The sequence below is a fragment of the Narcine bancroftii genome, chromosome 1, assembly GCF_036971445.1.
Source record: "Narcine bancroftii isolate sNarBan1 chromosome 1, sNarBan1.hap1, whole genome shotgun sequence".
Lineage (NCBI taxonomy): Eukaryota > Metazoa > Chordata > Chondrichthyes > Torpediniformes > Narcinidae > Narcine > Narcine bancroftii.
The window spans coordinates 62,825,421-62,969,599 of record NC_091469.1 but is presented as its reverse complement, the minus strand read 5'-3'; the positions used below and the strand labels follow the sequence as shown (position 1 = coordinate 62,969,599).

The following is a 144,179-nucleotide window of genomic DNA, read 5'->3' as shown; positions in this document are numbered from 1 at the left end:
AGACCAATGACTAAAATCTGCCTTTTACAAGAAGCAGAAAGTTTTGATTTCTAATCTTATACTTACCATATTTACTTTTATATCTGTAATAATGATTATTATATATTAGCCATTAATGTCTATTATAATAAATAGGGGCCAGAATTGAAAGGTTAAAATCTTGTGTTTTTGATTTTTAGTTAATTTTGTGCTTATCTCTTTAAGAAAAGTATTGTTTGTAGTGTTGCCATAGTGACTATGATGTAATATGTCATAATATCCATGCAATCTAAGAGCTTTCATCTTATTCTTTGACAAGCTATGAAGGAGATGTGAACTCAAGATAATTTTCTTTGAATTCATCTTATTTCATCTTGTACATCTCTTTAAAGTTGAATATCATTATATTTTTAAATATAGTATATGCTTTATTTATTCACCATTATGAAAATCTTAATGCAAAGTTATGCAAAATGTGCATCAATTTTATCAATGAATTCAAGCTACATAAAGCTGGATCTACAAAGTTTGGTTTATTGGATTAATAAGATAGTCATTTGGAATATCGTCCCCATGTTTCCTTGAAGATGACATGCTTTGAAATGATGAAATGCTAGAACCTAGAAAGTGTCGTCTATACTACCATATGCCCAATTTTTTCTCAGAAAGCAAACCTTTTGAAAAAAGTTGTGGTCCAAAGTAATTCAAGTTGAAAGTTATAAAATTAGTAATGAAAAGTCTGTGTGGAGAGTTTCCCTGTTAATGAAGATTTCAATACGGATAATATTTTTAGAGTTTGTTTTAGTCTGAGCAGAAGCTTTTTTTTTCACCTTTTAGATGAAGATGATATGCTTTTGCCAGAAGCACTCCTGGAACCAAGGATAGATGTAATAGGAGTTTAGACTGATCAACTAATGTGTTAATATAAACAAAGAATTTCTATTAAAGTAAAAGGCAATAGTAAGGCCAATAGGAACAATAGCAGGTGCTGCTAAGAAGGGAATTTAAGAAAATTAAAAATTAGTATAAATAAACAAACAAACAAACAAGATGGGCCTAGCTGGGTTGAGGAGACTACTTGTGGTAGGTTGTCTCATCAATTTATATATTTTAGAACTGCATTTCTGAATCTTGGTTCAGTATTTTAATAAAAAGAAAGAAGTTGGTAAATTTTGCCCTGACATTTATGGGATAACAGCTTGTCTTAATAAAAATGTTAGCATGGACAAATTGACGATGCTACCAATTGTATTAAAAATAATCGTGCAATCAGCTTGGTTGGCCAGTGGTTGGATGTGGTGTGTAAACTAGGTGTCAACATTTTAATCAAAACATTTAGGGCAAAATTCAGTTAATTATGAAGCAGACAGTCCTTATTCCAATATCTAATGAAACTAGAAAATGAACACATAGATAATTGGCATCCCATCATTATTGGACCTATTCCTTTAAGCTTCAAAACCAAAATCTTGGCAAAATGCTTTGGTGATGTGCTAAAATAGCAGCTAGAAAGGATTTGCCATTGTAATAATAGAGATCATGTTTTCAATCCAACTAGCAATGCTTTACTGCTTGATTTGACTTGGCTGCCAGCTGGAGGCCTACACACAATATGCAAGATCTGTAATGGGCACTTGCAGCCTCATGGCATGCCTCATGATGCAATTTACAACAACTTTAAAGTAAAGAACCTTTTCCTTCATCCATGTGTTGTCCAAGAACTCATACATATAAATACAAGATGAAACATGGTGTCAGAAGTGGGATGAAGGAAATACTTTATAAGGTAAAATCTAAAGTCAGCAACTGATCAGTGAAGGGAAGCCAACAAAGTGAAAAATGGAGAAACTTCAACTGACGGGTAATTTGGCTGAAAATTGGAACAGATTTAAACATAATTTTGGATTGTATTTAGTGGCAATTGGAGCTGACGAGAAAAGTGATAAAGTGAAAGTGTCAGTTTTCTCACATGTTGTGCGTGATGAAGTCCTGGAGGTGTATAATAACCACATTTGCTGCTGAAGGAAAAAATAATGAAAAATAAAGCAACAAGGAAAGCAAACCTGAAGCTGAATAGAGAGAAATGGCAGCTTGGGGTGACAGAACTAACATTTGTAGGAGAGTGATATGGCCAGTGAGGCCATTAGACCAGATCCCAGAAAGATGTCCGCCATTGGGAACATGCCAAAGCCACAATGCAAAAAGGACATACAGAGGTTTAATGGAATGGTCAACTATATGGATAAATTTATATCCAACCTCTCCGAAAAGATGGCTCCATTGAGAAGACGAACAGAAAAGAACATTGAATGGGAGTGGAATCATGAGTATGAAAAGTCATGGAGGGAACTAAAGAAACTGCTCACAGAGGAACCATTTCTGAGGTTTTACGACCCAGCGAGACCAATCAAGATATCTTCAGATGCATCACATAGTGGGCTCGGTGCAAAAATATGATGACTGGCAACCCTTTGCTCAATGCTCAATGACAGACATGGAGATGCGATACACTCAAATTGAAAAGGAGCTGCTCAGCATCACAAACACCTGTGAAAGATTTTATCAGTTTGTGTCAGGACAAGCAATCAATGTAGAGACTGACCATAAGCCCTTGATTGAATTGTTCCAAAAGCCATTAAATGAATGTCCACTTAGAATACAAAGAACGATGATTAAGCTGCAATTCTATACACTGAATGTAGCATACCCTCCGGGTAAGCTAATGTACACAGTAGACACATTGCCTAGAGCTGTTGACATGAGAGAGCCCATAAATACCAAAATGGATGAACATGTGAATGCCTTTGTGGACATGATCACAAGTGCACTGCCCATATCAGATGCAAAAATGGAGCTCATAAAGTCAGAGACAAACAAAGATGAAACACTGAAACAACTGAGAAAAAACATCTTGGATGGATGGCCCAACATGAAGCAGGTCTGCTCACCTGACATTGCAGAGTATTGGAACTGCAGGGTGGAACTATCAGTGGTTGAAGATATCATCTACAAAGGAAGCAAAATCCTTATTCTAAAGAGTCTGAGAAAAGAGATGCTGAAAAGGATCCATGGAGGACATCTCAGAATCGAAAAGTGTAAGAAAAGAGTGCGAGAGGTGATGAACTGGCCAAGAATCAACAATGATATAAAAATAGACAGTGGAACAGACTTCTAGTAGACCGCACAACGCTGCTCGAGTGTGGTATGTCACCAGCACAACTGCTTATGGGGCGTAGGCCAAGATCAAAACTACCCATTCAGAAGAACCTCCTAAAAACAAAAGAGGGGAAGAAGGTGAGGAAATTCAAAGAACAACAGAAAGAAACGCAAAAGTATTACTTTGTCAGAGGAACAAAAAACATTCTGGAACTTGACAATGATTACCAAGTAAGGCTAAAAGACAAAACAAACTTATGGACTCAGTCCTAGTGAAGTCCAACCAAGATCATACACCATTCAGGCAGATGAAGGTGCTGTTCTGCAAATAAATCGTCAAGATCTTTCAATGGGACCAGCCACATTAGATGGAAAGATGGATACTGTTGAACAACCTGAATGCACATCAGAAAATACATTGTCTGAGGCAACAACTCAGATTCAAGTACAATCAATCAGGAGATTGTCAAGACATGTGAATCCTCCTAAGAGACTTATTGAGCAAATTTAAAAACTCCTGTTATAGAATGAAGTAGTGCTATCTTATTCGCTCTTCAAGTTTTAGTGTCTGTAAATGTGAACAGACAAAACAAGTTTAAAAAATGTTAACAATGTTGATAATAAGGAAAATGTAAGTTTCTGATGTTAAAGTTAAAATAGCAGAGTTATACAAAGAAAACATGTTAGTTAAAAGTAAGCTACTTTTGTTTTAAGAAAGGGAGATGTAATGATAATGATCATGGTTGCAATGCAACTAGCAATGCCTTACTGTTTGATTAGACTTGGCTGCCAGCAGTGGGGGGGGGGGGGGGGGGCGACATACAGTAAGCAAGATCTGAAATGGAGATGCCTCATGGCATGCCTCATGGTGTTGTTTACATCAACTTTAAAGTAAAGAACCTTTTCCTTCATCCATATATTGTCTAAGAACTCACACATATGAATACAAGATGAAACAGCCTTGGCCACCCTTGGCTGTAACCTGCCAAGTTTCTGCAGAACATTTGCACTCAATCCCAGCAGCTGCAGACTTTCTTGTTTAACTGTAATCAAAATATCTCCTTGCTAAGAAACTTAATGATGGGGACTAAGTGGAACCAGCAAGACCTGGAAGTAATATTTCTAGATCTGGCAAATGCTTTTGAATTCATTGGCCAAAAGCTTACTTCTAAAATTTTAGCCATTTTGTCAAAATTTTTGTAAGGAAACAGGTCTTGAGGTTAATATTAATATAATTTCCAGTCATTATAAGCTTTTAAAAAGGGGTTATTTTTAATACCATTGATAATTGGCTTTTTTTTAAAGTAAAATTCATTTTATTAGACCAGGCGAATGGGAGTGCAGTGGATAGAAAGATGAGCGATGGCGTAAAATACTTCTGTGACCAAGGCTAAAGTCCACTTAGAAGATGAAACTTTAAAAAAATTACGTCATCCTTTAATTATTTTATTCACCAAGTCCAAACAAGACCTCACAAAATATTTCACAAACTTATTTGAGATAATTAGAGGGCACTTTATTTTTGCATCTACCTGGTTGCCATTATTTCCATGAATTAGGCAGGGTGAGTTAGGAATCCTAAAATTAAAAACCTAAATCCCACTATCCATAATTAAGAGCTGCTGACAGACTTATTAGGGCATTAATTTTGATAGAATTGATTTAATATTATGACATATATTGATTTCTATAATTTTTATTATAGACAGGGATGATCTTAACAGGAACCAAGGTTTTAGTTAATAGAAGTATTGGCATAATATAGAATTGGACACCAAGCTCTAGGGGTGTTATGCTTTCTTGTCATTAATTGGATAAAATGTCAAATCCTATTTTATGCAATTCAATTTTATATCATCTATTTTACTTAGAACAAATACTTATCAAACCAAAAATACTCTAACAGTTTCCAGACCTAGGATAGAAAGAAAGTGTAGGAGATATGAGCTGGCTATAAAGATCTTGGGTCATATTTCTAACTCACTGAAGAGGCCATGAATATTTTTAGGCATGCTAAGATTTCAGAATTTACTTTCTCTGCTGCCAATTTTAAAGATCATGGCTGGGCTACTGATATGATTTTTATAAATAACAATATGATAACAGTGGGGACTCATCTGTTCACTTTGAAGACAATTCTGGTCAGTTGTTGCTACATTTCTTGAAAAATTTAACAAATCTGGGCACGTCAAGGAAGGTGTTAAAGATATTCGTAGTGTTACCCATGTTTTCTCCTTTTGTTTTACTGTGGGTGCAAGGGGTACTTGGTTTTCTGATAACCACAGTTTCTGAAATTTTTAAAGTGTATTCAACATCCCAATTACCAAATGACCAAATCTACACTGTTAAGCACAGTTAATATTTTCAATTTTCATGGATACTTTTTATTTTTTGTTGGCACTTTTGAATTTTACATGGGTTAAAATACTTTATTCTTAATTATGCTGCTGTTTAGACATAGATTATCTTTTAATTGATCTTAATTGCACTGGTTTTAGTTCACATTTGGTTTTACTCTCACAGCTTTAAACTTTTGTAATTCTATTTAGTTTTAGACACATTTGCTCAACATATTAGATGATGCCTGTGGTAATACAACAAAGTCATTCTAAACCCCTGGCATCACATAGTTGCTTTCCGTGGTGCAGCATGTTCTTCATCATTTCAAACATTGTTTTTACAGTTCTCACAGCATCTATTATTATTTTAAAAGCACAAAAATGCTGGAGTAACTCAGCAAGTCTTGCAGTATCCATAGGAGGTAAAGATATAGAACCAAATTTTCGGTTCTGAACCCTTCTTCAGACTTTGGTGTTTCAATCTGTTGTTGTTTCTAATTTTTGTCGGCAACCTGTAGTAGGTACATCACTACTTCTGTTAAAGGTCAAGGAATCAGTTCAACAGCAGCCCATACAGGTTAGAATTAGAGGAGCAATGAAGACCTGATGTAAATTAGGGCTGAAGAGTTATGGCTATCCTCATGGGAGGCCAGCACATACATCAGAACAGTCAAGAAGGATGGAGCAGGGCTTCAGTAGTAATTATGATGAAACACTCAGGAACTTTGCACAAAAGGAAACCTTTTTGGTCCTGGTAAAGCCCAATCTGAGACCAAATATGACACTTGGGTTTCGAAGAAAAAAAACACAATGCTGGAGAAACTTAGCCCAAAAACAGTGTCATTTATATTACTTCATACAAAGTACAATATCTGACCTACTGAGTTTCTCCAGCATTGTGTTTTTATTTCAATCACAGTGTCTGCGGACTTTTGTGTTTTACCCTTGCGTTTTGAAGAGCCAGCATTTCAATTTCACACAGCTGCCAGGAATAAGGTTGCCAGGGGAACAAAGGTTTGAGTTGAAAACAGAAGACATTGGCTTTCAAAATGTTTAGTTGGCTGATTTTCTGCTAAACCAGGCAAAGAATCTGACAATTGATGTGTAGTGGAAGGATCATGAGAAGTACTAGTGAGATAAATCTGGGTGGGATCAACATATTCCTGGAAAATAACTTGCACATTAATATTTTTACTGAGACATACAGTGAGGTTGTAGGGAGCTGGATAGCTCCTCGAGATGGCACAAAATGTTAATGGTACAGGAAGAGAAGTCACTAATGCTGATCTCTAGGCTCATGGACATATGGCATTGGATTTAGAGACTCTTACCTATCTAGTCCAAGTGTTTTGCTTTAAAGGAGCTTACCTACTGATGGCTGGTTGGTCTATTCTTTCTCCTTACAAAGACCAAGTCCCATCCCAATTTCAGATCAGGCTCTCTGAACATCAAAATCAATGCTGGAGCCCAAATCAAAATGTGTCCCCTCACTAGCAGCTGTTGTCTTCTTGTGCTAGACTATGACTCACTTCAATGAACCCAATCTGTTCAATGCTAAGCCCTATTAATCAGAGGCTGTATTCTACAATAAAAAAAAAGTTTGTGTAAAGTTAAGGCTTTCAGAGAAACTGGGATTGAAACTCCATCCTACCCTTGGTTCCAAAGAACATGTGTTAATCAGACTAAAGTGAGAGGAAAACGAAATATATAAAACAATTAAGAGGATTATATAACAATGGAAATGATAGATTTAAAAGAATGCAGAGAATCATACATTTACAGTTTTTTTTTTGTTTTATCATCGCTAAGGTCGCTAAAAAATTGAGAAAATTAAAAAAAAACATTGTTACTTTTAGTACAAAAAATTGAAGAAAAAATATAAACAGCAATTGTCAAGATGTTAGAATCCACCAAAAACACTGTCATAATCAGAAAGACAGAAAAAAAATTCTTTTAAATTACTTAACACAGTTTGTACTTCTTACTTTCAACCAAGGGTTGTAGTCCTCCCTGCAAAAAAATAACATTAATCCTTGATAAGCAATAGCATTCAATAAAATACAAATAGCATAATATCTAATCAATATTTCAAGACGTCACTCATTGACAATTTTCTCACTCTTCAAAGAACAGTATCTCAACTCCTTACAGCATGTACTGGAACACTTTGTTTTACACTGGTAACTTGCACTGATGTAAGTGCATTTTTCATTTTGAAACCCTGTAATAGTCATAATTCAGAGAAATTCACCAACTTCAATAGATCATTTCTTCTGTCCCAATAGTGTCTCAGACTTTCTATGGCAGCTTTAAAGTTCAACAGTGGCTGGATAATTGATTAAACTATAAATGTGAAGGACTGAGTAGCCGAGCAATCACCAAGGTACGGTCATCATCAGAGTGAATTGAGTCAGAGTGGTAAAGCTTTGGCTCAACAGGCTTCAGCGAGTAAAGGTAGGAGGCAAGGGATAGTAGGAGTTGAAGTAATAAAGATCACCCTTTTCAAGGAACAAAAAAGATTCAGCAGGTAAGCACAGGAACAGTAGATATCATATTTTTTTCCTCTAGTCATAAACAGTGAGAATGACAGCCAAGGCAGGGGAATGCTCCTTCTGCAGAATGTGGGATGTCAGGGAAGCTATCTGTGAGAAGTGTATCCAGCGCAGATCCTCACAAGCCGAGTTAAGGAACTGGATGAACTCCGGATCATTCAGGAGGCTGAGGGGGTAATAGACAGGAGTTATAGGGACAACGTCAGACCTAGGAGGCAGGAGGAAGGTAGATGAGTGACAATCAGGAAAGGGAAAGGAAACAGGCAGGAAGTGCAGGGCACCTCTGTGGCTGTTCCCCATAATAACGTATACCATTTTGGATACTGTAGTGGTTGGGGGGGGGGGGGGGTAGGGAACCACCTACCAGGAATAAGCCACAACGATCAGGCCTCTTGCATGGAATTTGGTTCTGTAGCTAAGAAGGGAATGGAGGAAAAGAGGCAAGCTGCAGTAATGGGGAATTCCATACTTAGGAGGACAGATGTGGAAGAGATCAAGTATCCCAAAAAGTATGTTGCCTCCCGGTGCCAGGGTCCGAGATATCTCTGATCGAGTTCATGGCATTCTCAGGGGGGAAGGTGAGCAGCCAGATGTCATGGTCCATATAGGTGGGTAGGAAGGGTAAGGAGGTCCTGCAAGTAGAGTTCAGGGAGTTAGGCATTATGTTGAAGGACAGGAACTTCATGATTGTGATCTCAGGATTGCTATCCATGCCACATGCCAGTGAGGTTAGAAATAGGAAGATAAGGCAGTTAACATGTGGCTAAAGACATGGTGCAGAAAGGAGAGCTTCAGGTTTATGGATCATTGGGCTCTCTTTGAGGGAAGGTGGGACCTGTTCTGATGGGATGGTTTGCATCTGAACTGGAAGGGGACAAACATCCTTGCGTGAAGGTTTGCAAGTGCTGCTCTGGTGGGTTTCAACTGAATTTGCAGGGTATTGAGAAGCAGAGTGCCAGAGCAGATAGAGGAATGGAGGAGGGAAAAGATTATGTAAAATTGCATGCGCCATTAGAAGCCAATGGGTTGTACGTGGTAGAAATTATCTAAAGGGCATCTATTTCAATGCGAGTATCGTAGGAAATACAGATGAGCTTAGAGAGTGGAAATGCCATGTGGAATTATGACATTGTGGCCATTAATGAAACTTGGTTGCTGGAGGGACAGGACTGGGAGCTAAATGTTTCGGTCTTCTATTGGTTTAGACGTGATTGAATGCAGGGATTGCCCATCAGGGAAAATATCACAGCTGTGCTCAGGCCGGACAGACCAGAGGGCTCGTCTACTGAGGCTCTATGGGTGGAGCTGAGGAATGGGAAAGGTATGACCACACTCATGGGGTTGTATAATAGATGGCCCAAAAGTCAACAAGAATTGGAGGAGCAAATTTCAGATAACTAAAGGAAACGTAAGGTTTTGATAGTAGATTTTAATTTTCCACATATTGACTTGGGCTCCCATACTATAAATTGGTTGAATGGCTTGGATTTTGTCAAATGTGTTCAGGAATGTTTTATAAATCAGTGTATAGAGGTACCAACTAGAGAAAATGCAATACTGGATCTTCTATTAGGGAACGAGACAGGAAAGGTGACAGATGTGTGTGTAGGGGAACATTTTGGGTTCAGTGATCATAATGACATTAGTTTCAAGTTAATGATGGAGAAAGATAGTTCTGGGCCTGTGGTGAATGTCTGCCAAGCTGCCTGTCTCCCCCCTGGCGAGCCTTGCTGTACTAACATTGCCTGTGCATTATCTCTACTGTTAAAGACACTCCCCTTGTATATAACTGTATATGCACCTATTGCCTTTCATTATTGTACCATGAGTTTCTGCTAATAAAAGCCATGATTATTGTTTGACCACATCATATTTGTCTACTTCATCAACTGGCACTTCAGGGCCTTGGGTTGAGATTCTAAATTGGAATTGGAGAAAAGCCAATTTTGAGGAAATGAGAAAGGATCTAGAATGAGTGGATTCCCGTTTTCATTCTCTCAAAGTAGTTCAACTTCCGTAATGCCGGCAAAAACTTTGTAAACATCTACTATTCACTTTTTCACATTATAATATCCCTCCTACAGTTAGGGGACTAAAACTGCAATAAAATTGTAATGACATAATCACCCAACTAAAAAGGCTGTGTTTCATTTAACTCTGAAACACCAAAATAAACCTATTGGAGCCAAGGCTCAGTTCATTTCAACTGCGATCACACAGCAAAGCAGGCCCAAGGATCTATATGGTTTAGCTTTAATATTCTCCTGTGGAATAGCATTCAATGGCCAGACAGGAATATTGCAGCTTGTTTTTTTAAAACAAAATACTCCCTTCTAAATCTAAAATCATGTGTCTTCTCCTGTATTTTTTGAGCATAGGCCTCAGTCCACAATTTCTCTGCATGTTACTGAATTATTCACTTTTCCTCCACAAAAGATTTTTGTTCCTTCTTTCATCTCCATCCAAATACATGGTCGTTGCCACACAATCATCACAGGTTCAAAACAAGATAAACAAATGGAAGTAACAGTACATTTGTGAGAGGCATATAAACACAATGTTAGAACAATAATGAGAAAATGGCATTCAGGAGCAAAATAAGGATAAAGGAAGATAAAATGAAAGGGGTGTTTATAACAATACTGTAACAGGGAAAGGCAATGTTTTTTTTTAAATTAGTGATATCATCAGGGAGATCAGAAGAATTTTAAAATAATTTATAATGGAATAGAGGCTCAACTCAAAGTTTGTTTCTGGAGAGTGAAAATACATAACCAAATAGAGTAATCTACAGGCTATTAAGGGCAGTGCAATAGTGTTTGCACCTCTATAACAGTGCTAGCCACCTGGGTTCAAATCCACCATAGTCCGTAAGGGATTTGTATGCGCTCCCTGGGACTGCACAGGTGCTCTGGTTTCATCTCATTTTCCAAAGTCGTACAGTGTCAGTAGGTTAATTGGTCACATGGATGTAATTTGAAGGCATGGGCTCTTTGACCAGAAGGGCCTGTTACTGTGCTCCATCTCTACATTTAAATGTACAAATTAATGCAAGAAATGAAGTAGAATATGCAGAAGAAGAGTTTCTTCTTGAAGTTTCTTTTTATAGTTTTTTTTCTGAAGTCCTTTTATTATGAAAAAAAATATTCCACCAACATGATCAGGAAAGCTGCAAAAAAAATCTTAAATAATTGACAGATTGCAGCACTTACCGTGCACTAAGGTAGAAATTGAGAATGACTTTTTAGAAAAGGAACAACGGAAAATCAATGTTAATACCTCAGAAGTTAAAATGCTTAAAATACAGGAGCCATTAATATTGGAAATCAAAGAGAAAATTCAGAAAAATAATTCTCACCTTGGGAGTAGCCAGAATTTGCTACCTTAGACCACGTTTAAAGAGAACAATACACATTCACTTACGAAGAACCCAGATAAGCACAAAAGGGAGAAGGAAAAATCTGAAGGAAGAGTTAGATGCGGTAGATGCAGAGGTTCAAGAGTTGCACAGACACTGGTATGGACTTGATGTGGTGAGTGGGATTATCACTATGTTATAATTTATTAGCTGCCTAATTTATCCTCTTCAAATGTACTCATCTGCATTTTCTTCTTTTCGCTAGGTTTCTTGAAATTGCAGCCGGCATAGAAATCTTTTTGTCTGAGCACTGCATGCGCAATCTCATCAATGAATAAACTCTTCACTGCCATGATATACTAAAAAAAAGTCCTTGTGGAATGCAAAGTTTGTGTCTGAGATTAAAAACAAAAAGTTGTTTGAAGTGGATAGTTTTAAATACTCACAAGGAAATATCCTCAATACCACAAGAAAATATACAAATATAAAAATGAGGAACATGTTGGAATTAGCCTGAGGCTTAGCAAACTAATCATAGCCACACATTGGTTTTCCTTTCTGATGCTGAACATTGTCTGTAATCAAAATATAATCTGATTGAGGCATGCCCAGAATTCTGTTATTTCAGTGAGTCAAATTTCACGCAACAGCAACAATATGTGCACACATTGGCGTCACTAGGATTGGTGTCACCCAGTGCAGTAACTCATGATATCACCCCACCCCCAGCACCGCCATGGATCTCCTCCTGGACCAGACCATACAGAACCTTTAGTAATGTTTTTTGCTCTAATGTTGTTCATAAATCCTAATTCCCTTATATCACTGAATGCAAGGGCAATAGTAGTGAGATAAACAACGAGCAAAATTGAAGTTACACCTTTAAATTACAATATCATGCTACTTAATCCTCAAAAAAGTCATTGATTTAGTTTCACAAATATTAATTATCATAATATTGTTGCCAAAACACCAGAGAATTGTGACAGAATATGTTGTGTTTGTATTGTATATAGATATGATTTTGGAAGATAAAGTGTGGCAGGTTTTTGTTTAGTGCAGGTCACATACAAACACTTCAAAACACATCTCATTTAAAGTACTGGAGCGTTGCTCAAGCCAGACAGGCCGACTCTGAGAGCCTTTGGAAACACTTCATTAATGGATTGTTGTTTTGAAAAGCAACCGATGAAATAATTCATCAGAGCTGCAAGCTGTCTGAGTGTAGCTTGCTGCTCTAAGGGCACCATGTGGTTTTGCAAGCAGTGAGAGTCAAATAGGCTTTTCTCTGAGAGAGCGAGACAGAGAGAGACATAAACAGAGAGAAAGAGTCAGTTCTACAGTGTTACAGACAGTAACAGCAGCTGAGACTGGAACGGGACAAGCTGGAAAGCTTGTGGAAAAACCCCATTTAGAAGACGGGTTGTGAGTGCTTAGTTCGGTCGAAGCCCTTGTGGTTCATACAAGAAGAGAGGGCTGGCTGTCTAATGTTTCACTTGAAATAAGAGAAGCAAAAAGGAACTCTGTGGTGAAAGAAAGAGGTTATCATCTGGAGAACCCTGATAGGGTACGTTTCTTTGGCAAGACAATAACGTGGCTGATTAAAAGGGATTAGTTTGTGTCCAGGAACATCAAATCTCTCTCTAAAATCCGACAAAGAACCTTCCAAAGCACGAACCATTTACTTTTCATAAATCAAAGTCTGATGAACTTCATAAATGTTAAATTCTTTTCACAGAATAAGAATGGCCTGCAAACAGTGAACTTGGAGGAATGAGAGGTGAGATTGGACTGTGAATTAAATAACTTTTCTAAACTTATACACATATTACATGCACGTGCACTTAGAATTAGAAGGGGGTTAAGTTAGGTTAGTTAAGTTAATAGCAATAAGTTAAAGTTTGATCCTGTTTTCATGTTTCAAGATAATTAAAAGTAGCTTTTGCTTAAGTCACTATTTGTCTTGGTGAATATCTATGACTTCTGGGTTTTGGGGTCCTCTGGGCTTGAAACACTATAAGAACACCAGCAGCAATGAAAACAACAGCATGTGCAGACAAAACCACATGATTCGAAGCATCATTATGATTGGGGAATAATGACAGCCCTGACCAGAGCAAATTAGAAGGTTCAAAAAGTAAATTAGCATAGTGCTTTAGCCCTGTAGGTATATTGATACATGTAAACTGGGCTTATGAGAAAAAAAATGTTGTTACTCTATAACTAACTACAAGGATTTTTTTGGAAATTAAATTTCTGCTGTAACACTGCCCAAAAATGTTATAGACCATCATTTTGGTGTCACTCCCTCTGATAATGTCACCCAGTGTGGTCCGCACTCCACACACCCCCACTAGTGATGCTAGGGCATGCACAATGTGAGTTTAGCATCAATGTGAAGTAATTTCAATGGAAAACTTTTTGCCTCTCCAGAGCTGGTCCCACTTGCCTGCACTTGACCCACATGCCTCTAAACCCCTCTTATTCACAAACCTGTCCACTGTCTTTTAAATATTGGAATTACGATCACCTACGCCCATTTCCTCCGGCAGCTTGTTCCACTTACTCACCACTACACCTTGTCTGCCTGCTGGGTTCTTTTTTGTTCTGCCAATAGGTGAAAATTCTGCCTCACCTCTTGGGAAAAGAATCTCAGGGTTGCATGTGATGTCATGAATGTACTTTGACAATGAATCTGAATCATCTGCTCTCAGCAGTCGTGTTTGTTAGGAATTTGATAAGACCCATCTGGTAGAAGCCAGCACAAGACTAATTTGCACAAGATCTGTTTGAAGAAAACATAACTGACATTGCTTTCTATCGCAAGGAAAACACATCAGATTTCATGCAAAAAAGCAACCTGAAAGGTTTGCAGCATAGAGGCCTGCAAATATAGGGGCTAGAGAAAAAAAGAGACCAAAATGACAAAATGAGATTGATCAATGCAAGTGTTTGTTTTGGTTCATGGCCTTCAATTTCAAAGGTTACTAGGCAAATTTTTCTCTGCCTCAGCTGCCAATCACTTGCTTCTTCCATCGTGCCCCAGAGTGTGGTCTTCCACCGGGACTGAGACATGAAAGTGTGCAGATGTTGCAATTGCAGTCAAAACACAGAAATGCTGGAGGACCTCAGCCAGTTTCGTACCGTCCATCAGAGGTAAAGATATATTATTGATGTTTCGAGCCTGAGTCCTTCCTCAAGGTTATGAGTGAAAAAACACAGACAAAATTGATTTTGGCTCTGTGAAAGGCCTATGGAAGCAAGTCTGGGTGAGACTCTAAGTCATAGAGCTTGAAGGCAGCAGAGAGTGCATATGAGAGAGAGAGACTCTCACAGAACTCTCATCAAAGAAAGGAGAACTTCTTCAGGGATGGCATTCCTCAAAGAAAATTTGCAGTGGAGCTACTGAATGGACTGAAACACGAGTATGCAGATGGTGGGATTGTAGTTAAAATACAGAAATGCTGCGTCACCAAGCCAAAATCAATTCTCACCTTTTCTCTAATCATATCTAATTAATACCTTTTGCCTGTTGACATGTGCTCCTCCCCTTCATGTTCTTCCCCGTTTATTTCCCCAACCTTTAATTCAGATACGTCTTTTTCCACTTGTACCTTGAGGAAGAGCTCAGGCCCAAAACATCAATAATATATCTTTATCTCCTATGGACAATGTGAAACTGGGTGAGGACCTCCAGCATTTCTGTATCTTCCACTGGGAGACCAGTTCCCAATTCAACAGCATTGCTAAAGCTGTACAAGGCCTCCCTCGGGAGAAAAACCCAACTATGTTAATAGACCATCTTTTACAAGTAGCAAAGTTTAATCCCAAACTCACTGGTTGTCAAGACTTAAAAACTACTGAGAGTGTTTAAATTTAAATTAAGAAAAAAGCTCTACCCACTTTTCTCTCAGTAGTAGTACTTGTCAGTAGCTCATTTATGGATGCATCTTGGGTTAAGTACTCTGGGTTCAGTGGGCTTGTCCATTAGAGCAGCACCAGTCAAGGCTCCGCTGAACCAAAATCCACGCTACAGCCTCAGCTCAGTAGTAGCTCAGTGATGAGCACAATCTGCACAAATGTTGCTTCATTACACACTCTCAAAATAAATATCTGTTTCAGAAGAAAATTACTCAACTGAATTTTGTTTCCCATAAAAGAAATAATGTATAAATTTTAACGTTTCTTTCATCAGAAACATCTCATTTAATATTAGGTCACAAAGAAATTTGAATAAGGTTATGTTCATTTCTGCAAAGGATCTGATTTTATCTGTTTTCTTGCATGCCAAACATGGTGGCAATTTACTTTAATTATTAAATTCCACAAACTCATTCAGTTTTGAAACAAGGTTATAATTTACGACACACACAAAATATAATTATACCCATTATGCCAAAATAGCCTGTTTCTTTCCTTTCTCAATTATTTTGCAATTGAATATACAAACCTATTCCTGAGAACAGGGAGAGTGGATGAAAACACAATATGGAAATGGTTCTTTGTACCTACTTGATTGTGCCAGACTGAAATAATACATGTGAAGAGTTCATGTCACTGCATCTTCCTGATATTTAGCAATCAGTTCTTTATCTATCCTCATCTTACAGGTATAGAATCCCTCTATCCCTTTTCACAAGTTCTAGTAATACGGCAACTTGTCTCTTTAGAGAAATTCAACAGCCCAAACTAGAACGTGTTTAAAATAGTACCACATGGTTCTAAACCACAATATGAGAGGCTCGGGGCACTGTACAAAGTAGATCATTTAAGATGTCAAAGTTGAAATTATTTACAATTTAAGGGAGACATTTAAGAGATCTTGGCAGGCTGCACGTCTAAACGTACGATGAAATAACATTAGCACGATGAATTTATTTCTAAAATTCAGTTTTGTTAACTCTTAATTTTTATAACTTGATATAAATGAGTGTTTTACTTCCTTGCAATAAGATCCTCTCTCATTAGGCTCTTGACAATTAAACTCATTTAAAATGAGTCTTTAAAGGTGTAAAGCAATGTTGTTAAATGTTATAACATTTCTGAATTCAATGCTATCCTTCCCAGTTGAAATTTAAGTTCAAGATTATTAGCGTCAGATTGCACAAGTACAACCCAGCGAAACAGTGTCCGCCAGTCCTCGGTACAAAACATGGAGGGACACAACTGAATGTTACACACATACAGAAAGACAATACATACACAGGACAAATGTACATATGTATATAAAATAAATAAATATTGTTTAGTGAGTTTTATAGACTCAGATGGTTAGTGTGAGCAGTTCCTGCCCGCAGGAAGAAGCTGCTTCTCAGCCAGGTTCTGTTGGCTCTGATGCTCCTTATGGTAATAGTTAAAGATGCTGTGTGCAGGGAGGTTGGGGTCCTCAACGACTTTGCGTGCCCTCTTTAGACAACAATCCAGGTAGATCATGTCGATGGGGGAGGGGGGGCGGGAAGGAGAACCAATAATTTTTCTCTTCCCCTCTTATTGTCCTGTGGATTGAACTTCAGTCCATTTCTCTACAGCAACCATACCATACTGTGATGAAGCTGGCCAGAGCGCTCTCAAGAGCTCCTATAGAAGGTTGACATGATGGTGGCCGATAATCTTGCCTGCCTCAGTCTTCTCAGGAAGTACAGACCATGTTGCTTCTTCCCGATAAGTGAGGAGATATTGTGTGTCCATGATAGGTCACATATTAAGTGGACTCTAAGCAACTTGATGCTCTCCACTCTCCCCACTACAGAGTTATTGGTATGTAGTGGAGTGTGGTCATACCTGGTCCTTCTGAAGTCCACGATCATCTCCTTTGTTCTGTCCATGTTGAGACTCGGGTGTTATTCTCGCACCATATCACAAGATTTTCCACTTCTTCTCTGTAGTGAAGCTCATTATTGTTGCTGAGCAGACAGACGACTGTTGCATCATCTGCAAATTAATGACTCTGTTGGAACTGGATCTGGAGATGCAGTCATATGTTGTAGCATGAACCGGACCTGGCCTGTAGTGCGCCAGTGCTCATCATGAGAGGGCTTGATGTTCTGCTAATGACCTGGACAGAATGTGGTCTTTCTGTTAAGAAGTCCAGAATCAAGTTACATAGAGGGATGTTAAGTCCTAGCAAGAACAGCTTCTCCACCAGCCTCTGGAGATTGATCATAATAAATGCTGAGCTGAAATTGTGGCGTATGAGCCGTTGTTCTCCAGGTGGTCAGGACAAGAGTGAGTTCAGCGTCTTTGGGAGGTTTCATCTCCAGATTCTTGCAGTATTTCATAATGGTGGAGGTTAGTGACATGGGACGGTAGTCATTGAAGCCTGTTATTGTCGCCCTCTTTGGTACCAGGATGATGGTGGCTGTCTTGAAACCCACGGGGACAATGGACTGCTGCAGTGAGGTGTTGAAGATGTCTGTAAAAACCTCTGTCAATTGGCCTGCACAGTCCTTCAGTACCAACCAGGTATGTTGTCCAGTTCTGCCACCTTTTGTGTGTTCACCTTAGATAGGGTTCTGCTCACTTTGCCCACGGGTATGCAGAGGGCCCACTCATCAGGGGGAGACAAAGGTTATTTCGGTATCATCCTGTTCTTCTCATTGAACCATATATAGAGGGTGTTTAGTCTGTAAAGAAGGGAGGCAATGTTGTCATTAATTTGCAAGGTTGACTTATGATCTGTTCTAACGAAGAGTTTTCATCACAAAATATCAATTTTGTTCCTCTCCTACAGATGTGACTGGACTGGAACATTTTCTGATTTCAATTTAGATTTGCAACATCTGTTTTTTTTTACAATTTTCTTAAATGTATCCACATCAATGGGTTCACATGAAAAACAAATATTTAACTTTTTGTCTGACTAAATTCAATCATGCCCAATTTAAATCTCTCCTTCAGAGAATCAAATAAGTCAATTAGGAAATACACCAGTTACAACTCTCAACCTAATTAAACATATTTACAAGTTCAGAAGAAACTGTTGTGAAGGATTATTTGAGGAATCTATTTGTTCCTCAAAAGTAATAATTTAAAAGGATTGCATTATCAATGAAATATTCAGTCATAGTCAGACAATACAAAACAGGCCCTTTGGCCCATCATGTTCAAGACCCATTCTACATTAACTTTACTTTTCCTCTCACAGTTTTATCACCTCCCCTCTGATTTTCTTGCATTCACCTGGAAGAGGGATAGTTAGGAAATATGGAAGATGGCGGTGCTGCCAGGGCTGCTGTCGCGGCAGCACTGCCACTGGTGCGGACCCACAGGGAACAAGGGAGTGAAGGTGCAGCGTTGCCATGGGGCCCAGTTACCCAGTCGACTGCTGTCGACTCTGTACAGGCTTTGAATGGACCGTTAGGGGAGCCAACGATGGTTCTAGTTGAAATCCCGCGACCACGGGTCTGCACCCAAGATGGCGGCATCTATTAACCAGCAAAAGCCACGAGGGACTGCAGACTCCGGGGAAGTGGAGGATTGGAGCAGGGCACTAGAGAACAAGAAGATCACTCTCCCGTCTGAGAGGGAGAAGCAGAGGAAATGACCTGCGGGGATGGTGACTACGGTGGCGTTGACTACGGTGACGGACTAGTGAGGGGGCTCTGCGGCTGAGGGATCAGTGCATGCGGCGGGCTGCTGGCTTCTTGAGGCAAGGAACCCACAGAAGCTGTGGGCTGCTGGAAACTGCTGTCAGGAGAATCGGGCTGTGAACTGCTGAGGACTGGCTCAAACTGGCTGGAGGGGCACCAGGTATCGGAAATGGGATGCGAGGAGGTGCCGAGGCACTGAAGGGTAGCTGACCCTGTTGGAGGTTCAGATCTGGAGCTCGGGTTGCCAATGGTTTGGACTGGACTCTGTGGCTGCAGGTGCTGTGGAAGAGCTGGAGGCAAATCTACAAGCACTAATTTTCTCTGGGGGGAGAGGGGTTCTCTCTGACTGTGTCTGACTGTAAGAGGCACTTAGGCAATTCCAGCCAGTGGTGAATCTGTCTGCCTTGCAGCAGGCAAAAAGATATTTCACGTAATATGACACTGTTTTATTACTATGATAATAAATTGAATCTTGGATCTTCGATCCTGAATTTGTGAAGAGCCAATTTATCTTTGGCTTATGAGAGCAGCGTAGAGCACTTAGCAAAAAGTCACGTTGCCACAAGAAGAACTGAAGAACTTGCAACATCTACATGACACCCAATTCCAAGTTTCAGCAGCTGCAGCCTTTTTGATTTTCTTTATAATCCATCATCTCTTGGCATTAACTAAACCGGTACTCTGTCATTAAGCCCACAATGAATTTCACTTCCCAGAGTTCTGCCTAATCACTTAGTAATCTATGCATACATTTGTAACTTATTATTCTCAATTATGCCCAGTTTATAGCAAGACTCTGCAAAATGGACTAAATTGCATTCATTAAGCCAAATTTTTGCTTTTAATTCATTTCATTTACATCTGTGCCGATGTTTATTTGCATATATAAAACAGTAGATTTCCCCTTCTGTCTTCCCTTCCCCCTCCACCACCTCACTCCCCCAACACTTCTTAGCTTATTTTAAACAAAAGCAGAGGAATAGAAGGAGTTTTTGTAGGGATAAGAAAGAAAAATGTGTGAGAAGGAGATTAAGTTGATAAATGTACAAGTGGAGGGTCAATTGCAAAATAAATAAAAAATAGTCTTGGGACAGGAAAAACCCAAATAAATGCAAAGATTGATTTCAGGCTAAATAGGATTGTAAGTTCAACTCAGAGGTGTGCTAAAATAAATGAATGAGGCAGTTAACAACTGAGTCTAACATTAATGTCCAAGGTTGCATACAGAATACAACCATCTTGGAATAACTACAAATTGATGTCAAGATTTAAATACTGTTGTGAGATGGACCTCAGCACAGAAATAATTTGAAGGGTAGGCATTAACTATAGCATTTAAGTTGCTTTGGACAATGCAAAGCTGCAGAATTGGGCATATTATCTCAAGGTATTTTCCTCTTACTTGACAATAAGAGCTCATCAAGTACATTCGCAAAATTATCTTTGTCAATATTATTTGAGCTGCTCTAATATTTATTTTAGTACATCAATTTATTTTCATTACTATATAATTTCAAGGATTGTCCTATACTTTCAAATCAGTGGTCTAAAAGCTTTAAACACAACAATTTTTGCTCATGATCTGATCAAGAACTTTTTTTTAAATATTTTATTTTAAAATTTTAAATATACAATATTTTAAACTTTTTTCTCACAAACACAACAAACAAAAACAAAGCAGTCCTTTCCTCCTCCCTTCCATACATATAGATCCGTTCACTGTCAGAGCTAACATATATTTTAAATATATAGAGTACAGTTTGGGAAACTATGTTTTTGTATAAATATTTGTTACTTTTATACATTTTTTTGTTTCTTTTTATTACTTATCTGGACCCCAGTTGGCTGCCAGACCTTTACCTTGAAGTGTTGTAGCGACCGGGTAGCAGGATTTTTCCAGCGGTACGCAGGAGGTTTGAACATGTGCATGTGGACCTGGTCGGGCCATTCCCAGTATTTCAAAACATGAGATACATTCTAACAGTGGTGGACCGTTTCACACGCTGGCCAGAGGCCATCTCGTTGCATTCCAATGACACCGAAACATGTGCTAAGGCATTCATCGTCAATTGGATCGCTAGATTTGGTGTCCCAACGCATGTAACTTCAGACTGAGGAGCACAATTCACCTCTGCATTATGGTCTGCCTTTGCGCATTTTTATGGCACACACCAACACCACACCACGGCATACCATCCACAGTCCAACGGCCTTGTGGAACGTTTCCACTGTCAACTAAAGTCCTGACTTAAGGTCCGACTCATCGGTCCCAATTGGGTTGATGAGTTGCCATGGGTTCTACTGGGAGTTCGCACAGCCCCAAAGGAAGATTTGTCTGCATCATCTGCAGAGACGATTTATGGTACTGTCCTTACAGTTCCAGGGGACATTCATTTCACAACCAACTCTGACCTGGACGTCCTTCAGTAGCTTCAACGTGGTATCACTAGCAACAAACCAGTTCCTACCAACTGGCATGGAACCCCAAAACAATATGTGCCCCCACAGCTCCTGGATGCTGATTTTGTTTTTGTACACAGACAGGTCCCAGGAGCGGCGTTACAATGACTAAATGATGGCCCTTTCTGTATGATTAAGAGGGATGTGGCTGTGTTTACTTTGGACATTGGGGGGCATTCACAGCCTTTCAGTGTGGACAGACTCAAGCCTGCCCTTGTGGATCACACTGGACCCATTCAATGCCCCCAGCCCAGACGGCGTGGGCGTCCATCTAAGGCATATGCAACTGGTGTTTTAGTTTCCGGTGATGATTCAGTGGGGGGGGGGGGGGGGTGATGTAGCATCTGGGTAGCGGGCCGAGCAGTCACAAACTGTCATCGGCACGGTACTCACCTAATGGACCGCAAGTGAGAGAGAGATACTGAGTGCTGAGGAATGACATGTTGATCTGCTGAATCTCCTGCCGGAAGTTGCGGGAGACTCACAAGGCTTAATTCAAACCTGCTGGTCCCGTGGATCGGCAGCAAACCCCTAGTGATGTCCTACCTTGCCCGTGGAGCTCGGGACATCCAGTATATAAAAGAAACTTGTAAACTCTGAATAAATCAGTCTTGTGTTCACTACTCTTACGTGTGTTTGTATTACTTTAGTAGCTCTACCATAGTAGCTGCTACAGTTTTCATATTTATTCTTTAAGCTAGATGTGATTTTTTTCCCATAGGAATACAGCTGTTCATTTCCGCAGTCTATCATGCTATAAAGAGAAGGGAGTCAGATTTCCACGTGATCGCGATACATTTTCTTTTGCTCTGACCAGTGCTATTTTTATAAATGAGATTTGATAATTGGTTTATTTGTCGTTTATTTCCATGAAGTTAACTAATAGATATAGCTCTGGGTCGCCTATGAAGGCCTCTCTGTTATCCTGGTTAATTTTTTTTCCGCGAGATCGGATCAAGAATTTGAGGAAATCTTTAAACAGCATTGGCACTGATGAACTGCTGGTCAGTAGATGGACGGTTGAAACCCTGTTTCAGAGCAGTTCCTCCAGCAGCTTGCTCTTTGCTCTAAATTCCACCATGTGGAGACTCTTGCATGACTGCTTAGGAGCATGGCTGCTGAAGAGTAGCCAGTGTAGGAGTGGGACATAGAGGCTTTGGGTCACAAGGCATCAGCGACCAGAGGCCGAGGACCAGCTTGATTCCAGTGAGGTAAGGCCAGATAAGATATTTGTATTTAAATTAGGAAGAGTTAATGGAGACCGCTATGGCAATGGAATGCTCCAATTGCAGGGTGTGGGAAATCTGGGACAACAAATTGTCCCTGATGATGGTTTCATCTTGTATTCGTATGTTGAGTTCTTAGACAATACATAGATGAAGGAAAATGTTCTTTACTTTAAAGTTGTTGTAAACAGCATCATGAGGCATGAGTGATTGATGGTGTATCACTTGATTTGTAGGATGAAGGAGAACCCTCTATTCGAACATAAAGGACAGAAGGACGACGAGAATGAAGATGGGGCCGTTAAAAGATAAAGGAGGCAACATGCACTTGGAGGTGGAGGAGGTTGGGGAGGTCCACAATGAATATTTTGCTTCAGTATTAACAAAAGGACCTTGATTAGGGTGAGGTCAAAATAGAACAAGCTTGTGTACTGGATAGTGTTGAGATTAAGGAAAACCATTAAGATTGATGCCTCCGGGCCGGACGCGATATACCCCAGGCTGCCGTGGGAAGTGAAAGAAGAGGTAGCTGGGGCAGTAGCTATGATCTTTGAATTTTCTTTGGTTGCTGGGGAGATGTCGGAGGATTGGAGAATGGAAAATGTAGTCCCCTTGTTTAATGGTAATAGGGAGAATCCTGGACCATTGAGTCTCACGTCAGTGGTGTGCAAACTATTGGAGAGGATTCTTAAGGATATGATCTGTGAATATTTGGAGAAGTGCAGTCTACTCAAGGATAGTCAGCATGATTTTGTGAAGAGAAGGTTGTGCCTCATGAGCCTAATTGAGTTTTTTGAGAAGGTAACAAAATAAATTGATGAGGGAAGGGTGGTAGATGTGGTCTACATGGATTTTAATAAAGCATTTGATAAAATTCCCTATAAGAGACTTGTTCAGAAAGTCTTGAGGCATGGGATCAGTGGAACCTTGGCTGTGTGAATTAAAAATTGTCCTGCAGCTAGAAATCAGAGAGTAGTAGTGGAAGGAAGGTATTTTGCCTGGAGGTCAGTGACTAGTGGAGTACAGCCAGGATTTGTTCTGACACCCCTGCTCTTTGTGATTTTTATAAATGGCCTGGGATAAGAGACAGAAGGATGGGTCAGTAAGTTTGTGGATGATATTAATGTTGGAGGAGTTGTGGATTGAGCTGAAAGTTGTCGAAGGTTACAAAAGGATATAGACAGGAAGCAGAGATGGACAGAAAAGTAGAAGATGGATTTCAATCCGGATAATATGAGGTGATGCCTTTTGGAAGGACAAACTAGAAGGCTGATTACAGGGTTAATGGTTGATACTTAAGAGTGTAGATGAACAGAGGACCTTGAGGCCCAAATCCATACATCCCTCAAGGTCGCCCCACAGGATGATAGGATAATTAAGAAGGCCTATGGGATGCTGGACTTTATTAATAAGGGGATGGAGTTTAAGAGTTGAGCAGTCATGTTACAATTCTACAAATCTCTGGTGAGACCACACTTAGAGTATTGTGTTCAGTTCTGATCACCTCATTGCAAGAAGGATGTGGAAGCTATGGAGAGGGTGCAGAGGAGATTTACCAGGATGTTATCTGGATTGGAAAATAAGACTTATGATGCAAGTTTAGCAGCCTGGGATTTTTTTTTCTTTTGAGCATAGAAGGATGAGAGGAAAATTAATAGAGGTCTACAAGATTATGAGAGACATAAGGTACCCCAAGGTGGACAAGGTACCCCATGTGCCAGTTTCCGAGGGCAGGAATAGCAAACACCGTGGACATATGTAAAAGTGAAGGGAGGGAAGTTTAGTGGAGACATCAGGGGTAGTTTTCTTTTTGTGGATGCCTGGTATGCCTTGCCAAAGATGGTGGTGGAGGCTGAAACACATGTAATGTGCTGTAGTCTTCTATGTTATATATTCTATGAGTACTTTACTTGAATAGAGATTGAAGATATTTGGAACCAGTAAGGAGCCCTGCAGTATGGAGAACCATGCAGAGGGAGGCAATGAATCAAATCCCTCATCAAGGCAGAGGATTTCTCATGGAAACTAATTGTCCTGACAGCATTCAACATTCTCTGGATCCTTCTGACACTCTGTAAACCTGTCATTGCCCCTGTTTAATGAGAGTTCCCTGAAGGAATACTGTTCCCCAAGCCTAGCAGCACCCACACAAAACAAAACCTAAGATACCCTTTCTATTATATATAGACTGATTGACTGGTCCTTATTGTCAATATCAAATATTCTGTACTTGATGTAATGCAAGGCACTGGATGTTACTCAAGGCTGCAATTGCAAGCCCACCTATAAAAAGGTCATAGTCGCACCAGTAGTGCATCTATTTGGAGCACTAAAGCTTATATACCAAGGGATTAACATAAATGAAAACCTTGTAGCAGCCCACGCTTCAGATTGACACAGAATGTGATGACTGGCAAAACATCGTGCAGGCTGAAATGCCTATTTCCATAGGTTACAAGCCGGTGGATTGCAAAGGGCCCAATTGGAGCCCGGGCATCCAAGGTAACCAATCAGCAGCTGGCCCACTCAAGCTATGCCCTGGTGGTGATGCGGCAAAGTTGACTATAAAAGGCAGAGCTGCCACTGAATAAACTCAGTGCCGAATACACTCCACTGGTATGTATGTCTTTCTTCTCCTGCGGATTCAAGCTACAGATTTAGGGCGATAACCAAGAGCTATATCATAGCTGCAACCGTAGCGACCTCTCTACAATCTCCTCATTGCATTGAACTTCATTAAAGTAAGTACACAGTCAAACAGCAAAAGATTTGCAATGAAACAGGTGGTCCTTGGACCTTTCAGGTGTGTATCCAGGGTATGCACCAGGCAATACAGTCTACAATATAATACAGTATTGCATTCACTGTAAACAAGTCTTTTACAGGATATATGCAAGAATACAACAGTGAAAATAGTTTCCTTGCTATTGAAGTAGGAATTGAAAATTTTTCATCTGGCAACTCCCAGGATGCAGCACATTTTGAATCTGCTCTACAATTGTGTTAAAGAAATCAAAAAACTACCTCTAAAGCCCCCAACCCTCTATAAACTAATAAAAGAAAAAGAAAAAGAGAAGGAGAAGAAAACCACAACAGCAGCACTTCACTTTGCAATACTTTTAAACATATATATTCATAGAGACTGATAGGAGAAAGGGAATGTTTGTGATTCATTTAAGTTTTACTACCAACAGTTTGTAAATATGGACCCCATGTCCCACAAAAAAATATGATATTTATCTCTTAAATTATAAGTAATTTTCTCAAATGGAATACAACTCCGAACTTCCGCATGCCATCTATCCATTCCCAAAGTAATATCTGACTTCCAAGTTATAGCAATATACTTTCCAGCTATTCCCAAAGCAAACTGAACAAATTTTATTTGATACATATTCAATTTTAATTCAGGTTTAATTCCTCCAACATCTCCCAGTAAAAATAACATTGGATCCTGTGGGAATCTTACTCCAGTTATTCGTTCTAATAAATTACCCAAATCAAGCCAAACATGTTTAATTGTCAAACACTGCCAAGTCGAATGCAAAAAAGTACCAACTTCTTCTCCACATCTAAAACATAAATCTGAATAAATATAGTTCATATTATGTAGCTTTTGTTGTGTAAAATTATATTGAACTAACCGATATCTCACATTTATTGTTCTTTTCATACTCTCTCTACATATCTGAATACATCTACATTCATTTAAATTTACCTCTCATTTATGTCTTGATTTATGAACTCCTTTTTGAGTCTTCTTTTGTAATAATTTATACCTTTTTGAAATAAATTTCTTTACATCCCTATTACTTAATAATAGTTCTACTTCTGTCTCTAGTGGTAATACTAAATCTTTTTGAAAGTTTTATTTATTGAATCATGATATGTTGAAACATACAATTAATGAATAAAACTTGAAAAACAATACACAAACAATACATGATATTTTAAAACAAATCCCCTACAACCCCACACCCCCCTTCCCTAACTAACCCACTCCAACTCACCCCCCTCTAACCTACCTCAAAAGAAAAAAAAGAGGCGATCACACAACATCAGAATTCATCAGTTAATTACCATGGTTTGGAGTAACACCACTAACGTGCGGCAAAGAGATTTAATAATTTAACCCCATGTAATCCAAATACTGCTCCAAGTTTTATGATAAGATAATATTATGTAAATTATATGTTATCTTCTCCAATGGAATACAAGATCTCATCTCCATATGCCATCGCTGAATACTCAAATCAGTCTCATTTTTCCAAGTAATTGCCAAACATTTTCTCAGCACAGCTCATGCCAATCTCAAAAAAGCAATTTGAAATCTATTTAATTGTAATTCTAAACTAATCCTCTTAATATTACCCAATATAATCCAAATACTGCTCTAAGTTTTATGATTAAAAAAAGATAATATTATGTCAATTATATGTTATCTTCTCCAATGGAATACAAGATCTCATCTCCATATGCCATCTCTGAATACTCAAATCAGTCTCATTTTTCTAAATAATTGCCAAACATTTTCTCAGCATAGCTCATGCCAATCTCAAAAAAGCAATTTGAAATCTATTTAATAGTAATTCTAAACTAATCTTAATATTACCCAACAAAAATACTAAAGGATCTAATGAAAATTTCACTTTCAAAATAACTTCTAAAAATTCCTCACGTTTTTTCCAAAAAGGTTTCACTGCTTCACATAACCAAGTAGAATGTAAAAAAGAACCTATGTCCTTATGACACCTAAAACATAAATCCGAAGAAGTAAAATTATATTTCTTTAATTTTTCCAGAGTTAAATATAATTGATGAATAAAATTACAATGAACTAATTGATACCTTACATTTACAATTTTAGTCATACTATCTCCACATAAATTCATCCAATCATCCTAGAAATAAGTATACTTAAATCTTTTTTCCCATTTCAGTCTAGATTTATGTATATAAAATATGCTGCTTCATAACAATTTTCCACCAATTTACTATTCTTTTGATCCCATAACTTCAAAAGTTGATTAATATGTGTAAAGGGGTGTGGTGATATGTAATTACACCACTAAGTCACCAGAGGTCATCCCGGTGACCTTGTATATAAAGCCGTCCATAGCTACAGTCTAGCCTTCCAGGTTCGTCTTGCAGAGAAAGAAGACCTCTTAGTGTACATGTTAGTTTATTAAAGCTGTCTTATATTCACACTGCTGGTGTGGTTATTGTCAGTACAATTTAATAAACTAATATGATAGCTACTAGGATGGAAGCTGCTTCTGCTCCAAAGCACATTCCCGACCACCTGGAGACTCTTCCTGAGTTATGGAATCCGGGGACGATTAGCACGCACAGGTATATGAGGACAGAGATGGCGAGGGACCGCTGTACTGGAATCATGGTAGAATGTGGGGAAGACCACAGAAGTATGATAGGGCAGGTAAGAAATGGCCAAGAGCTCTGCCTGCCCGTGGGTTCACCGGTACAGGCGCCGCTGACCCTAAACCCTGGTCTGATCAGAAAGGGGCCACTACAAACGCGGGAGGAAGGATCTCAACAAGTCGTGCTCCTGATTGCCATGTATGTGCAGAATTCCCAATCACTCCAGAGCCAGGGAAAGCAGACACCGCTACCGTCACTCCCCCAGCAGCAGATTCCCCAGTACCATGGAGACCTGATACTATGGCTGGGATCCCCTCTAAGTTCACTGCAAATGTCCCAAAGCCAGAGACTCAGCCAACAGCCCCAAGCACCCAGGTTACTCCTCCAGCAGACACAAGCCCCACAGAGGCTCTACCAGCAGCTCCCAGTACCCCAGGGTCCACCACTGCTACACCTAAGGGACCAGAGACTGTGGCTTAGCCATGTGCTGCGACCAGACAGGCTGGAGCACGACCCCAGAAATCCAGGAGCCGGCAAGCACTTCAGCCACTGGCAGAGATGCTTTCTGAATTACGTGGAGGGTGCTGAGGCATCGGATAAAGAGCTATTAATGCTGTTGATAGCTCAGCTGGGAGACTACCCTTACTCCCTTATACAGGATGCCAGGTCCTACCAAGAGGCAATGAGCATTTTACAGAGGCATTACAGTAAGGGGCATAGCGAACTCCACTCCCGATACAGACTCGTGACCAGGTCACAACAAGTAGGGGAGTCTGCCAGAGACTTTATACTCTCTCTGAAAGACCTGGTGAGAGGCTGCAACTTTAAAGTAGTAACAGCTCAGGAGTATGCAGAGGACCTTATTAGGGACAGAATTGTTGCGGCCATACGGTCCACTGAGATGGGACATCGATTGCTGGAGAAAGGAATGGTGGGGCTAGATGAGGCAGAGACTATTGCAGAAGTTTTAGAAAACACCAGGAAAGAATTGGAGGAGTACTCACAGGACCCTGGGGCTGGGACAAATGTCACACTGCTGGACTCTCTAGCCCCACGAAAAGAAAAGTATGTTGCCTCACAGGAATTCACAGCAGCAGCAGCACCTTGAGGGTCCCAAGTACTTTTTCTATGGACAAAGAAAGCACCCCAGAGCCCTCTGTCCTACCAGAGAAAATGTCTGTTCCAACTGTGGAAAACGTGGGCATTATGCAAAAGTCTACAGAAGCCCCAAGGCCACAGCCAAGGCCCATTGTCATGCAAATGAGAGGCGGGAAAGCTCTTCTTTCTCCACAGACAACCAGTAGAAGAAGAATGCCATGTGCAGCCGGCCATCTTGGACAAATGCTACAGAGCAGAGGACACAGTCTTCAGGAGATGAATATGACGCCGAGTACTATTGGATGGAAGGACATGAAGGACACGCCAGACTTGCTTCCTTACACATGAATCAGGCGAGTCCACACAATTTATCTGATGCCACTGTGTGCATCAAAATTGATGATGTGAGGGTAAATTGCTTAAAGGATAGTGGAAGCACTGAAAGTTTTGTTGACCAGGGGTTAGTCAACCGCCTTGCCCTCCCCACACGCCCGAGTGAGCACCAGATCCTGTTAGCAGCCAGCAGCCTAGCGGCTGAGGTAAAACAGTTTTGCAGGGTTACTCTAGAAATCCAGGGCACAAAATACGAAGGGTTCAAATTACTAGTACTCCCTCACCTCTGTGCCCCGGTACTATTGGGGTTAGATTTTCAGTGCAAGTTAGAAAGCATTACAATAGAGCGCAACGGGCCTCACCCCCCACTATGCCTTACGAAGAAACAACACTGCAGCTTTTCTGTCCTGAGAATAGAACCCCCTCCGCTGTTCACACACCTGACCCCAGAATGCACACCAATACCCACAAAGAGCAGGAGGTACAGCCCGAGGGACAGAACCTTCATTAGGACAGAGATCCGCAGGCTACTACAGGAGGGCATCATAGAGCAGAGCACCAGCCCCTGGAGATCCCAGGTGGTTGTAGCAAAGTCAGGAGAAAAACTGCACATAGTAGTGGATTACAGCCAGACAATCAACAAATTTACACAACGAGATGCCTACCCCCTGCCACGCATAGCAGATATGGTCAACAACATTGCACAGTATAAGGTGTTCTCCACCATAGACCTGAAGGAAGCATACCACCAACTGCCCATTAGAAAGAGCGATTGCATTTACACAGCATTTGGCAGGATGTATCAATTTCTCCATCTCCCAATGGAGTGCCCCTGTTTCAGAGAGAAATGGACCAAATAGTAGATGACTTCCAACTGAAAGCGGTGTTCCCCTATTTAGACAACGTGACAATTTGTGGCCACATTCAGGAGGATCATGACACAAATTTAAAACGCTTCTTCCAGGCAGCCAAGGAAAGGAACCTAACATACAACAGGGACAAATGCGTCTTTAGCTCCAGGAAGTTGCCAATCCTGGGCTACATAGTGCAGAACAGGGAAATCAGCCCAAACCCAGCCTGTATGCGGCCTCTCCTAGACCTCCCAGTGCCATACACGCTGAAAGCACTAAAAAGGTGTTTGGGACTGTTCGCTTACTACGCCCAATGGATCCCCAACTACACTTATAAAAGCCTCAGTTTTCCAGCAGCCACCAGAGCATTCAGTGACATTAGGGACCATAACGCTAAACCTACCATGCGGTCCATAGATGAGTTGATCCAGTTTCAAGTAGAAACGGATACATCCGATGTGGCTCTGGCAGCCACCCTAAACCAAGACAGATGACCGGTGGCCTTTTTCTCGCGAACCCTACAGGAATCAGATGTAAGACACTCAGCAGTAGAGAAGGAGCCCCTAGCCATTATGGAAGCAATAAGACAGTGGCGACATTATCTGGCGTGCAAACACATCACCCTCATCACGGACCAATGGGCTGTGGCTTTTATATTCGATAACCAGAACAGGGGGAAAATTAAGAACAAAATCCTGCGCTGGTGGATAGAATTGTCTACATTTAACTATGACATTCTATACCACCCCGGGAGACTCAACGAGACCCCAGGCGCGCTGGCCAGAGGCACTTGAGCCATCCTTAACCACACGTCCCAGTTGCAGAGCTTGCACAATAAGCTGGGCCACCCTGGGGGACGCTAGACTGTTTCACTTCATTAAAACCCAAAACCTCCCATTTTCGGGAGAGGAAGTGAGGTCAGTGAACAAGAGCTGTCCCATCTGTGCAATTTTTCCGGCCAGACAAAGCCACCCTGATGAAAGCTATCAAACGTTTTGAGCGCCTCAGCCTCAATTTTAAAGACCCACTCCCATCCAATAATAGAAATGCCTATTTCCTAAACATAATAGATGAATATTCCCGTTCTCCCTTCGCAATCCCGTGTTCTGATGAATCAGCAGCCACTGTTATAAAATGCCTCCAACCCATCTTCAGCATATTTGGGTACCCGAACTACATACACACAGACAGCGGTGCTGGATTCATGAGCGCAGAAGTACAGCAGTATCTGCACGAGAGAGGGATTGCTACCAGCCTCACTACAAGTTACAATTCCAGGGGGAATGGTCAAGTCGAAAGGGTAAATGCCACTATCTGGAAAAGGGTCCTCTTGACTTCAAAAGCAAAAGACCTGCCTGTTACTAGATGGCAAGAAGTGTTGCCAGAAGCCCTACACTCTATACGTTCTTTGTTGTGTACTGCCACTAACATGACCCCACATGACCGTATCTTTTCTTTCACAAGGAAAGCCACGACAGGCACAGTGGATGATGACACCGGGACCTGTTCTCCTCTGGAAGCACTGCAGACCCCACAAAGCGGACCCGCTGGTGGATCAAGTGGAGTTGAGGCACGCGAACCCTCACTACGCCTTCGTCACATTCCCAGATGGAAGAAAAGACTCGGTGGCCACCAGGGATCTCGCGCCGGCCGGATGTGTGAACAACACGGAGGAAACACAGATGTTTACGGATCAACAAGGAGTGCAGCAGCAGTCACGAGAACAGTCGTCCATCGAGTCACCCCAGAGGATTATACCACCCACCTCAGAAATCAGGACCCAGGGTACGCCCGCCCCACAAAATATCACCACCCTAGACTTGATGGCAGGACCTAATCCCATACAAGAGGATCCCCAGCCTACACGGCCACATGACCAACCAGTACTTCCCACTCCCACAACTCCACCAAGAAAGGCCGAAAGGCAGACCGCACTCCCCACCCCCATACCACTACCGAGGAGGTCCAGAAGGCAATGGAAGCCACAAAAAATTTTGGACATGAACTTACAAACAAGGGAAGGAGAATGGGGGGCGGGGTGAATAACAATTTTTTAAAGGGGGGGTGAATGTAGTGATATGTAATTACACTGCTAGGTTTCAGGGGTCATCCCAGTGACCTTGTATATACAGCAGTCCAGAGCTACAGTCTAGCCTTCCAGGTTCGTCTTGCAGAGAGACAAGACCTCTTAGTGTACATATTAGTTTATTAAAGCTGTCTTATACTCGCACTGCTGGTGTGGTTTTTGTCATTACAAGGGGAAAAGCTTATAGTAATTCTAAATCTTGATCAAAATATTCACAAAGAAATCTCTTAACTTGATAATAAAATTTTGTATTTTGCAATATGTTACATTTTCCCTTCATTGAACTAAAAGTAATAAATTTCCCAGCTTCAAAATAGTCTTCAATTTTCTTAATACCACAATTTTGACAAATTGAAAAAAAAAATTTCCATATAAAATGGAATAAGTCTATTTTGAAATAAAGGTGTTCTTCCTCCAATCTCTTTATCAATTTTACTCCAAAGTTCAGTTAAATGTTTCAGCATGGGTGTTTCTTTATTTGCACATCTCCATTTGGTACACAAAACTCAAAACGGTCAACCAGTTTACCTATCTCGGCTGCACCATTTCATCGGATGCAAGGATTAACAACGAGATAGACAACAGACTCGCCAAGGCAAATAGCGCCTTTGGAAGACTACACAAAAGAGTCTGGAAAAACAACCAACTGAAAAACCTCACAAAGATAAGCGTATACAGAGCTGTTGTCATACCCACACTCCTGTTCGGCTCCGAATCATGGGTCCTCTACCGGCATCACCTACGGCTCCTAGAATGCTTCCACCAGCGTTGTCTCCGCTCCATCCTCAACATTCATTGGAGCGACTTCATCCTTAACATCGAAGTACTCGAGATGGCAGAGGCCGACAGCATCGAATCCACGCTGTTGAAGATCCAACTGCACTGGGTAGGTCACGTCTCCAGAATGGAGGACCTTCGCCTCCCCAAGATCGTGTTATATGGCGAGCTCTCCACTGGCCACCGTGACAGAGGTGCACCAAAGAAGAGGTACAAGGACTGCCTAAAGAAATCTCTTGGTGCCTGCCACATTGACCACCGCCAGTGGGCTGATATCGCCTCAAATCGTGCATCTTGGCGCCTCAAAGTTCGGCGGGCAGCAACCTCCTTTGAAGAAGACTGCAGAGAGGAGTCACGTGATGGAGTAGTGGCCGGTCAGGGAACTCCAGCCCTCTCCTGAAAAGTTTTAATAAAATACACAAAACACAAAAGCATAACATAAAAATTAAAACAAAGTGAAAGTAAAGTTGGGAAGAAAATGGCAGCGAAGAAAGAAAAGTCGAAAGCAACGGGAAGAAGAGAAGAAGAAAGAACGTCGGAAGAAGAAGGTGAAGGCCTTACCTGTCCGAAGAGGCCCGCCGCGGAGAGAGAAGCCCGCTCCCTAAGGTCAGTTGAAGTCCCAAGCTCGGGACTACAAAAATGGCTCGCGGATGCGCGGTGCACATGAAAAAAAAAACTGACGGGAGGGGGGACCAGCTGAGGAGTCGATCTCCGCAGCTGAGGATGACAGCTACAACACAGCAACAGGAAGAGAACATAGAAAACAACGAGAACAAGAAAGAAGAGAGTAAAAAGAAAACAAGGAAAAAACAGATCACCAACCCAGAGGAAGAAGAAGAAGAAGAAGAACATAGAGAAATGGAAGAAGGGGGGAAAGGCAAGACAATGGATATATTTTTTTTTAAAAGAATATATGGAATCAGTAAAAGAATGGCAATTACAAGAATTTAGTGAAATAAAAAGAAGAATTAAAAGTGCAGAAGAAAAATGAATAGAATAGAGATAGTCATGTCAGATATAGGAAAAAGAGTGGACAAGGTGGAAGAATGAGAAACAGCCGTAGAAATGGAAGTAGAGGACTAAAAAGAGAAATTAGAAGAATCTAATAAAAAAGTTAAAGAGACACAAGAGCTCTTAGCTCAGAAGATAGATATAATGGAAAATTATAATAGAAGAAATAATATAAAGATAGTGGGCCTTAAGGAAGATGAAAAAGGCAACAATATGAGAGAATTTATAAAAGATTAGATCCCCAGGGTCCTAGGAAGACCAGAATTACAGGAAGAAATGGAAATAGAAAGGGAACATAGAACATTAGCCCCGAAACCACAGCCAACACAAAAACCAAGATCCATTTTAGTAAAATTCTTAAGATATACAACAAGAGAAAATATATTGGAGAAAGCAATGAAGAAAATAAGAGAAGACAAAAAGCCACTGGAATACAAAGGTCAAAAAATTTTTTTCTATCCAGACATAAGTTTTGAACTCCTGAAGAAGAGAAAGGAGTTTAATACAGCAAAAATGATCCTATGGAAAAAAGGATATAAATTTATGTTAAAGTACCCAGCGGTACTTAAAATAGTTATTCCAGGGCAGCAAAACAGACTATTCTCGAATCCGGAGGAAGCACGAAAATTTGCAGAACAACTACAAAACAGGCAGAGAGATGAAGACATGTAACGAGAGTAAAAATGACCATGAACTATATGTATGTGTGTATATTGGTATATATATATATATATATATGTGTGTGTGTGTGTGTGTGTGTGTGTGTGTGTGTGTGTGTGTGTGTGTGTGTGTGTGTGTGTGTGTGTGTGTGTGTGTGTGTGTGTGTGTGTGTGTGTGTGTGTGTGTGTGTGTATGTATATATGTGTGTACATGAGTGTATCCATATTTAAAGGAAAATATATAGAGTATAGATAAGAATTAATAAGGGAATGAAAGGGAAGAGAGGAAGTAAGGAGGGAATTAAGAGAGTGACCTTTGTTATATATGAAAATTGAAATCTTTTCTGGGGGGGCTGGGTGGGGAGGAGTTACGGTCACTGCAAAATCAGTTGACGCTTGCGAGTGAATTCGCAAATCCAAATGGAGAGGGGAGATGTGGTTGCCCGACAAGGGATAAAGGGCAACTCAGGAAGGGGAGGGGATAGTGGGGTTAAAGAAATTTTAGATAGGAGAATAAGGGAAATGTTTGATGTTTTAGAAATGTTGTCTTATAAAGTGTTCAAAACAAGAAAGCAGAAATGGATAAGAAAGAAAAGTGATGATGAGGAAATGGAAAGGAAAGATAAACAAAGTATGAAATGGCTACGTTGAACTATATGACTTTAAATATTAACGGAATACATAACCAAATCAAAAGGAAGAAACTGCTAAATTTACTGAAAAAAGAAAAAATTGATATAGCATTCGTGCAAGAAACACATTTAACTGAAATGGAGCACAAGAAATTAAAGAGAGATTGGGTAGGACATGTAACAGCAGCGTCATATAATTCAAAAGCTAGAGGAGTAGCTATATTAATCAGTAAAAATGTACCAATTAAAATAGAAGAGGAAATAATAGATCCAGCAGGGAGATATGTAATGATAAAATGTCAGATATATTCGGAGTTTTGGAATTTACTCAATGTATATTCACCTAACGAAGAAGATCAAAAATTTATGCAAGATATTTTTTTGAAGATACCAGACACGCAAGGGAACATACTAATAGGAGGGGATTTCAACCTTAATTTGGATTCAAACATGGATAAAACTGGGAAAAAAATTAACAGAAAGAACAAAGTAACCAAATTTATAATTAAATCGATGCAAGAAATGCAACTTTTGGATATATGGAGGAAACAACACCCAAAGGAAAAGGAATATTCATATTATTCAGGTAGACATAAAACATACTCAAGAATAGACCTATTCCTGTTATCAGCTCGTATGCAAGACAGAGTAAGAAAAACAGAATATAAAGCTAGAATATTATCGGACCATTCACCCCTGATATTGACAATAGAGTTAGAGGACATCCCTCCAAGAATGTATAGATGGAGATTAAACTCCATGCTACTTAAAAGGCAGGATTTTAGAGAATTAATTGAAAGACAAATTAAAATATACTTTGAAATAAATACGGAATCAGTGAAAGATAAGTTTATACTATGGGACGCAATGAAAGCTTTCATCAGAGGGCCAATAATAAGTTATGTAACCAAGATGAAGAAGGACTACAATCAGGAAACAGAGCAGTTGGAAAGGGAAATAGTAAATATAGAAAAAGAATTAGCAATGAAGGAAGACACAACTAAAAGAAGAGAATTGGCAGATAAAAAAATAAAATATGAAACACTACAAACATATAAGGTGGAGAAGAACATAATGAAGACAAAACAGAAATATTATGAACTAGGAGAAAAAACACACAAAATTCTAGCATGGCAGCTTAAGATAGAACAAACTAAGAGAATGGTATTGGCATCAAGGAAAAAAGACAAACAAATCACATATAATCCAATGGAGATTAATGAAAACTTCAGAGAATTCTACGAACAATTATACCAAACTGAAAACGAAGGGAAAGAAGACAAAACAGATGAATTTTTAACTAAAATTGAACTACCAAAGTTACAAATAGAGGAACAAAATAAATTAACAGAACCATTTGAAATAGTAGAAATACAAGAGATAATAAAAAAAACTACCAAATAATAAAACACCAGGAGAGGATGGATTCCCAAAAGAATTCTATAAAACATTTGAAGATTTATTAATTCCTCCCCTCCTGGAAGTAATCAACCAGATTGATAAAACACAAAGCTTACAAGATTCATGCAAAACAGCAATAATTACAGTAATACCAAAGACAGGGAAAGATCCACTCGCACCAGCGTCATATAGACCAATATCTTTACTTAACACAGATTATAAGATAATAGCTAAACTATTAGCAAAAAGATTAGCCGACTATGTACCAAAAATAGTAAATCTAGACCAAACTGGATTTATTAAAAAAAGATGAACAACAGACAATATTTGTAAATTTATTAACTTAATTCATGCAGTAGAAGGGAATAAAGCTCCAACAGTAGCAGTTGCTTTAGACGCAGAGAAGGCCTTTGACAGAGTAGAATGGAATTATTTATTCAAAGTACAACAAAAATTCAGTTTACCAGAGAAGTATATTAATTGGATTAAAGTATTATATAAAGAGCCATTGGCGAAAGTGACAGTAAATGGATATATTTCAAAGCAATTTAACTTAAGCAGATCAACAAGGCAGGGATGCCCATTATCACCCTTATTGTTCGCGTTAGCTATAGAACCACTAGCAGAATTGATAAGAACAGAAAATAAAATAAAAGGGATAAAAATAAAAGACAAGGAATATAAAATCAGTTTATTTGCAGATGACGTTATAGTATACTTAACAGAACCAGAAATATCAATAAAACAATTATATAAGAAATTGAAGGAATATGGAGAAGTGTCGGGTTACAAGATTAACGCAAATAAAAGTGAAGCAATGCCAATGAATAATGCGGATTTCTCAAAATTTAAGAAAGAATCACCATTCAGATACCTAGGTATACAAATAAATAAAAACCTCGGCCATCTATATAAACTCAATTATTATCCACTAATGAAAAAATTACAGGACGACTTAGAGCATTGGAAAGACTTACCACTAACACTAATAGGAAGGATAAACTGTATTAAAATGAACATCTTCCCAAGGATACAATACTTATTTCAGGCATTGCCAATACACTTGATGGAGAAATTCTTCAAGGAGTTAAAGAAAATAATAAGGTAATTTTTATGGAAAGGGGGGAAACCGAGGATAGCACTAGATAAATTAACAGAATGGTATAAACAAGGAGGCTTACAACTGCCAAACTTTAAAAAATTATTATAGAGCCGCACAATTAAGATACCTATCAGATTTTTATCAAACAAGAGAAAAGCCAGATTGGACTAGATTAGAACTAGATAAAATAGGGGAGAAGATACCTGAACATATATTATGTAAATGGGATGAAAAATTGGTACAATGTAGGAATTCTCCAGTATTACATCATCTGCTCAATATTTGGAAGAAGATTCATGTAGAAAGGAATAAAACAAATTACCAATTACCAAAACTAATACTGACGCAAAATCAACTAATCCCTTTTACAATAGATAACCTTTCCTTTAGAGAATGGGAGAAAAAAGGGATCAAAAGAATAGAAAATTGCTTTTCAGGAAATAAATTACTATCCTTTGAACAAATGAAGGATAAATATAACATAACTCAAGGTACAGTGTTGGCATACTATCAACTGAAATCCTACTTGAAGGACAAATTGGGAAGCAGTCTGAGGTTACCAGAGGGAAGTAATTTTGAATATGTGATTACAGACACAATGATAATCAAAAAATTTATAACAAATATGTATATTAAACTGCAAGAAAAGGAGAATGAGGAAACAAATGGTAAAACTAAACAAAAATGGGAACAAGATTTAAACATAAAGATAAAGAAGGAAACATGGGAGAAGTTATGCTCTGGAACTATGAGAAATACAATAAACACGAGGTTACGTATGATACAATATAACTGGATACACAGGCTATACATTACACCACAAAAGTTAAATAAATGGGACCCAACAGTATCTGACAGATGTTTTCATTGTAAAAAGGAAATGGGAACAACAATTCATGCAATCTGGATGTGTGAGAAAGTGAAAAAATTTTGGAAAGATCTAAACCAGATATTAAATAAAATCACAGAAAGCAATATACCAAAAAACCCAGAGATCTTCCTCCTAAGTAACATAAAAAACAAAGAATTTGGACTTGATTTGGATGGTGCACAAAAACGATTTGTTAGGATAGCCTTAGCTGTAGCAAAAAAATGTATTATGTCAGCCTGGAAATTAGAAGATAGCTTGAGAATACAACAATGGTATATAGAAATGAATAAATGTATTCCATTAGAAAAAATAACATATAATTTAAGAAATATTACAATATTTGAACAAATATGGGAGCCATACATGAAACACAATAGAGAAAACCTACCGGGGACATCTACCACCTAAAATGACAGGAGAAGGAAATGAAAAGAATTGACTCAGTGGAATTTCTTGTTTATTTTTATTGAGTGACAACATTGTTTGACGGGTTTAATGTATCTTAGATTCTGCACTTTAAATGAATGGGAGGGGAGGTAGGGAGGGTGGGATGGGAAGGGGGGGGAGAAAATGACACTGTATATAGTTGAAAAGAAAAATGTATGTATCTTGATCAATGTGGTTTATAGTGTGAAAAATAAAAAAATTATAATAGAAGAAGACCGCAGAGCCCACCTCACTGACAAAGGACAAAGGAGGAAAAACCCAACACCCAACCCCAACCAACCAATTTTCCCCTGCAACCGTGTCTGCCTGTCCCGCATCGGACTTGTCAGCCACAAACGAGCCTGCAGCTGACGTGGACATTTACCCCTCCATAAATCTTCGTCCGTGAAGCCAAGCCAAGAAGAATTAACAAACTTGTGTTCCATTTACAAATAAGGTGTTGTGGATCAGTTTCTCCTATTTTATCAAGTTCTATATTTACCCATGCTGGAACATGATTTAACTCATACATTACATTAATAAATCTCAGCTGTGCACTTCATAATAATTCATAAAATTGGGAAGCTGTAAACCTCCTAAATCATATTTCCATGTCAATTTTTCCAAAGAAACCCTAGCTATTTTCCCTTTCCATAAAAATTTTCCAACAAGAAACATTTAATTGCTTAAAACTTTTGAGGAATTGAAATTGGATTCGATTGGAATAAATATTGTTTTCAAGGCAACAACACAATTTACTCTATCCATCAAAGTAATAGGTAACATATTCCATTTTTCAAAATCTTCTTTACTAAAAATAAATAATTTAATTTAAATAATTTTTGTCAAATTTGATTGCACACGAATAACTAAATATTTTATTCCAAGATCTGGCCATCTAGATTCAATTGCTTCCTTACATTTCTCATAATCTGCATTAACTAAGACATAATTTCACTCTTCTCCCAGTTTATTTTACATCCTGATACTCCTTTATTCTAATTTTAAGTTGTGGCAAAGAATGTAAAGAATCTGGTAAATAAATCAAAACATCATCAGCAAATAAATTTAATTTATATTCTTCTTGTTTTACCTTAATATCCACATTCTTTGAATCTCATTTTATTAATTCAGCCAACGGTTCTATTGCTAAAACAAATAAAGCTGGTTACAAGGGCAACCTTGTTTCTACTTGATCTCGTTAATTCAAAAGATGTTGAAATATGTCCATTTGCCAATACTTTTGCAATAGTTTTTTTTTTATACATCATTCTCTCCCAATCTATAAAAAAATTGGCCGCTTTAACTCTCATTACAGTTTCAATTGATTTATTCAATAATGGATCAAGTCAACAATTAATATCTCCTCCTATTAAAACCTTTTCCTGCACCTCCGCTAAGAGTAAAAGAGTATTCTTTATAAAATCTTCATCATCTATATTTGGTGCATAAATATTCATAAGTGTCCACATTTTGGAATAAATCAGATTTCCCCACAGGATCTATTATAGTATCAAAATGTTTTACTGGTAATTTTAAAAAAAATTAATTGAGCCACCCCTCTTGCTTTAGAATTAAAAGATGAAGTGATAACTTGGCCCACCCAATCTTCTTTTAATTTAGAATGTTATTTTTTCTGTCAAATGAGTTTTTTGTAAAAATTCAATATCAACCTTCATAACTTAATATTTTTTTCCTTTTAATTTTACTATTTATCCCATTAATATTAAAACTAGAAACAAAATATTTTTATCATCCTTTATCCCAATCAAAATCTCTTCCCACCCTATCATGTGATGACTTAAGGTGATTAAAGCCTATTAATTACAACCCTCTGTCTAATGTAGTTGATCGATAGCACTACAATTCCCCTCTTCCTCTTTATATTATGGCAAAACTTAAATATTTTGCATGATATAGGAAATCTTCGATGGGTTTTGATGTTTTAGTTTGGACCACTGGGAGGAAATTTTATATTAACTGGTACAAACTCTCTGTTCATCTTAGTTTTTATTTCAGGCTCCCAGAATGCTTAAATTCCATTTTGCCATGTTAATTATCTTACAAATATTTTGAAGTTCTGCATTGAATATTTCTGAATCATCAGGAATAGTTGTAATTATCACGCTTAAATTCATGCTAATTTACAAAAATTAAAAACAGAATAAATTAATATCACTTTCAAATCTCAAATTATACACAACCAATTTTAACTCCTCTCCTGGGAAATTTTGTTCTCCCAAATGTTCAGTAAGTTACAGAAGCTCATTAGTATTTCACTTGAAAGCAATTTGATTCAATTCATTATTAAGTTCACCATTTCGTTTCAAGAAGAAGCTACAATATTAGGACCACAATCGATTTTTTGGCATCTTGGAGAAGTATTGAAATAGGCATCCGTTAAAGTTGGTAATGGAGCATAATAAATATAGAACCAGCTAGAAATGCTCTGCTGGTCAGGTCACAACTGTGGGGAGAGAAAAACAGGAGTTAATATTTCAGATAAATGACCTTTCATTGGAACCTATTTTACCTTCATACTCTTTGTGGAAGGAAAAACTATTGTAACTGGGTAAAAAAGCCAAACAGTATTAATGAAACAGAAAGATATCTGAAATGGGTGCTCAGCACACATTCAAGTAACATCCATAAGTAATGGATGGCTTTATTGCTCTGAGAACTAGACGAAGACTAAATATTAAACAAGGCCAAAAGCTTCCAGTTTGTTTGAAATCAGTAACCCAGATCAAAATTGCCCCAGTGTTGAGAAATTTTCATCTTGGTTCCAATCACACTCAAACATTGTCATTAACCACCATTAACCAACACAATTGGACAGCATTTTATAAAAATTTAGCATAGATGCACATTTTTCAGTCTGAAAATTGTATCATAGTATGGCTTTATTATTACAATTAATCATACAAAATTACATTTTTTAATCTATGCTTTTTTTCCAAACCCATCTGGTGAGTACCAAAATTTTATATTGTTGAAATTGGCATTAAAAACTAGGCAGGGCAATTTGTGTATGCTAATTGGTGAGATGACTTAATGATTGAAAGAAATCTGAAAGATAATTCATATTTGCTGGTGTCTTTGCTGATATAAAATAGCTGTTCCTCATAATTTTCCATTAGTCTAGTCCAGTGGTTCTCAACCATTTTTCTTTCGACTCACATTGTGTCTGAATTATTTACACAGCAGTGCTCACAAAGTCCACAGACTGTTCAACAGGCTTTAATCAGCTTAAACTTGAATACACTAGGTTTCAGTACACTTCTGACTTCACGTATCTGACTGCTCCTATAGGAGCCGGCTCGAGTCTTTATACGAGCCAATGATTGACAGCCAGATGGTGGGGCCAGTCTCCCAGTTGCCTACCTGCAAGTACAGTGGTTGCCCCCTGCAGTAGGCTGATAGGAGTGTGGCCAGTGTGGTGGTTATATCACCACACTCATCCCCCTTCTTAAAATGAATCAGGTGAAGGGGTGGGGGGAAGGCAGTGTTCCCGATACTGAGTAGTATCTATAGGTTCAGGTGATCTGGCGATCATCTTTACCTCTGTGACCATCGCAGGACAGGCTCCTGGTAGGGGCAGGGATGCCTAAAGGTCAGCTGCGTCCAGGGTGGTTGAGGTGGCCGGCAGTACAGGCAAGATGGTGCCTGGCAGAGTAGGGATGTCTACCAGTGCGAGGGTGTAGGTGTTGGGGCGGTTCTGTGGGGAGTGTGGCCCTATGGAGAGGTGGGGAGAGGATGCCAGGCCCTGGGGATCCTGGATGGGCCAGGGATGCCTGGGTTTGGGGGGGGGGGGGTGCTGGGACTCTACTGGTGCCAGATCCCTGTTCGAGATGGTGTCTTTACATCCATTGGCGTAATTTGGGTTTGCTTGGAGGAGGTACACTGCTCAACCAGGGTGTCAGATTTGTGGGTCCTCACGTGTTTACGGAGGAGTACTGGTCCTGGAGATGTCAGCCATGCTGGCAGGGAGATGGTCGTTGCTGATTTCCAAGGAGAAAAGGCGTTCATGTAGGGTCTGATTGATAGCCACGTACAAGAGTGAACGTATGGCATGAAGCACTTCGGGGAGGACCTGTTGCCAATAGTTAATGGACCATTCTTTCAACCTCAGGGCCAGGAGTACCACCTTCCTGATCACCCCGTTCTCACGTTCAACCTGCCTATTGCCCCTGTGGTTGTAGCTAATCATGCAACTAGACGCAATGCCTCGCACCACCAGGCACTGGTGCAGCTCCTCACTCATGCATCTGGACCCCCGGTTGCTGTGGATGAATGCCAGGTACCAAACTTGGTGACAATCTGTGCCAGTGCCTTGATTACAGAAGTGGTGGAGGTGTCAGAGCAAGGGATGGCGAAGGAGTATTTGTCTATGACCGAGAGGAAATAAAAATTCTTATTCATGGAAGACAGTGGTCCTTTGAAGTTGATGCTGAGTTGCTCTAAGGGCCAAGTGGCCTTTATTATATGGGGCTGTGGTGGGCTGAAGAAGCGCGGTTTGCATTCCACGCAGGCCCTGCAGACTCAGTCATGGTGGTGAAGGGGAGATTCCAGAACTTTATGAAGTGATGCAAGCACAAGAGGCATGGATGACAAATGGTGTAATTCAGCGCCTGAAGTTGTTCGGACTGCACACTGGTGCAGGTCTGGGATAGAGCATCAGGGGAGTCGTTGAGCTTCTCCAGCCTATACTGGATGTCGTAGCTGAAGGTGGTCAGCTCAACTCTCCAGCACAAGATCTTATCATTTTTCATCTTGCCTCTGTGGGTGGTGCTAAACATGAACGCCACCACGCAATGGTCTGTGAGGAGGGTGAACCTCCTGCCTGCCAGGTGGTGGCTCCAGTGGTGGACCCCTTCCATGATTGCCTAGGTCTCCTTTTTGATGGTGGAGTGTCCGAGTTCTGGAGGGTCCTGGGGAAAAAGGCCACGGGTCCCCCTCCCTTGGTTGAGGGTGGCAGTGAGGGCAATGTCAGAGGCATTGCACTCCACCTGGAATGGGGAGTCCATCCATGGCATGCATCATGGCAATGTCCTGTCTGATGTGGGTAAAGGCCACTTGTGCCTCGGCAGGGAGGGGAAAGGTTGTGGCTTGGGCCAGAGGGTGGACATTGTCTGAGAAATGGGGGACCCACTGGGAGTAGTAAGAGAAGAGCCCTAAGCACATGAAGAGGGCCTTGAGCATGTGGGAAGGGGCAGTTCCATTAGGGGGCGCATGCATTTGGGGTCGGGACCGATGACACCATGTTCCACGATGCAGCCCAGGATGGTGAGGCGGGTTGTGCTGAACACGCACTTCTACCTGTTGAGGGTGAGGTTCAGTGCCTCTGCCATCCAGAGAAATCTCTCCAGGTTGGCATTGTGGTCCTGCTGGTCGTGGCTATAGATGGTGTCATTGTCCAGGTATGGGAAGGTTGTTCTTAGGTTGTGCTGGTCTACCATGTGGTCCATCTCCCACTGAAAATGGAGTCTCCATTGGTGACTGCAAATGGGACCTGGCGGAACTGGTAGAGGCACCCATCTGCCTCAAAGGCGGTACAAGGTTTATCCCAGGCATGAATGGGGAACTGGTGGTAGACCGACTTCAGGTCAATCGTGAAGAAAACCCTGTACTCTCGTTGACCATGTTGGTGATGCTGGGCAGTGGGTAGGCATCCAGCCACGTGTACCTGTTGATGGTCTGACTATAATTGGTGACCATCTTCAGTTTGCTGTCCATTTTTACGACCTGGGCTTTTCAGGGGCTGGTGCTGGGCTCTTCTGCCAGAATCCGTCTCATGTCGGCCTTGTTGGCTGCACAGTAGCGCTAGCTCTTGGCTGCTATAGGCTTACAGTCCAGCATCAGGTAGTTGAGGAGGGATGGAGGGGGGACCTGTGTGTTGGAGAGCCCTCAGGTGGACTGAGGGTGGTCACTGGACTTTGCATTGTTGGGGGGGGGGGGGGGTGGACCTCTAAAGGCAAGGATGAGGCTGTGGAGGTGATACTGGAAGTCTAGTCTGGGATGCAGAGCTTGAGTATGACCAGGAGCCTGTATGTTTCCCCCCTACTGTCAAGTTCACTGAGCAGCATCCCAGAGCCATGATGGTGTGGTCCTGGGATGCAAAAACGATAGCGAAGTTCGTTGGGTATACTTTGAGCAGCAGAGTACAGATCACATTTGGGTGCACAAAGCTCTCAGTATTACCGCTATCAAACAGGCATTTTATTACCTTCCTGTTGACAGCGATATCCATCATCGAGCACCTGATTCCGTGAGGAATGTTCTCCGTTAGCATGTTGGATGCTAGGGACGCCTCAGGGTTCCCAGCCAGCTGTGGTGAGTAGTGGTCCATGGGTGCGACGAGTGCATGGTTTTATATGTGCACGTATTGACCATGTCGTCTGTTCTGTGAGATGGGTGAGTTGGATTCGGGATAGACAGGGGTTGGCTGGTCCATGATGACGGCACCCAGGAGGCGCACATGATGTTGGTGCAGTCCAGCAACCCGACTGGAAGTCACAACATTGATTCAGGCAGAAGTGACATCATTGGTGCAGTCAGAACTTGGATGATGAAAGATGGTGGCACCCATGGTGAGCACATGGAGACTGTGTGATTCGACAGCCAGGCTGGAAGTGATGCCATTGATGTGGGTGGAAGTGATGGGTGGAGTAATGGTGCTGCTTGGTATTCGCACGTGGTGGCACCCAGAGGGTCGAGAGGAGCTCCCGTTTGGTCGCAGAGGACTGCAGTGCTCCCAGTGGGCTTGGAGAGGCACACTTTAGTGAAGTGGCCCTTTTTGCTGCATCGGGAGCAAAGAAAGTTCCTAGTGGGGCAGTTCTTCTAGGAGTGCCTTTCTGACCCACACCGGGCCCCGCAGTACTTACAGCAGCAGACTGCATCGGCTGTGGGGATCATCTCTGGGGCCCCTCAGTGACTGCTGTCATTGGTGTCGGCCAGGCTAGAGGATGGGGGAGGCGAGCATCAAAGGCCTCTACATGGTGAGCTGCAGCTTTCTAGGGAGCAGACCACCTCCATGATCCTGGTAAGGGAGCCATTATTCTCCTCTGTTGAGTCACCGTTGACCACAACCCTTGCATGCATGCATCTCGGATGAGTAGATCCACTTCCCCAGCAGTCACCCCAGCTTTGACCATGCACGGTAATGCCAGCTCTTGCAGTGTCCCCAGGAAAGCGTCTGCCATCTCACCTGGCTGCTGTACCCCGATACTGAGCGTAAAGTATGTTCATCAGGGACCGGTACATGGCTTCCAGGATGGCCATTACTGGTTTGAAATCCATGCAGTCTCGCATAGCTGAGAAAACGCGCGAGTCCATCTTGGTGCGTAGTACCATGAGTTTCTTCTGGTTTGTATCGATGACCTCAGCTTGTGTGTGAATGATCGCCTCAATTGCATGCTTCCAGATCTCAAAGTATGCTGGGATGTCCGGATGTTGAGGGTCGATATCCAGCCTCTTGATGGTGAGGAACATCTTCATCATCCTTTAATTTTAAGTTGATTAAATTGTGAGCACTGATGTGCAAAGAATTCAGATGCAAAGTCTACAGACTGTACAACAGGCCTTAATCAGCTTAAACTTGTATACACTCCTGGTCCCACAAGCCTGACTGTTCCCAAAGGGGCCAGCTCGAATCTTTATACAGGCCGGTGATTGACAGCAGGCAGGTGGGGCCAGCCTTCCAGGATGCCTACCTGCAGGTACAGTGATTTTCCCCTACAGTAGGCTGATAGGAGTGCGACCAGTGTATTGGTTGTATCACCACATACATACAACTTTTATTAATGATTAGTAAGGGATTGCTTAAGGTGGGTGGAAAGAAAAAGTTTGAAAACCACTGTTTTAATCGCACCTAATTGACTCATTTCATAACTCCAAAGGAAATGGCCCAATGACAATTTTTCAGTAACAATTGGGTCTCGAGAAAAGATTCTCAACCTTTCTTCCCACTCACAGACCACCTTAAGTAATCCCTTACTAATTACAGAGCACCGATGACATAGGGATTACTTAAAGTGGTCTGTGAGTGGAAAGGAAAAGGTTGAGAACTATTGGGCTAGTCTTTTCAGAGTTTTAGATTAAGTAATTAAACCTGTGGTAGTAAAAAAGAGAACTACCACTATGAAACCCTCAGCATGTTTGTCATTATCATTTATTATCACCATCTTTCCAAGAACCTAAAGCTAAAACATTTCACTAGACTACATACTGGAGCCTGAGTACAAACTCGGTTGAAACGTCAATTACAGAGACAAACAAAAAACAGCCTCACTAAATGTAAATTTGAGATGGCTATTTTAAAAAAAAACAACAAATTTAATTGGCATCAGATGGGAGGCAGTAGAGAACACAAGTGAGATCAGCAGAAAAAAAACTAAGGAAAACATGAAATACAAGTTAATCTAAAACATATTAATGATCAATCAGCTCTCAGCAGACAGCATTTTAGCCAAGTTGCATTTTCTTTGGTATGTTATACTTCATAATATTACATATTTTACATTTCAAAATAATCCCAAGATTCTTTTATAGCAATTTTTCAGTAAAATTTAACTATGTTTCTCAGCTTATTCATTTCGAAGTCCCTGCATTTCTTTTCCAAGAATTCTTGCCAATTGCTTTTATCTAATTTCTGCTGCTTTTTTCTTTGCCATTTATCTGATCCCTTTCAAATCCCTAAGGCGATGGCACCGTTTGCCAAATTAAGCATTTCACGATAGTTTAATAATTTTTACTGATAATAGTACCTTTATTGCAGTGCAAGTTTCAATAATGTTACATGTTGTTTTATTTAAAAGCAGAGATTAGATAATACTCTGAAAATGTGCTACTCTTAAGAACTAAGCATAAGCAAGACTGGGTTGAATTAACTCAAGATGTACTGTGTAATATTGCTTTGGCAACAGCAAACTCTAAAGACAGTGATTTTGTAACCATCAAATGTTTGTGCACCAATGTGTTATGACACAAATCTTTTGGTTTCATTTACTGACTGGCATTTTTATTTTTGCAGTTTATATTTTAGAAGCAAAAACAAAAAGGTGCAAGGAAGAAAGGAAATCTACATTGAAACAAAAATCCAAAGGGTCAAAATCACACTGTAGATCCGACAGCAGCCAAAGGAAACAAACTAGTGAAGAATTGCCCCTGTGAAATGACTTGCTGTGGTCTTTCCACACACACCAATGTGCTGGTTATTTCTAGGCATTTTCTGTTTTAGATTTCCAGAATCCATAATATGTTTGATGTGCCATCTTAAAGTTTGTTGAATAATGAAAGAAAATTATATCAAATATGTGGAGAATAAAAGGCAGTGTGTTAACATGAAAGTTGACATGGGAATGAAAGATCAAAAAAGGTAACAAGGATTAGGTAATATAACTGCAACAGTCATTGTTAATCGGTTCACTGAAGTATGCAAGAGAATCAGCCTCACCCTTAATTGACAGATTGCTAGGAACCTCCTTCATGGTACAATCATGCCCTCCATCAATAAACAAAAACCTTGAAAAATGCAGACCACTTCCTAAACCTTGGGGAAACAGCTCTCAATTAAACATAATTATCATAACCTTCGATGCATCAGCACCATCTTTGACTGTGAGGGAAGCATGGTTCTAAGATCAAGACCTCAAATCTCTCACACTGCTCATGGTCTATCAATCAGCAATGATCCCTGCCCATCTGTATGTTCCCGAGTCAAAGATAACCCACATCAAAGTTTTGGAGACAAAATTACCTTTGGAGAATATACCTCTGGAGAATCCCTTGGCAGAATAATCCTCTCTCAGCTTTCCCAGCACTAAAAAAACAAAATACACTTCCATCAAGTACAGTTTCACTTGCATGACATCAGATTTTTGAAACAGCCCCTCTATTCAGAGTTCCCTACAAAAGTTTTCGGATGTTGTCAAAGCCTCTCTGAAGAAGTTTAACAGACTGACTTATTTATAGTAATCCATGACACATGACCTCTCAAAGTGAAAAATGGAGCATACCAGATGGTTCCAAGAGCCTCGTCCATTCATTGAAAATGCATTAAAGCCCTGCAGAAATGACAAAAGCAGTAAACACTACTCAAATTACTCACCCATCAGCCCCATCATGCCCCTTCTGTCTCATGTGGTACTGATAGTGGGTTCAGTAACCACTTCAGAATCTATAGGACTGGAGAGAAAGCAAGTCAGGCTCACACATGTGGGACTGTGCAAGAGAAGGAATTTTATTTCATTGCATGTATTTAAGACATAGATTGATAGGTTCTTGATTAGCCAGGGCATTAAAGGTTATGAGGAGAAGGCCTGGTGGTGGTGGAGCTGAGTGGGAAAATGGATCAGCTCATGATTAAATGGTGGGGCCGACTCGATGGGCTGAAGAACCTATTTATGCTCTTATGACTTATGGTCTTACTTTTGCCTATCAGACCAATACTGGCACTTTCACTTCTCAAAATAATGATATGTATTGTACAGAAAAGCAAAAATCAGAAGAGAACCAAATGATGGATTAAAATGAACAAAAATGTGATAATTGGAGCTTAATTTCAAGAGACAGGCAAGGCCGTCTTGGTGCATGAAATTTGTCAATGGAACACAATGATTAAATATACCTAATAATAAATATTTGACATCTGGTGTTTTGAAGGCTCTACAAGTAGTTTCCAGGGTACAACTCATTTCTTAGAGAGGTTTGTAATTAGAACTGCTCATGTCGGAGATGAACAAAATCTGTGTATGGGAGAGGATCACAGAAACAGCTGTGATGCGAGAATGAGCAGAGGCTGAAACAATGACTGCCAGCCAGCCTCACTGACTTACTGATTAAGGAAATGAATCCACTCAGTGCTCCCAGCTCTGCTTGATTAGACCCACCAATTGTTGCAGCTCAGGGAGAGGGGTAGGTGGGGAGAGAAATACCTCATGCCCATTTGCCAAAAGATGCCTGCAACCTTCGACCAGACAGTAAATCCACCCCAATCCATTGTGCTCGTACCCAAAGTCTCATTTTTATGTATGCTGTTTCAAAAAGTAAGGCTTTTAAAACCTAGGGAATGATTAAATCAATTTCTGAGATATTTTTCGAATAAAACATCTTACTGAATCAGCAAGGCCAACACAACAAGAGGGCTAAACATCTTCTGTAATTGATCAATGAATGCTCCCTACACACCTGAGAATGTTACATTTATTTCTCTTTATATCTACTGCTTCATGACATTGTCTGTGTTGAAGACTAAGTCAAACACAATACACAGGTTAAAAACACACAGTAAATGCAGGAGGAACTCAGCTAGACTTGCAACGTCAATAGGAGCTAAAGATATATTACTGACATTTCGGGCCTGACCCCTTCTTCTGTGACTGGCCTAGGGTTTCTTTGAAGGATGGGCTCAGGCCTAAAATGTCAGTAATATATCTTTACTCCTTATGGATGCTGCGAGATCAACTGAGTTCCTCTAGCATTTATTGTGTAGTTTTACTACAATCACAGCGTCTGCAGCCTTCCGTGTTTCACCACAATACACAGATTCCATGTCAATCGTAATTGGTTTGATTTGCAAGAAGAACAGAAATATAAAATATAATTTAAATGGATAATGAAATATAATTCTTTATCTGAAAAAACACTGAAACAAGAAAGACAAGCTTTTTTTAAAACAAAAGCTCTGAATATATTATTGGTACTGTATTTATTTTCAGTCAGGAAGTACTGGATCAACCAGATTCGCCAGGATATCTTAATATGAATGAACTGATAAGAAGTTCAGAGATTTCCATAGTTTTGATTTCAGTCTTCCTTGGGAAGCTGATCCATGGGATCCAAGAAAAGTAAGCAAAATGTATCCAACATTAGCTTTCTAGTGGAGGGTTGTTTTGTGATTTGAAATATTCAACCAGTTTTCACACTGCAGCCGGGCAGTGACCTTACTTCATCCCTGTGAAATTCCTGGAATTCAGGACCTCCTGGGCCTTTCACACCATGGTCCAAATCCCCGGGACTTTGTCCTCCTTGGCAATTTAGGTGGGTTCCTCCCCCAACCCATGACACGTTACACGCTTGCAGGAGTAGGTTCACCCCCCCATCCGTCCATTGGTCATTTGCCCGCCTGCTAGTTAGCTCCCTGCCCCCCCCTCCCCCAACAGCCACTGGCCCACCCCCTAAAGAATAGAAAGTTACAAATCAATCTTGATGTACAAGTCTAAGGACATCCAAAGATGGCGAAGGAGACATACCTTATTTAGCATAACATGTTAGAATATGGAAAATTATCAGACCGTAGCAGGATAACTGTGTAAAATTCTGGTCACCATACAATAGGAATAAAATGATGGCACTGGAGATGCTGCAAAGGAAATTCATTTGGATGTTGTCTGAGATAAATTGTTTCAGTTATGATGTGAGATTGGAGAAGCTGGGTTTGGTCAATGCATACATAGTGATGTGAAGGACCTGTTGTGTGCTGTACAGTTCTGTGACTCCATGATTTGGGCTTGTACACTCTTCAAGATTCTGGAGTTTTCTAATTTAGTCGTGATTGAAACACTGTATGACAATAGAGAAAATGAGCTTCCCTTTGTAAATAAGTTCAGCATTTGAGCAAGAAAATTAAATTGGGAATGCTGTTTGTAAATTGACATTCAATTGTACACAGCAAGATGAAAGTGACTATTTCCGGGACAATGAGGAAATAGTCATAACTTTACCAAAATGAACTGTTTGAAAGAAATTTTAAAGACTCATACCACCAGGTTCAGGAAGAGTTGCTACCCCTTCACCATCAGATCTCTAAGCTCAGACTCATTCAAAGAGCAATTTAAGGATTCTTACTTTGCAGATTATTTATTATTCAAATATTTATTTTTCCGTAGAGCACATTTTGTCTGCACTGCCTTCTTGTTTACATTCTCTCTTTTGTATATGTATATTTGCTTGAATATAGTTTTTTTGGACTACCAATGTAGAAATTCTCCCTGCAGGAGAAAGAATCTCAGGGTTGTCTGTGATTTCATGTCTGTACTCTGACAATAAATCTGAACTTTGACTTTCAACTTTGAAAGATAACATAAAAACAAAGCCGTTAGGTCCTTTCTCATCGGTCTGTTCCATTGATCAACCAAGTAAAAGTCCCTTTCAATTAAAACTTTTTAAAAAATAGAGTTGAACAGGGGTAATGCAGAAAAAAGAGACATTCAGAATATACAATTGCCTTCAAATTAAAGTTTACCTTGATAGTCATATGCCCAAGGATTGTTTTTGTGTGCTTTTAACACAAAGATAGCAGATGCATCCTTTGGAGAAAGTATTCAGTAATAAATCTGTGTACATAAATAAAATATACTAAATTAATCTAGCAAAATTAGAAAATAGTCTTACTAACAAATACTTTTGCAGGTTACATGCTAATAGTTTCAGTTCAGATTTATTGTCAGAATACATACATGACCACATCCAACCCGGAGATTCTTTTCCTTGTGCAAGGCATAATTACCACTTACTGTATACATAGTGCAAACAACTATACACAATGCACACATATAAACAAATAGAGAAATGTAAACAGACTGACTGCAATACAGAGAGAAAAAAAGAAAGTGCACAAGTAAGCGTCCTTAAATGAGTCTCTGATTGAGTTTGCTGTTGAGGAGTCTGATGGTGGAGGGGTAGCAGCCGTACCTGAACCAGGTGTGTGGCACCCATTCCTCTTTCCTAATGACAGCAGCGAGAACAAAGCATGTGCTGGTTGATGTGGATCCTTGATGATTACTCCTGCTCTCCAATGGCAGCGTTCCCTGTAGATGTTCTCGATGGTGGGGAGGGTAATGTCAATGATATCCTGGATTGTGTTTACTACCTTTTGCAGGGTTTTACACTCATGGGTATTCGTGTCCCCATACCACACACCATACATGATTCAGCTGTTCAGCACATGTTCCATCACACCGCTGTAGAAATTTGTTGGGGTTCCTGATGTCACACCAAGTCTTTCACAACTCTTGAGAAAGTAGAGGTGCTGATTTCAATTCTGCTCCCCACTCTCAAGCCGACAGTCTGCCCACGGCCACATGCTCTTCCAAATCAAAGCCACCCACAAATTGGAAGAGTAACACCTAATATTCCATCTGGACATTATCCAACTGCGTGGCATTAACAACAAGTTCTCCAGTTTATGCTAGATCACTTCCATCAATGTTCCTTCTAATGTTTAGTAGTCAGTGTACTAAAAAATCTTATATTGTGCAATTTATTTTCCTGCGACAAAAGTATGTGCACACTGACTGCATGTGCAAATGTCAACTTGAAATTGTTTCAAGATCATTTTGGCACAGCCTATCACTCATGGCTAATAAAACTGTATTGGCATGTTTTAATAAAATACAAGTGTGTAACTCTTGTTTAACTAGTTAACAGAAACAGCTAACTAAGAGATTATTTTCAATAAGTGTAATTATTAATTATTATTTTAGGTAACTAACCTTTTGCTCTCACATTAATTTCCTTTGTGCGCTGCATCAACATGTGTGTGCATGTGCACAGATTAGAGGGAACAGTGCTCTCCATTCTCCCTCTCACCCTATCCCTCTTTCCTTTCCTTCAGTTCTCCACCCCCTTCCCTCCCCATTCATAGAGCTATATCCACCACTTCCTGTTTTTTCTTCTGCCCTCCCCCTCTTATTACCTTTTGCCTCTGGGCCTGTGCTCGACGCCCCAAAATTTTATTCAGGTACCTGCCTACATTTTGCACATACCTCGATGAAGGGTTGGTTATGCATTCTTATCCTTGCTAGAAAAGAAGATTGTTTGACCAGCTGAATTTTTTACTATAATCACTGCACCTGCAGCTTTAGTGTTTCACTCCTCTCTACAAAGCCGCTCACCCTTCTGCAGTTTCTCTTCCAACCGAGCGTCAAGCACTCAGCTGGCCTTGAATTGGTCAAATTCCTGCGAGACTTCTGCAGCATCGCCTGCAGCTGAGAGAGTGCACAAATTCCTATATTGGCACCATCTCTCTTTAACACTCAAACGTGGTGCGTGAACGACACAGACATCGCTTTCTCCAAGAACCCAGAATGTGTGCCCCAGAGACCGAAGCCACTGCCTTCAGAAGAAGTTAACAGTGCGCCATGCAGGTGGGAAAATGTAGTTCCACAGACCTAGGGAAAGATCCCCCAACAATTCATGTCTATTGCTTCCTCCATTGATTATGCACACACATATCAACCAGCAAAAGCTGACCAATAGTTTAAAAAACAGCTTAATTAAACTTAGTCATAAATGACATCCTTACCTGATGGTAATGGTGAACTCTTCCAATGTGTTCAACTCCATCTGATTGCTGCCTTAGTCAATCTCTTCTTGGCAGGAGAGAGAAGTTAGACCACCCCCCACTAAACTTTCTTGAGGCCTCCTTTCCACTAGCTATGCCTCTCTCTCTCCCCTTTTCCCTGTTCTGCATTCACAGAGCCAAACCCTTCCTCCCCCAATCAATTCTCAGCTTTCCTTTCTCTTGGTCTCTTCTCCATATCCAATTATTACCTTTTGCCTGTTGATCTCCCCGTCGTTTCTTTTATTCAGGCACTGCCCGATTTGTCTCATGCCTTGAAGAAGGTCTCCGACCTGAAACATCAGTAATATATCTTTACCTCCTATGGATGCTGCAAGCCCTATGGAGGTCCTTCAACATCCCAGGATTCCGCATCATTATGGTCAACCCAAAGTCAGCAGATGTCCCTCGGCAGGTTGCTGATAAAAGGGAATGATCAGCTAAGATGTCCACGTAGATTAGGGGTGGGCAACCTATAGCCTGCAGGCTTGATTGGATTCAAATTTATCTGGTCTGGTGCAAGGCTGCCCCCTTCAGTGTGAGGCTACCTGCCCCCACCCCCACCACCATGCGCAGTTCACCCATTCTCAGTGAGTCGCTCCCACACTCCCTGTGCATTGGAGACCCCCCCCCCCCGCCCTCTTTTGTGGATACATCCCCACACTATATGCTGGAGTTTCCCTCCCCCCCCGCTTCATCCTTTACATTGGAGACCCCCACCCTCTGCACAAAAAGAGAAGCAGGGAACTGTTTGAGGCAGAAAGGCACGTGGACCTGAGAAGCCGTAGACGGAGATGTTTGGCTGTTTTGAGTCTTCTTGCTTGCTGCTCTCTGAGAGTGTGGAGTAGAGAGAGATCAGATGGGACTGTGTTTTGGTCTAATGTCCTTGACAATTTTGATGAAGGAGAAGTGATGGAGTCACTTTCAAATGTCTCAGAACACTTTCAACTTTGTATTGAAACTCCTTGAGCCAGAATTGAGGTGCAAGACAGCAAGATCGCGACGGCCCCTGGTGCCTCAGCTCAGACTTGTCGTTGTTCTGTGGTGGTAGGCTGCCTCATGTGAACATCCATTCATTAGTCATATTTTTAGTGGAGGTGTCGCCTCTGTGTGTTAATGCACAAGGTTAGTGGAGCACTGAAGAGGACTCTTCTGCTTTGTTGATGTACCGAATGGTGCACACCTTCAGGAGACAATGGACGGATTTGCAGAATGCCATTGATTGCACACATATTCTCATCATTGCCCCCCCCCCACCCCCACGATGACGCAGCAGCGTATGACAATCGGAAAGAGTAGCACTCCATTGTTCTTAAAGCTGTTGTTGACCACAATTGCCACAAAAGAATCACAACCTGAGTTACAATTATTTGTCTCCAACAATCAATGAGCTTCATGCTGTGCTTTGGTTATTCCAGCTTCCTACTTGGAGTTACACAAGGCTCAACAGTGCAATATCAAGTGACTGCATGGCCACAACCTATTATTAGCCGTAGCTTTGCAGTAGCTGCGCTGAGGTTCAGGTGTCTCTCAGCACATACACCTTCACCATGGAAGGTGTCAATTGGCAGCATACCCTTGCGGGCATCTTCTTACACTAGAAAACAAGCAAGTTTCAGCATGCTGGGGCCACCATGACTAAATGTGTTTGCTTTCTTGGCTACGTGTCTGAGATATACAATAGTATGTTGAGTGGGCACACGTGGCAGGACTCCATCTTTAATGCTAGAATGTATGTTGGCTAGTTGTTTTGTGCTGCTGCACATGACTTCTCTTCTTTGGCTTGGCTTCGCGGACGAAGATTTATGGAGGGGGTAAAAAGTCCACGTCAGCTGCAGGCTCGTTTGTGGCTGACAAGTCCGATGCGGGACAGGCAGACACGATTGCAGCGGTTGCAGGGGAAAATTGGTTGGTTGGGGTTGGGTGTTGGGTTTTTCCTCCTTTGCCTTTTGTCAGTGAGGTAGGCTCTGCGGTCTTCTTCAAAGGAGGTTGCTGCCCGCCAAACTGTGAGGCGCCAAGATGCACGGTTTGAGGCGTTATCAGCCCACTGGCGGTGGTCAATGTGGCAGGCACCAAGAGATTTCTTTAGGCAGTCCTTGTACCTTTTCTTTGGTGCACCTCTGTCACGGTGGCCAGTGGAGAGCTCGCCATATAATACGATCTTGGGAAGGCGATGGTCCTCCATTCTGGAGACGTGACCCATCCAGCGCAGCTGGATCTTCAGCAGCGTGGACTCGATGCTGTCGACCTCTGCCATCTCGAGTACTTCGACGTTAGGGATGAAAGCGCTCCAATGGATGTTGAGGATGGAGCGGAGACAACGCTGGTGGAAGCGTTCTAGGAGCCGTAGGTGGTGCCGGTAGAGGACCCATGATCCGGAGCCGAACAGGAGTGTGACTTAATGAAGGCTTATATACTGGAATCATTGTACAGAAAAATCTAGGTGGCTTAGGGACTGGGTTAGTACTTTTAAAATTCAAATTTAAGGAGTTATAAAGAAGAGATGAACAGATCACCACTGGCAAAGCATGACCTGTATTGTTTAATTAATTTTGGCTAGCGTTAAGCATATTTCATTGTTGAATTTCAGATGGGATAATTATTTCCTGAGCCATTGGCCCTTCTCTCCTTCTGTTCCTGTATTCTAATATAGATTATTCTGCTTTTTATTGAGTTCTGTTGGAAACAATTAGTTGTTGCTGATGTGGTAAATCTATGGCCTCTGGAAAATCATCCCTATAGATAGAGTAAATTCTCAAAAATTTTGGAAGTACCAAACAATAATTTATATCGGCCAACACAACAGTCATGGTGAAATGATTGCATTTCTCATTTCTTGTCTTTTCCTTGAATTCTCTCTGAACCACCAAACTTCTTCTCACGGTGTCTGTCCCTGTCGATCATAGACAGAATTTTTTTTAAAAATCTTTTTTACCTTCTTAATTTAATAATTCTTTATTCTTGATGATTTGTCCCTCATCACAGAACCCAATTAATTCACTAATTTTTTTTCTACAATCCTTTCAGGGAACTGAGGTTCAAGTTGTTTGAGAACATTGGGCAGATGACAGAACTCTGTTGAGCATGTAAATACAAGAGTGACAGTTGACGCTCACAGCATTGGTAGTCAATGCCTATGAAGGAAAGCAGAAGAGACAATGGAAATATTATCACGTCAGAAATTCACAAAACTTTTATTGAGTCCCGCACCAGCCACGAATTCAGCAGTGGGTTCACCACCAATACTAATAGAAATTTTGGCCTAAATTTCATTGTAATGATGGAAATATTATTGGATTCTTCACTTCTGTGAAACTATCAAAAGCTAAGGGATTTCTGTATTTGCAGAGAAGAACTGAAGTCGCTCTCAATGATTCACTTTACCTCTACAATTTGTATTATCTGAAATTTTCTCTACACTATCAGGAAAATTCATTTAATACATGCCTATCTGGGCTTCCTCCAGGTTCCCTGGTTTCCTTGCACCTTTCAAAAACATATGAGGTTTGTAAGTTAATTGGGGTATTTGGATGGCATGGGCTGGTGGGCCAGAAGGGCCTGTTTCTGTGCTGAAAATCTAAATTAAAAAAAAAACTGAGAGAAGCAAATGTCCTTACATAGTGTATGAACCAGATCAGGTATAGCTAACTTTTTAATTTTTAATTTCGACGTATAGGCCATTTCTGCCCATGAGTCCGTACTGCCCAATTAGCCTACACTCCCAATACGTACTAGTGGGTTGAAATGGCCTGTTACTGAGCTGTATGTCTAAATTAAAAATTAAAAGGTTGGCCACCCCTGAACTAGATGGTGAATGTTGGGAATGTGAGAACTGTGGCAGGAACAAAAGAAACTAAAGTGTGGTTAACTCTTAACAATCTCTTCGGTTCCAGGGCATTTATGGGTGAAAAACAAATGTTGGCATTGTCATTGATGCCCACATCCTGTGAATGAATTAAATATCTAAAATATTGATGTGTAAATATTTGAAACAGAAGACAAAATTATTGGTAAAACTAGTAGCTCAAAACCAATAGAATTTTTTTTGTAGGCATGTACAACAATTTATTTTTAATTTTCGGTTTCCTGAAAAATATTCTAGGGTGAAAATCAGTTTTGCTGGGGGAGGTAAATGCTTTAGCTGCCTCCTTTTCCCATTATATTCGTTCATTGTATCAAGTCTATTCAAAACCTTCACTCAAGCATTAAGGCATAAAAATGTTGACCAATGTTCTAAATATAAACCCGATGCAAACTCTCACCCTTGCAGCAACAATATTGATCAATCCACTTTCTAAATTTGAACCAAACAGTTCATAGTCTTGGATCAGTGTCCTGGTCAAATTGAGTTTGGGCCAATATCCTATTGATAATAAAACCATTTACTTCCAACAGATGGAGGAAGAATATCATTGAACAAGATAGAGTGAAGAAAAGATTCACAAGAATATTACCAGCACTGACTGAAAGGCTGAAGAAGCTGGGAGTTTTATTCTTAGAGTGAAGAATGCGAAGGGTGGTGGGGGGGGGGGGGGGGGGGGAGGGGCACCTTGTAGAGGTTTACAGAATAAATGTCACAGTCTTTTACCCAGAGTGTAATGATAGTGATCATAATTGCAATGCCTGAAGGATTAGAGCTCCCGTTTGATTAGACTTGGCGGCCAGCAGGGGCTGACACAGAGCGAGAGACTCTACGCAAGATCTGTAATGGAGACTTGCAGCCTCCTTGCGCTGTTTGCATCAACTTTAATATAAAAAACTTTTTCCTTTATCCATGTCTAAGAACTTACACATACAAATGCAAGATGAAACATGGTTTCAGAAGTGGGATGAAGGAAATTAAAAGGAAATACTTTAAAAAGTTAAAATATAAAGTAAGCAACTGATCAGTGAAGAGAAGCTAACAAAGTGAAAAATGGAAGGATTACATCCACTGTGAAACTTCAGTTCACAGATAATGTGGCTGAAAATTGTAACAGATTTAAAACAGCATTTTGGATTGTATTTAATGGTAGTCGGAACTGACAAGAAAAGCAATAAAGCGAAAGTGTCAGTTTTCTTACATGTCGTGGGCGACGAAGCCCTGGTGGTGTATAATAACTTCACATTTGCTGCTGAAGGAGACAAAATTAAACTGGAAAAAATAATGGAACAGTTTGAGGCATACTGCATACCTAAGCATAACGTGACATTTGAGAGGCACAGAATTTTCACACGTGTACAGAAAACGGAATTAAGTATTGATCAGTATTTGACTGAATTGAGAAACAGAAGCAAAACATGTAAATTTGATGGACTGACCAACTTGCCGATAAAAGACAGGCATGTGTAATATTCCAGATAATAGTCTAAGGGAAAGACTGCTAAAAGAGCAAAATCTAGACCTGGAAAAAAGCCATAGCACTCAGTAGGGCTACAGAAACTGTAAAATTGCAGGCAAAAGAGCTGTTAAGTGAAACTAGCTGCAAATGGATGCAGTGAGCAAGAGTTTTGTTAAATTGTTTAATAAAAAGTCCACAAAATTGGAAAGAGAAAAATGAAAAGGACAATCGAAAGCCATATCGTCAATGCAGTACACAACACCTACCAAAAAATTCTCCAGCATATGGAAAAAGCAACCATTATGCCCTTTGCTGTAGAAACCTAGTGCAACAAAGCAAGGTTCATGCAGCAGATGAAAGGGAGTTAGAGGAATTCTATGTAGATGTTGTGACTGAAAACAAGAAAGAAAACAGAGACTGGATGTTGAGATAAAAAGTGAATCACATATACATTTCAGTTAAATTAGATACTGGAGTACAAATTAATGTAATATCAGATACTGATTTTAAGAAGATTAGACCCAGACCAAAGATGTATGGGACAAAAGTGAAAAGGACAGGATATTCAGATACTGATATACCAGTGCAAGGAGAATGCATGGTCAAAGTGAAACACAAGGACAAAGAGCACATGCTGGCATTCATCGTGGTACCAAAGAATGTACAGGCCATACTAGAATTAATAGCCTGTGAGAAACTGAACCTGATAAAAAGAGTCCTTGTTGTGGAAAGCAAAGGAGAGATAGTCTATGATGAACTCATGAAAGAGTACAATTACCTATTTTAGGGTCGAGGCTGCCTTCCAGGAGAACACACGATCAGAGTGGATAAATGTGTGCCACCGATAATACATTCATGCAGAAAAGTTCCATTTGTGCTTCAAAAGCAACTAAAAGCAGAGTTGGACAGGGTGGAAAGCCTGAACATGATTCAGAAGATAGATGAGCCAACAGAGTGGGTGAGTTCACTCATTGTTGTCGACAAAAAGAATGGAATGCTTAGAATTTGCTTGGATCCAAGAGATCTAAACAGAACAATAAAGAGAGAACACTTTAAGCTTCTGACACATGAAGAAATCATGTCACAGTTCGCAAATGCAAAGTTTTTCAGCAAGTTAGATGCATCATCAGGATTTTGGCAGTTAACATTGGATGAAGCAAGTTCAAGACTATGCACATTCAATAGTTCATTTGGCAGATACAAATTCCTAAGGTCACCATTGGGAATTGCCTCAGCTCCTGAAGTGTATCACAAAACTATCCATATGGTCGATGAGCACCTAGATGGAGTTGATACCTCAATGGATGACATCATAGTATGGGAACCACGATAATGGAGCATGATGAGAGACTAAGGAAAGTGCTGGAAGCAACAAGGAAAGCAAACCTGAAGGTGAATAAAGAGAAATGCCAGCTCGGGGTGACAGAACTAACATTTGTAGGAGATATTATTGGCAGTGAGGGCATCAGGCCAGATCCCAGAAAGGTGTCCGCCATTGAGAACATGCCAAGGCTACAATGCAAAAAGGACATACAGAGGTTTAATGGAATGGTCAACTATGTGAATAAATTCATATTCATCTCTCAGAAAAGATGGCTCCATTGAGAAGACGAACAGAAAAGAACATTGAATGGGAGTGGGATCATGACCATGAAAAATCATGGAGGGAACTAAAGAAACTGCTCACAGAGGAACCAGTTCTGAGGTTTTACGACCCAGCGAGACCCATCAAGATATCATCAGATGCATCACGGTGGGTTCGGTGCAGTTCTTCTGCAAAAATATGATGACTGGCAATCCATTGTATATGCATCACGCTCAATGACAGACGCGGAAAAGCGATACGCTCAAATTGAAAAGGAGCTACTCAGCATCACATAGGCCTGAGAAAGATTTAATCAGTTTGTGTCAGGACAAGCAATCAGTGTAGAGACTGACCATAAGCCTTTGATTGCATTGTTCCAAAAGCCATTAAATGAATGTCCACTGAGAATACAAAGAATGATGATTAGGCTGCAACGCTATACACCAGGGGTGTCAAACTCAAATTCACAGAGGGCCAAAATTAAAAACTTGGACTCAGTCGTGGGCCAAACTAAATATTTATTGAAAATTTTCAACAACATCTGCATGTTTTCTCTTCTTTCAACATATGTAATGTTAAACTTTTTCTTATTAAAATAAATGTTTAATAATAGTTTTGGTTAAACTCTTTCCAGAAGAAGCATTAACAAATGAAGAAATAAAATATTCAATAAATAATATTTCTCTATAGCCTTTAAACTCCTTTTAAATGTTTTTTTTTCACAAACCAACAAGTCAAAAAAATAACAACTTGCTTCAATGAAAATCCAATCTTTCAACTATGAACAGTCCAAAGTTAACCAAAGAAAATATTAATCCAAGCTTAGCTTGCTACACTGTGATTTACTCTGATGTACCTGGGTCTAATCCAGATACTTGGCATCTCTTCTTAGATGCAAGTTCATCAAACTCTGGGGTCAGAGTTTGCCTCGCACCTGTCTTGAAAGGTTCTGTTTTCTGTCTTTCGTTTGGCCATTTTTCGTAAGGGGTTTATTACGTGTGAGTTGGGCGACAGGTCACAGATGCTAATGAAAGTAAAAAGAGGAGGTGGGGGCGATTAGCGGGCTGACGCCAACGCATTTGCAAAGCATTCTGAGATTTGTAGTATTAGCTGTGCGTGCGCTACACTGGCGTGGCGGCTAGCGGGCCAGCTCTAATACATATTTGATATGATCTTGCGGGCCAAATATAATTATATCAAGGGCCAAATTTGGCCCGCGGGCCTGAGTTTGACATGTGTGCTATACACTGAATGTGGCATACACTCTGGATAAGCTAATGTAGACAGCAGACTCGTTGTCTAGAGTTATTGATACGTGAGAGCCTGCAAACACCAAAATGGATGAAGATGTGAATGCCTTTGTGGACATGATTACAAGTGCACTGTTCATATCAGATGCAAAAATAGAGCTCATAAAGTCAGAGACAAATAAAGATGAAACACTGAGATAACTGAGAAAAAACATCTTGGATGGATGGCCCATCATGAAGCAGGACTGCTCACCTGATCTTGCAGAGTACTAGAACTGCAGGACGGAACTATCAATGGTTGAAGACATCATCTACAAAGGAAGCAAAATCCTTATCCCAAAGAGTCTGAGAAAAGAGATGCTAAGAAGGATCCACGGAGGACATCTCAGAATCGAAAATTGTAAGAAAAGACCATGAGAGGTGATGAACTGGTCAAGAATCAACAATGATATAACAAATGAATTGCCAAACTGTACAATATACCAGATATATCAAGCAAGCAATCCTGATCAACCACTGAAGCCACACCCAGCACCATACAGACTGTATCAGAAGGTAAGCACTGACTTATTTGAATGTTAAGGGAAGGACTATCTTGTAGTTACAGACTATTACTCCCTGTATCCAGAGGTGTGTAAACTAAACACCACCACTGCAGATGCTGTAATAACAGGTATGATAGCCATATTCTTCAAGCACGGTGTGGCAAGCGAGGTCTTCATAGACAATGGACCCCAGTTTTGCAATTTAAAGTTCCGACAGTTTGCCGAAGAGTGGGACTTTGTATACACCACGTCAAGACCTCATTTTCCACAGTCCAATGGACTAGTGGAAAAATCAATACAGACTGTGAAAAGACTGATGTACAAGTCAAAAGACAGTGGAATGGACTTCTACCAGAACATGCTAGTATACCACACAACACTGCTTGATTCCTTGTGGGACATAGGCTAAGATCATGGGACGTAGGCTAAGATCAAACCTACCCATTCAGTTGAATCTCCTAAAAACAAGAGAGGGGGAGAAAGTGAGGAAATTCAAAGAACAGAAAGAAAAGTATTACTTTGATAGAGGAACAAAAAACCTGCATGAACTCTACACTGGTGACCAAGTAAGGCTAAAAGACAAAACAAACTTATGGAGTCAGAAGGGAACTGTCCTTAGTGAAGTCCAACCAAGATCACACAACATTCAGACAAATGAGGGTGCTGTTCTGCAAAGAAATTGTCGAGATTGTCAAATGGAATCAGGCACAGTAGATGGAAAGACAGATACTGTTGAACAACCTGAATGCACATCTGAGAAGACACCGTCTGAGATGACAACGCAGATTCAAGGACAATCAATCATGAGATCGTCAAGACATGTACTCACTGAGTAAATTTAAAGGCTCCTGTTAAAAGAATGAAGTAGTGCTAATCGCTCTTCAAATTTTAGTGAACCCACAAAATAAGTTTAAAAATTTTAACATTGTTGATAATAATGAAAATGTAAGTTCTTGGTGTTAAAGTTAAAATTGCAGAATTAAACAAAGAAAAGATGTTAGTTAAAAGTAAGCTACTTTTGTTTTAAGAAAGGGAGATGTAATGACAGTAATCATGGTTGCAATGCAACTAGCAATGCCTTATGTATTATAGTTCCCATTTGATTATACTTCGCTTCCAGCAGGGCTGACACAGATCAGGAGACTGCGGTGTGTTAGCTCTGTAATGGAGGCTTGCAGCCTTGTGGTATGCTTCATGGTGCTGTTTACAATAACTTTAAAGTAATTAACCTTTTCCTTCATCCATGTGTTGTCTAAGAACTCACACATACAAATACAAGATGAAATACAGGGAAGGGAAAATCTAAAACTAATGGGCATAGAATTAAGGTGAAACATTTCAAAGGAACATGAGAAGCACCTTTTTACATTGAGAGTGGTGAGTTTATGGAATGAGCTGCCAGAGGAAATAGAAGAGTTAAAAAAAAAACATTTAGACAGGAACATGGATTTGGAAGGTTTAGAGGAATCTGGGATGAAAGCCGGCAAATAGACCAGGTTGGTAGACTACTTGGTTGGTATGAACAAATGGAGCTGAAGGGCCTCTTGTAAAACTCTATGACTTTACTTAATTCCTTGCCATATTAATATTTGCATTTTTGTCATCTCTGAACTCAGTTACTCAAGAAAGCTCATAGCTGGTATTATATAAATGACCTTTCATGAAATGACTTTTCCAAACTTCAGCTACTTATTTCCTGTTTCATAAGTACATGTTCTTTAGTTTAACTTTCTGATGCACTCTGTGTTCATTTCTTGATGAATGTTAAATCCATGATATTTGTCTTTGTCCATAAATCCATATATGGCCTTTTCTATGCTAAACTTAGAAAAGCTTAAATGTATTATCTTTCCACAACATTTTATTCTTATGAATCTATTCTTCTGCATTTAGTTCATTTTTTTGTGGCTGCAAACACTTCTTGCTCTCGTTTGCTTTAATAACTCTGCTGTAACTCTAGTTATTTTACTCTCTTTATGAAGATTCATCCTTGTTGGGCTACACTGCTTTCTGACTTCATGTGGTCTTTAGGATAGTGGTTTATTTTAAAGATGTTGTATCAAATTAATTTCTTGTTTGGAAAATAACTATTCTGAAAATACATTTAAAAAATCATTGGAGAGAAGCATTTGACTAATGTGTCTGAAACATTGAGCCGATACTTGCTTGAAACGCTAATAGTTCCACTTAGAGCACCTGGCATTTGCCTCTTCTAAGCATGATTTAGTTCAGGATCATGAGTGGATTGTGGAAATCCTGTCTTTGCTCTGTAGGTAATTTCCTAGCTCCACTAATGAAAAACATTGCATGGAATCCCAGAATGGTTTACCAACTTGTTGAAGTCTCCTGCTATCATCCGTATGCAAGGAAGCAGCTGGCACAAAAAGTGCATTAATAGGCTGGAATGGTTGGAAGGATGTCATTTCTATTTTTAATTATATTTGCATTAAAGTTTTTAATTATTTGAAATTTTAAGTAATATCTATTTTTTATATAATTAAAATGTAATTGATTGCTAGTTTTGAATTACTTCTGGTGAGTTGACATGACTTTTTCTGCTGATAATTTCTTTTAGCTAATTTGTAGACAGTGCAAATTTTGATCCACCCAAATGAAGGCATTTCAAGATCTGCCAATCACAAGTTTGGATCCAAATGCTAAAAGTTGACATCATAGCATCTGCAAAAAGTATTCTTTTCCCCCATGTCCAAGATAAATATTTGATTTCCTGAATAATCTATTGGTTTCTCTTTTAGCATCAGGCTTGCAGCAATTGCAGTGTTTTATATTTTAATTTTTCAAAATGTAAACATACAGAACGGTAACAGGCCCTTTCAGCCTATAAGCCCGTGCCGGCCAATTACACCCAATTGGCCTACAACCTCTGGTACACTTTGAAAGGTGGGAGGAAACCAGAGCCCCCGGGGAAACCCATGCAGACACGGGGAGAACGTAAAACTCCTTACATGCAATGCGGGTTTCAAACACCAGTCCCTATCGCTGGCACTGAAACAACGTGGCGAAAACTGCTACATTTGCCATGTCACCCTTTTGTGTCATATCAGGTTTTAATCTTTTTGGCCCATTGTCATTTAAAAATCACCCAACTTCAATTAATTTAAATCTCTCCTTTAGTTATACCCAAAAGTTCAATTAATACCATCAATGCTTGGACCTGAATAATTTTTTTAAAAAGTTTAGTTGAAAAACATTAAACTTGGTTAAACTTTGCAATATTGAGATTTTTAATAATGTGAATACTTATTTACATCATGAGCATTAACATTCAAAAAATCCTCAAATAAATATATGATTGAAAATAATATTTGGAAAATTACATTCTATTTCATGCACGTTAGTTTTATTTTGTTTTCCCAACAAACCATGGAATCTTAAACAAATTTAAAAAAAAACTCACCAATCTCACAGCCGATAACCCTCTATTTTTTTCACGGATATCTTCAACATCTCACCCCAGTAGGACATGGTACCCACCTGTTTCAAACAGGCCTCAATCATGCCTGCACCCATGATGAGTGTGGTAACGTGCTTAAATGACTAGTGGCACACATATCCAGTGATGAAGTGTTTTGAGAGACTGGTGTTGAAGCACATCTGCTCCTGTCTGAGCAGCAACAAAGATCTGTTCCAATTTGCTTACCATAATAACAGGGCTATGGCAGATGGCATCTCACTGGTTGTATATAAAGCCCTAGAACACCAAAGACACATACAACAGGTTGATCTTTATCAACTACAGCTCAGTATTCAACACCATCATCCCCTCAACAAAAAATCAGCAAAGACCTGGGCCTCACTACCTTACTGTGTAATTGGATCCTGGATTCCCTTTACCTCTGGACCCCAATCAGTGAGAATTGGTAAGAAGAGCTGCGCCACAATCTCTATCAGTACTGGAGCATGACACGGCTGCATCTTAGCCCCCCTGCTCTACTCGCTTTATTCTTATGACTGGGTGGCTCAATAATGATAATAACACCATCTACAAATTTGCTGACGATACCACAGTAGTGGGTTGATTAAAAGGAGACGATGAGTCAACATACAGGAGGGAGATTGAAAACATGGCTGAATCGTGCATCAATAACCTCTCACTCAATGTCACCAAAACATAGGAATAGGAGCTGATTTTAGACTTTAGGAAAGTAAAACCAGAGTGTACAATCCAGTGACCATTGAGGGAATATCAGAGGTGGAGAGAGTGAGCAAATTTAAATTTCAGGCAGTCACGATCTCAGAGGACCTTTCCTGAACCTCGCACACAAATGTCATCGTGAAGAAAGCATGTCAGCACTTCGACTTTCTCAGTGTGCTGAGGTATGGTATGGCATCAAAAACCTTGACAAACATCTACAGATGGATAATGTAATGTGTGCTGACTGGTTGCACCACAGCCTGGTATGGGGGTACCAATACCTTTGAATGAAAAGCTCAGTACATCACTCTCCCAACTATCGAGAACATTATTATGGAATACTGTCATCAGAGAGCAGCAGCAGTCAAGGATCCACACTACTTAGGACATGTTCTTTTGCTGCCATCAGGAAAGAGGTACAAGTGCCACAGATTCATACATCCAGATTCAGGAACAGTTGCTACCCCTCTGCCATCAGACTCCAAAATTACAAACTTAATCAGGGGCTCATTTAAGGACTCTTACTTTGCACTTTATTTATTATTGAATAAAGTGCCGGCAGGAGAAAGAATCTCAGGGTTGTATGTGATGTCATGTCTTAACTGACAATAAATTTGAACTTTGAATTTTTTTCTTACATCCATGTGCCTATGCAAGTCTTTTAAATATCCTTCTTGTACCAGCCTCCAGCATCAACCCTGTAAATGCATTCCAGGCACTCACCAATCTGTGTAAAAAAATTACCTCTAACCCTTTAATCATTGGTTAAAGAGCTAAAATTTGCAGATACATCTCAGACTGCAGCGGCCGTGTAGTGGGCCAAGCAAGCACGCAGCGCTGTGTCGTGAACGGTCGCTGGCATGGTTTTGCGGGCCGTGGAACAACTAAACAAATAGGTGAATACTCATCTAACGGAATGGTACGGCATGCTGGAGATCGGTGCGTTGTCCTGCTGAGTATCCTGCCGGAAGGCGCAGGACAGTCACAAGGATCAATTTAAACTTGCCGCTCCTGTGAATCAGAAGTACTCCAGTAGCAATGTCCCGCCTTGTCCTGTGGAACCCGGGACATTCAGGGTATATAAGATGGTAAAACCTGAATAAAGTCAGTCTTGAGTTGACTAATCTGGCATGTGTGTGTGCATTACTTTAGTAGCTCTACCGTAGTAGCCGCTACAATTGGTGACCTCGACGGCAAGATTCAGCCGAAGCTTGAGTCTGCAGTTATAATGGATGCAGCTACAGCAGCTGCCGCTGCGGTGGCAGTTAACGCAATGGGACTTCACTTGCCTCCTTTCTGGACCCATCAACCGCCATTTTGCCTTATTCAGGCTGAAACCCAATTCCGTCTTTGGGGCATAATGGCGGAGGACACAAAGTTCTGGCACGTCGTAGGTGCATTGGATGTCACTATCACATCTCGAGTAAGTTAATTTATTGCCAATTCCCTGGCAGAAAACCAGTACACCAGGTTCTGCCAATTTCTCCTGGATATGCTGGAATTGACAAGACATGAGGCTTTTGATTATGGAAGGCCTGGGTGACAGGAATCCATCTGACCTAATGAATGAGATGTTTGCATTAGAGTCATTCTCATTGCCTGTTTTTTGAAACTTTATTCCTATCCAAGCTCCCAGTTCGTGTTGTCATACCCATTGCTAACATGGATTTCCACCTTCCCCAAGACATAGCGCAAGAGGCTGACAGGCTCTATTGTACTCCAAAAGAGTCTGCTCAAATACAGCTCTTTTTAGCAGCAGATACATCTCCTGCATCCTATGAGCCTTCTGTATCTGCAGTTCAATCAAAGAAGGAGAAACGTGCTGATGGGGGTCGAGAATGGTGTTTTTACCATTGCCATTGGGGAAAAAATGCCCATAAATGTGTCCAGCCATGTATCTATTACAGGAAAAAGCTAAGAAATGAAATAGCCGGCTGCCAGTAGTCGCCTTGGCAGCTGGTGCAAATACTGGCCTATTGTATCTTCAAGATGACGCTAGTAAGCACAAGTTCCTTGTAGATACAGGTGCTGAGGTCAGTTTACTTCCACCGACCTATTTTGAAAGAACGCATAAACAAAAACACCTGGCTCTTCAAGTGGCAAATGGAACTACCATTCCCAGCTTTGGCATGCGATGGATCACAGTTGGAATAGGAGGGACCGCATTCCATTGGAATTGCGTCTTAGCTTCTGTTGTTCAGCCCATTTTGGGTGCAGACTTTTTATGATCCCTTGACTTACTGGTGGATGTGAAACAGAGGAAATTGGTTCATGCCACCACTTTTCAAACATACTTGCTGGCATGCAGCAAAGAGAGAGTTTCCCAGCTCGGGGTGCACATGCAGCACAAAGATGCCTATGCTGCCCTGCTCAACGAATTTCCCCATATTCTCACTCCTAATTTCAATGCCTCTCAAACAGCCCATGGTGTGTCTCATTACATAGACACTTCAGGCCCACCGATTCATGCCAGGGCTCGTCGTCTTCCACCTGATAAACTGCTGCAAGCAAAGGCAGAGTTTACGGCAATGGAGGAGTTGGGTATTATTTAATTCTCCAACAGTACATGGTACCCAAGAAAACAGGTGGATGGAGACCCTGCGGTGATTACCATTGGCTCAGTTATGTTACTACACCCAACAGGTACCCAATTCCTCATATACAGGATTTCACTGCCCATCTACACAATTGCCGCATTTTTTCCCCAAAGTTGTTCTGGTCAAGGGATATCATCAGATACCAATCCATGACATTCCTAAAACAGCAATTATTACCCCTTTCGGGCTTTTTGAATTTCTTAGAATGCCATTTGGATTGAAAAACTCCACTCAAACCTTCCAGCAGCTTATGGACGGTTTAGGCAGGGATTTGGAGTTTGCATACATTTACTTGGATGACAACCTCATAGTCAGTCGAACTGAGCAGGATCATCAGCTGCATTTGAGTCGCCTTTTCCAACGGCTAGAGGAATTCAGTCTTAACATCAACCCTGGCAAATGTCAATTTGGCAGATCCACCATCGACTTTCTAGGACACAAGATCATGGCCAAGGTAGACGCAGTCCGTGCTTTTTCCAAACCTATCACGGTTAAAGGACTGCAGAAATTTTTGGCCATGATAAACTTTTATCACCAGTTTATTCCTGCAGCTGCTGACATTCTTTGACCAGATCCTCTCCACCAAGCACAGGGACGTTACCTGGACATCGGAAGCAGAGGTTGCCTTTACAACTGCCAAAGAAGCTTTGGCCAAAGCAGCAATGCATGCCCATCCCAACCCCCGAGGCTACCTTGGGACTTAGCACAGAAGCCTCGAGTATGGCTGTGGGGGCGGTTCTCCAGCAGTATGTCAATGGCCATTATCAACCCCTCACTTTCTTCAGCTGATATTTAAGGCCAGTGGAAGTGAAACATAGTACGTTTGATCGGGAACTGTTGGCATTGTACCTAGCCACACGGCACTTCAGATATATTTTGGAAGGTCGGCATTTCACTGTGTTTACAGATCATAAGCCACTCATTTTTGCTTTTACCAAAATAACGGATCCAAGGTCGGCAAGACAGCACCATCACTTATCATACAGTTCAGAATTCACGACGGACGTGCGCCATGTTTCAGGAAAAGACAATATCGTGGCAGATATGCTGTCCAGACCGACTATATATCATATTCAGGGTGGAATTGATATTTCTGAAATGGCCAGTGCACAGGTCATAGACCCTGATGTTCAGGCATACAGAACGGCCATTACTAACCTGGACATACAACAGGTGGTGCCACAACTGGGCGGCCCAACCCTACTTTGTGACGTCTTTGGGCTACCCTAGACCATTGATTCTGGCATCATGGAGGCGACGCCTTTTGACCACATACACGACTTGTCTCATCTGTCCATCAGAACATCAGTCAAGCTCATATCAAATAAATATGTATGGAATGGACTAAGAAAAGATGTCGCTCAGTGGGCGCATACATGAACCTACTCCCAGACTGCCAAAATTCAGCGGCCCACCAGGCACCTCTTCAGCCTTTTCCAGCGGTACGCAGGAGGTTTGAACACGTGCATGTGGACCTGGTCGGGCCATTGCCAGTATCTCAAAACATGAGATACAATGGTGGACTGTTTCACGCACTGGCCAGAGGCCATCTCGTTGCCATCCAATGACACTGAAACGTGCTAGGGCATTCATCGTCAATTGGATTGCGAGATTTGGTGTCCCAACGCACCTAACTTCAGACCACGGAGTACAATTCACCTCTGCATTATGGTCTGCCTTTGCGCGCTTTTGTGGCACACACCTGCACCACACCACGGCATACCATCCACAGTCCAACGACCTTGTGGAATGTTTCCACTAGGAACTAAAGTCCGGACTTGAGGTCCGACTCATCGGTCCCAATTGGGTTGATGAGTTGCCATGGGTTCTACTGGGAGTGCACATGGCCCCAAAGGAGGCTTTGTCTGCATCATCTGCATAGATGGTTTATGGCCCAGTTCTTACAGTTCCAGTGGACATTCATTTTGCAACCAGCTCTGACCTGGATGTTCTTCAGCAGCTTCAACGTGGTATCACTAGCAGCAAACCTGTTCCTACCAACTGGCAGGGAACCCCAAAACAACATGTGCCCTCACTCTTCCTGGATGCTGATTTTGTTTTTCTACGCAGACTAGTCCCAGGAGCGGCGTTACAATGACAATATTAGGGCCCTTTCCGCGTGATTAAGAGGGATGGGGCTGTGTTTACTTGGGTTATTGGGTGGCATTTGCAGTTGTTTAGTGTAGACAGACTCAAGCCTGCCCATGTGGATCCCACTTCACCCATTCAATGCCCCCAGCTCAGACAACGTGGGCGACTACCTAAGGCACACGCAACTGGTGTTTTAGTTTCGGGCGACGGTTCGGGGGGAGGAGGGGTAATATAACGGCCATATAGCAGGCCGAGCAAGCGCACAGCATGGTGTCGCAAACCGTCGCTGGCACAGTTCTATAGGCCGCAGAACAACAAACAGATGAATACTTACCTAACAGAGCGATACGGTGTGCTGGAGAATGGCGTGTTGTTCTGCTGAGTATCCTGCCGGAAGGTCCATGCCACTCAGATGGATCAGAAACACTCCAGTAGCAATGTCCCACCTCTTCCCGTGGAGCCCGGGACATGAGATCGCAAAACCTGAATAAAGTCAGTCTTGAGTTGACTAATCTGGCATGTGTGTGTGTATTACTTTAGTAGCTCTACCGTAGTAGCCGCTACAAGATCTCAGATAACTGAGAGAGCTTCACTTTTGTTTTCATTCTTCTCTCAAAATATCAACATGAAATTGCAGGGTTAGAGGAAATTTTAAACCAAGAACATTTAAATCCAATTTTTGCAGCATTCAAGCTCCTTATTTTGCTGTTAGGAAAATAAAGCAATGGGGCTGAACGGTGTCTCGAACGTAGGAAGAGGAGGATGTGGTGAAATTCTAATACAACACACAAAGCAGAGTTATGACACATGACATATTGCATCGTGAGGACAGCGATAAGAGACTATTCATACAAATTGGGTTAATGTGTTAAAAATGACAATGCTTCAGACAGTATTCAGGGCTTTTTTTTAATTAGAGTTCACATTTTGGCAAGAATAAAAAAATATACACACTTTTACTCGTGATTTTTGGATTTATTGTGCAGCTGGCAGGTCAACTGCAAGATTACAATGGTACCCATATTTTAACTCCAATGAAATTACCAGTCACAATTTCACCTAGTTTTGTGCAATTTTCAACGCACATATACAGTGTAGCTATAAGCAGAGGTATATAACGAATGCATCTGTAAACAGTCAAGCCCATTCCCTCGAAAAAAAAGTAATTGGTCTGAAAGACCTGATGTTCTTGAGTCCTGAATAAAGAAATGCAATAAATCTCACAATAAAAGAGGTTACATTACAAAAATAACCTACCCATTCACCAAAAATGCCAAACACCATTGTTGGTTTCATTCAATTTTAAATAAAATTTTACAGTAATTAATCATAGTATAGGCAATTGATAAATCATGCACAATTCTTGCATTTCGTGCTGTGAATCCTGTCAACCAGTGGGTACTTCATCTGAAAACTAACATCTCTGTACAAATCTCCTGAACTGCACAAAAATGTCACACTTCTCCGGATTTTCTACAAGATGATGCTGATATAAACCTTCAGTAACATTATATGAAAAAACTGTAAATTGACTGTGCAAATTTCTGCAGAAACAAAATTATCAACAAGAAAGCCAGAGACTAAAACAAACACTGCAACATCCTGATGGAAGGATACTAATTTGTCGAGAAGTGTTGCATATAGAATCATACCAAGGACTGGATTAGTCCATGGAAAATTAGAGGAATCACGACATCCCCTTTTAGATTCCACTCTATTTAACAAATATTTTGGGGGAAAAAAAAGTGAAGACGAATCTGCAAGCTAAATGGAAATGAGGAAATTAACCACCTTCTCTGTTATCTATTAACACAAGGATTACTTTGAAACACTTTGTCAGTCATAAATAAGCATGGATTTCCCTAGCCATTCTTACCTTACTATCCCTCTCCACCTTCAATCAAATTAAGTTATTTGGTGTCACATTTAAAGTATGGGGTGATCACATGAACAACCCGTTTATTTAAACCTAGTTTATTAGCAATAGTTCTTCAGGTACCTTCATCGCCAAAATCAAACAAAAGTAATATTTTTTTTTAAATAACAGGCAGAGACCGATGTCTTGTAAATGTGTGATGCTAAATTCTCAAACGGTAGATGGAGAATTAGTTATATAGTACTATGAATAAAATTAGTATTTTTAAACAGGTAATGTACTCCAGCTCCTTACACATCTAACAGAAATATTTATACTATTTTCTTATTTAATACCAACCAGTTCCTTTACAGTATTACCCATAGACCTCTCATTACTTATCTGCACAAAATTCTCATAAATGTTAGAAAAATATTATTACAAAATAAAACCACACTTTGGACAAGAAACTGTTGGAGAGGAAGTTATCTCAGTCCTCAGCTGATCAAAATTTGAAAAACAATCTTTGTACTTATTTCTCTGACAAATGTACTCAGGTTCTTAAGTACAATTTCCATCATTTTACAAAATATGTCAAAAGTTAAATACTTTAAATTCATTTACTGAAGATCGTTATGCTTTTTTTTTTAAGATCTGATCATTTTCAGCATATCATGCAAGTTCAGTTCATTTGGGCATGATATCATGGCTGATTTCTAGTCCACAAATATCCATCTTATGTCAAGATGTATTCTGATGCTTCCTTGATTAATGCTGCAGCATTGTCCAATTCTTCCTCTGTCAATTCTACCGAAACCACCACTCGAATACTATGGAATACAATTAAAAAGCTACATTAGAATTTTGCGGTACAGCATATTCACTGATTCATGAAGTAAATTAGATTCATAGATGATTTCCACAGAAGCACCTTCTTCTTCGTTATTTGCTATGTTTCATTGAGATTATCCAAAGTGTCAACTACCACTTGTATGGTCAAAAAGATCCACATATTAATAGTAGCTTTCAAATTACTTCATTACATATTAAAATCACAGTGTAGTCTCCCTTGCCATGCAGAAAAGACCGCAAACAATGCGCTCAAGAAGTTCTATAAACAGCAACACAATAATGACCAGATAAGAAGTGGCTTGGATAAAAAGAATGATTGCCAAACTCATTGCTTCAGAGTAGGACCACTGGATTCTACTTTTAATTTACCATATATGTTTGTATAATAGCCGATCCCATGTAAAAGTCAATCTCTCCTTTTTTGGCCAAAAAACTGTGTATTTTCCATTTATCCCATGTAAAAGTACCCCCCCCCCTCTATTTTTGAACTCAACCACCTGCCTAAGCTCCCGACACCCCAATCACAGATCCTCGCCTTGGCCTTCTGTCCACTGGATCTCCAGATGCAATGACTGTGGATCTTCGCCTTAGCCACCTGCCCACTCAAGCTCCTGATGCTTTGACTGCCTGCCCATCCAAGCTCCAGATGCTTGATTAAGGGCTTAGCTCCCTACCCCTTGAATGACTCAGGTACTTAGTGCAGTCAAAAGTAATATCCATGTAAAAGCTGCCTCCCCCACCAAATTTGACCTGAAAAATTGGTCCCAAAAACTCGAATTTACACGAGTATATACAGTGTACACCCATCTAAATGGAAGTTTAAAGACTGAATTGAAAAACTGAACTTCCAACAGTGTAACACTTCTTCAACGTCTGCTTGGATTTCAAGTTCAAATTTATTGTCAGGTGTGGCAAGACACAATGAAATGGTAAATTTTTGTGGATAAGATATTGCAATATTAAGTGCTTTGGGTTTCCATGAGAGAACGTTATGCAGTCAGAGGGCAAACCTTTTGACTGACCAAGTTGTGCATGAGTCAAACTTCCTTAAACAGGAACTCTGGAAAGAAAAATTTACTGCACTGATTCAATCTTTATTAAAGAGAAGGTAATTTTTTCCTATTTCCAAACCATTCTACTATCTGAGATTTCATTTTTGTAGCTTTCCATAATGCTATCCTTTAAGCATACTTGCTGTAAACATTACAGTGTGATATGGAAGCTTCTTTGCTCAAGATCAGAAGCTGCTGCAAAAGATGGTTGTTGGGTATAAGGCGCCCTCTGCTGGACATCCTGATGCCCATGTCATGATGTCACCCTTCCACATATATATATGTAACCCTGTGTGTAAGTAGCCATGTTAGTCTAATAGAAGTAAAGGATGAGAAAGCATCACATCTCCAGGTCTTAATTGTGTGAGTGCATACACAACAATGGCGACGAGGAATAAAATGAACCCTACACATGCTCCATGCACCAACTGTGAGAAGGAAAACAACAGAAGGTAGAAAATGACCACCTAACAACCCCAAATTTCTGCCAAAAGATCAAGGCGAAAGCGTGCCAAGATGGCGGAGGGAAAGTTCGGGGAATTCAACTAAATAAAAGAAAGTTGGGATAACTACGTAGAACAGTTTAATCACTACTGTATATCTCACAATATTGTGGCAAGTCCAGTAAACCGCAAATGTGCCCTCTTCCTCAGAAGAAAGGGCAGCAAAACATTCGACCTCCTTAAGACCTTGCTGGTCCCAGAGGATCCAGGGATGAAGACATTCAACGAATTATGCACAGCTCCAAGGAACCATTTAAGCCCCAAACCACCAGTTATGGCAGAAAGGCAATAATTCTATGAAAGGAGACAAGGACCAGGAAAAACAGTAAGTGAATAACTGGCATTGTTGCACAAACTGGTGGAGCACTGTCATTTCAAGCAGTTTCTAAATCAGGCACTGCAAGACAGATTAATGATGGGGCTGGCAAATCACCAAGGCAAAAATTATTAGCAATGGATAAAGACGTTACATTATCGGTTGTATACAGGGCTGCCTGCAGCTCAGAAATGGAAGATAAAAACTTGGATGTGGGTCAACCAGATCTACTGGTTCGGAGGTCCTCCCACCAACAATGCTTCTGTTGTGGGAATTATAACCACCGACCAGAAAACTGTTTCTTCAAAAATTCTAAATGCAACCATTGGAAAACAGAAGGACATATCAAAGCTAAATGTCTGCTTCTAAAGCACAGGTGGCCTGCAAATAAACAACCAGTAGCTTGTGCTTCGCAAACATTAACAACAAGCAAACACGATTACGCCCAACTAAAAAAAGGATTGGCTATAATCTTTGGTGTGTAAAAAAAATTCCACCAATATCTTTACGGAAGAAAATTCACCCTGATCACAGACAACAAGCCTCTTAGTTTAATCCTGGGGCCACACAAAGGTATACCAGTATTAGTTGCGGCCAGAATTCAAAGATGGGCCATGCTACTAGTGCCGTATAACTATGATATAAAACATAAACCAGCAACATTCAACAGCCATGCAGATGCCTTATCATACATCACTACCTGAAACAGAATAACGATAAGAAATTATTAAATGGACAGCCATGAACCAAAAACAACTTCAACAACTGGCTATTACAGCTCAGATGATCAGAAAGGGAAACCCAAAAAGAGGCAACATTAACCAAGATCCTATACTTCACCCTTAATGGGTAACCCAAATCTGGTCATCCCAGACCTAAACCTTACCACATACGCCATCATGAACTATCAGTTGAAGAAGGACATTTACTATGCCAAATGGCAAACTACCATGTTATCAGAACTGCACCATAACTATCCGGGAATGGTATGAATGCAGGCACTGGCCCAGATGAATGTCTGGTGACCCTGCATAGACAGAAACATTGAAACAATTGTAAAAGAATGCAAAGTATGTCAGTCAATGCAGCCAAAAATGATGCAAGCTTAAGCTAACCCATGGAAATGGCCATCCAAACTCTGGCATCAAATTCAGGAAGATTTCGCTGGACCATTCATAGGTGAGACTTTCCTAATGGCTGTAGATGTACACTCGAAATGGCCAGTAGTTTCACAGCTGAAAAACACCAAAGCAGATTCCACAATTGACTGTCTATGACCTACCTTTGCCACTTAAGGATTGCCTCATGAATTAGTTACGGACAATGGGCCTCAATTTACAACAGAACATTTTAAAAAATTTATGCTCGACAACAATATCAGAGATATTTTGTCTGCACCCTATCACCCAGGTACTAATGGGGAGGCAGAATGTTTTGTACAAACACTCAAAAAGCAATGAAAACCATGAAACTTCTAAATGCATCCTGGGCACACAAAATTGCAGATTTCCTATTGAGGTACAGAAACACCAGGCATTCTACCTCAAAACGCATCCCAGCAGAACTAATGTTTGGCCACAACCTGCGGACCAGGCTGTCCACAGTTCATCAAGATCTGGGTCTCCAATTGCAAAAAACAGCATTGCAACAAACTTCACCGAGAACACTGGAAGTGGATGAGAGAGTTCTGATACAAGATTAAAGACAATATAAAGACCCATGGGTGGTAGGAGTAATTTTACAAAAATTGAAGCGCTGCTCAAACTCTGTTCTAGTGGGGGACAGATTGTGGAAAGAACACATTGACCAATTATTATCCATTGACTGACACTACGGTCCATGACCTGCCTCATGAACTGGAGGAGGTGGAATCAGTCTTGCCTTGCCCTGTCCCGACTATCTCACCCCTCAGGCCGAGTGAGGGGGGTGAGGGGGGTGGGGGTGGGGGGCAGAGACAGTTGAGGAGCCGAGGAGTCCAGTGAGGAGTCTGGTAACTGAGAAACACAGCCAGGAGGGCAGCGAAGATGGACAGTCGCTGCTGAAGATCAGTGAAGGCAGATAGTCACTGCCGACCTGACTATCTACAGGTCCCGAGCAAAGACAGGCACAGCAAACAACGCCAAGGCCGTCCAAAAGAGAAAGAAGACCACCTGAACACTTTAAGGACTATGCACCCTGATTATTATTAAATACTTCCCTTTTATAATTATAATTACTCATGAGATGTATTCTAATTCTCACTTGTAGTCCTGGGCCCGATGTAAACTTATTAGTTCAAAGGGGCCCAGTCAGCATTTATCGCATTGGGTGGGGGGAAAGAGTGTTGGGTATAAGCCCACCCTCTGCTGGACATCATGACGCCCACGTCATGATGTCACCCTTCCATATATATAACCCTGTGTGTCAGTATCCATGTTAGTCTAATAGAAGTAAAGGATGAGAAAGCATCACATCTTCAGGTCTTAATTGTGTGAGTGCATACACAACAGCGGTGAAATTCCATGCAAAGTTCCACCCCCTCCATATAAGAAAGGAAATCAATATACTAAAGGACTCATCACACACTGGAAACACTCTTTTACCTCCTCTGGTGGGGAAGAAAGCTCAAGAAAATGAAATTGTGCACCAATAGGCAGTCACTTCCTTGCAGCCTGAATGAACTGTACAACAGTGGTCTCCCGCTCCCCTTTTTTTAAATGCAACTCCATGCTCTCTTGCTTTCAGCTGCTTTGTATACATCAGATTCATATATCAGGATGCTCTTTATTGACTACAGTTTGGCATTCAACACCATCATCCCCTCAAAATTAATCAGAAAACTCCAAGATTTGGGCCTCAATACTGGATTTCCTCATTTCCAGACTCCAATTAATGCGGATTGGCAAGAACATCTCCTCCAAAACGTCCATCAGCAGCAGAGTGTCACAAGACTGCACACTTAGCCCCTGCTCTACTCATTTTACACCTTTGACTGCGTGGCTTTATTAATTTGTTGATGATACCACAGCAGTGGGATGCATAAAAAGGGAAGATTGAAAACTTGGCTGAATGTGACAACAACCTCTCACTCAATGTCACCAAAACCATGGAGATTATTGTAAACTTTAGGAAGGTAAAACCAGAGGTTACTGGAGGAAATCAAAGGTGGAGAGGGTTAAAAAACAAAAAAAATCCTGGGAGTCACTATCTCAGAGGACCTTTCCTGGACCCAACATACTAACGTCATCGTGAAGAAAGCACGTCAGTACTCTCCACTTCCTCAGGAGTTTGCAGAGATTCGGTATGTCATCGAAAACCTTGGTGAACTTCTACAGATGTGCAGTGGAAAGTGTGCTGACCAGCTTGCTTCAGAGGCATCAATATCTCTGAGCGGTAAGCCCTGAAAATGGCTTTGGACACAGCTCAGAACATCACAGGCATTCCCATAATTGAGAAGATCTACATGGAACACTGCATTAGAGAGCAGCAGCAATCATCAAGGATCCACACCACCGAGGACATAGTTTGTTCTCACTGCTGCCATCAGAAAAGAGGCATAGGTACAACAAGACTCGCACTACCAGGTTCAAGAACAGTTGCTACCCTCCACCATCACAGTCCTAAACAACACTCAGACATTAATTTAACAACTCTTACTTTGAACATTATTTATTGCTGAATATTTATTTCTTCTGTATTACACAGCCAGTTTGTTTACATTTTTTTCTTTTGATTTTGTATCTTTCTTCCTGAGTACAGTTTACAGTTACCGATAACAAGAGATTAAGAAAAAAATTCAGAGTTGTATGTATTCTGACAATAAATTTGAACTTTGACTTTGAATTTTGAAATATAACATAAAAACAAAAGTGTGTTAGGTAAGCTCCTTTTCCTCAGTGTGCTCCATTGATCAAGTAAAAGGTCCTTTTAATTAATTCAATTAATTAGAACAGGGGTAATAATTAGAAATAGAGAAATTCAGAATATACAATGGCCTTCAAGTTAAAGTTTACCTTCACAGTCAGGGATGCAGTTTGTTTCTGCATGCTGTCCAGCAAGGCTATCCATACATAGAGCTTTTAATGCAAAGATAGCAGAATCATGCTTTGGAGAAAGTATTCAGCAACAAATTTTATTTCATATTCCGTGAATTTTGTTTGAATGTTAGAAATGACCTGTTAGACAATGTGACAAATAAACTTAAATCTTAATCTTTGCAGCCTCCTATCAATTAATTTAACTGGGTAAATATTTCTGACAGTTAATTTTACTTACCCAATTTTCCCTGAGTTCCTGTGAATGAAGCCAATTTGCCGGTTACATTAAAATGCTAGACACTTAGTTTGGCCATTGTCACAATTAACCTTATTTCTTTGTGCTTACCATGTAGTTTCCTGTGATTTTTTTTTACATTCAAAATGGTTGCTGGAGAAAGTATTTTATTAATGTGCTGTATTTGGATAGCATGCAAAAGACAAAAAAAATCTTCTGCAAAATTAAAGTATTGAATTTAAAATCAAGTCACTGCTTTCCAACTTGTTTGAATGTATTTCAGCTTAACAATCCTTCTTGCGGATACTAACATTCAAAACTCTGACTGTTGGAGTTTGCTTTACTTCAGGCCTACCACTGCAAAGACTTTAGCGAACTCAGACTCACACTTGAAGTATTCCTCCTAAATCCTCATAGTTTTAAATAACCTTCCAAGAATTTTTTTATTAACCTACCTTCCAGTTATCTTTCATAACCTTCACTGTATACCTGGGCATAGTGAAGAAAATAAGAGACAAAATCCACCACTACAAGATAGCTTGGACCATTTTCTACAATGAAAAGGTGCAATATGCCATCTGCTGTTCCATTTGGTAAAAAACAGCCTATTAACAAAAGTTCCAAGGATGAGAGCCAAAGTTTCAAGTTTCAAAACCTTTGACAGTGCAATTTAAAATCTATATAAATGCAAGACTGTCTTCATACACAACCTTTTGATACTATTTAATAATAATTGCTATTATATACTTGGAAGAAAAGATAATCTTTTTCGTGTCTTCAGAAATGCTTTTCTTTTAATGGGTAAATGCACTGTTGGGAGTATGATTCAACATGGTATTATTTACCATCTGTACTTTTGATAAAAATAGTGCTGAACTTAATTGAATGGGTCCCAAACTAGGTCATAACAAACAGCTAACAAATATTAGCTAATTCAGAAAAAAATTCAAAAAATGCTTCTAATACCACAACCACCACAAGAACATGGTCAAATAATTCATGCTCATCTACAGAAGTGGACAGGTGACTAAAAGTTTAGTCAGTGTTGTGAAGAGTACCTAAGAGCAGCCGTTCTCAATGAGGGATCCTATGGCCCTCCTGAAGGCCACAGCATATTTAATAGAAGATGTTTCCTTTTCACCTCACATAACTATTTTTAATTTTTTTTTAATGGAGTTGGTAAGAAAGAAGTATGGAAGAAACCAAAACTTACTGCTTCACAAGGAAGGGGGCTGATAAACTTTGAGCAGAGTCTTTGGGGATGTGGGGGGGGTGGAGCCAAAAAAGGTTGCCAATGGCTGCCTTGGAGGAAAAAGATGGAGAAATATTTTGTGGGTCTATCAGATTTTAAAGCTTAGCACTTTCAAGGTACAGCTGCTAGTAATTGAGCCATTAAAAGTTTGGATAACAGACTTCAAATAACATTGAAGCTCTGTGGTTTGCAAGTTATTGATTAGCTTAGGACATTGGCTGAATGACAAGAGTATTCATGTGGCCAAAATGTGACCAATAATGTCTCACTGGGTACTATTTAAAAGTCTCTACATTTATTAATGGGAGAGAGACCCCCACATATTCTGATTAGCTGTTGGTACAAAAGTTTGATTGAAGTACAAGCAGTGTAGATGATGGTAATTAAAAATGGATATTTATAGATTAAGTAGTTGAAAATTAATGTCAATATATCCAAGTGTGAGGACATTCACTGCAAGATTAGAAAAAAACCCAAACAAAACAAGACCTTCAAAGGTATCAACATCTATCAAAACTTAGATATCCATGTCTACAGATTATAGACAAGTACGAAAGACGAATTAAAAGGTTATGGTTCATATATGAAGAACTAATGGATAGAAGTTTATAATATAATTAAAGGCAGCATTTGTCAAGCTGGGAGTGTTCAGCCTGATGTAAGAATATACCAGCCTGAGAGGAATTGAACCAAGGGAATCCAAGGACACAAGAAACTGAAGTAGAAGCATTTTATTTGGCTCTTAACAAGTCAGAGCTGATTGTTTACCCCAGTGGTACCTTTTTGCATTAACCCCATGTCCATCAATGTTCTTAATATCTAAAAACTAGATATATCAAAAAAAAATTGGTACCAAGGATTACTTCAAGGGGAGAGATTTCATAAATAATGACTACAATTTTGACAACTATATTCCCTATAATATTTTTAAAAAAAGGAAACAAGGATAGTTGAAGAAAGTGGGGTCCATTTTTACCTACTGAGGCTAGGGAGCATACCAAACATTAGCTAGCCTTTTATTACACATGGGGAATGACCTGAAGCATCAAAACCAGGAAGGCCTATTGATCAATTGGGTTGTTTTTGAAGAAACAACATTTCCTTTTTTTCATGTAGAAAGTAGAAATTCTGATTGGCTTGCAGGAAAAAGAATCTCAGGGTTGTACATGATGTCACACATGTACTTTGACAATAAATCTGAACTTTAAACTTTTCTGTGATATAATAGTTATGAAATTTTATCACATTTGTTGAACTCACTTCTGCAAACACCGGTTGATGCCAGATTGTCATTTGTAAATGTGATTGGTAGATTTTTGTAAAGGAATATGGAGCAAAGATATGGAGATTAGCCATGATTATACTGAATAGTGGACAGTCTAAAGGGTGACTATCACCTACTCACTACTATGAACTGTGTGCTCATGAAATTGTATCTGATCAAGAGTAGAAGAGTAATCTGATTACTTCAATTTTTCTTCTAAAATCTTAAAATGAAATGTTGGTGCTTAAAGAAATCTCAAAGATGCTATTTAATGACAATTAATGATATATTTTGTATTAATGTTGTTCATGTTGAAACAGGCAGGATGTAGATCAGCCTTGCCTGAAAACAATGTCATAGCGAAAATTAATTTTGAAAATAAACAGAAAAATATTTGCAAAAAAGAGTGCGATCACAATATAACAAATTAACCATATAACCACATAACCATTTACGGAGCGGAAACAGGCAAAGCAGAAATCAGATGTTATGAAACAAAATACATCAAGATTTACCTTGGTGGAGGCAAAACCTTTTCCTCCTTGTCCAAGTAATGTGCTCGAGTTAAAGCAATGCCTCGATTTAAGCACTGTTAAGAAAAATAATCAAAACATATATATTATCCATGGTATAGTATAGCATAGGATAAGGCCCTTCAGCCCATGTGTCTGTACCAAACTTAATGTCCAAATTAAACCAACGCTCTGCTGGGTGTATATGATACATATCCCTCTATTTTCTGCACATTCATGTGTCTATCTAGAAGCCTCTTCTGCCTCCAACACTATTCCTGGTAGCCCATTCCAGGCACTTACCACTTAAACAATTCACCACTTACCTTCAATACATGTCATCTAGAAGGTGAGTTTTTACCCTAGGAGAAAGATTTTGACTATCTACCCTATAAAATTATGAGAGGCATTCATGAACTTCTATCAGGTTTCTCTTAAACCTCCGACGGTGTAGAGATAACAACGCATTTATACAAACTCTCCCTATGGTTTATACCGTCCAATCCAGGCAATTTCCCGGTAAATCTCCCCTGTACCCTTTCTAAAGCCTCCATATTCTTCCTGGAATTAGAAAATCAGAATAGCTACAACAGGAGCTCCTTACTTTATACTCAATGTCCCAGCCACACATCCCAGACACCTTCTTTACCTCTCTATCAACTTATGTGGCCACTTTCTTTTTTTAAGACATACAGCAATATAACAATGAGCCATTACACCCAATTAACCTACAACCCCGGTACGTTTTGAAGGGTGGGAGGAAACCGGAGCACCCAAGGGAAACCCACACAGACACAAGGAGAACTTACAGACAGCGGCAGATTCAAAACCAGGTCAATGGCACTGTAATAGCATTGTACTATCTGCCATTACAATGAGCTATGGCCCGAAGCTAAATGTACATTTGAGCAACAATGCATTATATTCCTCCTGGACAGCCTGAAACCTAACAGCAAGAATACTAATTTTTCAATTTTTAAGTAACCCCTACCCCCAATCTGATTCCACTATTCCCATCTCTTTTTTAACCCCTCCTGCACTAATTCTTTTCTCTCTAACTTTTCTTCCCTCCCCCTTCCTAATGGTTTTTCCCTCGACCTGTCTCTTCACCTCTCACACCTTCTCTCTGGACCCCTGCACCAGGTTCTTTCCCCCTTTATACATATAATTTTACCTTTTAATCTTCGTCTCAATAAAGGGTGTTAACTTGAAACATTGACTCACCATTTCTACTCATTGGTGCTATCTAGCAATTCTTTATTCAAGATTCCAGCATCTGCAGCTTTTGTGGATATCTCCTGACCCCATCAAATTCCTTACCAATGAACACCAGATTCCCTTCCTGAACAACAGTACTACACTGGATTAAAAAAATAAAAACACAATGCTGAAGAAACTCAACAGGTTAAACAGTGTACTTTCTTAGGCAAGGATAAAGTTACAAAACCAACGTTTCAGGCTTGAGCTCTTCATCAAAGTATGAGCAACATGTGGGCAGGCCCCCGAACGAGATGGCTCATCATCCCACAGGCAGGAGATAATAGGTGGATAAGGGAGGGAGGACACACGAGCAAATGAGGGGAAGGAGGAAAGATTCTGTTAATGGAGAGTGCAGGGGGTGGAGAGCAAGAGGAAAGAAGGCAGAGGGATGGGAATGAGAGGAAGAATGTGGAGTATGCTAGCATAAACTGAAGGTCAATGTTAATGCCATCCAGTTAGAGAGTACCCAGATGGAAAATTAGGTATTGCTCCTTCAATTTACGGGTGGCCTTGGACAAACATGTCAGCGTGAGAGTGGGGCACAGACTTTGTTTTACTCCAAAGCTCCACTGACGAGTCTCCAGTCCACTAGAACCTCAGCTGTGGCTAGTGATGCTACAAAGATATTCATCAAGTCCCCAATAATATCCTCACTTGCCTCATTTAATAACTTCGGATAAATCCCATGAGGCCTGAGGGACATATCCACCTTAATGCTTTTCAAAAGGCCCATCTCTACATCTCTTTCTTGATCTCAAAATTCCTCAAGATATTAGCATTCTCCATTTCTTTCTCCTTGGTGAATATTAATAAAAAGTACTTTTTTTTTTGCATCTCACCCACTTCCTCTAACTCCAAGCAAAAATTTCCTCTTTTGTCCTTGGGTGGCCCTATTCTTCTCCCAGTCATCCTCTCATTTGTTTTAATGTGTATAAAATGCCATTAGATTCTTTTTAATCCTGCTCACCAAGGACACTTCATAGTCTCTTTTGGCCTTCCTAATGGTCTGCTGGAGCACTTTCCTGAAGTCCTTATATTCCTTCAGAGTCCTGTCTGATTTTAGCTTCCTAAACATTTGCTTCCTATTTTTTTCATGATCTCTCTTGTGATCCAAGGTTCCACCATATCATCCCTGTTATTCTTCCTTACTGGAACATGCCAGTCTTGGACTCTAATCAACTTGTCCTTAAACAACTCTCACATGTCAATGTGGGCTTGCTCAGGAACAACTGTTCCCAATTAACTCTCCACATAGCTCCTGCATAATAATATCACAATTTGTCCTCCCGCAATTTAGTATTTCCCACAAAATCTAGAAATTTACAGAATATGATCACCATTTCCAGAGTGCTCTCCCAATGAAACTCCAATTACATGGTCAGGCTCATTTCCCATTAAAAGATCTTGTATGGCCCCTTCCCTGGTTGGCTTATCTGCATGCAGCTTCAAATCATCCTGGATGCATTAAATAAATCCTGCCCATCTAAGCCTCTGATACCAAGAATATCCTAAATCAGTGGTTCTCAACCTTTTTCTTTCCACTCACATACCACTTTAAATAATCCCTATGCCATCGGTGCTCTGTGATTTGTAAGGGATTGCTTAAGGGGATATGTGAGTGGGAAGGGAAGGTTGGGAATCACTGCTCTAGACCCAATTGTTACTGAAATAATTTGCTTGAGAAAAATTGTCATTGGCCCATTTCCTTTGGAGTTATGAAACCGTGCACATAATGAGTCAATTAGGTATGATTAAAACATTGGTTTTCAAACTTTTTCTTCCCACTTACATACCCCCTTAAGCAATCCCTTACCAATCATCGAGCACCTATGGCATAGGGATTATTTAAAGTGGTATACAAATGGTGTGAGAACACAGCCTTGCTTCACGCCATTGTTAATGGAGAAGGGTTCAGAGAGCTCATTGCTGTATCTGACCCGACCTTATTGGTTTTCATGCAGTTGGATAACCATGTTGAGGAACTTTGGGGGGCATCCGATGCACTCTAGTATTTGCCAAAGCCCTTTCCTGCTCACGGTGTCGAAGGCTTTGGTGAGGTCAACAAAGGTGATGTAGAGTCCTTTGTTTTGTTCTCTGCACTTTTCTTGGAGCTGTCTGAGGGGAAAGACCATGTCAGTAGTTCCTCTGTTTGCGCGAAAGCCGCACTGTGATTCTGGGAGAATATTCTCGGCGACACTAGGTATTATTCTATTTAGGAGAATCCTAGCGAAGATTTTACCTGCAATGGAGAGCAGCGCGATTCCCCTGTAGTTTGAGCAGTCTGATTTCTCGGCTTTGTTTTTGTACAGGGTGATGATGGTGGCATCACGAAGGTCCTGAGGCAGTTTTCCTTGGTCCCAACAAAGCTTGAAAAACTCATGCAGTTTGACATGCAGAGTTTTGCCGCCAGCCTTCCAGACCTCTGGGGGGATTCCATCCATACCTGCTGCTTTGCCACTTTTCAGTTGTTCGATTGCCTTATATGTCTCATCCTGGGTGAGGACCTCATCCAGCTCTAGCCTTAGGGGCTGTTGAGGGAGCTGGAGCAGGGCGGAATCTTGGACTGAGCGGTTGGCACTGAAAAGAGATTGGAAGTGTTCTGACCATCGGTTGAGGATGGAGATCTTGTCGCTGAGGAGGACTTTGCCATCTGAGCTGCGCTTTGGACTTGGGGTGAGGGGCCTCTTTACAATCTTCTTCAGCATGATGCTGAACCAAGCCATGAAAGACCTCAACAATGAAGACGCTGTTTACATCCGGTACCACACGGATGGCAGTCTCTTCAATCTGAGGCGCCTGCAAGCTCACACCAAGACACAAGAGAAACTTGTCCGTGAACTACTCTTTGTAGACGATGCTGCTTTAGTTGCCCATTCAGAGCCAGCTCTTCAGCACTTGACGTCCTGATTTGTGGAAACTGCCAAAATGTTTGGCCTGGAAGTCAGCCTGAAGAAAACTGAGGTCCTCCATCAGCCAGCTCCCCACCATGACTACCAGCCCCCCCACATCTCCGTCGGGCACACAAAACTCAAAACGGTCAAACAGTTTACCTATCTCGGCTGCACTATTTCATCAGATGCAAGGATCGACAACGAGATAGACAACAGACTCGCCAAGGCAAATAGCGCCTTTGGAAGACTACACAAAAGAGTCTGGAAAAACAACCAACTGAAAAACCTCACAAAGATAAGCGTATACAGAGCCGTTGTCATACCCACACTCCTGTTCGGCTCCGAATCATGGGTCCTCTACTGGCATCACCTACGGCTCCTAGAACGCTTCCACCAGCGTTGTCTCCGCTCCATCCTCAACATTCATTGGAGTGCTTTCATCCCTAACGTCGAAGTACTCGAGATGGCAGAGGTCGACAGCATCGAATCCACGCTGCTGAAGATCCAGCTGCGCTGGGTGGGTCACATCTCCAGAATGGAGGACCATCGCCTTCCCAAGATCATGTTATATGGCGAGCTCTCCACTGGCCACCGTGACAGAGGTGCATCAAAGAAGAGGTACAAGGACTGCCTAAAGAAATCTCTTGGTGCCTGCCACATTGACCACCGCCAGTGGGCTGATATCGCCTCAAACCGTGCATCTTGGCGCCTCACAGTTCGGCGGGCAGCAACCTCCTTTGAAGAAGACCGCAGAGACCACCTCACTGACAAAAGGCAAAGGAGGAAAAACCCAACACCCAACCCCAACCAACCAATTTTCCCCTGCAACCGCTGCAACCGTGTCTGCCTGTCCCGCATCGGACTTGTCAGCCACAAACGAGCCTGCAGCTGACGTGGACATTTACCCCCTCCATAAATCTTCGTCCGTGAAGCCATGCCAAAGAAGAAGAAAAGAAGAAGATACAAATGGAAAGAAAAAGGTTGAGAACAACTGTCCAAAATCTCTACTGGGGAAACTGTTGCTTTTACATCTTTCTGTAATTTGTCTGTGTATCTGTTCTCTATCTCTTGGTGGCTATTGGGAGGCTCAAAGAATAGCCCCATCAGAGTAGTTGTGCCTTTCTTTTTGTTTTAAACTTTACCCATTCTGCCTCAGTGGATGAGTCCTTCATTACATCCTTTCTGAGTGCAGCTGGGACACTCTCTGATTATTAATACAAACAGTACTGCAATCAAATGGATGTTTAATACAAAAAGTTATTTTATTTTGTATTCTTAGAGCAATGCAATTACTTTATATAAAAAATAAATTCAGTAAATTCACAGTAGTTTATAAGCCTTAATTCTGAAATGTTTAAAAATATATACCGTAAATATTCATGTAAAATGCGTAATGCGACCCCCCATTTTTGAAGGGGAAAAATTTTACCCCGTTTATAATACGACCCCCCCCCTCCCCTCACCCACCTGAGCCACGCTGCCGTCTCTCCGGCCGCTCGCCTGCCCGAGTCGCACTGCCGTCTCTCACGACCCCCCCTCCCCTCACCCGCCCGAGTCGCGCTGCCGTCTCTCACGACCCCCCCTCCCCTCACCCGCCTGAGTCGCACTGGCGTCTCTCACGACCACCCCCTCCCCTTACCCACCCGATTCGCAATGTCGTCTCTCGCGACCTCGCCTCCCCTCAGCTGCCTGAGTCACGCTGCCGCTCGCCCGAATTGTGCTGCCGCTCGCCTGCTCACCCGCCCAAGTCGCGCTGCCACCCGCCCGATTCGCGATGTAATCTCTCACGACCTCCCCTCCCCTCAGCCGCCTGAGTCACGCTGCCGCTCGCCTGGCCACCCGAATCAGGCTGCCGCTCACCTGCCCGAGTCGCACTGCCGCTCGCCTCCTTGACCACTCGAGTTGCACTGCTGTCTACCACGCCCGTTCGGCTGCAGAAATGTTTTTTAAAATTTTATACTCGAGTATAATGCGACCCCCCCCCCACCCACTATTTTTGTGGGTAAATTTTTGTTGCATTATACTCGAATATTTACGGTAAATCTAACCAATCATAATCTTTCAATGCGAATTTGAATGATCAATTCTTTTTTGAATCACTTTTCATGTGCTCTCTACTCATTGCTTACCACCATTAGTAAAACATCAGGACTCCCTATTTTATGAATAATGGTCATGACTAATTGTAATGATTAACACAATTTTATGAAGGGTCATAATCAAGAAATTATTTATAATTTACTGCAAAACTTGCACATAGCACAATATTTCCCATAAAATAGTGTCCCTATTAGAACAAAATATTGTTATAATAATGAATTAAGTTTAAAATATTCATGCACCTCCACCAAGAAAATACTCACATAATTAACAATTCCATGCAGTAATTTGACATCACTTTCTCGTGATCCTCTGCTTTTTGCCAAATGTAGATGAAAGGCTGGAGAAAATGATTCGCCCACAACTTTCAAACCAGGAATGCTGCAATGCAAATATATAAATACCAGGTAAATTTCACAAAATTATAGATTTAAATTTAGACATACAGCACAGTAACAGGCGTTTTCGGCCCACAAGTCCGTGCCACCCAATTTACACCCAATTAACCTATACCCCAGCATGTTGAATGGTGGGAGGAAACTGGAGATCTGGGGAAAACCCACGAAGACATGGAGAGAATGTACAAACTTCTTACAAAAGTGCGGAATTCAAACCCAAATCCCAATCGCTGGCAATGTAAAGGCATTGTGCTAATTGCTATGCCAACCATGCTGCCATTTATGCAGTCATTTGAACTGAGAAAAGATGCAGCAATGTGTTACAGCAAAACTAGTTGACATTAATTACTTAACCAAAGGATTATGAATTTTGACTACAGGGAGCTTTGCTCAGGTGATCAGATTTACATCCTGTCAGGCAGTATTGGGTTAAAGCTCTACACGTCATCTTAAAACTGTAGAACACTACAGCACAGAAAACAGGCCATTGAGCCCTTCTAATCTGTGCTGAAAACATACCACTGACCTGCAACCATTCCATAACCCTCCAGACCTCTCTCATCCATGTACCTATCCAGTTTATTTTTAAAACTTAAGAGTGAGCCCACATTTACCACATCAGATGACAACTCATTCCACACTCTCACCACTCTGAGTGAAAAAGATCTCCCTAAACCTTTCCTCTTTTACCCTAAAGACGTTCTCTTGTATTTATCTCTCTTAATCTGTGGAAAGAACCTACTCACATTTACTCTGTCTATACCCCTCATAATTTTGTAAACTATCAAATCTCCCCTCATTCTTCTATGCTTCAGGAATAAAGTCCTAACCTATTTAATCTTTCCCTGTAACTCAACTCTTGAAGACCCAGCAACATCCTCGTAAATCTTCTCTGCACTCTTTCAATCTTATTGTAGCTAGGTGACCAGAAATGCACACAATATTTCAAATTTGGCCTCACCAAAGTCTTATACAATCTCATCATAACATCCTAACTCCCATACTCAATATTTTGATTTATGAAGACCAAGATGCCAAAAGCTTTCTTCACAACCCTATCTCCTGTGATGCAACTTTCAGGGAATTATGTATCTGAATTTCCAGATTCCTTTGTTCCTCCACAATCCTCAAAGCCCTACCACTTATCGTGTATGTCCTACCATGGTTTGTCTTTCCAAAATGCAACACCTCATTCTTTTCTGAATTAAATTCCATCTGCCACTTTCTGGCCCATTTTTCCAGTTAGTCCATATCCCTCTGCAAACTTTGAAATCCTTCCTTGCCAAACTTGCTGATTCAATTTACTACATTGTCATCCAGATCACTGATATAGACAACAAACAATATTTCCAACACCAATCCCTGAGGCACACCACTAATCACAAGCCTCTAGTCTGAGAAGCAATCATCTACTACCACAATCTGTTTTCTCCCATTCAGAAAATTTTGAATCCAGTTTACAGCCTCTCCATGGATACCTGATGTTTGAACCTTGTGAACCGGCCTCCAGTGTAGGGCCATGTGTGGACAACATCTAGATCCTCTCCTTCTTCTATTTTTTTTGTAATCTCCTCAAAAAACTCTGCAAGATTCAGTACACATGAACTACCACACACAAAGCCATATTGATTATCCTTAATCAGGCCTTGGATGTCCAAATATTTGTATACCCCATCTCTCTGAATACTATCCAATAATTTACCTACTACCGACTTCAGGCTCACCAGCCTGTTATTTCCTGGTTTACATTTGGAGCCTTTTTATAAAATCAACAGATGCCACTTTATAGTTTATAGTGAGGTTAACATTCCAGATCAGACAAATAGTGGCCTATCCAGCTAAAATTTACTTGATTTAGGCTTTCTGGACAATATTTATTCTTAAACCAACATAAACTTTCTTTCTGATAAAACAGTATGGTCAATAAAAGAAAAATCATGGACATTCTCCCCTGTAACTGGCCATATTCTCTGGTTCTATAACAATATCTCGATGTAAAAAGGCTTACAGCTCTCAAAAGTGAATATTTCAGTATTTTGTTTCAAATTGTGGAGGTAAAATTATAAACAAAAATAGAAAAAGTACTTATATAAGTGAATATGACTTTAAATATAACCAGTTGTCAAAACATAATATATATCCTGTTCATTAACAGTTAAGAAATAAGCACTTACCCCTGCAATGCGCAATGAATTCGATGACATTTTTGTCTTAATAGTCTGAAAATATCTGTAAAACATTTTAAGCAGTTGTATCTTGTTAACAGATGCAAAGTGAACCATAATTATTAAAATCTTCAAATAAACAATTTTGACTTTAAATAGGTCGACAGTGATTTTTTATTTATTCTGAAAAAAGTTTATTTGGTTCTGTCCATAATTTATTGCTCCAAACATGGATAATTTTACTAATGATGCCCAGAACACAGCCGTTAATGACACGTACTGCACAATTATGATTCTACTTAAATGCAATTTATGGTTGATTTTATTCACTCCATAATACAGTTGGATTTACAAATTAAAGAGGATCATGAAGTACAGTACAACTCCGATTATCAGAAATGGTAAGGATAACTAAATTTTTCAGATAGCTGGTCATTTTTTAAAAGAAAACAGCCCAGTAGCAACAACAAATCCCTTATAGCAGTGTTTAAACAACAACATACAGCAAAGGAAGGCTTTTTAAGCATAACATATTGTTTAATTCTCAACAAAAAACAACCTGAACAAAATATGATAAATTCAACACCAAAAACTCAAAATTCTACTCAGAGGTTTTTCCAAATTTTTTTTTTTAAACGTGACGTCAGTTCGGCTCTGAACAAATTTTGGATAACTAAGGATTTCTGATTGTTTTGGATAGCCTTAGTTATCTGAAATTTTTCGGAGGCGAAGTGACATCATTTTGGCTTGAAAATTTTTCGGATAAATTAAAATTTCTGATTTTTCTGAAATCCTCAATTATCCGAAAAAAAATTTTCAGAGCCAAACAAATATCACTTTTGGGTCCAAAAAAATTTGGATAACTGAGGATTTGGGGATAATCAGAGTTGCACTGTAGTTAAATCCACGCATATAAGATTATTTCCATTGTAGCGGGTTGTGCATGAGTGCAGTGAAAAGACAGAGACAACAGCTTGAGAGCTCGAGTAACACAACTGCTTTACTTTGAATTCTGTGCTGTAGCCTAAAAGTCTCCAGTCCCGCCCCCTTTGTTCTAGCACTTGTGCCACAATGATTAAAGCACGCACGTGCCCTTCCGGTCTGGGCTGGAGGAGACAGTCCCACGATGCCATCTTTGCCACATCTGCCCTGATGACAAGCGGGGCTGGTTCGTCGCTACAAACACATGGGTCACCACACAACGCCCCCCCCGCCGAACCGGCACTGGTGGTCTTGCGATGCATTGAGGGTGAGGTCTGCTGTTTCGATGGCCGACTCCTACGTACTGGCGGGGGGACCTGTACTGGTTGAGACAAGTCCAAGTGCACTGGTTTCAAACGGTCCAGTGTGAATAACTCCTCCTTACTCCCAATGTCGAGCATAAAAGTGGACACATTTATTTGCAGCCCCTTGTAGGTCTTTCATAGGGGCACTGAAGGGGAGTTCTGAGTGCCCCTTCGCACAAATATATAATCACAAAGGACAAGTCTGGGTTTTGTTGCAGGATGGCTGATCATGTTGCAATGGTGGTGGTGGTCCAAGGGAGACCAGTTTGTCTCGCAACCTCTTGATGATGATTGTGGTGTCGGTGTCATGATTGGGTGATGAAGGAAGGAAATGGCCAGGGACTGCAAGGGCCTCACCATAAACTAGTTCAGCAGAGGAGTCTCTGAAGTCATCCTTAGGCACTGTGCGTATCCCCAGGAGAACGTAGGGCAGTTCAACTTTCCAGTTGGGCTTCTCAAGCCGTGCCATCAGCGCTGATTTGAGGTGGCAATGGAAGTGCTCAACCAGCCCATTAGCCTGGGGGTGATAAGCCATGGTGTGATGCAGCTGGGTGCCCAAGAGCTCACAGAGCTCAGTCCATAGGTGAACTGTGCTCCTCGGTCAGTCATTACGTCGCTGTGACACCAAAACGGGAGAGCAGGTGGAGAGGAAAGCTCTGGCGCACGTATCGGTGGAGACATCCAGAATCGGCATGGCCTCTGGCCAACGAGTGAACCTGTCCACCACTGTGAGCAGGTAGCACGACTCTCAGGAGACTGCCAAGGGCCCAACTATGTCCAGATGAACCTGCGGGTTGGAGTATCGAACTGCTGGACTTGGTGCTTGGTGTGCTGCTGGATCTTAGCAGACTGGCAGTCTGTGCAGATTTTTGCCCACTCCGTGATCTGCTTGCCAAACAAATCTGGAGGACACCAGCCGTACTGTTATGCGGATGGATGGGTGCGATAAACCATGGATTATGTCAAAAACCGTCCCTCCATTGGGCGGGGACCAGTGGCCAGGATTGGCCTGTTGTGCTGCAATCCCGTGACCGCAGTTCTGAAGCTGTGCGTCTCAGAATCATCTTGCTGGGCATGAGCAAGATTGTGGCAGTTGATGCCTTGCGCTAATGTGTTGACTGCTGGTCTGAGGAGGGTGTCAGCGACAACGTTGTGTTTTCAGGAGAGATGATGAATAGCGGTGGTGAATTCAGAGATGTAGGATAAGTGCCTTTGCTGTCGGGCGAACCATATGGGTCAGAGAACTTTGAGAAGGTGAAAGTGAGTGGTTTGTGATACTTCAGTTCAGGTGGTCGCAGGTGGCGAGTGAAAAAGGTGAAAGGTCTGTATGAGTCGTTAATGAACTGTTCCAGGACAGCGCCAACTGCTGTGTTTGACGTGTCGACAGTGAGGGTCGTCAGTACGTCCATTCATGGGTGGACTAGCATTGTTGTATGGGCCAGGGCCTCCTTGGTCTCCTCAAAAGCGTTGTGAGCTTCATCTGACCATGTGAGGTCCTTTTTTTAAATCTGACATCAGGGCAAAAAGAGTGCGCATAATCAAGGCTGCCGCAGGGATGAACCTGTTGTAGAAATTCACCGTGTCCACGAAATATTGTAGACCTTTCAGTGTCATTGGCCTGGCGGACAGTCATATGGCTTCCACTTTATTGGGTAGGAAGGTGGTGCCATCTTTGGTTATGTTGTGGTCCAGAAAGTCTATTTCCTCAAGGCCAAACTGGCACTTCCCCAGGACAATGGTGAGGCTGAATTGTGGGAGGTGGTTGAAAAGCTGGCGCAGGTGTGCATGTGCTCCTTGGGGATGCTGCTGGCTACCAAGATATTGTCAACGTAGATGAAAAAGAAAGGCAAGTCTCTGCCAACCGTGTCCATGAGACACTGGAACATCTGCGCTGCATTTTTCAAGCCAAATAGCATGCGAAGGAACTTGGAACAGGTCGGACGGAGTGATGATACTGGTCTTCTGGACATCATCTGGTTGCACGGGGATCTGATGGCATCCCCTATTCAGGTCGACTTTAGAGAAGAGCTTTACACCATGGAGGTTTGGTGCAAAGTCTTGGATATGGGGAATTGGGTAGCGATCGAGCATCGTTAAAACATCTATGGTCCCAGCAGGGTCTCCAGCTGCCATTGGACTTTGGCACCAAGTTGAGGGGTGAGGCCCACAGGCTATCGGAACAGAGGACGATTTTGAGTTCATCCATGCATTTAAACTCTTCCTTGGCGAGGTTGAGTTTGTCCGGGGCCAGGCAGCAGGCTCACAATTGCAATGGTGGGCCAGTGGTTGTGATGTGGTGCTGGACGCTGTGCTTCAACATGGCAGCAGTGAACTGGAGGTGCAGGATGGATGGAAAGTTAGCAAGGAGGCAGCTGTATTGACCGTGTTGAGTCTTCATGGAAGCGAGCTGGGTGGACGGCTCATTGGACATGCTGAGGGGCACGGTCTGGAAAGTCCCAGCATGGACTAATCGTCTGCCCTGGAGGTCCACTAGTAGGGAATGTGCCCACAGGAAATTCACGCCCAACAGACGTTTGTCCATTGAAGCCGGCGTGAAGGACCAATTGAAGGTGGTCTCACTGAAATGTACAAAAGTTTTAATGGGGGTGTTGCTGGCAGCACACAGGGAGGGGCCATGGCGTCTCATGCATGTCTCGAGTGCTGTAGGGGGACTGACACTTATCTCCACCCCCACGTCCATGAGGAACGTGCAGCCTGAGATCCTGTCCCAGAAATGAGCATGGCTGGCAGCACCTGGGTGCTGATGCCTCCCCCAACGCTGATGATAGAAGCACCATTTTGGGTCGGGCCTTTCTGTTCTCTGGCTGGGCAGAGCCTCTTCACATGATCAACTGGACTTGGGCGTTCTCCTCAGCGGCAGCCGTGTAACACGGTTGACTGAGTCTATGGACTTGAGCTTGGAACAGTACAGAATGTCTGGTCATGCTGCAACCTTGTGTGGGTCGCTGAAATCCATGTCGGCCAATAGGAGTCTGATGTCTTCAGGCATTTGATCGTGGAATGCCTGCTCGAACATGAGGAAGGGCTTGTGCCCTTCTGCCAGTGTGAGCATTTCATCCATGAGGGTGGACATGGTCCTATTGCCTTGGCCGTCCAAGTGAAGGAGCCTGGTGGCTCTCTCGCGCCATGAGAGGCCATACGTGTTAAAAGGAAGTTTTTAAGAGCCATGTATTTACCTTCCTCTGGTGTCATCTAGATGAGGTAATCAACCCAAGAGGCAGGCTTCCTGGTCAAGCGAGCTGATGACGTAGAAATATCTCGTCGAATCAGAGGTAATTTGTTTTGATCTGGAACTGGGTAACCGCTTGGCCAAACCAAGTGTGGGACCTATTTGTCCAGAATGCTGGCAGCTTCAACGCATCATCGCCAATGGCTGCGGGTTCCATTGTATCAAGTCTTCAGGACGTGGAGACTCGTCAGGGTCACCAATGTAGTGGGTGGTATGCAAGCGCAGCGAAAAGACAGACAACAGGCTGAGAGCTCAAGTAACACAACTATTTTACTTTGAATTCCGCGCTATAGCCTTTAAGCCGGTCTCCGGTCCCACCCCCTGCGTTGTGGCATTTGTGTCACGATGATGCAAGCGCCCACGCACCCTTCCGGTCTGGGCCGGAAGAGACGGTCCCACAAGGCAACCTTTGCCACTGACTGTGCCTGACAAGCGGGACCAGTTTGCCGCTACAAACATGTGGGTCGCCACACCATGGTATTTCTACAAGTTGTGCCAATGGGTAACAATTTTAACAGAATTAGTTCTTTGCACCCCATTGTTGATAATTTAAGTACCTGGGTCATCTTCCATTATGTTGAGAGCCTCTGTAGCAGCAGAGGCAAGCATAGGTGGCAAAGATGCTGAGAAACAATAACCTTGTCCAGAAAGTCGCTGTAAATAAAACCAAAACAAGTATTAATTGAAATACATCATTAGTATGTTTATCATAAAATTAAGAATTCAGGAAAACAAGACCATTGTCTTAAAATGAACTCATGATGCACAATTCCATTCAACCAAAAGGATTCTATTGGAAGTCGTTGCATTTAGGTCTCCTGACAAAATATCAAGTACTTAGTTTAAGCTTAATTCAAATACTAATTGCTTTTTGAGTATCAAGCTCTGAAGTGTTCATAAAAATAAAAAAATTGCTTTAATTTAAATTACAACAAAGTATTAAAGTAATTATTGTTAAATTAAGATTTGGCTTTATTTATTCTTTCCTGCTATTTTTCCCCCTCCCAAACTGTTTTATCTTCTGCAATATTACTCAAATAACTATTCTTTGAAACAGATAGTGATATTTATTTGACTGTGGAATTACACGGGGATTGGCATTGGAAATTCAGTATGCAAGTTACCTGATGATCAATGACAAAAGATCTTCCACAGCAGAATCCTCCAATTGAAGCCAAGGAGTTCTCCATATTTGCACTTATCAGGTCAATGTCATCAATCTGTTATATTTTGATTGAGTGAAAAAGAAAAGCATAAAATATTTTTGCAGCAAGATTCTATTAAACTCTGTGCAATGTTGGAAAAATCCATTGAATATTTATTGGTCGAATGGCCATATAAGCAAAATTTCTCACACTCTGCCTCACCTATTAGATGCCATGCTTTATCCCTTTAAGTGGATCAACTTTGGTCATCATAATGCAGAAGCATTAAATTTTATCTTTTCTCATGATGTCTGCAAAACTGGCAATCTCTGTTTAATGGCCTTTAATGGAGACTATGGGCACGGTCTTCTTGAACAGATCTAGTTCATGTCAAGAGTCCATTGCAGATTTGCCTTAACCATCTTGGTGTAAGGCAAGTGTCAATTACTTGCAGGATTATGCTCTTTCAAAAATGGCAGGCATCTGTACAATGTGATCCCAAGTTGACTACATAAGAACATAAAGAAAACAGGTACAAACTACTCAGTCCCAGAAGCATGCCCTACCACTCAATATGATCACAACTGATCTGCCAAGGCCTCAACTCCTCTGCTGTGCCAGTACCCCATATAGGCCTTAATTTCCACATCTTTCAAAAATTTAACTACTTCCTCATTGAATATCTGCAATAATCAAGATTTTTTGGGCACAAACCAAAGGTTACTTTCACTGCAACTTACTAACTTTTCAATAATTAATAATCTGGTTACTTGCTTAATGGACAATTATATCAGATTTATTTTTCCAGACCCTTTTTAATGAAACATAATTAAAATCTCGTACTATTTGCGTTCTGTCATCACTACTCACTTCTGGATTACTAGTGCAACAATTGCATAATACAAGATAAAAACAACTTACATTCACCCCAAAATGTTCTGTTACACCTCGTCCATGCTCTCCTAGAACTCCAAAGGACAAGCTTTCTTCTAAGAATATTCGCACTTTGTACTTGTATTTCAGTTTGACCTGGATTTTAAGGGATGTGAAAGGATATTTTAAAAACTTCTGAAATCATTCAGGTAGAGCAGTGGTTCCCAACCTTTTACTTTCTACTCACATACCACTTTAAGTATTCCCTATGCCAGAAGTCGACTGATCCCGGGGCCGCATTCGCGGACGAGGCCTCCTTGCCCAGGCCACCGGCCTATATGGAGATAGTTAAAAGCCTTTCCACAGAAGAGCGGCCTAGCAACGCCAAAGCCGCCTCCTGGTAACTGTTGCAAACTCGGCGGGCAGGACAGGACCAATGACGCCGACTCGAGTACTAACCCGCGCGGACAGGCCACCGATCCAGGCTCGCCTCAACGACGTGACTCCGGTTCCGGCGCGGTCTCATGAACGGCGATGCATCAGCATCGGTGCCCGACTAACTTCGGCACCAACAGCGCTGGATGGGGCCAGTACTGCACACACTGCACTCCACCTAAAAGCTCCTTTGCGCAGGCCCAAGGACATGTCCACGTCCTCCCTCTTAAAAGATGCACACAAACTCAAGCTAGCATGCTGGAACATCAGAACCATGCTAGACAAGGCTGACAGCCACCGACCTGAACGTCAGTCTGCCCTCATCGCACATGAACTCCTCAGACTTGACGTCGACATAGCCGCTGCGCAGCTCAGATGGCGAAGTCCGCCTCAGCGACAAGATCTCCATCCTCAATCGATAGTCAGAACACTTTCAATCTCTTTTCAGTGCCAACCGCTCAGTCCAAGAATCTGCCCTGCTCCAGCAACCTCAACAACTCTTGAGTCTAGAGCTGGATGAGGTCCTTACCCAGGAAGAGACATATAAGGTAAATGAACATCTGAAAAGTGGCAAAGCAGCAGGTATGGATGGAATCCCCCCCCAGAGGTCTGGAAGACTGGCGGCAAAACTCTGCATACCAAACTGCATGTGTTTTTCGTGCTCTGCTGGGACCAAGGAAAGCTTCCTCAGGACCTTCGTGATGCCATCATCATTACCTGTACAAAAACAAAGGTGAGAAATCAGACTGCTCAAACTACTGGGGAATCACGCTGCTCTCCATTGCAGGCAAAATCTTCGCTAGGATTCTCCTTAATAGACTAATACCTATTGACGCCAAAAATGTCCTCCCAGAATCACAGTGTGGCTTTCGCGCAAACAGAGGAACTTCTGACATGGTCTTTGCCCTCAGACAGCTCCAAGAAAAGTGCAGAGAACAAAACAAAGGGCTCTGCATCACCTTTGTTGACCTCACCAAAGCCTTCGACACTGTGAACAGGAAAGGGCTTTGGCAAATACTAGAGCGCCTCGGATGCCCCCCCAAGTTCCTCAACATGGTTATCCAACTGCACGAAAACCAACAAGGTCGGGTCAGATACAGCAATGAGCTCTCCAAACCCTTCTCCATTGACAACGGCGTGAAGCAAGGCTGCGTCCTCGCACCAACCCTCTTTACTATCTTCTTCAGCATGATGCTGAAACAAGCCATGAAAGACCTCAACAATGAAGATGCTGTTTACATCCGGTACCGCACGGATGGCATTCTCTTCAATCTGAGGCACCTGCAAGCTCATACCAAGACACAAGAGCAACTTGTCCGTGAACTACTCTTTGCAGACGATGCCGCTTTAGTTGCCCATTCAGAGCCAGCTCTTCAGCGCTTGACGTCCTGTTTTGCGGAAACTGCTAAAATGTTTGGCCTGGAAGTCAGCCTGAAGAAAACTGAGGTCCTCCATCAGCCAGCTCCCCACCATGACTACCAGCGCCCCCACATCACTGTCGGGCACACAACTCAAAACGGTCAACCAGTTTACCTACCTCGGCTGCACCATTTCATCTGATGCAAGGATCGACAACGAGATAGACAACAGACTCGCCAAGGCAAATAGCGCCTTTGGAAGACTACACAAAAGAGTCTGGAAAAACAACCACCTGAAGAAACACACAAAGATCAGCGTATATAGAGCCGTTGTCATACCCATGCTCCTGTTCGGCTCCGAATCATGGGTCCTTTACTGGCATCACCTACGGCTCCTAGAACGCTTCTATCAGCGCTGTCTCCGCTCCATGCTCCACATTCATTGGAGTGACTTCATCATCAACATCGAAGTACTCGAACTGGGAGAGTCTGCAAGCATCGAATCCATGCTGCTGAAGAGCCAACTGCGCTGGGTGGGTCATGTCTCCAGAATGGAGGACCATCGCCTTCCCAAGATCGTGTTATATGGCGAGCTCTCCACTGGCCACCGAGTCAGAGGTGCACCAAAGAAGAGGTACAAGGACTGTTTAAAGAAATCTCTTGGTGCCTGCCACATTGACCACCGCCAATGGGCTGATATCGCCTCTAACCGTGCATCTTGGCGCCTCACAGTTCGGCGGGCAGCAACCTCCTTTGAAGAAGACCGTAGTGCCCATCTCACTGACAAAAGACAAAGGAGGAAAAACCCAACACCCAACCCCTACCAACCAATTTTCCCTTGCAACCGCTGCAACCGTGTCTGCCTGTCCCGCATCGGACTTGTCAGTCACCAACGAGCCTGCAGCAGACGTGGACATACCCCTCCATATTTTATTGGCTTCGTCCGCGAAGCCAAGCCAAAGAAGAAGAAAAATGCCAGAAGTGTTCTGTGATTAATAAGGGATTGCTTAAGGTGGTATGTGAGTGGAAAGAAAAAGTTTGGAAACCACTGTTTTAATCATTCCAAATTGATTTGTTATGTGCACAGTTTCACAACTCCAAAGGAAATGGGCCAATGACAATTTTTCTCAAGCAAAATATTTCAGTACTAATTGGGTCTAGAGCAGTGATTCTCAACCTTCCCTTCTTACTCACACACCACCTTAAGCAATGCCTTACTAATCACAGAACACTTATGGCACAGGGAATACTTAAAGTGGTATGTGAGTGGAAAGTAAAAGGTTGGGAACCACTGAGGCAGAGGATTGAAGACACTAAGGTAATTGAAAAGTACAGGTTCTGTTGCAATGCTGATGTGGCTACTTCTTGCTCACAAGGCCTTCTTTTATTTACCCTTCACACCTTTCACTTACCAGTTCTGGAAGAGGACAAATATATCCAGTGTTCATGTACAATCCTTCAACTACAAGAAATCGCCTGGTTACTCGAGCTTTACGAGGATTCTTAAAAAAAATACAAATTTGATTTTTAAAATACCTTCAGCAAAAGATAGAGAACATTTGAAACAAGATGGTTTTATATCATTCCCGATTTCTTAAAAATATCTTGCCTTCTGATCCTCAAGTTCTTGTTCTTTCAGCAGTCGCTCCAGGTCATCCATATCATTATGTTTAAAATATTTTAAGTTGCTCCGTGAAGCTTGCAAACCTTTTTGAATAGCAAAGCATGCAGCTTCATCCCTGTAAAACAAATTAAAAACATCAAAGGTGCACACAACCCAAGATGCTTCATTACAAGCATTTCAACCAATATAACTGTATGCTTTCATGATTTTTCCTGTCAAATTTATATCCTTAGCAAATTACAAACAGTTTGGTTTCTTTATTGCCAACTTGGTTGATATCTGTTAAATCTACACTGTTTTAACTCTCACAATAACCATCTCAGGCACTGGAGAAGTATCTCAGATTAAACTTTTAATGTTTATTCATGTCCCACAACAGATGATATTAGCAATATATAATCTAGAAACAATTATTGCTGATGAAGTCTTCAATAAAATAACAAGTCCCTTGCATACAATGGATTAATAATTAATTATTTGTCTTTGATTAGTGTTCCTGTTATTATTCCAGCTTCAAAATTCAGGACAGTTTCTTTTCAGGATTTAATCAGACTTGCTGAATGGGCCATTCCTTATCACCAAAATAAAACTACAAAAATATATAGTGAAAAATGGTCTGTGAAAGGAACTTGGTGGGTTGTTCAGCATCTGTGGAGGCAAAGGGATCGTCAACATTTTGAGCTGAGACTGAGAGTGTACAGGGGAGATGTCCAGTATAAATGGAGGTTTGAAAGGGGGGGTGAGGCAGGAGCTGTTAAGCAACAGGTGGGTGAGGAAGGATTGATGGGTAGATGGAACCACGTGGGTAGGAAAGGAAGGAGGTAGAGAAAGACTGGTTGGTACTAAATGGGAGACAAGAAAGGGCTGCAGATGATGGAATTTGATAAGGAAGGTGATGAGTGAACCTGAAAGGGAAGGGGTCGGTGGGGCAAATGGGAACAGAAAGTAAGATGGAACCAATGTATGATATATCAGATGGAACTGGGAGGTGGGGGAAGGGAAAGGAAAGAATAGGGTCCATGAAAGGATCCAGGTGGTTCAGAAGGAAATAAAAATGGCCAGACAGTGGCAAGGGTTACTTGAAATTGGAGAATTCACTGTTCATATCTTGGGTTGTGGACTACCTTCCCACAAGCAAAACATGAGGTGCTATTCCTTTAAATTGCATTTTGATTCCTCATGGCAATTGAGGCACAGGACAGACAGGTTGGTTTGGGAATGGGAAGGGGATTTTCCAATGACTTGCAACCAGAAGCTCAAGATGTCACTGCAGACAGAGCATAGGTCCTCAGTAAAGCATCTGTTTATTTTTCACTTCTCCTTTCTGTTATAGGAGGCCATAGCAAGACCTCTGAATACAAGAGATGAAATTATAGGAGGTACATATGAATAATGGCTCACCTGGAAGGGCTATCATGGTTCCTAGATGGTGATGAGGAGAAGGTATAGGGATAGGTATTCCATCTCCTATGGATGCAGGAGAAAGTACCTGGATACAGGGAAGTGTGAGTGGGGAGAGATAAGTATGTGAGGAAGTTACAGAGGGAGTGGTCCCTATAGACAGCTGAAAGGGGTTGGGGGGGGGGGGTAGCTGGTGGAATTGTTGAAGAATGATATGCTGAATATAGAGGCTGTTAGGGTAATGGAAATGTGGGTGAGAGCTCCATCAACAACAGCTACATTTCCAGAAAAAGAGCCATGTCTTGGAATGGAAATGCCCACCTCAAAAACAGATGTGGAGCGTGAGAAAGAGTAAAGGATAGCGTCTTTCTAACAGATGGGGTGGAATAGGTGTATTTTCAGAGAGTTTGTAGAGTCAGTGAGTTTATAGCAAATGTCAGTGAATAAATAGTACGTTTCCTGAGATGGATAGAGAGATCTAAAAAAGGGAGAGAGGTGTCGGAAATAGTCTGTGATGTTGAGAACAGGATGGAAGTTATAAAATTGACTAGCTTCACCTGGTGAGTGTAGGAGGCAGCACGAAAGCACTCATCCTTGGTGGACAAAGAATTGGGGAGTGGTGCCTGACTAGGTTTGGAATAAGGCCTGTTCTATATTGTGATCTCCAAATAGGTTACCATCTATCCAGGCACAATATTTGAGATTAGAAAGGAAAATTAATTAGGAGCATACAAAAACAATAAATGCTGAAAATAACCAAAAGGTAGAATTTGTGGACGGAAACAGTTAGCATGTGAAAGTTAAACTTTAACTTCTTTTCTCCCTTCCTACATGCGGTGTAACCTCCATTTTCAGTATTTAATGCTCTGTTTAAATTTCAGATTTCCAGAATCTGCTGTGTTTTCCTCCCAATTAAGAAAAAGCTTGTTTTACCAAGCTATTTTAGTGTAAAAATTTATTCTTTGCAATAAAGTAAAAAGCATTTTTTTTTAAATTAGAAAAATATTTTTCAAATAAATTCTGGTAGTATCTTAAAAAAAAAGTCTTATTCAAGCATGTGTTAAACAAGGATAATTCTTTCTTCATTTAAAATGAAGTTCTTTTTTCATCTATAAAATTTCCGTCTATAACTCAACTGCAGCTCAGTTACCCATTCCCTGGCTGGAAAAAAAACCTCCACAAATCTCCTCATCTTAAACCTATGCCCTCTTTCCTATGGAAAAGAAGTTTCATTATCAACTTTCTTATAATTTTGTGCACCTCAGTCAGGTCTCCCCACAGCATTCTCTGTTCCAAGGAAATCAAACCCAGCTTATCCAGACTCTTCTCATCACTCCATCCCAGGTAATATCTTGGTAAATCTCCTCTACACTCTCCAAAGAGAGAGCATCTTTTCATCTATGTAAGTAGACTCATGCAGCAAGGAAACAAACCTTTTCGCCCACCATGTCAGCACCAACCAATAGAGACCAACCTGCTTCAATTGACTCTGCTTCCACCACTTTCTGGATGAAAATGATCCTTTTCAGATCCCTTCTAGATTTATTACCTCTTACACTAAATCTATTGCTTCTACCTATTCTTTTCTTTGGCTTGGCTTCGCAGACGAAGATTTATGGAGGGGGTAAAAAGTCCACGTCAGCTGCAGGCTCGTTTGTGGCTGACAAGTCCGATGCGGGACAGGCAGACACGATTGCAGCGGTTGCAGGGGAAAATTGGTGGGTTGGGGTTGGGTGTTGGGTTTTTCCTCCTTTGCCTTTTGTCAGTGAGGTAGGCTCTGCGGTCTTCTTCAAAGGAGGTTGCTGCCCGCCAAACTGTGAGGTGCCAAGATGCACGGTTTGAGGCGATATCAACCCACTGGCGGTGGTCAATGTGACAGGCACCAAGAGATTTCTTTAGGCAGTCCTTGTACCTTTTCTTTGGTGCACCTCTGTCACGGTGGCCAGTGGAGAGCTCGCCATATAACACGATCTTGGGAAGGCGATGGTCCTCCATTCTGGAGACGTGACCCATCCAGCGCAGCTGGATCTTCAGCAGCGTGGACTCGATGCTGTCGACCTCTGCCATCTCGAGTACTTCGACGTTAGGGATGTAAGCGCTCCAATGGATGTTGAGGATGGAGCGGAGACAACGCTGGTGGAAGCGTTCTAGGAGCCGTAGGTGGTGCCGGTAGAGGACCCATGATTCGGAGCCGAACAGGAGTGTGGGTATGACAACGGCTCTGTATACGCTTATCTTTGTGAGGTTTTTCAGTTGGTTGTTTTTCCAGACTCTTTTGTGTAGTCTTCCAAAGGCGCTATTTGCCTTGGCGAGTCTGTTGTCTATTTTGTTGTCAATCCTTGCATCCGATGAAATGGTGCAGCCAAGATAGGTAAACTGGTTGACCGTTTTGAGTTTTGTGTGCCCGATGGAGATGTGGGGGGGCTGGTAATCATGGTGGGGAGCTGGCTGATGGAGGACCTCAGTTTTCTTCAGGCTGACTTGTATGGTGAAGAATTTCCTACAGTCTGTCACATCAAAATACCTCATAATCATATACACTTCAAACATGTCCCTTCTGACCTTCTTCACTCAGGGAAAACAGACTTGTTTTAGTTATCCTCACAATTGAAACAAATGTAATTATTGTCCACTTTATATGTTATTAAACAAAGTATGTTGCTCACTTCATTTATCTGTATCATAAAATTCTGCACAATGACCTGAAGGGCTGTACAGAAATTTGCCAGGACTTCAGAGTACAGCACTGATGAGTTATGGGAGGAACTAGTGTTGAGATTTGTTGACGGGAATGTAATTTGATATCCTGACCTTAAGTCTCACTGCCAAAGGTCTACATAAAATTGTAGTTTTTAAAGCTGTATCAACTATTGTTTTGTTTCTCTAACTGTTGGGGAAGAAGCTCATTTACTTAAAGGCATACAAATGATTTGAATTAAGTAGGAAAAGACTTACACAAATACAAGATCTCCTCTCTTTGAATATGCTGGAATGGCACTGGCTATTGTGGCAAATCCATATGAATAAATAATAGCTTCTTCTGTTCTCATAAACTTGGCAATTCTGTCTTCCAATTCTAAATGAACATCTAACGAAAGGGAATGAATAAAATTCTGATAAGCATATGCTTAAAAGTCAAAATGTGACTTATTCACAACACATTGAAATAATATGAATTTGATTTGCAAGTCATTGGAAAACACCTTGGAGAAGATGGACTAAATCTGTACAATAATAATAATGTTTCTCTTTGGGCTTAGACCACCAGCAGTTGACTTGTACGTTGCACCATCATTCCTGAATGATTACAGTCAACATAGCAAAGCAAAATTTATCCCTGGAGATTATGAGTTGACATTTCAAGGAATAATTGAAGCAGAAATGATGATTAGGCCAATGTCTGGCAGTTATCAGGGAAAAATAAAAAATGTTGAGACCAAATGTATGGGTTACTTTGGGGGAGAACAACTACCCTTGTTTGAGTGGTTAGCTAGACCAGTTCAGCTGCCATCTTGATGTAAATTATTACATGGGTGGGTCCAGAAATATATCTAGCTAGGCTGGACAAGGACAAGAGATTTCATACTCTGCAAAAATGAGTGAATGATAGGTTTAAAAATTTCTAGTTTATAAATGGAATTGAAGTTCAACAAATTATGAGGTGATATTTCTACTTGTATCTCTGGATTAATAATGGGTTTGCAACTTAACAAGTACATGACCTCCATAACTAATGTTAGTTTTCGAGGCAATTCAGACTTTTGTTTCATTCATCTGACAATCAAAGTTTCTAAAACATGTTCTGGATAAAATCAGAAAATTACATGTGATAATGATTTGCATAATTCAATGATGAAACCATCTTTTGATTTGAAGACCTGCAAGGATTTGGGGAGAAAACATTAAAATAAGAAATTTAAAGGTAGTTAATTGGACCTGAAAATAAAGGTCAATTGTGGATTGGAGTCAACCTAATATGTTACTACACTCTCAATGATGGTTGATCCTGTACAAACTCAGATTAACCTCAAAGGACTGACATCACCAGATTATTTAAGATTTTCTCCAATTATGAAGTAATTTGGGGGTAAAAAATGTTTTATTCTAAAGTAATTCTAAAACAAATTTGCAAAAGATAAAGATAAGTATGTTCAAAATGGCAACTCGATTTGCTTTAAAAAGTTTTAACTTACCAAATGTTCCATAAAACCCTCTAGGTCCACAGGTACCAACACCATATTTTTTCAAGGAAGCTAATGCTGCATTCTATGCATTTAAAAATAATTTTAGAAAGCATTGAATTAAATTACATTTTACTTCCAAATTCAAATTATGATGCACCTCAAGCTAAAGCATATATTTACCAGAAAACTGTAAACGAAAATGTACACAGTACAACCACTATTTTTGAGCTTTTATTGTTCCTAAAATTACACAACCCCATTAAGAAATATCCAATTCACTAATTTTATGACAATGTCATTGTTATTACCACTTCAACTTTTTATGACATACGCTTAATGCAGAAGCATATTTCTTTCTTAGATAAACATAGAAAAAACTCACCTTGACTTTTTTATTGTCTAACAATCCAAGAAAATTAAAGGATGCAAAGTTTATACACTTTTTACCATTAACCACTATGTTGTGAGTTGGAGGGCTGAAAGTAATAAAAGCTAAAATTAGAAAGTATTATAGAAATTTCATAAAAGCCCAAACAAGAAAAATATATAACCTTTAAGTAATAAAGGATGTAAAGAAGAGTTTAGGTTTCTTTGAAACATTTTTAACTCAAAGACATTTAAAATGAAAAACCAATCAAAATCAGCTTTGCAAACAAGTGAGTAGAAAACAGCAAAATTTTTTCATTACAAATAAATGTTACTGTTTCTATCAAACTCATTAACACAAGTAAAAGATGATGGTGTATTTTCATGTTTATTGTTCCAATTCTCTTCCTTTGCCATTTCCTGAAGGCAATAACTTAAAGATTTGGCCCTGCTCTGTTAAGTGCAAGAATTTCTCCTCTGCTTCAATCTTTGATGCAAATTTGGGGAAAAAAAGTTAGAGGTCATTCCAGTTCACTAAGTATATTAATTGAGTTCAGGATGTTGAAGCTGGTTTTAATATGATTTTGACATGGATCAACTAACATTGTAGAGATAAGGTTTATGCTTAGGACTTCTCCAGCTTATTTAGCTCTGCAGAGCATACCCTTTAGTAAGTAAATTGTTAAGATTTAAGATAGAAAACAAATCTTCTTTCTTTCTTTGGCTTGGCTTCGCGGACGAAGATTAATGGAGGGGTAATGTCCACGTCAGCTGCAGGCTCGTTTGTGGCTGACAAGTCCGATGCGGTACAGGCAGACACGGTTGCAGCGGTTGCAAGGGAAAATTGGTGGGTTGGGGTTGGGTTTTTCCTCCTTTGTCTTTTGTCAGTGAGATGGGCTCTGCGGTCTTCTTCAAAGGAGGTTGCTGCCCTCCGAACTGTGAGGCGCCAAGATGCACGGTTGGAGGCGAGATCAGCCCACTGGCGGTGGTCAATGTGGCAGGCACCAAGAGATTTCTTTAGGCAGTCCTTGTACAAATACATATTTAGTAAAATGTAGTTTTCATTGATCCAGATCAATTAGGAGTTACATACCCTGAGACAATGTTATTGTTGAGGGCAGGGTGGTCTTTTGACACTGGTGGGACAAGTGGTTCTGGCTGCCATTCCTCAATAAGCTCTTCTTTTTCCTTTTAAGGAAGGAGAAATGTAGAACAAATGTAAGTCATTGCATTAATGAAAAAATAATTAAAAAAAACTGTGCCTGATTACCTTTTCTGTAAGGACAGAACGTTCCTGAAGTTTGTAGGTTTTGGAGAAAAGTAGTCTCACTATCCACAAAATGAGAATTCCTTCCAGAATCAGATGATATGCTGGGGCCTAAAGACAAAAGAAAATAAAATAATACTACCAGTAATTGATTGAATGAGAAACAACTGGAGATGTTTAGACCACTTGTTGAGTAAAAAATGTACAACTCCAATTATCTGAAATGGTCGGGACCAGGTCTTTTTCAGATAAACGTTTTTTTTCCCCCCCCAAGAGAACTGGTTATTTTTAAAAAACATCTTAATTGCAACAGCAAATCACTTGTAGTAGTGTTTAAACAACAACAAACAACAAGGGAAGGGTTTTTAAGCATTAAAATAATGTTTAATTCTCACCAAAATAAATGCTGGCCATTGCCGATCACCAACACCTCCCCACCGAAGTCCCTGCTGCCGCTAGGAGCTCAATGTCCCCAGTCAGTGCGGCCAGAAAAAAATTTCAGATAAATGAAGGTTTTGGAGAAACCGATTTTGGATAATCGGTGTTGTACTGTATCTGTACAGATGCACTTCCTTGTGCATCTTGTGTCCCCTAAATGAATCTCACCCTTCTCAGCAACTCAATATTTGAATTTGTCAATCATCTTTCTCATCATGCCATAATATTGAAATGGCTTTATTAAAGTGATAATGATCACCTCACTTTGTAACCACAGTGTGTTTACCTTCTTCAACCTTTCTACTATTTGTGATGTGGCTTATTGCACAATGTTGCTTGATTGTCCTGTTCCATTTGATCAACCTCACTTAATTCCTCTCAGGATGCATCCAATCTATTGTTTCTTTGGCCAGTCCTGTACTGTCAACCAGTCTTCCAAAGATTTATCCTTCTTAGCCCAATGCTCACCATGTATTGCCTGAAGGTGACAAGCATCTGGAAGTATATAATAATCTTCCATCAGCTTCACATCTCTATCATTTTTTTCTTTCATCTTTACAAGGCCTCAATTGCAAACTCTGTATCCTTGCTCAACTGATTTCACAATCAGGTGGATTCCATTTTCTCAGCTAAAGCAAATGCACATTGTTCACACATTACCCTTTTTGATATACAAGACCGGATTCATCCCTACATCGTCTCCTTTACAATATCTTGTAGCGGCTACTACGGTAGAGCGACTAAAGAAATACAAATACATGCCAGAGTAATCAACTCAAGACTGATTTATTCAGGATTTACAGGCTTCTTTTATATACTATGTATCCCGGGTTCCACGGGACAAGGTGGGACGTCACTATGAGATCCATGGGACCAGCAGGTTTAAATCTAGCCTCATAAATGTCCCGCACCTTCTGGCAGAAGACTCAATAGCTCAATGTGCCGTTGCTCGGTACTCAGTTTACGTCACGTGCGGTCCATTAGGTGAGTAGGCAGACATCCGTATTAGGGTTCCGCATGCCCGCAAAATCGTGCCGGCGACTGTTCGCATTGCCATGCTGTGCACCTGCTCGTCCCGCTACACAGCCGCTACATCAAATGCAGAGCCTGTATTATGGTTCTACACACCCGCAGAATTGCGCCGGCGACAGTTCGCATTGCCACGCTATGCCCCCGCTCGGCCCACTACACGGCTGCTACATCACCACCCCCCTTCCCCCAGAATTGTCGCCGGAAATTATAACACTAGTTGCGTGTGCCTTAGGAGGACGGCCACGCCATCTGGGCTGGGGGTATTGAATGGGTGCAGTGGGATCCATATGGGCAGGCTCGAGTGTGTCTAAACTAAACAGCTGCGAATGTCCCCCAATGTCCAAAGTAAACACAACTCCGTCCCTCTTAATCACGCGGAAAGGGCCCTCATATGGTCTTTGTAACTGAGCTCTTGGGACCCGTCTGCGTACAAAAACAGAATCAGTGTTGAGGAGCTGTGGGGGTACATGTTGTTTAGAGGTTCCATGCCAGCTGGTAGGAACAGGTTTCCTGCTAGTGATTCCATGTCGAAGTTGCTGAAGGACATCCAGGTCAGAGTTGGTTGTGAAATGAATGTCCCCTGGAACTGTAAGTACTGTCCCATAAAACATCTCTGCGGATGATGCAGACAAACCTTCCTTTGGAGCCATATGAACTCCCAGCAGAACATATGAGGGCCCTTTCTATGTGATTAAGAGGGACAGAGTTGTGTTTACTTTGGACATTCGCAGCTGTTTAGTTTCAACTGCATCCATTCAATGCCCCCAGCCCAGATGGCCTGGGTGTCCTCCTCAGGCACACACAACTTGTGTTTTAATTTCTGGCAACAATTCTGGGGGGGGGGTTGCTGTAGCGGCCATGTAGTGGGCGCACAGCGCGGCAACGCAAACTGTCACTGGCGCGGTTCTGCAGGCGAGCAGAACCATAATACAGACGGTTCGCATTGTCGCGCTGTGTGCCCGCTCGGCCCGCTCCTCTCTGCCAATTTTCACAGATGTAATCTTGCCTGACTGCACTTGCCTTTGCTCCACTATTACTCCAAATCTTGAAAATGCTGCTGTCATTTCTGAATTGGATTGCTTTTATCATTTTTATTTCAGACTTTCTTTAGGTTTACTTTCACATTTTATGTTATTTAACCAATTCTGAATTATAAATTGGAGATTTTAATACCCAAATATCTTTCTAAATACATTGTGGAATTCTACTGTTTCCCTTGGATTGTCTCTCTGCTTTTCCTTTCTGACATTCTGCTGTTATTTTGACATTTTATTGTTTATGTTTGCAATGCATTCAGAAAGAACAAATATGGTGAGAATGCAAATCAAATACATCCACACACATTTGCAGTGAAAAATGTGGCTGAAGGATCAAGTAACCATCCTTGTGTTTTTTTTTCCTTAAACTTTATTTTTAAATTTAACTTGGAAAGTAAGCAATGGCAAATGGAATTTAACTCATTTAAATGGAAAGGTGGTGCATTTTGGTAAGTCAAACCAGGGCAGGAAATGGCAGGGACCTGTAATGTTAGAGAACAGATAAACCAAAGGCTACAGGTACAGAGTTCCCTGAAAGTGGCAATGAAGGCAGAAGGGTGGTGAAAGCATTTTGACCCACTTGCCTTCATTGGTAAAGACAATGGTACAGACTAAGAATGGGAATATTGTGCACAACTGAACAAGACATTGGTGAGACCATAATTTTGACCCACTTGCCTTCATTGGTAAAGACAATGGTACAGACTAAGAATGGGAATATTGTGCACCACTGAACAAGACATTGGTGAGACCATAATTTTGACCCACTTGCCTTCATTGGTAAAGACAATGGTATAGACTAAGAATGGGAATATTGTGCAACACTGAACAAGACATTGGTGAGACCATAATTTTGACCCACTTGCCTTCATTGGTAAAGACAATGGTACAGACTAAGAATGGGAATATTGTGCACCACTGAACAAGACATTGGTGAGACCATATTTGGACATCATCTTGGTGGAAAGGATGTAATGAAGATTCATGAGGATATTACCAGCATCACAGGGCTTGATTTTTAAGGGGAGGCTGGAATATTTCTAACTGCAGCACAAGTGGCTACAGGGTAACCTTATAGACAAAATCATGAAGTGAATAGATAGGCAAATAGCCATAGTTTCCCCCCCCCCCCCCCACCCCCCAAGGCAGGGTACTCTAAAACTAGGGGGACATAGATTTAAAATGAAAAGTTATTAAAAGGAAACTGAGCAGCAACCATTTCATACAAAGGATGATAGGTATATGGAATGATCTGCCAGAGAAAGTGGCAAAGGCAAGTACAATTAGACAGGTACACAGAAAGGAGTGGTTTGAAGGGATATGGACCAAATGCAGGCAAATAAGGCTAACTGAGGTAGACAAGTGGGACTTGCTGTAGAACTCTACGACTAAAATCTGCAAATATATAATAATAAATATACATAGATAGGCAAATACCCATTTTCTTTGCTTAAATATCTACATCATATGAGCATGTCATTTTTTTTCTTTCACGTACATTTGATGAGCAATAGGTATGAAAGACTTTTATTTTGTAGAACATAAGAAATAGGAGCAGGAGTAGGCCATCCAGCCCATTGAGCTTGCTCTGCCATTCAATGGGATCATGGCTGATCTGATGATAGGCTCATCTTCACCTACCTGCCTTTTCCTTGATATCCCTTAATTCCCTTACTATGTAGAAATCTATCTAACTTTATTCTGAATAAATCTATACAGAAAAAAATAGATATAATGGAAAATTATAACAGAAGAAATAACATAAAGATAGTGGGCCTTAAGGAAGATGAAGAAGGCAAGAATATGAGGGAGTTTATAAAAGAATGGATCCCTAAGGCCCTAGGATGTCCAGAACTACAGCAAGAAATGGAAATAGAAAGGGCACATAGAGCATTGGCCCCTAAACCACAACCACAACAAAAACCAAGATCTATTGTAGTAAAATTCCTAAGATATACTACAAGAGAAAAGGTACTGGAGAAGACAATGGAAAAAGTAAGAGAGGGCAACAAACCACTGGAGTATAAAGGGCAAAAAATCTTCATTTATCCAGATATAAGCTTTGAACTCCTAAAGAAGAGAAAAGAGTTCAATACAGCAAAAGCGATTTTATGGAAGAAAGGATATAAATTTACACTGAAGCATCCTGCGGTATTGAAAATATTTATTCCAGGACAACAAAACAGACTATTCTCGGATCCAGAAGAAGCACGAAAATTTGCAGAACAATTACAAAAATAGACTGAGGGATGAAGACGGGTAATGAGAGCAAAAATTATCACGATTGATATGTATGTGGGTAAAGACAAAAATAGACTGAGGGATGAAGAAGGGTAAGGAGGGTAAAAATGACCACGATTGATATGTATGCGGGTAAAGAGGTATAAGAGTGAATAGAGACAATGGGCATATGTGAAAGTATCTGTAATTAGAGGAAAACATAGAGAGTATAGACAAGAATTAATAAGAGAAGGTAATGGAATAGAGAGAATAAGGAGGGAATTAAAAGAGTGACCTTTGTGACATATAAAAAGCGAAATCTTTTCTGGGGGGGGCTGGGTGGGGGAAAAGAGCGGTCACTGCAAAATCAGTTGACGCTTGCGAGTGGATTCGCAAATCCAAATGGAGAGGGGAGATGTGGTTGTCCGACAAGGGATAAAGGGCAACTCAGGAGGGGAAGGGGAGACTGGGGATAAAGAAGATAGAAATAGGAGAATAAGGAAAATGTTGGATGTTGTAGGAATGTTGTCTGGTAAAGAGTTGAAAATAAGAAAACAGAAATGGAAAAGGAGGAAAGGTAATGATGGAAAAACGGAAAGAGAAGATAAACAAAATATAAAATGGCTACGCTGAACTATATGACTCTAAATATTAATGGAATACATAACCAAATTAAAAGGAAGAAACTACTAAATTTACTGAAAAAGGAAAAAATAGATATAGCATTTGTCCAAGAAACACACTTAACTGAATTGGAGCACAAGAAATTAAAGAGAGATTGGGTAGGACATGTAACAGCAGCATCGTATAATTCAAAAGCAAGAGGAGTGGCTATATTAATTAGCAAAAATGTGCCATTTAAAATAGAAGAGGAAATAATAGATCCAGCAGGGAGATATGTTATGATAAAATGTCAGATATATTCAGAGCTTTGGAATCTACTTAATATATATTCACCTAACGAAGAAGATCAAAAGTTTATGCAAGATATCTTTTTGAAGGTAGCTAATACGCAAGGGAACATACTAATAGGAGGGGATTTCAATCTGAATTTGGATCCAAATATGGATAAAACGGGGAAAAAAATTAACAGGAAGAACAAAGTAACCAAATTTATAATTAAATCAATGCAAGAAATGAAACTTGTGGACATATGGAGGAAACAAAACCCAAAAAAAAAGGAATACTCATACTACTCGACTAGACATAAAACATACTCAAGGATAGACCTATTCCTGTTATCAGCCCACATTCAAGGGAGAGTTAGGAAAACGGAATATAAAGCTAGACTATTATCGGACCACTCACCCCTGTTATTGGCAATAGAGCTAGAGGACATCCCTCCAAGAATGTATAGATGGAGATTAAACCCCATGCTACTTAAAAGACAGGATTTTAGAGAATTTATTGAAAAACAATTAAAAATGTACTTTGAAGTAAATACGGAATCAGTGGAAGATAAGTTTATACTATGGGACGCAATGAAAGCATTCATTAGAGGGCAAATAATAAGTTATGCAACCAAGATGAAGAAGGACTATAACCAGGAAACAGAGCAGTTGGAAAGGGAAATAATAAACATAGAAAAAAAATTAGCAATAAAGGAAGATACAACCAAAAGAAGAGAATTGGCGGATAAAAAAATAAAATATGAAACATTACAAACATATAAGGTGGAGAAGAATATAATGAAGACAAAACAGAAATATTATGAACTAGGTGAAAAAACACACAAAATCTTAGCATGGCAGCTTAAGACAGAGCAAACTAAGAAAATGGTATTGGCAACAAGGAAAAAAGACAAACAAATTACATATAATCCAAAAGAAATTAAGGAAAACTTCAGAGAATTCTATGAACAATTATACCGAACCGAAAACGAAGGGAAAGAAGGGAAAATAGATGAATTTTTGACTAAAATTGAACTACCAAAACTACAAATAGAGGAACAAAATAAATTAACAGAACCATTTGGAACAGTAGAAATACAAGAGATAATAAAAAATTTACCAAATAATAAGACACCAGGAGAGGATGGACTCCCAATAGAATTCTACAAAACATTTAAAGACCTAATAATACCGCCCCTCCTGGATGTAATCAACCAGATTGATGAGACACAAAACTTACCAGATTCATGTAAAACAGCAATAATTACAGTGATACTAAAACAAGGGAAAGATCCACTCTCACCAGCGTCATATAGACCAATATCTCTGCTAAACACAGATTATAAGATAATAGCTAAACTAGTAGCGAACAGATTAGCAGAACAGGTACCGAAAATGGTAAATTTAGACCAAACTGGATTTATCAAAAAAAGACGCACAACAGACAATATTTGTAAATTTATTAACTTAATTCATGCAGTAGAAGGAAATAAAGCACCGGCAGTAGCAGTTTCTTTAGACGCAGAGAAGGCCTTCGACAGAGTAGAATGGAATTACTTGTTCAAAGTATTGCAAAAATTCAGTTTACCGGAGAAGTATATTAATTGGATTAAAGCATTATATAAGGGACCGTTAGCGAAAGTGACAGTAAATGGACATGTATCAAAGCAATTTAACTTAAGCAGGTCAACGCGGCAGGGATGCCCACTATCACCATTATTGTTTGCGCTAGCTATAGAACCACTAGCAGAATCGATAAGAAGAGATAATAATATAAAAGGAATAAAAATAAAAGACAGGGAATATAAAATCAGTCTGTTTGCGGATGATGTGATAGTGTACTTAACAGAACCAGAACTATCAATAAAAGAACTATATAAGAAATTGAAGGAATATGGAGAAGTGTCGGGATACAAGATAAACGTAAATAAAAGTGAAGCAATGCCTATGAATAACGCGGATTTCTCAAAATTTAAGGAGGAATCCCCATTCAGATGGCAAACGCAGGCAATAAGATACCTAGGTGTGCAAATAAACAAAAATCTAGGCCAATTATATAAACTCAATTACAATCCACTAATGAAAAAATTACAGGACGATTTAGAGCATTGGAAAGAGCTACCACTAACACTGATAGGAAGGATAAACTGTATTAAAATGAACATTTTTCCAAGGATACTATACTTATTTCAGGCATTGCCAATACAACTGACAGAAAAATTCTTCAAAGAGTTAAAGAAAATAATAAGGAGATTTTTATGGAGAGGGGGGAAACCGAGGATAGCACTAGATAAATTAACAGAATGGTATAAACAAGGAGGCTTACAATTGCCAAACTTCAAAAATTATTATAGAGCCGCACAATTAAGGTACCTATCAGATTTTTATCAAACAAGGGAAAAACCAGACTGGACGAGACTAGAATTAGATAAAATAGGGGAAAAGATACCGGAACACATATTATATAAATGGGACGAAAAATTGGTACAACATAGAACTTCTCCAGTATTACACCATCTCCTCAATATATGGAAGAAGATTCATGTAGAAAGAAATAAAATAAATTACCAAATACCAAAACTAATATTGACGCAAAATAAGCTACTCCCTTTTACAATAGACAACCTTGCCTTTAGAAAATGGGAAAAAAAAGGGATTAAAAGAATAGAAAATTGTTTTTCAGGAAGTAGATTCTTATCCTTTGAACAAATGAGAGATAAGTACAATATAACTGGAGATACAGCGCTGGCATATTACCAACTGAGATCCTACTTGAAAGATAAATTAGGAAGCAACTTGAGTTTACCAGAGGGAAGTAACCTTGAATATGTGATTACAGATACAATGTTAATCAAAAGATTTATAAAAAATATGTATATTAAACTGCAAGAAAAGGAGAATGAGGAAACAAATGGTAAAACTAAACAAAAATGGGAACAAGATTTAAATATAAAGATAAAAAAGGAAACATGGGAGAAGTTATGCTCTGGAACGATGAGAAATACAATAAATACGAGGCTGCGTATGATACAATATAATTGGTTACACAGACTATACATTACACCGCAAAAGTTAAATAAATGGGACCCAACAGTATCTGATAGATGTTTTCGATGTAAAAAAGAAAGGGGAACAACAATTCATGCAATCTGGACATGTGAGAGAGTAGAAAAATTTTGGGATGATCTCAATCAGATATTAAATAAAATAACAGAAAACAATATACCAAAGAATCCAGAGATCTTTCTCCTAAGTAACATAAAAAATAAAGAATTTGGAATTGACTTGGAAGATGCACAAAAAAGATTTGTCAAGATAGCCCTAGCCGTAGCAAAAAAATGTATTATGTCAACCTGGAAAATGGAAGATAATTTGAAAATACAACAATGGTATATAGAAATGAATAAATGTATTCCATTAGAAAAAATAACATATAGTTTAAGAAATAATATTGAAATATTCGAACAAGTATGGGAGCCTTACATTAAATACAATAGCGAAAACCTACCGGGAACAAACATTACCTAAGTTGATGGAAGGAGAAGAAAAGAAAAGAATGGACTCAGTAGAATTTCTGGTGTATTTTTGTTGAATGACAACATTGTCTAACTGAATTAATGCAACCTAGATTGTATACCTAAAATGGATGAGGGGGGGGGGGGTGGGGGGGTGGCTTGGGAGGAGGGAGGGGGGAGGGAGAAAAAGTCACTGTAAATGTGTGGAAAAGAAAAAGTGTATATCATGGCTATTGTGATTTATGGTGTGAAAAATAAAAAAATTAAAAAAAAAAAGAAATAATTTCTATGTTGATGATTATCTTACTAGTGGTTTCAAGTCGAGATGTGTTGGCTGTTATTCCTGAGGCAGAAAGAGCAAAGGAGATAAAACATCTTAACTTGGATTGTGACGTTTTACCTGTTGACAGAATTCTGGGGGCTGCAATGGTGTGTTCAATCTGATGTTTTCAAATTCAAAATTGTTTTGAAAGAATGGCGTTTAATGAGAAGAAATATTCTTTCGATTGTAAGATCAATATATAATCCTTTGAAGATATTGGCACCAGAAGCATTAATAGCCAAGAAAATTCTGCAAGATTTATGCAGAAGAAAATTTGGATGGTATGAAGCTATATCAGATTCCATCGCTCAAGATTGGATACATTGGATTGAAAGTCTTAAAATGTTAGAAAATGTTGAAGTCAACAGATGTTTTAAACCAGCAGATTTTGGAATTATCATCTTTGCTCAATTACACCATTTTGCTGATGCAAGCAAAAATGGTTAAGGTACTATCAGTTATTTACTAATGCTAAATAATCAAGAGTGAATACATAATGGATTTGTAATGGGAAAAGCCAGAGTGGCTCCATTAAAGCCAGTCACCATACCTCAAATGGAATTGACTGCCGCTACTATGGCGAACAAAATGGACACTGTGTTAAGAAAAGAATTACAGATGGAGTTAGCAGATTCTGTGGTTTGGTCTGAAAGTACATCAATGCTTAGGAGTGTGGGAATGTTCGGCTCCGAATCATGGGTCCTCTACCGGCATCACCTACGGCTCCTAGAACGCTTCCACCAGCGTTGTCTCCGCTCCTTCCTCAACATTCATTGGAGCGCTTTCATCCCTAACGTCGAAGTACTCGAGATGGCAGAGGTCGACAGCATCGAATCCACGCTGCTGAAGATCCAGCTGCGCTGGGTGGGTCACGTCTCCAGAATGGAGGACCATCGCCTTCCCAAGATCGTGTTATATGGCGAGCTCTCCACTGGCCACCGTGACAGAGGTGCACCAAAGAAGAGGTACAAGGACTGCCTAAAGAAATCTCTTGGTGCCTGCCACATTGACCACCGCCAGTGGGCTGATATCGCCTCAAACCGTGCATCTTGGCGCCTCACAGTTTGGCGGGCAGCAACCTCCTTTGAAGAAGACCGCAGAGCCCACCTCACTGACAAAAGCCAAAGGAGGAAAAACCCAACACCCAACCCCAACCAACCAATTTTCCGCTGCAACCGTGTCTGCCTGTCCCGCATCGGACTTGTCAGCCACAAACGAGCCTGCAGCTGACGTGGACATTTACCCCCTCCATAAATCTTCGTCCGCGAAGCCAAGCCAAAGAAACATCAATGCTTAAATACATGAATAACAAAATCATAAGGTTTCATACTTTTGTGACTAACAGAATTAACAAGATCGAGAAGGTTTCACATGTTAATCAATGGAGATATGTTAAAACAGTAGATAATCCAGTTGACATGGATTCAAGAGGATCAAAAGGTCAAATGTTTCTAAGAGTCAACACCTGTTCTGTCCTCAATTTCTTTTTCAATCTCAAGAAGATTAGCCTCAAAATCCAAAAAGAGTTAAAGGAAATTTCTGTAGAGGATCCAAAAAACTAATGTGAATACAATTCAAATATCTAATGAGGAAGATTGAATATTCAATTAATTTGCTATTATTCCTCGTGGTTTCATTTGAAAAAAGGCAGTAGGGTGGATTCTCAGTTTAAAAGCTATGTTTTTACATCCTGTCAACAAAAAAAATTTGAAGTCCCAAAGGAGCTGTTTTCTGACAGTTGATGAATTGGAAAATGCTGAATTAGAGATAATTTGTTTTTGTCAGAGCAAAGTGTTTGATACTGAGATATCAAAATTAAAGAGAAATTTGAATGTTACAAAGGCAAGTTGTGCTTACAAGTTAAATCAGATTCTGGTAAATGATGTATTGAGAGTAGGAGGAAGATTGGAAAAAGCAATAATGCCAGAAGAAGTAAAACATCCAATCATTTAACTGAAGAATTTCATAATTCTGAATTGATTATTCGACATATACATGAAGAAACAGGTCATGGTGGTTATAATCATGTATTATCAGATTGTGCCAGAAATATTGGATACTTGCTGCTTCGTCATTGATCAGAAGAATTATATCAAAATGTATTATTTGTCGACATGCAAATGCTAAACCCGGACAACAACAAATGGCGGATTAACCACAAGGCAGAGTTTCGTCTGATGAACCACCATTTACAAACGTGGGAGTTGATTATTTTGGTAATTTACAAGTAAAATGAGGAAGAAGATTTGAAAACCAATATAGAGCTATTTTTACTTGTTTGACTATGAGAGCAATTCATGTTGAAGTAGCATCATCACTTGGTACAGACTCTTATATAAATGTTCTTCAATGTTTTAACACCAGATGTGGTCCAGTGAAGGAGTTACATTCTGATAATGGATCTAATTTTACAGGAGCTCAACTAGAGTTATGTAAAGTAATTCAAAATTGGAATCAACATCAAATTCATGATTCATACTTCAAAAGGAAATTAATTGGACATTTAACGTGCCTACAGGATCACATCATGGCAGTGTGTAGGAAAGAATGATTAGATCAATCAAGAAAATTCTTAATACTATTTTAAATAATCAAATGCTGAATGATGATAATCTTCGAGAGTATTGTGTGAGATTGAAGTTATTTTAAATAGTCATCTAATAAGAATGACATCGAGGCACTTACACCGAATCATCTCTTACTTCTTAAATCTAAACCTTTAATGCCTCCAGGTCAATTTCAGAAAGAAGATATTTATGCAAGACACAGATGGAGACAAGTACAGTTCATTGCAGATTTATTTTGAAAAAGATGGGCTAAGGAATATCTTTCATTATTGCAAGAAAGACAAAAATCGCCTAAAGACATTATAATTATCATTGATAATTCTGCTCCAAGAAATTCTTGGTTGTTGGGAAGAATCATGGAAACAGTTCCAGACAAAAAAGTTTTGTTCGCCAAGTGTAGATTAAAACCAAGACTGGTTACATAAATTGACCTATTACTAAACTCTATCTTTTACAAGAAGCAGAACGTTTTGATTTTTAATTTGATACTTACCATATTTACTTTTTTATCTGTAATAGTAATTATTATGTATCAGTCATTATTGTCTATTATAATAATTATGGGCTGGAATGTAGAGGTTAAAACCTTGTGTTTATGATTTATGGTTGTTTTATGACTTTTTCTTTAAGGATTCATTGTTTTTATAGAGTTACCATAGATACTATGACATCACAGGTCATAATATCCAAGTGGAACGGGCGTTCTCTTTTCATTCTTGGAATGACCATGGAAGAGACATGAGCTCTCAATAAATTTTTCTTTAAATTATCCTTATCATTATTATTCATTATTAATAATTTATTATCATTTTAAGTTGTTTATATTTGTTTGAAGTTGAGTATCATTATCATTTACAATATGCATCGTTATGAAGTCCTAAGCTTTGAAAATATTTATTCACTTTTATCAATGTAAAATTAAAACTATTTACAGCTGCAATTACGAAGTTTGATTTATTTGAATGAAAAGGATACAAGTCGGAATATCAAAGCTTACTTCTCTTGGATGATGGCATGTTTTGAGATTGAGAAATATTAAAAGCTGGAAAGTGTCACCTACATGTGTTACTCCAGATATGGTCACACCAGTACTTTGAACATTTGCAGCATTACCATCCTGCTCCAGAATTCAATCACTCTAGCATTAAAAGCCAACATTTCATTTATCTCCTTGATAGATGACTGCAACTACAAACTAAACTTTTGCGATTCATGCATAAGCACTCCCAAGTCCCTCTGCATGTCAGCATGCTGCAATCGCTTGCCAGTTAAATAATTCTGATATTCTATAGGCTTCTTCAGGTGTATTCTCCGCTAAGAATGCACCTGAAGAAGAGGAAGCAGCCCTTTAACCTGCTGTTCAGGTGCCAGCGCTAAAAGCACAGCGCTGGTCACCTGAAGGGACACCTGCACTGGATGTGCATCTGAGTGCACTCCGACTCCTGTCCCTTGGGCTGTCAAGTTAGGATGGTTGGCTGTCAGGTGGGACAGCCAGTGCGAGCTATCAGCACGGGGACATCCCTCGTGGAATGTCCCCACACTGATCGCTGGAGGCTGGGGCAGCCGGCGGGGGAGAAGGGGGCTGGGGCGGCCGGCGGGGGAGAAGGGGGCTAGCCGACACAATGCGCTGTACTCCCCCGCCGGCCACCCCAGCCCCCTTCTCCCCCGCCGGCTGCCCCAGCTCCCTTCTCTCCCGCCGGCCGCCCCAGCCCCCTTCTCCCTAGCCGGCCACCCCAGCCCCCTTCTCACCCGCCGGCCGCCCCAGCCCCCTTCTCTCCCGCCGGCCGCTCCAGCCCTGCAGTCCCCGCGCTGACAGCCCAGCCAGCTGCCTCTGCCCCAACGTCCTGCGCTGGGGAAGGGGCAGCTGGGATAGGAGCTGTCAGGTGCTCGCCAGCTGACAGTCATCCCAAATGCAGCCACTTTTAGGCGGCTGCATTCAGATGACTGGGGAGGCCACTGTGCTGCGGCGATTATCCCTCTCGGAGGAGGGTTACAAAGTTCACCTTGCAGGTGTCTCCTGCACATTCACGGGGTCTCCCAACAGCTGCATAGAGCCAAAATATGCAGCTTTACAAGTGGAACAATTGGCCACCTGAAAATGCCTTATTTTTCCTTCCAAAGTGGATAACCTCACATTTGCCAAAATTGTACTCCATCTGTCAGACCCTTTCCCACTCACTTACCCTCTCTATATTTCTCTGCAGAGTCTCTATCCTTTGCACAATTTGCTTTTCCATTCAATTTAGTATCATCAGGAAACCTGGATACATTATACTCTGTCCCTTCTTCCAGATTGTTTATGTATACCATGAACAGTTGTGGGTCCGGCCCCAACCCTGCAGCATTTCACTCACTACCAACTGCCAACCAGAAAAACACTCCTGTATCCCAACTCTGTGTTTTCCATTGGTTAACCAATCCTCCATCCATGCTAATACATCACCGCAATTCCATGCATCCTCATTTTCTGTATGTCTTTTATGTGGCATAAAAGGTTCTGTTAAACCTTTTACACCTCTGTGTGCAATAGCAGGGGGGCCCAAAAATGTGGTCTTTCCCTCTATAAATTTTGTGTACCAAGCTTCAGTGCTTTCCTATGTATGTGGGTCAGCATCTTGGAGAGGGTAAATTAACAACATTCAGTCATGGAAGCTGCCATGCATTGACCAGCAGATTGCACAGACCAAGCACAAAGTTGATATTAGTATTAATCCCTGCAAAAATATTTTGTGGAGACAAGAATATTTTGTTAACTCAGCTGAACCTCAAAGAGCCTTCTTCCACTTGCCTTCACTTCCCGATCTTCTTTCAAAGAAGATTGCAGGAAAAGAGGGAATGACATTTTCTTCCCCAACATAGCCTCAGGGGGGGGGGGGGGGGGGGGTGATGGGAGGAAGCCCATCTCACCATCAGCCGCCAAGCAAGATCTTGGAGCTTGAAGGATCTGGTGATTGTTAAATAACTTTGAAAGTCTGCCTCAGGAACCATCTATTCAGGTTCAGCTGTTTCCTTTTTCCCTCAGGCCTTGAAAACATTCTTTGCAAACCATGTATTGGCCAAAAGGTGGACGAAAGTATTCCCCGCAGTTATGGGTAGTATGTCATAGTCCAATTTAATGAATCATTCTGTGGCAACAAAGCCAGGCCCATCCCTCACAAGATCAGGGTTGAATAGAACAATCATGTGGGAGAATGTGTTCCCACAGAACTCACGAACAAGATTCGCTTAGATTGCAGTAAGAAACACCCGCCATGTAAAATACTTCCAATAAAATCATAACCTCACTCCAAACAAGGATTACCTTCAATGCAGCTGCAATAAGGAGGATACAGACACTCACTGTGCATTTGCAAAACAGGCTTGGAGAAAGATAAAAGGTGACTTATTGAAGTTTATCATGAACAGCTGCGTAAAAGAGGACTTTCTGATCTACCAGCTGTTCTGAAGGATGCACTGAGAGACAGACATCAAATGGTGCTGCAAAACTCAACAACTCTGAAAGACACTCACAGTACATGATGTCAATAGGGGCAATGCTGCAGACTGGCACATTCCAGACTACATGCTTAGATTACACATTTATTGTTGGAGTACGTACATGACATCACATACATCCCTGAGATTCTTTTTCCTGCAAGCCAGGCAAAATTATCACTTATTGGTAGGGCAAAAAAAAAGTACACAACGTATACTTGCAAACAAATAAACAAATGACTGGGCAATACAGAGGAGAAAACATATGAAGTGCATAAGTAGGAATCCTTCAATGAGTCCCTGATTGAGTTTGTTGTTGAGAAGTCAGATAGTGGAGGGGTATCAGCTGTTTCTGAACCTGGTGGTGTGAGTCTTTTGGCACCTAGACCTCTTTCCTGATGGCAGCAACGAGAAGAAAGTGTGTGCTGAGTGGTGTGGATCCTTGATGATTGCTGCTGGTCTCCGACAGCAGCATTCCTTGAGATGTTCTCAACAGTGGGACAAGGTTTATCTTGTGATGTCCAGGGCTATGTCCACTAATTTTTTTGCAGGGCTCTATGTTTGGGTATTGGTATCCCCATACCAGACTGTGATACAGATGGTCAGCACACTTTCCACCACACATCTGTAGAAATTGCCAGGGGTTTCAAACCTCTGCAAACTCCCGAAGCACGAAGAAAGCACATCAATGAGTGTTAGTTCCAGGAAAGATCCTCCAAAAAAGTGACTCCTAAAAACTTAAATTTGCTCACTCTTTCTACTTCTAATCCCTCAATTATCACTGGATTGTATACCTCTGGCTTTCCCTTCCTAAAGTCAACAATCAGCTCCTTGCTTTTGGTGACACTGAGTGCAAGGTTATTGTTGATACATCATTCGGCCAAGTCTTCAATCTCCCTCTGCAATGTGTCAGCATGCATCTTTTTTTTAAATATACAACCCACTACTATGATATCATCAGCAAATTTGTAGATGGAGTTGTTGTTGAGGTATTGAGTTCATCAGGGAGTGGAGCAGGTTATGTTATTTAGGCCCTTCCAAAGCAGTCTTGTATCCCTTGTAGTTTTCATTTTTGATCAGAAACTCCACTTGACCTGGGAGATGGATCTCCACAGGTCATACTTGCTCATTCTGTATTGATCTGGATCTTTGGACAAATACCTGTGGTCTGTTTTCAGCAGGTTCTGGATTTCATTGTTCATCCAGGGCTTCTGGTTGGGGAAAACCCTGAACTATTTGGTGAAGATACACTTGACCACAGCTGCTTTGATAAAGTCTGTGACAGCCCTGGTGTAATTATTCAGATCCTAGCTAAGTCCTTGAACACTGCCCAATCCGCTGAATCAAGGAAGTCCTGCAACCATTCTTCAGCCTCCTGTGACTGCCTTCCAGTTGTCCTGATCTCCGAAACCTTTCTTTAGGCACTGTCTGTAGCCAGACAATCCATCTTGCCAAAATGAAGACTTGGGAAAGAATGGTAGGCCTCCTTTATCTTGGTGTAATGGTGATCGAATTTGCTGGGACCTCTGGTACTGCAGATTATGTTGTTTGTCCTTCGTAGTCAAAGATAACCATGACTTCAAACTCAAATTGGAGATTGGTGGTTGTGGCTCCAGAGGTGACTGGTGAGGCCAATCTTGGCCCTGAAGACTCGCCCACATGTGAGTGGGTGCTGTCATAGTAATGGATGCTGCTCGGCCCTTGCGCACAGCACGTTTTCGTTGCACCTCGTGATGCACCTGACTTCAGCTGCTTGGCTCCTGTGGTGATCTTGCTGCCCCAAGCTGGACGATCGAGGGCAAGGGTCTCCCAAGTGTTGATGTCGACATCCAGGCCTTTGAGGGATGCTTTGAGGCAGTCTTTATAATGTTTCTTCTGCCCCCTGACTGAGGGCTTGCCCTGACACAGTTCTCCGTACAGCAGCTGCTTAGGCAATTGGCTGTCTGGCATTCTGACCACATGTCCAGCCCAACTGGCTTGGCCTTTCAGCAGGAGGGTGTAGACGCTGCAGAGCCCAGCTCGTTCCAGGATTTCCATGTCGGGGACCTTGTCCTGCCACCTGATGTGGAGGAGTCTGTGGAGACAGCTCAGGTGAAAGTGGTTGAGATGTTTGGTGTGTCTGCTGTAGACAGTCCAGGTATCGCAGGCGTAAAGGAGGATAGGAACATAGGAAGTAGGAACAGGAGTAGGCAAAAAATGGCCCATCGAGCCTGCTCCGCCATTCAATATGATCATGGCTGATCTAATTTATGACCTAACTCCACCTACCTGCCTTCTCCCCATATCCCCTAATTCCTCTACCATGTAAAAATTTATCTAACCGAATTTTAAATATGTTTAATGAGACAGCCTCAACCACTTCCCTGGTTAGAGAATTCCAAACATTCACTATTCTCTGGGAAAAACTATTTTTCCTCATCTCTGTCCTAAATCTACTCCCCCGAATCTTGAGACTGTGTCCTCTCGTTTTACTTTCCCCGGCCAGCTCAAAAAACCTTCCTACATCTATCCTATCCATACCCTTCATAATCCGATATGTTTCTATAAGATTTCCTCTCATTCTTCTGAACTCGAGTGAATATAATCCTAGACGATTTAATCTTTCATCATAAGTCAACCCCTTCATCCCAGGGATCAACCTAGTAAACCTCCTCTGGACCGTCTCCAAAGCCAGTATATCCTTCCTCAAATATGGAGACCAGAACTGGACACAGTACTCCAGGTGCAGTCCCACCAGTACCTTATACAGCTGCAACATTACCTCCCTACTCCTGAATTCAATTCCTCTAGCGATGAAGGCCAACATTCCATTTGTCTTAATAACCTGCTGCACCTGCAACCTAACTTTTTGTGATTCATGCACAAGCACTCCCAAGTCCCTCTGCCCTACAGCATGCTGTAGTTTTTCACCCTTTAAATAATATTCATCTATTTATTTTTCTTGCCAAAGTGGATAACCTCACACTTACTAACATTGTACTCCAAAGTTGTACTCCACTCCGAGTTTCTCACGGAGTCTTCCAAAGGCGGTGCTGGCTTTGGCTATCCTGTTGCTAACCTCAGTGTCTATGTTCACTGTGTGAGAGAGTATGCTGCCCAGGTAGGTGAAGTTATCGACTGTCCGGAGGTTCTGGCCCTTCACCATGATGTGCGGCTCCTGGTATGGGTTTCCTGGGGCAGGCTGGTACATAACTTAGGTCTTTTTGACGCTGATAGTGAGACCGAAGTTGTCGCAGGCTAGTAAGAAGCAGTCCATTTCACGCTGCATCTTCTGCTCTGTGCTGGAGTTGAGTGGAGATTACATGCTGGTGGCAGTGGTGCAGTGTTTTCTTGAGATAGACCTGGTTAAGTTCTCAGATTAAGATTTTTAGTGTGTTGGGGTGCGCACTCTCTTGTTTACTGACCACATCATGCACCTCCACAAATGCCTGTTTGTAATTGGCATCAGGAGAGATATAAAGTTTTATCGAGAAGGCCTATCTATCTTCTCGGATCTTTCTGCCACCAGATTCCAAGGGGCTGAGTCTGGTGTAGAAGCCTTTCATTCATTTGAAATTTGATTTATCCCAGGATGTCAAACGAATGACAAAACTGCTCCATATAGAAAATCTGTAAATGCAACCAGGATGTAATAATACTGTAAAATTCCAGCCTGAATAACACTGTAAATGTAAAGGGAACAATGTACACTTGATCTTCGCATACCTAGAATCTTCACACAGTTTGCTCGATGAAACTACGTAGGTGTAGACCAGTGGTTTACAAACGTTTTCTTTCCATTCACATACCACCTTAAGTAATCTTTATGCCATAAGGTGCTGTGTGATTAGTAAAGGAATACTTAAGGTGGTATGTGGATGGAAAGAAAAAGATTGAAAACCACTGTTTTAATTGTACTTAAATGGCTTGTTATGTGCAATTTCATAACTCTAAAGGAAATGGGCCAATGAGAATTTATCTCAAGCAAAATATTTCAGTAACAATTGGGTCTAGAGCAGTGGTTCTCAACCTTTTTTTCCCTTACTGATCACAGAGCACCAATGGCATGACATAGGGATTACTTTAGGTGGTATGTGAGTGGAAAGAAAAAGTTTGAAAATCCCTAGTGTAGACAGTCAGGATGAAGACTACATTTAGCAGGTTTTCTCTGAAGATTTAAACATCACATCTCTGGGTACATGATGATCCACATTTGATTACCAGATAAAATGAAAGGGTCACACTGCAAATCCCCATCCAGAAAAATAGGTTCCTTCCTGAACTAGGGTTGCCAGGTGTCCCGTATATACAGGACATGTCCTGTATCAACTTTATCAAGATGCCTTAAGCCAGTTTCAGGTGGCCAGAATACCCCAATGTAAAGCCACCTAAAATACCCGAATGCGGCTGGTGGGAGGCCACCTGAAAACAGAGAACCCTGACCTGAGGAGTACTTACCCAACCCTCCTTGGGTAGGTGTATTCTCCACTTCCAAGCACTCCCCCAGGCACCCTAAAGCAGGCAGGACTTCGGCCACAGGCGACAGGAGCTGGCATTTGCTCCGCGGCACCTCACCCTGCTGCAGACCTTTTAGGTGTCAGAACAGTGCCTTCAGCGCTTCCACCTAAATTTCGCTTTGCACACACCCACAGCCGGCTCCGGAGCTGCACTCTCCCAGCTATTCCACCTGAAAGCGGCTTTAAATGTCCTGTATTAAGATTTTATTTTAAGTAGATTGCAAAATTCAGCAGTTTAGAGCTGTTCGATTTGGAATTTAAGAATTTTATTTCATTAAACTAAAATGTTAAATAACTCCACGACTGTATTACATTGAAGGAAGTCACCTAGACAGCAAGTATTTGCAACAAATAAATGTTTTGTTTGAAACCACAACCAACAAATGCACATGTGGCCACTGCCAGCTAGCCTGTTAATTATGTGTTTGCAGTTGTTAGTGACAGATCAGTGAAATAACCAGGCTTGATTTTTTTTTCAAATTCTTGTGTTGATAAGTTACCAAAATATTTTTGGGATTAAGTTACAAAAGATGCCAAAACGAAAGTGTAAATTTTGTGATGAATTCTCTGAAGAATTTACATTTATTAATCAAGGGAAAAGTTGTTTTGAACCCCTTTGTGGAGTATGCACAACCTTTGAAGTATGAACCTTTGTGGTTCATTCAATATCGAAAATGGCAGTCAAATAAAAAGCAGCATATACAAACAACGAACCACAAGAGATGTATACTTTCCTCAACTACAAAAGAAACTGATAAAATAACAAATTTCTTGATTAAGAGAAATGCAGAAGAAGATAAAATAATAGCTGCAGAAGTTATAATGGCCTTCCACACTGTTCATCGTCATCATCTGTCGTTCAGCTCAAATGACTGTAGGAACATACTTCTACTGGAAGTAAATCACAAAATTCTGTAGACACCATGGTTGAAGTAAAAAACACACAATGCTGGAGAAGCTCAGCAGGTCAAACAGTATCCTTAGCATCTGAACAAAAGAGACACTTGCTGGCATTTGATTGGACTCTTGCCAGCATTTTCTCATACTTTGATGAAGGACTCAAGCCTGAAACATCGGTTCTGTATCTTTACTTTTGCTACTTAAAAGACACTGTTTGACCTGCTGAGCTTTTCCAGCATTGTGTAAATACTTATACTTCTACTGGAAGTATTTTCTGATTTCAAAATTGCATCCAAATTTTGAAGTGCCAGGATAAAATCTACTGAAATAGTAAAAAAAATGTAATAGCTCCATATACCATTGCAGAGATTGTCAAAGATATAAATGCCTTGTCTTTTTACGGCATATCCACGGATGCAAGTAATCTCAACACAGAATTTTTTTCCCTTTAATTGTGCAATATTTTTCCTGAGAAAAAGCTGTTGCAAGTAAAATCCCTTCCAGATGAGACCTCAGAAACTATAGTAAGTTTTTGCAGAGAAAATCTTATTGAGTTAGGAGTTAATGAGAAAAATTGTACAGCTTTTGGTGGAGATAAATACAAATACTAATTTTTTGGATGTTTGCATGAATGATTCTATGGAAGGCGTTGGCTGTCCCGCTCATATTCTGCATACTACTGCTCAAACCGCACCTGATGTTGAAATAATTGTCATGAACTTGTTTTCCTACTTCAGTATTTATACTGTTAAAACTGAGTAATTAAAGGATTTTGTGATTTTGTTGGCATTCGGTATTCTTCAGTTCTCTCGTATTCTAAAACCCATTGGGTCTCTTTAATAAATGCAGTTAAGAGAATCCTCAGTTTATTTGAAGCATTGAAATTATACTTTAATTCCAAAGAAAAGGTCCCGAAATTCTTGTTGACTTTTTCAATAATCCATTGAGTGAAGCCGAATTATTTCTTGTTCAGTTTTCAATATCTGTTTAGCAATAGGATTATGTAAATTGAAAAAGAGTAAACAGCATTAATTGAAGTACTTCATTGCTCAAAGGAACTAATTGATCTCGTAAAAGAAAGAATTGATGAAAAGTTTATCCCTTTAAAGTGTCAAGGCTTGCCTTAAAAGTGACATTACTTTTGAACAGAAAAAGAAATTCCAACTCAAAGTGGATAATTATTATGGCACTTGTCACAACTATCTTGTGAAATAGTTTTCATCTCCTCAAGAACTTGATTTTTTTTATTATTACACGGATGTTACTAAATACTCTTCCAGCATGGGGACAAGTTGAATGTGCAGTGTTAAAAAAATTGAATAAAAATTGATGACAATGTTCTCTTTTGTTAGTGGACATTTAAAAAACTCATTGATCAAGAGATGCAATGTAATCCGGCAGAATGGAAAAGCAGGTTATGCCATGAAAGATGGTACTTTGTGCTTCAACAAATTACATTTGAAGAGCAATTCTCAGAGTTGTTAATTTACCAGTATACCAGCTCATAATGCTAATGCTGAGTGTGTTTTCTGATTAATAAATGTTCAATGGAGAAAAGATCGAAATAAGTTGGATGTGACCACAGCAGAAGCTATATTACAATGCAAATGGAACGTAGACTGTGAGTGCAAGGAATTTTATAAGCAAGTTCTGCAAAACAAGGACCTGTTAAGGAGAGCCAAGTCATCAGTGAAAAATAATTCTAATTGGATGAGAAATGAATATTTTGGTAACAGGGTCTCACCTGTGTAAAGTTAACCTTATTTAATTTTTAATTTAATCTTGATGACCGTGTAACCAATATTTTTTAGTATATGTTTTTTCCCATGTAGTAATATTATTTTATTTCAATGTACATATGTATATGCAAATTAGAAATTATTTGAATTTAAATTTGAACAGGGTGTCCTGTATTTCTCTTTGGTAAATCTAGTAACCCTATCCTGAATGCAAGTGCTGAACCACCCCACAGTTCCATTTCCTGCTTTATCCAGTCCATACCCCACCAAGATTTTCCCGTATGCCCTGCTCTTCTAAACCGCATAAAACATAGGAAACTTACAGCACAATGCAGGCCCGTCAGCCCACAAAGGTGTGCCGAACATGTCCCTACAACACTTTCCCAAAGCCCTCTATTTTCCTAAGCTCCATGAACCTATTCAAAAGTCTCTTAAAGGACCCTAACATATCTGCCTCACTATTGCCGACAGCCCATTCCATGCACCCACCACTCTCTGTGTTAAAAACTTACCCCTGACATCTTCTCTGTACCTACTCCACAGCACCTTAAACCCATTTCAGCCCTGGGAAAAAGCCCCTGACTATTTACACAATCAATAATCTCATCATCTTAAACATCTCTATCAGATCACCTCTCATCCTCTGCCACTTCAAGGAAAAAAGGCAGAGTTCACTCAACCTGTTTTTATAAGGCATTCTCCCAAAACCAGGCAACATCCTCATAAATCTCCTCTGCAGCCTATATATGGCTTCCACATCCTTCCAGTAGTGAGGTGACCAGAATTGCACAAATTCTACAAGTGGGGTCTGACTCCTAAATTAAATTCCATGATTAATGAAGGCCAATACACTGTATGTTGTGTATAAGCCCGCCCTGCTATCCATCATGACCCTCACTTCATGATGTCACCCCCCAACATATCTCTTTATGTCAGTAGCCATGTTAGTCTGATGGAATGAAAGAATGAGAAAAGCACCACAGCTCCAAGTCCTAATTGTGTAAGTGTATACACAACAGTAGCGACAAGGAACAAAACAAAGCTTACACCAGCTGGGGGAAGGAAGCAAAAGTATAAAAGTAAAAGGTGACTACCTAATGAGTTTCATGAGTTCCAGCCAAAAGATCAAAGCAAAAGCATGCCAAGATGGTGGAGGGAGAATTCAACGATGCAGATGAAAGTTGGGGTAATTACATAGACCATTTTAACCACTACTGCATAGCCCATAATATTATTGAAGCTCCAGCAAACCGAAAATGTGCCCTACTCCTCAGTATTATGAGCACCAAAACATTCGATCGCCTTAAAACTCTGCTGTCCCCGGAGAACGCAGGCACAAAGACATGCACTGAGCTATGCACAACACTGGGGAACCACTTAAGCCCCAGACCACCAGTTATGGCAGAAAGGCAACGATTCTATGAAAGGAAACAAATACCAGGGGAGGCAGTAAGTGAATACCTGGCAGCGTTCCGTAAACTGTCCAAGCACTGTCACTTTGAGCAGTTTTTTACCCAAGTACTTTGGGACAGATTGGTAATGGGGTTGGCATATTGCCAAGCAAAGAAAAATTATTGATGAGAGACGATGAAGTAACACTTGAGATTGCTTATAGAACTGTCTGCAGCTCAGAAATGGCAGACAAAAATTTGGAAGTGGGCCAAAAAGACCTTCTGGTCAGGAGGTTTTCCCGCCAACAGTGCTTCCATTGCAGGAGAGACAACCATTGTGCAGAAAACTGTTTCTTCAAAAATTCCAAATGTCACCGCTGCAAGAGAAAAGGACATATCAAAGTGAAATGTCCCATTAAAGAAATAGTAAAATGAAGATGGACTCAAAATGCTGATAACCACGCAGCCAAGGTCAGAAAACTAGCAAAGAGAGAGACCGGCCTTGAACCCTAATGAACATAGTCCTTAAAGTACTCAGGTGGTCGTCTTTCTCTCTTGGACCGCCTCGGCGTGGCATGCTGGACTGGTATTTGCTCGGGGCTGTTCTGGGTGGGATCCATCGATATTTGGGTCGACAGCCACTGCTGGCCTCCGGGGCTCAACGTGCTGGGCTGCTTGTCACAGTTACTGGGATACCCGTCTCCACTCCCCTTTGAATCTGGACCTCCACAAAGGGTTACCAATATTAGCTGCAGCCAGAATTCAAAGATGGGCCATGCTACTAGCTGCATACAACTACAAGGTAAAACATAAACCAGGAACACTTAGCAGCCATGCGGGTGTCTTATTGCGCTTACCACTACCTGAAACTGAACAAAGAGAAGAAATTATTAAATGAACAGCAGAAGCAGCCGCCATCAACCAAGAACAACTACAAGAACTGTCCATTACAGCCCAGATGATCGGCAAAGAAACCCGAAAGGAGGCAATGTTAAGCAGTCTTGTACTTCACCCTTAATTGATGGCCAGAATCTGAGGTCATACCAGAAGACCTGAAAGCTTATTTCACACACCGCCATGAACTATCAGTTGAAGAAGGATGTTTACTTTGGGGTACCCATACAATTATCCTGGCTAAATTGCAAAACAAGGTATTATCAGAGCTACACCACAACAATCCAGGAATGGTACAAATGAAAGCGTTGGTCTGGATGCATGTTTGGTGGCCATCAATAGACAGAGACATTGAAACAATAGTGAGAGAATACAAAATATGTCAATCAAATGCTGCCAAAAATACCGCAGGCCGAGGCCAACCAATAGAAATGGCCTTCTGGACCCTGGCATCGGATTCACGTCATGGGAGAGATTTTCCTTATAGCAATGGATGCACATTCCAAATAGCCAGTAGTTTCGCATATGAAAAACACCAAAACTGATTCTAACATCGAACAGCTATGGGCAGGGGGCATGGCAAGATGGCGTAGAGGGTAGACGTATGGTTCCACCCTTCCCCAGTTAGACTATTAAATGCTCGATTTTAAAAGTTATAAAAGTGGTTAAAAATATTGTTTACAGAATTTGGAAGAGTAGAGGATTGAAATGGCTGCAAATGTGAAAAAATCAAAAGCCCAGTTGCAAAAGAAATTACCTTACAAAAGTGTTGAAGAATTGAGGCCTACTTACCAAGTTGAAGCTACAGAGTCATTGATTGGAGCCCCCAAACCTCAGAGGACTCCTGGCCGGTTAAGTATTACGCCGGCTCCGCTTGGGCATCCGCAAGATGGCACCGGCTCAGCGATGAGCTCGGCCGGTTCAGACTTGCGTGCTCGTGAGTCCGGGCGCACGAGCGGGCCGAGCGACGACACACCCGCGAGCCCGTAATATTGCCTGGTGGTCTGTGGCTGCACAGTATAGCATCAGAAGACGCACCTGCGCGGTCAGTAATCTTGCTGGGCATGCGCGGTGCGTCGCGGGTCCACAAACTACTGGATAAGGTGTGGGCTGTGTGGGAGCCCGAGTGACAGCGGGCTGACGAGGTCGGCACGCTGTCGTCGGGTGTCCAGACCCGCAGCTGCACCGTAAGAGGACCTATTGCTCTTGAGGAGGAAGAGAGTTCAACCTTATTAGAATTTGAAGAACTGGGACTGAGACTAAAGAAGGTAGGCCTCAAAGGGAGGTGATGGAACCTGGAATGGATTCTGTGTTTACAATTCTGGAAGGGATTGCTCAGCAAATGGAAAATATGTCAATGCAGATGTCTACTCAGATGACACAAGGATTTCTGGAAATGAGAACTAAAATGAATACTATGTGTGAAGAAATAACCTTTGTGAAGTAAGATATTACTGTAGTTAAAAGTGATGTTAGTAGATGTATAAGATCAGTGGACACTGTACAAGATAACTTTAAAAGGATTGAAGAGGCTTTTTTTTGAATGTAAGAATCAAGTGGAGTGTAATAGAGAAAAAATGGAGACTGGGGATTCAGAAGAAAGAATTATTGAAGAAGATTGATTCATTAGAAAATCAAAGTCGAAGAAATAATGTCAAAATAGTAGGTCTTCCGGAAGATATAGAAGGTTCGGACCTGGTAAAGTTTTTTAAGAAATGGATCCCAGAAGTGTTGGGCAAGGACTTTTTCCGGATGGTCTGGAGTTAGATTGGGCTCATAGAGCATTAAGGAAGAAACCGTTCCCAGGCCAACCACCACGAGCAGTTTTGATTCGTTGTTTGAAATATTGGGACAGAGAAATAATACTGCGAATGGCGGTGCAGAAAGCAAGACAAAATCAGGCTCCAATGATGGTTCAAATAATAGGGTGTTTTTCTATGCAGATTTGAGTCAAGAAATTATTAGAAGGCGCCGAGAATTTAACTCGGCTAAAGAAGTATTGTGGCAAAAGGGATATAAATTTTCTTTTCGTTATATGGCAGTACTGAAAGTTTTTTTATGGGATCTTTGAATCTGTTTTTTGAAAATGATCATGATGCATTAATTTTTGCTAATTCATTGCCAGATTTATGAAGAAATGGACGATCACCATCATTGTCACCCAAGAGAAGGGTCAATGGGAAGAAAGGAAAATATGGAAAGAATGGGAAAAAAGTTGAATTGACGCAAAGTCTTCTCGATATTGAGGATCCGGAACAATTATTGGGACTGGAATTGCTGGGTTGAATGTTTTTGTTTACGTACTAAGTGAAAGTCTGACTGGGGGGCTGTATGACACTGCGACCTTTAGTCATCTGCCATGGCTTTACCAAACCCAGATTTTTAGGGGGCTACTACTTTTTAGTAGTTTGTTTTGGGATTGTCTTTTTTTTTGGATGTTCTTTATATAGGGGGGGGGGCGGGGATTAGAATATTACAAGACTTAGAAGGGGATCACTATTTTATAGTAGTGGGATATATTATAAGATTTAAAAATGTCTAATTTGAATTTTGCAACACTTAATGTCCAGGGTTTGAATAACCCAATTAAGCATAAACGAGTTTTGGCTTATATAAGAAAAATGAAAGTTGATATTGCTTTTTTGCAAGAAACACACTTGACTGAAAAAGAACATTTGAAATTGAAGAGAGAATGGGTTGGGCATGCGTTTTCTTCTTCTTTCAATTCTAAGGCGCGGAGAGTAGCGATTTTAGTTCATAAGAAATTACCATTTGAGTTGGAATCATTTGAAGGAAATGCTGGTAGGGTTTTGATGGTTAATTGTAAAATTTTTGCTGAATCATGGACTTTGTTAAATATTTATGCACCTAATGTAGAAGATGAATGGTTTATGTCAGAAGCTTGTTGTTAAATAAGGCCAATAATAATATTTTGGTAGGGGGAGATTTCAATTGTGTTTTGGTAGGGGGAGATTTTAAATGTGTTTTGGATCATTGATTATAAAATTATAGCGAAAGTGTTAGTGAATAGACTTGCCAAATATTTGCCCCAGTTGATACATATAGATCAAACAGGTTTTATTAAAAATAGAAATGTGTCTGACAATATTCTTAGATTGATAACTTTAGTCAATGCATTTAGACAGCAACCCAACCACCCAATGGTTGCGCTGGATGCGAAAAAAGCATTTGATAGGGTTGAGTGGAATTTTTTATTTAAGATGTTAGAGAAGTTTAACTTCGGCCCTTATTTTATTGGCTGGGCTAAAGCTTTATAACCCAATTGCCATTCAAATTAATGTGATCGACCCAACAAGGTTGTCCATAGTCACCAGCCTTATTTGCATTGGCTATTGAACCATTAGCTCAGACAATACAACAGAATGATAAGATTAAAGAAATTAAAATTGCGGAAGATGAATATTAGATTAATTTATTTGCTGATGATGTGTTGATATATTTGACACAACCGGAACAGTCTTTGAGACATTTACAAAATTGTCTGTTAAAGTTTGGGGAACTGGGATAAGAATGAAATATTGCCAGTTGGGGATGGAGATTATTCAGAGTATAAAAGTATTATAAAATTAAAGTGGTTTGATAGGATTAAATAATTAGGAGTGGTAGTAAGTGGAGATTATCAGTCCTTATATAAACTAAATTATGTCCCTTTATTAAAAAAGATTAAAATGAACTTGATTAAATGGAAAGATTTACCGTTGACATTAATTGGTCGAGTAAATTGTATTAAAATGAATATTTTTCCTCAAATTTAATATTTATTTCAGTCTATACCATGTTTACTTTTAAAGTGTTTTTTTCAGGATTTGAATAGAGCAATGCGGGAGTTTTTATGGAAAGGGAAGTTAGCTCATGTAGCTTTATTTAATCTTACATGGAAATATGCCTTAGGTGGATTGCAGTTACCTCATTTTCAAAATTATTATCATGCAGCTCAGTTGAAATTTATTAGATTGATGGATATGGACCAACCTCCGAGTTGGACAAAGGTGGAAATGGCTTGTATATCTGAAGTTGAAATGCACCAGTATATATTTAAGTGGGATGTGAATATGTTGTGGGAATGTAATATGCCGGTATTAAAACATTTGTTAAAGATATGGGTTAAAAGAAATAGAGCTTTAGGATCAAAGGGTAAACTGTCAATTTAAAACCCCATTATATCATAATCGGCTTATTTCTTTTTCAATGTTTAATAATCATTTGAAGAGATGGAATTTTAAGGGTATAAAGACAATTCAGGATTGTTTTGAAGGTCAATTCCTTTCTTTTAATCAATTGTGGAAGAAATTTGATATTTCAGTAAATTCTTAATTTGTGTATTATCAAATTAGAGCTTTGATACAAGATAATTATGGTCCAGAGATGAATCTACCCATGTTGATGAAATTTGAGTCTTTAATTACTTCTGTACCTAAGAAAGGTTATATTTTGGATATGTATCAACTGTTACAAGAAGCTACTATGGATAAGCCGGGTTGGGGGAAATCTAGCATTAAATGGGAAAATGATTTAACTTATATTTTCCCGGAAGATAATTGGGAGGCTATGTGTCATGATAGTATAACTGAAGTGACCAATGTACGATACGGAATGGTTATTTATAATTTTTTACATCAGTTATATTTGACCCCTGAGAAATTGAAAAAGTATGGGTTTAGTAATTCAGATTCTTGTTTTAGATGTGGATTAAGCACTGGAACCTTTTTGCATGCAGTTTGGTCCTGTGTTAAAAATCAACCATTTTGGGAAGGAATTAGGCTGATTTTGGAAAAATTATTTAAAATTAAGTTACCATTAGACCCATCGATTTTTTTGTTGGGATATATGGTTTCTTTGAAAGGTCAAATTTCAAATTGCTTTTGTACATCTAGTGTTATCTGTGGCATGAAAGTGTGTAGCTAGTACTTGGAAAGATAATCTGGAAGTTTATATTATTATGTATTATTGTATTATTATGGAAAAAATTACATGTAATTTACATGATAATTATTCATTTTTTGTTCAAATGTGGTCTCCTTATTTGGAGTTTATGAATTTAGAAAAATTTTGAAATATTTTCTATATTTACTGTATTATTCTTATATTTGGCTCCCATTAAGGGAGCTGGCTGAAGGGGTGGGAGGCTTTTTTTATATAAAAAAAAAGTTTTTTTCATTTTTCTTTGTTATATTTCATTGTAAGTTGATTATAATCTTTAAATAAAGTTTTAAAAAAAAAACAGCTATGGGCCACGTTTGCCACATACGAATTACCTCATGAATTGGTCACGGACAATATACCCCAGTTTACATCAGAACCTTTCAAGAAATTTATAAGCGACAACAATATCAGATATATTTTGTCAGCACCCTATCACCTAACTACTAATGGGGAGGCAGAATGCTTTGTGCAAATATTCAAAAAGGCGATGAAAACCAAACAGATTTCCTATTAGGGTACAGAAACACACCGCATTCTACCACAAAACGCACCCCAGCAGAATTGATATTTGGCTGCAACCTGCAGACAAGACTATCCACTGTTCACCCTGATCTGGGCCTCCGTTTAGAAAAATTCACATCGCCAAAAACTTTACCTAAAACTCTGGAGGTGGGCGAGTACTGGCACAAGATTACAGACAATACAAAGACCCGTGGGTGGTAAGGTGATTTTACAAAAGTTGAGCCCCTGCTCATACTCTGTTCTAGTGGGAGACAGACTGTGGAAACAACAGTGACCAATTGCAGCCATTGTCTGACATCAAAGTCCACGACCTACCTCACGACCTGGAGGAGGTAGAACCAAGCCTGTCATAGCAATCCAACCCCTTGGGCCAAGTGAAAGAGGGGCATAGACGAGTAGCCCAGTAACTGCGATCAGCAGCCTAGCACGTAGAACCCCGGAGGCCAGCGAAGGCCGGCAGTCACCATTGACCCGAGTATTGATGGGTCCCACCCAGAATAGCCTTGAGCAAATACTGGTCCAGCATGTCACGCCGAGGCGGTCCAAGAGAGAAAGAAGACCACCACTTTAAGGAAAATGTTCCATAATTATGATTAAGTTCCTTCCCATATTATAACCACTCAGTACTCTAATTTGCACTAGTAGTCATGGGACTGATGTAGTAATGGTAGTTAGAGGGGGCCCATTCAACGTTTATTGCACGGGGTGGGAAGAGCATTGTGTATAAGCCTGCCTTGCTGTCCATCATGACACTCATGTCACGATGTCACCCTTCCATACATTTCTCTAGACGTTAGTAGCCATGTTAGTCTGATGGCATTAAAGAATGAGAAAAGCACCACGTCTCCGAGCCCTAATTGTGTAAGTGCATACATCACACTGTAACCACAGAATCAACCTGCGCGGCTGTTTTGAGTGTCCAAAAGACTCAGAGCCCAAGATCCCTCTGGTCCTCCACACTGTCAATAGTCTCACCATGAATGCTGTATTCTACCATCACCTACTTCTCACCTATCTGGGTTGAACTTCATCCTGCCACTTCTCAGCCTATTTTTGCATCTCATCATGATCTCGCTATAACCTCCACACGATCTACAACACTCCCAACCTTTGTGTCATCAGCAAACTTTATAACCCATTCCTCCACTTCCTCATCCAGGTCATTCATTTAAAAAAAGAGGAAGAGTAAGGATTCCGGATACAGATCACTGTTCCAGCACATTCAAATCAAACCTAACGAAGAAGAGGCCATCACCATTCCCCCCCAACTCTGGGACGCCAGTTTCTGCACCCCAACGACAGAAACACTCCATTAGTGAGAGTACACTGGATTACGACATCACAAACCGGTACAAACACCGCCCCCATCTTTTCTCATTGGCGAATGAGCCCCACAATCAACTCTATGCACGATAACACTAAAAGGAAGCTGAGTTGTCATTGGTTCGTCCTGCAATCAACTTCCTTTTCGTGGTGGCATTCAACAGATTAGCGCCCAACCAGGTCGCAACATTCCGCCGTTAGTCACTTTAACAACAACCTGGTTTTAGTTAATTAAGCGTTGTTCACAGAACTGGAATTATTTTCTATGACTGCTTTTTATCTTACCTCATAAAAGGCCTGGACCATTTCTACCAACACCCACTGTTGCCCTGCCGCCATCTTGCTGCGTGAGGTCAATTGCCAGCATGAAAGATGAGACCGAGTTGCGCGCATGCGTGTTTCAACCCCTTGGACAGAAGCGATCGACATCTTTGATCTGGTCACCTGGTTCATTGCACACTCAAATCCCAAGTCGCCCCAAATTGCTCAGGGAAGACAACCCGTGTCTTGTCGTGGGTGAGATTTTACCTGTCACCCAAAGGTATCGCCTCAAATGTTCACGGAAAGTCAACTGCCTTCCATTTGGAGACAGCAGTGCGGAAAAAGCAGAATTTAACGTTTTGGAAGATTATTCAGTGGATCCGCATTTCTATTGGTCAGAGCAGCGGTGGTTATTAGAATACGATGATGCTAGAAGCGTTTGCTGTAAATTACTTCCAGGAAGATTTTTAAAAAAATCAAAAACGCACTTTATGATAAAGGTTTATTAAATATGAATGTAAGCATCAGAAAAAAGACCCCAATAAAAACCATCAATTGCTACAACTGTAAAGTGTTGCGCAATATCGTCCTTTATATAGCATTGAGGTTCCAAAGTTTAATCGTGCTCGCTTCGGCAGCACATATACTAAAATTGGAACGATACAGAGAAGATTAGCATGGCCCCTGCGCAAGGATGACACGCAAATTCGTGAAGCGTTCCATATTTTGTTACTTGAAATACACTTTCCCCAATTTTACACCACTTTCTCACCTTTCAAATACTTTGCACTCTCATTAGAAAATGCCCCATCCTAGGAATTTATCATTTTCATTTGAAAATGGCTCTCAATGTGGCTGCCTGTGGTAGTTTATTTGCACATTATAGCCAGGAGAGAGGGGTTCTTCTGCGAGCAATCTCACAGGATATCTCTAACTTCGTATGGCATTCAGATTCATATTGTCAGAGCACATACATGGTGACACGTTCAACCCTGAGATTCTTTTTCCTGCGGTCGAACCGAGGTAACTGTCGTCAACGACACACGCCAACAATTTAGGTACAGAGAGGGGTAAAAAATCGATGAAGTGCGCAAAAGTAAGAGTCCTTAAACGAGTCCGTGATGGAGTTTGTTGTCAAGGATTCCCATGGTGGAGGGGTTGCAGCTCTTCCTGAACCAGGTGGTGCGAGTCTTGAGGCACCTTCCCCTTTATCATGATCACAGCAACGAGAACAGAGTGTCTGCAGCGTGGTGTGGAGCCTTGATGATTGCCGCTGCTCTCCACCGGCTGCATTCCCGATGCTGGGGACGGTTTTTCCTGTGGTATCCTATAGGCTGTGTCCTCTACCTTTTGCAAGGGTATTGGTGTCCCCAGGCGAGGCCCTGGTGCAGCCAGTCAGCACACTTTCCGCCACACATCTGTAGAAATTTGCCAGGGTTTCCGATGACATACCAATGTCATAGCGATTTAATGAGCACATTGCAGTGTATGAAGTTACAATGAAGTACCAAGCAAGGGCAGCATGTCGTGAGGTTCATGCATGAGCCTAATGGCTACAGGGACAAAACGATTCAGTGTTCAGATTTATTATCAGAACCCAACCTAGAGATTTTTTTTCCTGCAGGCCAGGCAGAATTTCTACTTATCAGTAGTGCAAAAAAAAAACTGTACTCAAGAATGATACATGTTGTATCATTGAGAGAGATATATAAACAGACAGAAATGTAAAGAAATTGACTGTGCAATACAGAATATAAATATTCAATAATAAATAATGTGCAAAGAAAGAGTCCTTAAATGAGGTTTGATTATATAAAATTTGTTTGGAGTCTAATGGTGGATGGGTAGCAACTGTTCCTGAAGCAGGGAAAATAGAGGTACATGCATAAATTGTATGTAACAATAAACTCTCTTATCATAAGGACCGCAGTGCCTCAAGAGTCTGGCTTGGAACTTAACAGAGATAAACCAAATGAAATGATTAATTTGATCGCTGAATCTTTCCTTACTTCTCTCAGCTTCATTTCCTGCATTTCTTACAACCCATATCCACAAATAACTCACAAAAATAACTGCACTTATTTTCTTCCTATCTCCATACACCAATTTTTTCTGGAGGGGAATAGGGCTGATGATGATGGAGGTGGTAGGTAGAGGAAGCAGAGATATTATTAGCCCAATAAT

At 40.6% G+C, this 144,179-nt stretch overlaps 1 protein-coding gene, 1 long non-coding RNA gene and 1 other non-coding gene across 4 annotated transcripts; 1 reads left to right on the top strand and 2 right to left on the bottom strand.

The window, feature by feature from the left end:
- Positions 1 to 40,994: 40,994 nt before the first annotated feature.
- LOC138737121 (uncharacterized) lies at positions 40,995 to 52,583 on the bottom strand. The gene is made up of 3 exons (XR_011340777.1): positions 52,529 to 52,583; positions 49,043 to 49,105; positions 40,995 to 41,752 (listed from the first exon to the last, which is right to left on the bottom strand). It is a non-coding gene; the product is annotated as an uncharacterized lncRNA (long non-coding RNA).
- A 20,482-nt stretch (positions 52,584 to 73,065) lies between these two features.
- Positions 73,066 to 142,114, bottom strand: sptlc1 (serine palmitoyltransferase, long chain base subunit 1). 2 transcript variants are annotated; one of them, XM_069928229.1, is made up of 16 exons: positions 142,020 to 142,114; positions 110,034 to 110,141; positions 109,857 to 109,951; positions 108,780 to 108,873; positions 108,407 to 108,479; positions 107,169 to 107,301; positions 102,798 to 102,927; positions 102,601 to 102,690; positions 99,444 to 99,551; positions 98,502 to 98,597; positions 97,935 to 98,031; positions 92,851 to 92,905; positions 90,542 to 90,659; positions 84,031 to 84,104; positions 80,741 to 80,803; positions 74,794 to 74,855 (listed from the first exon to the last, which is right to left on the bottom strand). In XM_069928229.1, exons 1-15 carry the CDS (start codon positions 142,071 to 142,073, stop codon positions 80,788 to 80,790), a joined length of 1,341 nt encoding a protein of 446 aa, XP_069784330.1. In that variant the 5' UTR covers positions 142,074 to 142,114; the 3' UTR covers positions 74,794 to 74,855; positions 80,741 to 80,787. The 2 variants fall into 2 exon arrangements, with proteins under 2 accessions (XP_069784320.1, XP_069784330.1); XM_069928219.1 differs by lacking the exon at positions 80,741 to 80,803 and having other exon boundaries at positions 73,066 to 74,855; positions 142,020 to 142,113.
- Positions 142,115 to 142,617: 503 nt separating this feature from the next.
- Positions 142,618 to 142,724, top strand: LOC138752088 (U6 spliceosomal RNA). Its single transcript, XR_011350361.1, has one exon. It is a non-coding gene; the product is annotated as a U6 spliceosomal RNA (small nuclear RNA).
- The last annotated feature ends 1,455 nt before the right edge of the window (positions 142,725 to 144,179 follow it).

Coding starts and splice junctions, on each gene's coding strand:
- sptlc1 (XM_069928219.1), bottom strand. CDS start 142,073: ATGGCGGCAGGGCAACAGTGGGTGTTGGTAGAAATGGTCCAGGCCTTT. Junction 99,552..102,600: donor TTTGTCCTCTTCCAGAACTG/GTAAGTGAAAGG, acceptor CTTAAAATCCAG/GTCAAACTGAAATACAAGTA. Junction 90,660..92,850: donor ATTCATTGCGCATTGCAGGG/GTAAGTGCTTAT, acceptor TTTGCATTGCAG/CATTCCTGGTTTGAAAGTTG.